Source organism: Patiria miniata, unplaced genomic scaffold (assembly GCF_015706575.1).
Source record: "Patiria miniata isolate m_02_andy unplaced genomic scaffold, ASM1570657v1 HiC_scaffold_7, whole genome shotgun sequence".
NCBI lineage: Eukaryota > Metazoa > Echinodermata > Asteroidea > Valvatida > Asterinidae > Patiria > Patiria miniata.
In genome coordinates this window covers 30,978,804-31,091,959 of record NW_024037074.1, presented here as the reverse complement: position 1 = coordinate 31,091,959, position 113,156 = coordinate 30,978,804, and the positions used below count along the sequence as shown (strand labels likewise).

The window sequence follows — 113,156 nt, the reverse complement described above, 5'->3', positions numbered from 1 at the left end:
TGTTAATTGGCTTAACTCCTTTAAAAGTGTTGTTATATACCCCCCTCCCCCCCCCCCAAAAAAAAAATACATTTGAACCCAGGGCCCAGACATTATCCTTTTCCTGTATAATAACCCCGGAATGCACTTTCAGATCTGCAAGTAAATGTACACACCGCATAATTTTAATGGGCAGTAATATAATAATGATGTTAATTTGTGCAATAAAGCTTTAGGATCTATTATGAGCTCATTGCTGGCTCAGAGACAGTTTGTCTACCATTACATGCTAATATAGTATACATTGTCTTTACCAATTATCATTATAGACCTAATGAATCATTATCATAAGCTTATCGGCGATCAGGCCAGACAAACCTGCCAAAGGGATACGAGTGGAATCAGCCTTTCCTGTGTCTATATCCCCTATGACGGAAATATTGTAGGCCTACACGCAAGACGTTTTGTTTCATCAGTGCACGCACTCGTATACGTATATTTTGAGACGGCGGGTGCCTTTTGTGCAGGGGATCAATGTTTACCCACTGGTTCTAGTATTTTTATTTTTTAAATTTTATCTCAGAAAGCTGGGGTTTTTTTCGCATCGCCGTGAAATCCCTCGTCAGTAGGTAGGCCTACCAATGTTAAGTCCTACTCATCCAAAGTTCCCTTCGCGCCTTTCAATAATTCTTGTCTTGGTGACAATTTTTCCCCAACGGTCTATTGAATAGCGCCCTCTATAGACATATTCAATTAGCCGAATAAAGCATTATATTCCTGCATCATATTTCTATTTTATTCTGAGAATAGCGTGTACTATAGTCTGCATAACTCCGTGGGTAACATATCCCGCCCGCACAGTTCAGGGTAGCATACTCGAATCTGCGTATCAGTATTTGATTGGGGCCCATATATTCCTTGAACACACGGCCAGGACATGGGCGTGGCGAAGGAAGGGGTGAAAGCCCCCCCCCCCCCCCGTAAAAGCATCCAAACCACAAAAAAGGGAGAAAAAGGGAGGGAAAAAGAAGAACAAGGTGCGAAGTCATATTGCTGTTAATTTAGTACACAGTTAACAACGTGGGCGTCCGCATGAATGGGGTGCATGGGTGGGGTGGGCAAGTCCCCTGGCCAGCCTACCCACCGTCGAAAACAAAGAAGATAAATTGAGAATATGTTAGAGAAAGTACAAGGATTTTGAGGGTTTGCTCCCTCTAGAAAAAAAATTCTGGCAACGCCCATGAGGCAGGGGGAGGGGAGGGGAGAGGGAGGGGGATTTAAAAAAAAAATTGTATTTTTTTTTACATGATAATTATGAAACAATAAAATGCGAACACGTGAGGGCGCTCTTCTACAGCATGAAAGTAATATAGAACTTATTCAGCTGCGCATAGCGCATTCGTTGTGCTTGGCAAGAGTTTACTGCGGAACAAAATGTCTTCAAAGAAGATGAAAATGATCCAGCCACGCCCCGAGCCACCAGGACTGGACAGTGTTCGGAGTGATCTAGAGAAAGCACCAAATGATGACGTGGTATTCACATTTTTCAAGTCGGTATTGAACGATGACCAAACAGAAACATCGACGAAGGCGAGTCTGCCACGCAGTCAACGTATGTATTCATATGGGAAAGAGTTCCATACCTGGACATCACTTGACACCCTGTGCACAAACTCTATTAGACTGGTCTGAAAAATTCCAAGTGTTTTCTCAGTTAATGCTTCAATATTTTCCCTGCTACGGAAAGAAGGTTGCATCCTGACGTACGCCACTTTTTTTCATCATCTAATATTATAATCAATACTGAACAAAGTCACTGCAAAAATGTTGAACTTGAAAAGATATGAATCCGGAACTGAGAAACATTTCCAATTTTGTTACAAAATACTTTAAAAATGCACTTGACTTTCAGACTTTGGCACAACAAAAGAAGTGGCGTTTGGATACTGCATTCTTTGAATGTCGGACACTTCGCCCCATTTCCACTTCGCCCCTAACCACTTCGCCCCATCCCCCCTTCGCCCCATCCCCATTTCGCCCCATCCCCACTTCGCCCCAGTCGTTACATGTAAAAAAAAAAATTTCATCTATTTAATTGGCAAAAACAATCCCAAAAGATTCACTAATTGCTGCAGCGAAAATCATTGACTAATATCTGCTTGGTGTCAGTCAAATGAGCTTTTTTTTTTAAGCTCCGATTTTCTTAAAAAAAAAAAAAAACTTTTATTAAACAGAAATGCAAACTGCATTTTAATTCCAAAAAGTGAAAAACTTTGCCTGCACAAATTTCTCAAAAGCGGCAGCATTCTTGAGCAACTAGTTTTCTGCATGCTGCGAGAAAAATAATCACATTCAAGATTTCTGGCTACGCAACCGGCAGCTCCCATCCAGGCATCACAAGGGAGTCTCCTAGCAACAGTATTTCTAGGCAACCAGGTTGGAATGTGATAATGGACACACAGCCATGCACCTGTGGCTCAGATAGTTCGGAATTCCAACATTATAACGTCATATTCATGAAAGCAGACGGTCCGTGATGAAAGCAACCAATGGCGTATTTTTTGGCTGGGAACTGGCTCATTTCATTGGCTGAGATACTATCATCACTGTTTATCATCTTTTCCTGATTTTCTAGAATTGGGAGCATTTATTATCGGGGTCTTTGGCTGTTTTAATATTTACTGATCTGCACCCCCAGCCTTCACCTTTGTACATGGGGCGAAGTGGATATGGAGCGAAGCGGGGATGGGGCGAAATGGGATGGGGCGAAGTGGGGATGGGGCGAAGGGGGGATGGGGCGAAGGGGGGATGGGGCGAAGTGGATAGGGGCGAAGTGACATGGGGCGAAGTGGAAATGGGGCGAAGCGTCCGACACCCCATTCTTTCCTTAGGGGAGGTAGCAAAATTGCTCCTGCGTCAGTTGTAAATAATTTACAAATAGCTTTGTCAACATTTTGTCCGTAAACGTGAGAAATTATGTGAATTTCCTGTTACCCTACCTTTGCGATATTGTATCTAGGCAATCTCAGGACAAGTGCTGCGTGACTGATTCTTGATAGTTAGTTGTTTTTTCTTTCAAATTCATTAAACATTTCCACTGGTTTGATTTTTCTGTGTTTACAGATGTAGAAAGCAGCAGTGATGTCTTGAAATCGTCCTTGGCGAGCGAGCTTTCGTCAGCTGTCCCCACAAAGCAGAGGTCACAGGACCTTGATCACTGTTACAAGCAGACCCTGGAATTCATCCAGATGAACGAGTATTTGAAAGATTCACAGGACACACTTGCGGACCAGGCCACTGAGCTACAGAGGCTTGGGCAGGCCATTAAAGAACAGGTGGAGTCGTTGAGGACACAACTCAGCTGATGTCATTTCTGGGCCACCCGTGGATATATGTTGTGGCAAAACTGAGTAACTTGTGAAACAGCAAGCCAGAATGGACAACATAAAAACTTGGTGGGATGGAATATAAGGAGAAAACATTTTTAAACACTTTCATACTGGGATGCCAACAATTCATGTGTGAAATCCGACCTTGGAAGTAAAATGCAGACTTCAGCCTAGATGTTGATGTGAATGTAATACTCCAGCTTGTGTTACTTCTTTACTTAAAGGGAAAATACAACATTTGCAAACATCAAAAAATAAAACTACCAAATCATTTTGAAATACCTTGCTGGACTGTTAGTGAATGACAGTGTAAAGCATCCTGTAAAATCATGGCACCTGGTATACTGTCATTTTCAAGAAAAGTGGTATTTTTGAATCAATTTCCAACGCTGATCGGCCGATCAGCGTTGGAAAAAACTGTCTTTTTTTCAAATACTGGCCCCAGTTGACCATCGCACTTGTTTGCAATCAATTACACACCTATGAACGGGTACAAGGCAGCTAGACTGGTTCCCTGGCCTTACAATTCCCCAATATATGTAAACTGCTCTGGTTCTTCTTAAATGGAGTCAGGGAACCAGACTACAGGAAAATGATTGTTTTTCTTGGTTTTTATAGCATTTTCGAAACCAAAACCTCAAAAAAAGTCAGTGTAACTATATTTGCTATATATTTCCAACCCCCCAATTCCATCCATTTCTGAAAATTACAGCAAAAGCAAATGATGTATATTCCCTTTAAGGTTTTATGGAATTTTGTGAGTGTGTGATGATGTTACAGCGCCTGATCGATCAACCTCGTTCCCATGTCAAGCAGTATGCTCCAAACCTAACATTACCTGCTCTCTCACCCTGGTATTGGATCATTTGCATGTTTAAAATTTTGCACACGTATGCAAATAAGGAATAGTCTGGTGCCTGGCTGTGCTTTAAAACCGTGTTTGTTTTTGCATGCAGTGTCTGGGGGTAGAAAACCGAATCCATGCATCGCGGCATGAGATACGAAATCAAGATTTTCATCAAAGTTAAAATATTACATTGTTATATCCAGCCAATATGCATTATCACATTACACATTATTATAAGCAAAATGGTAAAAGGTGGCATTGTTTTCGAGGTGGAGTGGACTTAATTATTCACATTGAATGTAAAAATACTTAATACACGTTGGAAAGAAAAAAAGAAGTGCACGATGTAGATCAATTACAATTTTACATGTACATGCCATTGCTGTATCGAATCAGGATACAAGAAGTCAAGAATACTCATGCAGTGGTTTGCATTAATTTCTTTTTAGTCTAAACCTGTGAAAACTTTGGAGCACTTTAACTTTCAGCAACATAATGAAGATCATAAACTTTGGAGCACTTTAACTTTCAGCAACAGAATGAAGATCAAAGCCACCCCGAAGTCTGCAATGTTTAATGTGTAAAAAAAATGTATTATGACCAGAATAAATACGGAAATTCACTCCAGGAATATGGGTGTCATTCTGGAATTTGAAAGTAAATGTGGAAGTACAAGACCAAAGTCAAATGCCTGTCATGAACTGTGTCAAATTAGGTTTTGCCCTTCACCGACGTTTAAACACTGTATACTCAGAGTGATTTATGTCAAGAGAGGGCGCTATTCGAGTGGTTTGGTTCGGCCTGGCTAGCTGGATTAAAAACTAGCTGTTCAAAGTGCATTGCCGACAGAATATTACTGATTACACAAAAAAGATGGAATCTTCCGAGAATTCAAGAAGTCAACAATTTAGGCATGGAAGAAAGAATTCCATGCCTAGACAACACTTGACACCCTGTGCACAAACCCGGTACGAGACTGGTCTGAAAAAAAAAATTCCAAGTGTTTTCTCAGTAAATGCTTCAATATTTGCCCTGCAAAATTTGACATTTTGAGGACATTCCTGATGGCTGATAAATCACTGCAGGGAAAATTACGGGTTTTCATGTGTCGAATTCTTTCAGGAATGGCCGAATCGACACTTCGAGTGCAAAAGGAGGTTTCTCGAGAAATTCCCAATAATCGTTCAAGTTTTCTTGGGGCCATTTAGTCTCAAAACATAAATGTCCATGATTGACACAGAAAATAGAACATCTAATAACACAAAGAACGATAGCCGTCGATAAAAAAAGCTTCATTATTTGTCCGTTCTTTGCCGATGCGATTTTAAATGTGCTTGGAACTCCCTAATAAGTCAAAAGATGTTGAATTGGGAAAGGTATCATTGTACGTGTTGCATGCGACGTACACGTGATATATAGTGACGGGGCGTTTGAATTATGATGAACCGACGCGAGTCACGCGATCGACAAGCGACCCAATTTACACATATTTCTCATCTCGGTGTTAGCGATAGCCAGTCATTATTTTGTACCCGATATTTTTTCCATTACAGTATTCATTTTCGATAGCATATTGTATAATAGACCATCCACTCAGTTGCGCCCTATAATGTTTTGACCAATCACAGCCGTGATTATTGTCCGACGTGCGTACACAAAATGTCCGACATGCGTGCATGCAAAGCTGAGGCACGTGTTTGTTGCCCACGTGCGCAGTGGGCGGGGCGTAATGGATCAGCCTAATGCATTCACATACTTTCATAGGTTTTTGTCTTTTTAACGAATACATTAAGAATGCAGTATTATAACGACCGGCCACGCGCATTCCGAACACCTGGCGCGTGCCATTCATTGCAAAGTTCACTTGCTACTGCTTTGCTTGTAACGTACCTTTGCGGCCTTTTCTGTTGATATCAACCACTTGGAAGATCCAACTACATGTATATTCATCATGGCGGCGATACAACCTAAAACGGGGGGGGGGGGGGGGAAACTGTTGCAGCCTGACGCCCCTTAATTAATTGTTTCCATGTATCATCTCAATGAAGGTCATTCATTGGAAAAATTATGACAGGACATGAATCTGGAACTGAGAATTCCAAGTTTGTTAGGAAATACTTAGAAAATAATGTCTTGACTTGCAATAGACTTTGTACACAATCGCAGAGGTGGCTCAGCTAGGTTGCAACATTATTCCCCTCCCCCCCCCAAAAAAAAACCCCAGAGAGGCAGCAAATAGGACAACCCAGCATTCCGAGAACTGATTTGACCATTAGTTTTATTTACATGTAAATACCAAAAGTTATGGCATATGCAACTAATTATTTAAAAGTGAACACTTTAATGTGCAATAAAGAAACCACAGATAACGGAATATGGTCGTGCAGTTTTTCATTGAAAAGATTTTAAAGAAATGCACAAAACTTTGCTTGGCATTTACTATGAAGCTTATATTTAAGAATACATCTTGCATATGGCTAACCCTGTGCGCGAGTCGAGACGGGATATGTGCTTTGGTATGTGAGAATATAATCTTAAGGACTTACCATCATCACAGGCAGGTCGCATGCGTAGGCTACATCGTAGAGTTGGACAACGCATGCAACGGGACGGTTTCTGTTTCAGTGTAGTTATGTCCAGCATACATGTACAAGGGTGTCCATTGATCGCTTCTCAAAGGTGGGGGGGGGGGGGATTATACATACCAACTAATGTTAGCCCTATAGGCTAATGGCGATTTTGGATTCTAGACAATCTGTGGTGTGATCTGACTGAGGCAATTTCTGACCACTTTAACCATTTTTGTAAGCAAAAGATCATCATTTAAACATCATTTTCGAGTTGGAAATCATTGAATCAGTTATTCTGAGCTATAGAATCATATAGGCATAATAGGCTACCAATTGTAATTCTGTAGCTCTGCTCAGAATAGCTGATTCAATGGCACCAAACTCGAAAATGAAGTTTAAATGATAATCTTTTTTAAAAAAAAAATGGTTAAAGTGATTACTTTTTGCCTCAGATCGCACCACACAGAACGGTGTTATCCAAAATTGCCGTTATATAGGGATATAGTACGCGCTCGCATCATCTACTTCTACCTCCATTGTTACTAATGTTACTAGCCACACTCTGTGGTGCGATCTGACTGAGGCAATTTCTGACCTCTTTAACATTTTTTTTTAAGCAAAAGATCATCATTTAAACATCATTTTCGAGTTTGCTGTCATTGAATCAGCTATTCTGAGCTATCATACAATCATAATAGGCTACAAATTGTAACATATGATTCTATACAAATTTTAGCCTATAATTATGTGATCCTATAGCTCAGAATAGCTGATTCAATAACACCGTGACCAAACTCGAGAATGATGTTGAAATAATAATCTTTCGCTAAAAAAAAAGTGATCAAAAAGTGCCTCAGATCGCACCACCGATCCAAAATCGCCGTTAGGGCTTCGCGCTCGCATCATAGTTCTGATCGAGATATGCCCCCCCCCCCCCCCCCCCCCACACACACACACACACTTTCGAGAAGTATTGGTCCGATGGTCAAGTTATTTGAATTTTAGATCCCTCCACTAACTTTTTGGCCCTTCATCACAATTTTGGTATTAAATATAATACATAAAAGAGCATATTTGAGGAAAATTTGAAAAGGGAGTGTTAAAGATTTTGAAATATAGGCCTATATGACTATTTTCCCATTAAAAACATTGGTAACATTTAATTTGTGTCGACCCATCTTTGTTCATTTTTTTTTTCATGGTTTTCTCTCAAAATCTTTTTTTTTTTTTATTGAACACTTTGGGGTTATATACTCGCTTGGAATTATTTGCTGAACACAAGCTGAATTTCTAAGAAGAATAGAATTGGTGGAAAAAACAACTGTAATTATATAATACCCATTTTTGCTGTTATATGGTCGTCAAGAGAAATGAGCTAATTGCTCATTCATTTCGTCATCTCATAATTATAAACTTGTTTCTTTTGGGTAATCCTGCGGGAGCTTTTTGGGTGTTGTTTTCTGTTATGTTTTCTGTTATGTTTACTACTCAGTGTTATTTGTACATGTAATTGCGTTGTCTGTAGTTCACTGTTTGTAATATCCCGGAAAATGAAATAAATAAATAAATAAATAAATAAATAAATATATAATTAAAATGTCAAAGGTCAAAATATGTCTAGATTGGCCCTCTATTAAATGAACATGTTTGCGTGTTGAATCGTATAATGAAGTCGGGGAATAACACTGGCCGGTCGTCGTGCAGTTTCTCGTACAAATATCGTAGCGCGCGAGCGAAAGCGGCGATCGATCACCGTCGCTTGTCTGTTGTGTGTTACGGAAGTAAACCGCTGTAGTCTCGGCATTTTGTTACGATGTTTCCACGGTGATTTTTGATAACACATAACCAGCACTCCAGTTAGTGAGTCTGCTTCGTTACGTCATCTTTAGGTAATTGCTATTTATAAATATTGGCTATTCACAAAAACCGGTTTGACTTTTCACGATCATGAATGATGATGAGCGAATTCTATTTTTAACCGTAACGTTATCATGCGCCAATCACAATTCACACAACCATATCTCAAATACAGGACTTTCTCTGTAGTGTTACTGTCAGTGTTACTGGTATTGTTATGGGCCACACAACAATTCTCTGGTCTGCTGGTTGGAAAGAATGTTGCAACCTGACGCTGTTTTTTTTTCTTCATATAGGCCTATCCTTGAGTCAGCATAATTAACGCAGGCATGGCAGGTAACACTTGCACAACACGCGCGCGTTGGCCTAGGCAAATTGAATGCGAGTGCATCAAAACATATCCTCGTATTCGTAATTCATTGTAATTTTAGGGGGTCTGACGATATCATCCCAATGAAGGTCAGTCATTGTCAATTGGAAAAATGTTGCTAAATTAGTCACATCATGAGTCTCGGACTGAGAAACATTTCCAATTTTGTTTGGAAATACTTCAAAAATTTTCTTGACTCTCTGAAGACTTTGTACACAACCGCCGAAGTAGCTTCAGGTTGCAACATCCATTCCCTGTGTTATTTTTATCATATTGTATACTATAAATGCCACTTTCACGGGTCTACATTTGGCATATTACTAGTGGCATGGTATGACGCATGACTGGCCTAACGTTACTTGTATTGTTAGGCCATGGAGATATAGGCGAAAGTTTGTCCGAACTGATTGCAGGATTTTTCTTGAGGTCATTGGCAGATTCATTGGTCATGAACCTTTGACCCTTCGATTTTCCCTGGTTTTTTAATGATGGTATTAAAGTAAAGCTAGCTTCCATAGATCGGGGTGGAGTGACGTCATCCGATGAAAACATCTATTCATATTTGCAGACCATATTTCATGGTTGTTATGTGTTACCATTCAGCACCCCAGACTCCAGAACCATTGAGTTTCAAGGAAATAGGTCTGGGTGCCAGATAAGCCAATGTAATCAAAATCCTGAATGTCCGCGCCAACCTGTAGCGAATGTCAAGTATAAAAAGTCTAGATTTCAAAATCAGGAAGAGTTCCTTTAATTAAACCGGCTGCTTTGATTAAACGTCTTCCTTCAAACTAAATTGAATTGTGTATTAAGACATATGTATTCAATGTCTCGTAAGAGTGATTCAGCATACACTGCACCTTTAATTTCATCATTGATGTATTCTTAGGCAGCAACCTTCACCTGACAGGAAGTTGACGTTCTGCTAAGTTTCTCCACGACTGCTAGGATGAGTGACTCAGAAGCTTGTGCCGACGGTGCAGGCGGTGATCGGGGATCGGCACTTACTTCGTCACAAGCTGCAAAGGGTGGCGGGTTCAGGCAGACTGCCAGTGAAGACGAGTCTGACGACAACATGGAGGAGATCGAACTACTGGAAAATGGATCAAAGAGGAGGAGCCCCAGGAAGTCCCCTTCCAAAAAGAAACTCGGCCGGTTTCACGTCAAGATCATCAACGAGAAGGAACCGGGCAAGCGAAGTGTGAAGCGGAATGGAAACTCGAGGAAGGGTACACTGAGTAGTCCAAGAAGGCAGGAGAGTGCTGATGACGCCATGGAACACTCCTTAGCGACGCACAGCTTCGGTCACACCGTGGAGGCCTTGCCGTCACTGGATCATTACAGGAATCGGTTTTCGTTGATGGCTACAGGGAAACAACGACCAACCCTGCATGAACTTCACGAACCCAAGGTAAATCGACAGTGTTGTCGGACAGGTTACAAGAAGTACAAATGGGATTTTAAATGGTGTAGTTGTGGTACGTGCATGTACATGTATTTCATAAGCTGTACACATTCTGCTAGGAAATCCGCGGTAAAGCCTTTGAGCTTACAAAATTTTAGAAATCAAGATTTCTTAAAGTTCAGTCCACGTACTCTTCAACAAATTCAAAGTAAATATACACTATTGGCAGTGTATATTTGACCTTGTACCGGTCCCCTATTTTTTTCGTTGTTTAATATACCGACACATGCGCAGTGAGTGTTTTTGTAGGACTTAAACATTGCCGTTCTGACTTTGTATTCAGGAGATGAGAATCAGACCTAATGCAATTTAGGGGATTTCCTTTAAAAGAAAAAAAAAAGACTTCCAGAGCCACAATAAGCCAGTTCGGTATTTCAACTGTGCATGTGCACAATGATATTGGTCACAGGTCATTCTGGATAATTGAACGTTTCCAAGGCGCATGACCACAGGTGCACGAGGCTTGCGTGTAAATTACCAGCAAAATGAGCGTGCGCTAACATCGCGTAACATCACGTCAGCGATGTTATCCCGAATGACCTCGGGTCATTGAAATACCGAACGGGCTTATTCAGAAAAATAAGATGAAACATGCTGCAATTCAGTGTTGGATTCTGTTTAAAACAGTATAAAAGGAAGACCACTCATACTTTGGGAAGAATGGAAACAATATTATTAAATGAGTGGCACGTTTGCGTTTCAAACTCGTGTTCTCGTGACTGTGAATCCAACCTCGTGTTTCCGTGACTGTGAGTTCAATGTGCTATCCATTAGCCCACACGTTCGCTCGGGTAATTAACTGTATAGTACAGCGCACCTATACAATGTACATGTACTTGTATAGGTGCGCATGCACACAGGATGTGCTGACTTAAGCATGGGAGAAAAAGGCGCGACCGGTTTACGGTAATTATACGAGGGGTCATTGATAGGTTCGTGGCTATAATTACCCTCTAGTACTTCCTCAGGACTACCCTGCTAAATCCAACAGAGTCCAACCGGAGTTTCCTGTTCAATCCACTGTGCCTCATTTTCAGTTGTCTGCTGAATCCAACAGAGTCCAACATGGCGTTATAATGCGGTTCAGTTGCCGGCTGAATCCAACGTTTTGCATGAGGAATGTACACAAGGGGTTTACTGCTCTATCCAACAGGCTCCATCGGGTGTGTGACATAGTTGGATCCTGTTGGATTCAGCAGGGTTAGGGTTAGGCTAAAGCAGATGAACTATATATACAGGTTTGACTGATGTTGTGTGCAGCAGTGTTCCCCCTGCCCATTCAAACATGAGGCGGCCCACCTCGCTACTTTCATTGACCACCTTGATCAATTTTTACCAATATCACCACCTCTCTGTGAAGATTTACAATAAAGGAAATACTAATCAAGAGATTTTCATTTTGTGCAAGTTATGAGCGTTTTCCTTGACCTCTATGTATCAAGAACTCACAATTTGGATACTGTAGATGGAATCCTCGTGCCTTTTTGTGAGCGCTGCATCCTTTTCAGTTTGCAGACTGCGTAAAGTACGTTTCAATCATCAATTTGAAGTTTTGCCACCTTGCTCAGTTCATTAGCCAGGGGAAACACTTGTGTAGTTCATCTTGTTGAATGATTACATAGCAGTTTGAAGTTATTGCTTTTCTTGTTTCTCTGTCACAGATAATTAAACCTTGACAGTCACCGGTTCCTGATAGTTAAACTTTGAAAATGGAAAAATATCAGTCGTCATGTCTAAATATCCAAGGTGTCAGCTTGCTGGGTCCCAGAGCTCCTTGTACCTGATCAGAAACGGACTTGGCACAACCTTTCAAGGGACAATGTTGCCATTTTTAAATTTGTTTGATGCTTTTGTTCGATTAAATTTTTCCATTTTGAAGGTTCGCAGGAACTGGTGACTGTCCAGCTTAAATTATCTGTGATAGAAAAACAAGAAAAGTCTTAATTTTTCAGTAATTAAAATTTACAAATCTTGAACTAACAGTGTTTGTGCCGCGTTCAAAAGAGGAATTGGTTGTATTCCCTGATGTTTCTATCCCAGAGTCATACATGTGGTAGGCCCTATCGTTTGTGTTTAGTTTGTCTGAGATTAAAAGGGTAAAGGTATTAGGGGATGAATCTGTGTTCATAGGAATGGAGTGCCCATCTGTCTTTCGAAGCGATCAGGCCACACTCAAGTCCATGTAATGCTGCTGTGGGGTGATCGCCACACCTCCTCCACAGCGAGTCTGTAACCTTCCCAGCATTGAATAATGCCGGTACCAATTTAACACCTGGGTTGAGAGGAGTAATTGAGGTAAAGCACCTTACTCAAGGGCACAACACACATGGCCCCGGCGGGGCTCGAACCCACAATCTCACGATCATGAATCCTATGCCCTACCGCTATACCACACGTGCCCCCGACGGATTCTTCCATTTTCTTGACTCTTGTCTGAGATTAAGTTTTTTTCCCCCTCACTTCATGTACCTGTGAATTGATTTCTCCAGACTTTAGTGAACCAGGCTGCTGACACGCCCGTGGACGCTGGAGGGTTAGCTGAGATTAGTGCGGCACCCACAACCCCGGCCAGCGCAGGGGTCAAGTTTGGATGGATCAAAGGAGTACTGGTAAGTCCCATTGGTCAGATCCCGGGGTGGGTGAGGGAGGGTGGAGGGGGGCTGGGTAGCCTTTGCTGGTAGGGGGGGGGGCTACTTAAGGGGCGGATGTATCCTGCAAAACATTTCATTGTAAGCACCGTCGATATCAGAATTTTCAATAATCGATATATATCGGGAATCCGATATCGAGAATATTCTGTACATTGATTATTCCGTGTAAAAGTGGAAGACCATAAAGATGAGAGTTTGATTTAAAAAAACAGAACAAACAAAATCTCAAGTCCCATTTTTCCACGGCTTTCTCTGGAGCATATTGCTCAAACTTTTTAAAACAAATCTCAGTACTGAGAGTTTGTCCAAACGGGCGGTTTCTTTGGAGGTTTTACATTTGGAAGACCTCAAATTTTGATATTTGGATATGATTGAAAAATTGCTATCGGCGATATCGATATCAAAATGATAGCGACTATTTGAGTAATATCGATATATATCGACGGTGCTTTTCGCATTGAATAGGTGACACAGCACAAAACAATGACTGTAAATGAATTATACAAAGTCATTTGATTTTCAGAATTTAGTCAGTTTTTCAATCTGCAAGCATCAAAAGTTAATCTGACCATCATCCCCTTTTTTTCCGGTTATAAAAATTTCGTGACCCCATCCCTAGACAGATTTTATCCACCCACCCACAGTATTTATTTGAATGCAGTGAGAAAGTTCAAACAAACCTTTTTTTTTCTTGGCCGTTTGGGTGTAGTGCAGCTTCATGAAAACAGATGACTACAAGTACGTGTTTGTGAACTCGCCTTCGTTCCATGTTCAGGCTAACTAAATCTACAAATGCTTGTGGTGACACGTCAGTCATTACTCACTGAATGTGATGAGTCACATACAGAACGGTGGTCTCCTGAAACTAATAAAGTCACATCCTGCGAAGGCCAGAAGAAGAAAGCATTGATACGAAAGCAAAGACGTCTATTTATAACTGCAGTCTATTTATAACTGCCTTCTCAGAGTTAAAATTTCATCGCGTCAGTGCAACAAGGTCGTACATGTATCTTCCAAAATGGCATGAATGACGCAAAACGCGAGTTATAGAATGTCAAAAGGTCGTATCTCGCTTAAAATAACCCCGATGTACACGCAAAGTCAGTGGACGTCGAGATACGACCTTGTTGCACGAAGCGTATTCGCCCGAGATACGACTTTGTTGCAGAATGGAGTTATGAACGCAAAACGCGAGTTTTAGAATGTCAAAAGGTCATATCTCGCTTAAAATAACCCGGATGTACACGCAAAGTCAGTGGACGTCGAGATACGACCTTGTTGCACGAAGCGTATTCGCGCGAGATACGACTTTGTTGCAGAATGGAGTTACGACCTTGTTGCACTGACGCGACGATTTAATGCGGAACCTTGAAAGGGACTGGCACCCACTAGTCAAGAGTACACTGCCTCAACTAAATACATCAATAGACCTTATGCGTATGATGTCATCAATCCTATAGAGAGAGATGCACAACATGACCTCACTGAGGTCAAATCTCGCATACCCTCTTTAGTATTAGCAAGACAAGGCATGTCTAACGTAGTGAATTTGTGTAGTTGTTCGATGATTTGTGCTATTTCTCATGTACATCAGGTCAGATGTCTGCTGAATATCTGGGGTGTGATGTTATTTCTGCGCATGTCGTGGATTGTTGGGCAGGCTGGCGTAGGTAAGAAAAAGAAAGGAAAAAAAGGTAAAGTGGAAGAACCTGTGTTAACAGGAACATAGTGCCCATCTCTCTTTCATTAGCGATCGGGCCAGACTCATGCATGTATGCTGCTGTGGGGGGATTGCCACACCTCCTCCACAGCAGGTCTGTTACCTTCCCAGCATTCAATAATGCCAGTACCCATTTAACACCTGGGTTGAGAGGAGTAATTGAGGTAAAGCGCCTTACTCAAGGGCACAACACGCATGGCCACGATGGGGTTTCAAACCCACAACCTCACGATCATGAATCCTGTGCTCCACCGCTAGACCACACGTAAAAAACAAAACAAAAGAAAGAAAAAACAAAGGAAAAAAACCTAAAAATATGAAGAAGAAAAACGTTTGAAGAGGTATCAATCAATTGTTACATTCTTAAGGTTAGCCTTAACTTTTAAACATTAGACAAAAGTTACAAAGGTTTATACGTTGATACTTGACTGCTGATAGCTTTGTTATTAAAAAAAACATAATAGCACCTCATAAAATTGTTTCAATATAAATTTCACTTTTATAAATCTTAACTACATACATGTATATTGAGATTTTCCCCCCTTTTTGGAGGGGGGGGGGTAACCAGAAACATGTATTTTTGTAGAATAAAAAACTTGATACATTGACATTCTGTATGTATTTGTGTCAGGTTTTTCTATTCTGATCGTCCTGATGGCTACCGTGGTAACCGTGCTGACAACGCTGTCAATGTCTGCCATCTGCACCAATGGCGAGGTCAAAGGAGGTAGGTTGCCATGGTGATCAGGTCACTGCACATCTGTCAGTTGGAATCTTGGTTTTTGATTTTCCTTTAAATTTGCCAAATCATTTTTCAAACTAGTTTGTCAATTTCCCACACGGAGGAAAACTATCAACTATCCACCAAATATAAACCATGTTATATTAAAGGGAATAAATATGTGCTTGGCCGGTTTTAAATAAGTCCCTTTTTAAGTCCCTTAAATTAAGTCCCTAGACCAGCTTTGGGAATGGACGCTGGTATTTACACAATAAATATAGCCAGTTCAGTTATTCCCGCGTATACACGGGAATCAAAGAACCCCGACACGGGAATCACTTAACCGGCTATATTTATTGTGTAACGTTGCCAGATCGAGGCTATGCATGCATATGGCGGAAGCGTGCAAAGGGCGAATGGACCAGTGAGAATGCAGCACTGGATCGTGAATATGTATGAGGTGCCATCATCTGATTTGCTATCTTGCAGGGGGAGCCTACTACATGATCTCACGCAGTCTCGGGCCTCAGTTTGGTGGATCTATCGGCTTGATTTTCTCCATCGCCAATGCTATAGCTGTGGCCATGTACGTTGTTGGCTTTGCAGAAGTCGTACGGGATCTGTTGGTGGTAGGTTAAACATTGGCATTTTTGCTGGTCCCAGGGCCAGCCAGGTATCCTCTTTGTGCCTCGCTGACTGACCCACCGACTCCCCCACTCCCCGACTCACCGACTGACTCACTCCCCGACTCACTCCTCGACTCACCGACTGACTCCCCGACTGACTCACTGACTGACTCACCGACTGACTCACTCGCCCCCCCACTCCCCGACCCACTCCCCGACTCACCGACTGACTCATCGACTGACTCACTGACTGACCCACTCCCCGACTCACTCCCCGACTCACAGACCGACTCACCGACTAACTCACTGACTGACTCACCGACTGACTCACTCCCCGACTCACCGACTGACTCACTCCCCGACTCACCGACTGACTCACTCCCCGACTCACCGACTGACTCACTGACTGTCACTTACTGACATTTACCTTATTTGTCCAAACAAGTTTTGTATTGTACGTGTAAGTGATAAAGATAGATAGATACAGTGAAATCTCAATAAGTCAAAACCTGCAAACTCAAAAACCCTTCTAACTCAAAAGTAAGAACCTATCCCCGTCCATTTTTGTTGAAAAGAAAATCCTATTTCTTAGTAAAAACTCAACATTTGAGCCCATTCCCCTGAGGTGTGACTTCTATATGGGTTTATGGCTTTGAATTTGCTGTAACAGTTTGCCAAAGGTGGCCAGGGCCGAGGAACTGGCCCCGGCCTACCGGGCTCTATGTCATCCACACATGGCGAAACCCTGATCTGATCGCAGGCACGCGAAGCCCAGAATGTATTTGAGCATCTTTTGACTAGAGACGTTAGCACATTCTGTTAATGCACTGGTGTAAGTTATGTCATGAATCAACAACCAGTCCAGCAGTGGTCCTCGGTTGAACTCGCTCAAGGTTACATATTCTTATCCATCTTGTGCTTTATCTGCCTCCTCCTCTCCCACTCCTGACCCCACTCTTGCCCTCACTGCCACCCAACCCCACCCTCACCTACACCCCCACCCCACTCCCGACCCCACTCCGACCCCACTCCGACCCCCAACCCCACTCCCCCCCCCAACCCCAACCCCACTCCTGACCCCACTCCCACCCCCAACCCCACTCCCACCCCCAACCCCGACCCCACTCCGACCCCACTCCGACCCCCATCCCACCCTCACTCCCACTCCCACCCCTACCCCTACCCAAATACCCATCCCATCCCCCATGCAGGACAATGGCTTGAAGATCGTTGATCCCCAGAATGATGTTCGGATCATTGGTGAAGCAACTCTCATCCTGCTACTGGGGATTACCATGATCGGAATGGCGTGGGAAGCGAGGGTAAGTCGCCAGCCGTTTGTCAAACGTTGAGAGTGCCTCCAGCTTTGGCTTCATCTCTAGCCCCAGAACCATTGTTGTATTGCCTTTAATATGGACATCCTGCTCAACATTGTTGGATCAAGTCCCCCACGATTCCATGCAAGTCTGGTCAAGAGCAAAATCCTTTCACAAATCCCGTCGCATGTACGTGTACAAGGGGATGAACAATAACTAAGGAATGCTTTTGTCCCAGCTCACTTTGACGAGCCTGTGACTTGACTTGAGTCTGGAGGACTTGTGATGGGACTCATGAAGACTTGTGAGTCACAAGCTGTTAAGATGAACTGTGAGAAAAAGCCTCTTATATCAGTCATCCCCAGTCATTTGTGGTGGACTCGACTACAACACTGCTTACATCTTATGGGCAATTCCACGGTTACTCACGTTACATTTTTGATGTACTTTTGAGATTCCTTGGGCTGTAATTACCTTACTGAAAAGGTTTAAGAGCTATTATCCCCATGGTAGATAGAGTAGACCTAGACCAACCTCAGCACCAAAGATGACATCCAGAAAAGTGTGTTATGTATGATAAAACGCACAAAATCGGTTGCTCACGTTACAAAAAGTAACCAATTTTGTGCGTCTTGTTTATCATACATAACACATTTTTCTGGATGTCATCTTTGGTGCTGAGGTTGGTCTAGGTCTACTCTATCTACCATAGGGATAATAGTTCTTAAACCTTTTCAGTAAGGTAATTACAGCCCAAGGAATCTCAAAAGTACATCAAAAATGTAAGGTGAGTAACCGTGGAATTGCCCTTATGTTCTTCATAAAATCAACTATGAAATGGAGATACGGGCAGTAAAATTGCGCAGCTCCAAAAAAATTCAGCCAAATTGGATCACAGTAGATGTGTAAATTGTGTATAGACTTTTACGTAAGGATGAATAAATAAATTTGCATTATTGCCAGCATAACGTCTTTCTTTGGGTTTTTTTTAGGCCCAGTTGTTTCTGTTGCTTCTTCTAGTTATCGCAATGGTCAACATGATGGTTGGAACTTTCATCCCTGCTCCGGACCATGAGAGGGCTCAAGGGTTCCAGAACTACAAAGGTAAAGGAACAATTGTAATGAAACTATAAAGGATTCCTCAAAAAACGCCCTTGGCACTGTAAGCTCACAAGCCTGAAGAAACCTGTAGAGAGAAGACAATGATGAAATTACAGTTTTAGAAGTGGAAGGAAAACACCCCGGAAGACTATGCTGGAGAAAACCCAAAATCACGTAGGGACTAAAAACTCAACCCACATACTTGTATTCGAGTCGCCAAACATCGAGTCCTAGTCACGAGTCACAGAGGTCTAGTCCGAGTCCCAGTCACGAGTAACCTTAACCCTATTAACTCCTCAGAGGCATTTTTGCTGGGATGCAACCCCAATTCTGCAAAATCCTCCATTATTTCTTGAATGTGGTCCTTGGAGGGGTAACCACTGCCTGAATCCTGCAAAATCCACCAACTGCCTCCATGTAAACATTGCATACAGCCTCAATCCTGCAAAATGCTCCGTTATTTCTTGAATGTGGTCCTTGGAGGGGTGACCACTGCCGCAATCCTGCAAACTCCTCCAGCAATCACTGTCAATATGCTGAGGCAGAGCCAGTGACATCCTGGAGCAGTGCAGAGGTTTTTAATTATAATATGGGCCTAAATTAATGTACGGCTGAGCATAAACAACACAAGGTCCGGCCTAAGACCTTGACACAGTGCATCGTCCAAAATCAGTCACACAGTTTTGCCAAAGCCTAAATCTAGGAAAATCCTCCATTTTGCAAAGAGGATTTTGGAGGATTTGGGAATGTTAGGGTTAAGTTCTTTATTTTGAAAATAAGATTTGAGGTAAATTTCTTTTTAACTCGCCCTGTAGTTAGTCACTTTGCTCAAAGTATCCATAAACGTTTCCAAAATTGTACTCTCAACCAGGCCTAAAACAAAAACCTCTTTCCAATTTTTTTTTTCCTGTATTTTTACAGTTGAGCTTCTTCGTCAGAATTTTGGTCCGGACTATCGCGACAACGAAGGATTTTTCTCCATATTTTCCATCTTCTTTCCGGCAGCGACTGGGATTTTGGCAGGTGCAAATATTTCAGGGGACCTCAAAGTGAGTTTTGGTTTCTGATTCACGGCTAGTTTTTAGAGTGTATTGTCACGTTTTAATCTTGTGTTTTTATCAAATGATGTAAATTAACCAAGCTTTTTGTTCAATTTGGCGCTAAACTTGATTGCAAAAAACGTCTTCACATTTTTGAAATGGGTCGCAAAACAAATTTTAATCTCAAAAAGATTGTTTAACTTTTAGTGTTCAAAGGAGGACACTCAAAGTAGAATGAGCCATTTGCGAGTGACCTATACCCTTTTTGGGAGCTAAATTTTAAAAACATCTGGTACACTGACTTGCTCAAAATGCTTGGCACATTTTAACTTTGAATTCTTCAGACCAAAGACACTGTTGCTAATCACATGATTCGGGCAAGCTCTTGCATAGTTACGTATTAAGAGACGCTCAGCACCAATACATTGTTCACAATGGGTGAGAATGGCTCAAAGACACCAGACCATGCCGGAGCATAAGGCTTGCCCCGAATCACGTGATATAGTAACAGTCTCTTTGGTCGGGAGAATGCAAAGTTAAAACGTTCAAAGCATTGGATTAAGTCAGCGTTCCAGATTTTATTCAAATTTAACTCGCAAATGGCTTGTTGAAGCTTATGCGAAAAAATGAAAGCACTGTTTTCTCTTGTTTTTACCTTGTTTTCTCAAAGACTTGTACTTCAGTGGTTTTTAACCATAATTTTACATGTATAAACAATTAATCTGTCTGTTATTATATTCCTTTTTGCAATTCACATGCAGTAAGTGGTTTCCACTAAAGCTACAGTGCATTATTAACGCTACATTTTTAACACAAAAAGTGTGTAACGTCTATATTAATTTTTTGCTTTGGAACCAAAAATTGCCAGGATGCACAGATGGCCATTCCTAAGGGCACCCTGATCGCCATAGCGATGACCTCAGTCAGTTACGCCGGATTGGCGGTCGTCTTGGGGGCGTGCATGTCCAGGGAGGCCACCGGTGACATCGCAGACGTTATCGCGGGAAACTTCACCTCTGCTTGCGAAGAAGTTGGCGCGGATTGTGAATACGGACTACTGAACAATTTCTCTGTAAGCTGATATAATCTCTGTTTATTTTGAGATTAAGGTTGTGACTTTGCGTTTAATTTTGTGAACATTTAGCCAATATTTTCAGAATCGTTTAAACGTTTAAACATTTAGCAGAGATGCAACTTTTCAGGTTTTAACCTGAATTCAGGGTGTTTTTTTTTCTTCAAAAAATGTGACAAATTAAAAGTGCTGGATTTGGTCTGAAACATCCAGAAAACACATTTTTGAAAGGGGGTAAGGGTAGTTTCAGTTTTTTTTAGTAGTGTTTCAGGCTTTTTATTGATATGTTGGTGGCATCTCTGATTTAGCCATTCACAGAAGGCTGACACATGCTCATTATGTCTGCAGACCAGTGTGATTGACATGATAAATCATTGGCAGTCATTGAAAACGTAAAACTTATTGAAATATGTGACCCGCTCTGCAAAAATGAGTCTGATGTCGCATAATTTGAATTCAAGCTTTTGCCATTTTGAAATGGAAACAGTAAAAATTTGCTCAAAATTTGGATTTTTTTTGTTTTTGTTTTATTTTGGTTGTTTGATAGTTTTAGTTCAAATATCTTACACAGAAATGTAAATATTGTAAGAAAAAGAAAAAAATTATGAATCTTTGGTGCTTTTCTTGGTTAGTTACAGTTTATTTGTCATTTTTCAGAGCCTTTTTTCTCCATTGAGACACTTCTAGCTTTGCAAAAACTTTACAGAATGAAACAAGCACAACAATGCAACCAAATATCCCAGAGAGGTCCATGATATACCAAATGAAAGCTTATTTCATTCCCATTTCATTAATGTAGTTAACTCAAAATGTCAGTTTTGCCACAACAGACTCATTTTTGCAGAGCGGGTCACATATGTGTGGCCCGAACGTAATTAAGTGTTGAAGTGCTTCAAAGGTTTTGTAAATTAAATAGGTTTAAAAACATCGTTACTTATTTCTGCTATGTAGGTTTAACCTCAGGAAGACTGCATGAATGGTGAACGGTTCCATTTTTATGATTTGGGTTTTCATTGTTTGTGTTTTCTTTGTTTGTGTTGTAGGTGGCAAGCCTGATTTCTGGTTTTGCCCCGTTGGTTCTGGCCGGTGTTTTTGCAGCAACCTTGTCGTCGGCTCTGGCTAGTCTTGTCAGTGCACCCAAAGTGTTTCAGGTAAAAATAGGTGTAGAAAGGTACATACTGTAAACAACATAGGGAAAATATGAGCAAGCATTTGCCTCTTACTGGCTTTTTCCCCAAGTTTATGGTTTATCAGGCTCGGAATCCAGGTGGGGGAATTTGCCAGGTGTATACCCCCCCCCCCCCCCCCGCCCCAAAAAAATATGAAATTAATAATAAATGAATAAATAATATATAACAAAATTAAAACATTTAAGAAATATCAACAAAATAAATAAATACAAATAAAAAATAGTGACAAATAATAATAATTGCATATTCTTGTACAATAAAAAATTAGCATTCTTTAAAGTAAATATGAATATCCACTTTCTTTTTTTCCCACCGTACGTTCAAGTGTATACATTACTAGTTCATGATGGTTACGATAACTGGATCATTCATAAATTTGGGGTCCAATTTTTTGGGGTGTGTGTCCTTGTTACATGTACATTCTCATATAAGATTTTTTTTTAATTCACGGCACTTTCTTTATTGTCAATCTTTTCTTTTAATTCCAAGAGTGATTAAGTGAAGCAAAGTACCTGCCAAAAAAAAAAAATAGTTCGAAGTCACTTTTAATGATACTTGCATGGCAAATTACACAGGTCAGGTGTAACTGGAACACAAACAATGTCACACTTTTGGACCCCAGATTTATGGAATGACCCAGTTCATTGTATGCTTTCGCAGATACATTCCCCTTTGCAGGCATGCAACTTTTCCTCGGATTCGCTGATTTCCTTGGGTTTTTTTACTTCTCATGAATGCCATTACAATTTGAAAAACACTGTACAAAGTCTTGTGTGGTTTTGAGTTTCCTCATTTTTTTCTAAATTCCCAGTTGCATGCCTGCCCGTGCAAAACCTCTCATGTTTTTCGTTTTTTCCCGAAAGGCTTTGTGCAAGGACAAGATTTTCCCCAAGATTGAGTTCTTTGCTGTTGGTACTGGGGCGGGGGACGAGCCTCGTAGAGCCTACATCCTGGCGTTCTTCATCGCAGCTGCCTGTATAGCCATTGGTAAATCAACACAATCTTCCTTCTTGTGATATTTGCAGAGTCACATAACCTTTCATTTGGGATTACCAGATAACCCATGATATTAGCGAATGTCGCTTGACAATAGAAGCATATTTACATGTATGGGCCCATTTAGGCATGCAATTTTCCTCGGATCCGCTGATTTCCTCGTTTTTTACTTCTCATGAATGCCATTACATATTGGAAAACACTTAGGCCAAAAAAAAAAAGTCTCCGGTTTCTGGTATGCGGGCGCGTCGCCGTAGCCATGCGCGTCGGCAAAATGAAAAAGTTTTTTTTTCAATGCAAGATGATGTCTCAAAACCGCCAAACTCACTGGTTTGACTGGAATCCTGCTGTTGCACAATTTTAACGTGTTTTTAGATTGGGTTATGGTCCAGAATAAGCTTTATGTGGCCTCTCTGGACTCCCATATATATTTGCACTAAGTTTAGTCGGGCACCATTCATACCATTTGCAGTCATCAGCCGACATTTGAAGCAAAAAAATCAGGTAAAAAAAAAACAAAGGCCGCGTCGCCGCACCACTTTTTGGGCAAGCTCCATACCAGAAACCGGAGACTTTTTTTTGTTGGCCTTATCAAAGTCTTGTGTGCTTTGGAATTTCCTCATTTTTTTCTAAATTCCAAGTTGCTGCCTGTATTATGTAAACTACAGCGCTTTAGTGTGTTCCACAGAATATATTTATTGCCTTTATTAGGAAAAGCCCACTCAGAACACAAAATTGGCAAATTTGGCGACAGCCATTTTCTGAGGTGGCACCAGGCTTGTGTGAGTTGCACTTAGGTACTAAGCACGCATTCCGGGCTCCTTCTTCCAGTAGGGTCACCTTAATAGACCGCTTGCAGACGCGTTCGATAATCGACGCGCGAAGGCGCGCGACGCCATGTTGTGGGTCAAGCGCATATCTATCCATGCACATTTTGTCCCACAACATGGCGTCGCGCACCTTCGTGCGTCAATTATCGAACGCGTCTGCAAGCGGTCTATTGGTGCGTGCCTTGTCTTGCAGCATGTGAGCAGAGTGCGGCATGCCAGCAGATGTGGCACCACCACGCTTTACTCATAACCCTGTTTCGTTTCTATCTGACTTTTTTGGATTCTTGATTTGTTCCCCGCAGGAGAGCTGAATGCTATTGCTCCCATCATTTCCAATTTCTTCCTGATGTCTTACGCACTCATCAATTTCTCCTGTTTCTCCGCCTCGTTGGCCAAGTCGCCAGGTAAGATGCGTATCCAGGCAACTCTCCAATTTGGTGGGAGTAATTTTCTGAGGCCATCGAATGAAAGACAAAGAAACTAAATTAATTATATTGTCAGGTAATTTTTAATTTTTTTAGAGGCCAAATCTCAACTAGAACCACCTCAAGATCATTTGAAGACCTTTGAGAGATTCACTTCCCAAATGAAATTATAATTTTTAACACCTATTTGTACATTTCCACAATCCACTGTGTGTGCTTATTCTAGTTTGACTTAAATCTGATGTTCCATTATATGTGAGCTTTTGTTTGAAGTCTCAGAAATCGTCTTGTCTATATCACTGGAACCCAGAATGGCATTTGGCCTCAAAGGGGCAACTTCCCAGCCTCGTTACCATGGGTACAATCTGTCTGCGCCATATTGGTTCCCATCATGCCTTGCGTGATCTTAACCCCTGGAATTGTGTAATATAAATGTGTCAAATAGTGGCTCATTTAAATTAGGACAGCAGTCGATGTATCTAACACGGGACGTAGTGCTTACAATTTTTAAAGTTTGTTTTTGTAGAATCAATCCTTTCAAACATGAGACTTTGACGTCACGTTATTTAGCAAGGATTTACATCAAATGAACGTACCTCTGTCGTCCCTTTGCAACGCAAGATAGAGGTTTTTGGGGGCGAAAAAACGAGGCCTTCATAATCCATATAAAGGCATCGGGAGTTTGAAACAAAATATTCGTACCTGACTTCACATACAGGAGAGGGCGCGTGGGCGTGCAGTCTTCGAAATACATGCGCAACACACTCTGAATAGCCGGTCAGCGTCGTTTACGTGTTCATCATGGCTAGGGGTTAGTGAAGGAACGCGCACACGCGCCCATGGAGTCCAAACTTCCATAAAGATCAATATTGTAATAGGCTTTAACGTGTTACTTTCTCTCTGTAGGTTGGCGTCCGGCATTCCGTTACTACAACATGTGGGTGGCCCTGCTGGCCGCTGTACTATGCATGGGGGTCATGTTCTTGATTAACTGGTACGCAGCACTCATCACCATCTTTATAGTGACGGCGCTGTACATGTATGTGCACAACACGAAACCAGGTAGGTCATTGGGAACCAGCTAAAACTAAAACTATGATAGAGGGTGCCTCAGTCTTTTCTCTTTATACCTTGTAAGGTAGAATTGTGTGTTGAGAGATTAACAATTGAACATTTCCTTTTGGCCCTCTACCACGTAGTTTTAACCATTTCTTGCTGGGAATCGATTTTCAAAAAAGGCAAGATATAGCAGCCAACTTTTGATATACAGCCAAACACCACAAAGACTGATTCGCAAGAGTCATTTCAACAGTATTTGTATGATATTTCTTGCTGAAACCTCATATGTTTCAATACTCCGGGGTGTGCCCACGGTGCATAACTTGTACAACAGGCCGTGCACAGCAGCCAAGTTCAAGTACAACACACGGTCTGCCTCCACAGACTTCTCGGACTTTGTGTGTGTGTAAAAAAAGTTTGGGGATTAGTGTGTTTAGACGTCATTCGGAGACGAGTCGAAGCACGCTTGTCGTTTCAACCCGTCAGCCATGCCTGTGTATAAAAACAGCCAGATCGTGTTAACACATCATCCGATGTGAAGTGGTTAATAGTAGTGTGTAATATTATTATTTTTTTTTACTAGTTTTCTTATATGTTTTCACTTGTACCAAAGATGGGCAGACAAAATGTCATGCGAGTGACCATGACATTGCCTAAATAAATTTTGTTCATCTAATATCTCTAGTTCAACACATCTTCTGGGTTCCTCTTTTGAAGCCCGAAGGAACTAAGAGATAAAAAAAACATGAAGCAATCCTAATTTGTAGGGATGAGAGTTACAGTCCCCCATTATTTCAGGCCATAGCTAGATAGAATATGGCAGAGACTGGAAACCCATGTCGGATGGATTGGAACCCGAGTCACCGAGATGGAAGTTGAGGAATGAACTGTGCCAACCTGACTCTCCTTCGGTATACACTCAAATTAACTGTGTAAATTTGTTCTTATTTCAATCTCTGTCTGTTAGAGATCAATTGGGGTTCTTCCAACCAGGCTTTCATCTACAAACAAGCGCTGACCAACACACTGAAGCTGAACCAAATACCCGCACACGTCAAAACGTTCAGGTGAGGAAACACGCAGCTGTCATTTCAACATTATGGTGTCGTTTTACATACCTATCCATTCCATGTATTTTCACTGGTTCACGTCCCCATTTGATTTGTCAGTTACTTGCAAGAAATCAATGTGTACCAGGGAGGTTTCCCATGTCATAACACATACCTATCCTGTCTTTGCGTGCACTGCAGAGGACGACATTTTCTCCCCATAGCATGGCTCATATCTTTCGATCAGTGTCCCATGAACATAGACAATGACAAATTGGGAAACTAACACAATAGAGCTTGGTAGCTCAGTTGGTAGAGCACCGGAACGGCAATCCGGAGGTCCCAGGTTTGATTCCCTCTTCGTTTCAATTATGTGGATTGTTGTATTTCCCCATGCAGGCCACAGATTATTGCATTGACTGGTCCCCCCGAGTGCAGGCCTGCCCTGGTTCACTTCGTCTCCCATATCACCAAGAGCACAAGCCTTCTCATATGCGGAGCAGTGCTGACAGTAAGTAATCTGCTATGGTCACAAGTTGTCTGTGATTTGACAAGAGCTTGTCCTCAAGAATCGTTGCGGTATTCCAGTTCTGAGTGTAAATAATCTACCATAGTCACAAACTGTTTTTCAATTTGAAAAAAAAAGACAACGTGTCTTTGTGGAGCATAGCGGTTTGCTGTTCTGATCATAAGAAATCTGCTACAGTTCCAAGTTGTCTGCAATTAGACAAAATCTTGTCGTTTTGCAGTGTTATGATCAGAATCTAGTGGTGGGGATCATAAGTAATCTGCTACAGTCGCAAGCTGTCTGCAAGTAGACAAAAGCTTGTCATTGTGAAATGTGGAGCATTATGATCAGAACCTAGAGGTGAAGAAAGTTATCTACTACACTTGATTTGACAAAATCTTGTCCTTGCAAAGCATTTTGATCAGAACCTAGCGGTGCAGATCATAAGTAATATGCTACAGTTGCAAATTGTCTGGAGCATAACCATAAACGACATAAAGCGTGGTTGATTCATCAAAAATTCCAAGTTTTGGCCCAAAAATCTAACATCACGAAATTCAGTCAAATGTTCAAACGAGGTGGGTAGAGGCCAGAAATGAATCCCCTGAAGATTTCAGCTCACTACAGCTAGGATCCAGGGAGGAAAAAAACATTTCAGGTTTTTACCCAAATGTCCAAAAACCAAAAACAAATCCGTATCCGCGGTCATCAAAAATTCCAAGTTTTGGCTCAAAAATCCAACTTCACGAAATTCAGTCCAAAGACACAGTTTTCTTTAAAAGTTGGGAGAAAGGATTTTTAAAAATTAATTTCTTTAGCCTGTTAATTAGCGTATAGAAGCTAAGCTTTTTATGGAAACATTTTGTCTAAATTTTTTATACAGGGTGAACAGAATACAAATTTGATGGAGCTTCTAACGGACTCACACGAGAAATGGCTGGACTTTCAGAAAATCAAAGCATTCCCAGCTATGGTAGCAAGCCCTACGCTAAGGACCGGGGCACAGGCACTCATGCAGGTAGGCGTGTGAGGGGGAGTGTGGCTTAGTGGCTAGTGGTTTATGACTCATTATCAGAGGGTCATGGGTTCTAATCCAGCTGCTGGCCATATGTTGTGTCCTTGGGTAAGCTACTTTACCCCCACTTTTCTCTCTCCACCCGGGAGTTAAAAAAAGTACATGTACTGGCATTAGCTGGGGAGTAACCTGCGATGGGCTAGCATCCCATCCAGGGTGAATAGAATATCCTTGGTCGTTTCATGCCTAGGAAATCGGAGATAAACACCATGGTGAGCAGGTCCTTGAGAAAATTAATTCAGTGTTGCAAAAACGTAAAACGAGAAAGTTAAACCAGTTTTGATCTGGATTTTTCGCTTTTTGCAGCGTTAATGTAAATTTTGTTTGTTTCTGTCTAGATTGGTGGTCTGGGTAAGATCAAGCCCAACACAATCATCATGGGGTTTCTGGGTAAATGGAAGACAGAAAAGCCGCAGTATGTCCACGACTACGTTGGTATCATACAGTAAGTAGCTATTTGCACGATTCGGGTCATGTCGGTAATGGGCTTCCAGACCTACGGCTGTGTCTGTACAGCTCGCAAGTTGACAGAAACAAATGGCGAGATTTTACAGGAATAGTCGGTCTAATGACATATCATTTTGGGTTTATTTTGTGCCAGACTGGGCATATTCATTCAAGGGTAATAAATAAGTTATGTGAAGAAAAAAAAAAAAAGGATTTAATTTTACAACATTTTGAAAAAAAAATGCAAATTAATGATCAAAATACAATAAAAAAATGTGTACCTCAAGCTTAGGTCAATCCATCATGCACATTACTATGTTTGGTACCAAGACCTAGACAATTGCAGGAGACAAGAGGTTTATTTGGACGCAGCTACGGTAACCCTCCTATGCAAACATACATTCTGTGCATGACAAGTAGTCCTCTCAGTCAAAATCAGACAAATGACTGTTTTCAACAGTAAAGAATTCCCAGCCTACATAAAGCAGGATTGACTGGCTGGGAGTGTTAAAGTAATTTGATGCAGCTATGCTTTGACTCAGGTTGAGTGATAAAACAGCTGTGATCACAACTTGCCTGCTTTGTCTGTTAACCCAGTTTGACTAGTAACAGTGCTTGGTTGATAATGATCTGACTGCTGGTGACTAGCTTTTGTTAAAAAACATAGCAGGGGAAGTGGATGGAATTCTGATTGTCTATGACTGTTTAAATAGCAGGAGGGTTAATCATCAAAACGTGAGATTTGATCGGTGTGCCATGCTTACAGACTCCAAATCTTGTCGGTAGTTATAGAGATTGTGGGTTTGAGTCCTATGGGGGAGTGTGGCCTAGTGGTTAGGGTTTGTGACTCATGATCAGAGGGTCAGGGGTTCGAATCTGGCTTCTCGTCATATGCTGGGCAAGCCACTTTACCCCACTTGCCCTTCTCCACCCAGGAGTATAAATGGGTATTGGCATTAGCTGGGGAGTAACATGCGAAGGACTAGTATCCCGTCCATGGGGAGTAAAAATATTCTCAATCATTTCATGCCAAGGAAACCAGAGGTAAACGTCGGCCTGATGGACCATATTGGCTTGTGACCTATGGGGTTCAACTTGTGTTCATAGGCAAGACACTTCATCATTCTTTTCTGCTCCCGACCCTGAATATGAGAGGCAGAGTTGGCTACTGTTTTTAATAGAGTAAGCTGATGGCATCAAATACAACAAATCTGCTTCTGCAAGTTATTTCAAATTATTGTGGGCTTTGATTTTTTTTTTGCAGCGATGCATTTGACCTCAACTTGGGCGTTGGAGTACTGCGTATCAAGGAGTCGTTTGACGTGTCTAGTGCCCTGAATACCCCTGGCTTCACTGACTATGTTGAAGAAGGTGAGCTGTGATTAGAATGGTGACCTGACCATATAACTAAGATGTTTATCAAAGCGTGATTTTGTTTGGGGATTCGACTTCTCGGCCTCAGCTCCGTGATTTCAATATCCTTGATTGACACTGTGTGGCTCGTCATTGGTCCATTTTCTGTTATTGAAACTTAAAATCCTGTCACACAAATCATGAAGAGCGCCACCTATAGTCGGATACTGTCCAGTGCCCCTGACCCCACCCCACCTGTTTTGAAATGCCCATGTTAACCCCAACCCCATGCACATACAAGCACAATTGTTCCAAAATTGTGGGGACCACACACTTGATGAGTGATAGTTATTGTTGAGGCCAACAACGCTGTGAGGACAGCAGGAAGTCCCCATAACTCGCTTCTTATATCCTTCACGAAACAATTCCCCACAACGCGGTCACCGCTCACTCACGCAATCTTGACAAGAAATCGCCGCATGTGGCCACAACCGCTTCAAGAAATTGACAGTCACACCCTGCTGAGAATAATTGAATAAAATTTGTTGTTTAGTCTCTGTATTTTGATGACAAAGACAAGAAAGTATCCCAGCATTATAGCGTGTTCATCGTATGTAATGGTACCTTTTTCTTGCTAACAAAGTTCTCCATCAGCCAGATCATGGGCAGTCCAGATTTCGGATTGGTAAGCTACGCAGGTGTCAATGGTAGAGAGTTTACAAGTGACATAATCATTTCTCTATTCGATCGTGACCCCGATTCAGTAGACATTGCATTTACCATGCTCAGTGAAACTGAAACAAACCAACAAAATGAAACAAACCAACAAAAACAAACCAACAAAATGAAATGAAGACAGTACAATCACGTCATATGTGCTGACTTCATTGCCTTGTGAATTCGAGTGATTCACAATGCAGTGCGCCACCAAGAGTTTGCCACAGAGAGTTCATTTTACCCAGTGCATTGTGGGAGATGGTCGACAAATTCGCAGCGCGGGACATTTGAAATGTTCGTTATTCCGGTCAGTAGTTTCATAAGCATACCGTATGATTCGAGTATATGTTTGCCCTTTTCTTTTCTTTGTATCAATATGGTAATTTTTTATAAGGAGGCAGAACGCTATGCCCAAATCTATAACAAATTAGCTCAAATTGTCTACTGACACTCATTCAAATTGGCCATGTTTTGTTGACCATAAACTTGAAAAGTTGACTCTCCATGGCAAACTCGTGGTGGCGCACTGCGTTGTGAATCGCCCGAATTAATTAGGGAGTGTTAACTCATAATACTGTGCACTAGTCAACTTGAACGGGGTTGCGGAGGGGTCATGAAAAGGTCACATTAACTCTCTATAAGTGTCTGGTCTACTGTGTGTTATCTCTGACGGCATGTTGTAGCACCAACAATTGTATGAAATTTCATTTACAAGTCACTGTATACGTACTCAAAGTCCCCTCTGTTATCGTGAAACTTGTGTAATTTCTGTCCAAGCTAAGGGTTTTCATGCAAATACATCACTGTGTGTATGATATGGACCATAATTGTATGATAGATAGTGTACTTTATCTTCAAGCAAATTTGAATCCTAAATACTGATTGGTTGATCCATGGCAACAAGAGTGTGATATAATTCCGTATCCAGTCTGTACATACCGGTAGGTATGGAATAAAAAGACTAGATCGGCAGCACGTGCATGGAGGATCACGTGCTGGAGAAAAGATACAAAACTTGCACGCCAAATGTGACGTGACGAACGCAACGCCAATGAGCTGGAGGAAAGATACATCAGCTGTATTACTTTACGTTAATTTTTTTGCGCGTCCATGAGAGACCACAAAAATGGCACACAGTCAGAGTAGTTTGAATGGGCGCATATGCACGATTTAGTTTTTTATTCCATATCTATGGGTCCACATTGCACTCTGGGTATCGTACTATTCTAAAGATGCCTGTGCTCTTTGTGCCATACACACATGTAATGGAAAACTCCTCAAAAGTGACCACAAGATGTGTGTTCCATCTTTACTTTGCGTCAACTTTGCTTGAAGATAAATCTATTATCCCACTTGCGCTCGTGGAACACGGAAAATGAAGTGTGCGTGTGCCCCATTTGCCTTCGGCCTTGTGGCATATGGGACACAGACGCATTATATTGTAAGTTATCCCACGAGCACGAGTGGAACACGAAATAATGTATTGCGTCCCACATACCACGAGGCCGAAGTATGTGGGACACAGACGCATTACATTTTCCGTGTTCCACGAACGCGAGCGTGATATCGAATTTATCTTCAAGCAAACTTGATACACAGTAAAGATGGAACACGCACGCTGTACGCAAACTTTTCAGCGGTTATCCTATCACACGTGCGTGATGTACGGAATGACGCTCGCATCTTGTTTATATGTAGCACGGCTTGTTGCCATGGATCGACCAAATCAGGATTGAGGATTCAAGTTTACTTGAAGATAATATTCCGTGTTACATCCGCTCTCGTAGGATATTTAATAGTATATGTTTTGTATACATACATGTAGTGCATTGTACATTTGTTGTAGACTATGAATCGTTCAATGTGTTGATATTATAGTACTCTTCCATCGAATGTTCACAATTGTTTAGATGGAAGGGACGTATGTGAATATGTGTTGTATTTTTTTTAATTTCTGTTTTTGTTTTAGTTGAAATAAAGTTGTGTTTTTTTAGATGTCCATTGCCCATTCCCTGCATGCTTTTATATCAATGTAAATTTATATCAATATGTCCCACCTCATGCAGAATCTAGCCCAAGTTGGTCAATTTTCTTTCCATAAATATTTGTATTTGGCTTAAAAATTCACTAGCAGGGGAAATCCGGGTTTTTTCAGCTGAGCGCGTACAAACTTCCGGTCATGAAATACCAGTCTAAACTTTAATGTACTAGTTTGATTCATATCAGAACTTTACTGTAAAAACTGTTAACCTAGTGCTGCAGCCGAACCGCCAACCGCCGAACTGAACTAAAAATAGCCGAACATGGCCTTCCGAGGCGAACCGAACTGCACCGAACGGAACTGCAGTCATCCCACCTCGAAATGTCTCACCCATGCCCTGTACATGTGCAGTATAAAATGAATGGTTGTTTCGATGGCGAGCCTGCATGAATATATGCACTGTCATGTATACGTGGAGCTGTGCATATGGGAACCGCGCGAGTGGTGCGTGACTACAACCACAATGTTTTGTAGGCCTTGTGAGTGTAGTAATAAACAAAGCGGAGATCCAGTCAAGCATTGGACGTTGGTGCACAGGAATGTGGCCGTTGTGTCAGTCTGTGTGCAAATTGAATTTTATAACACCTCACCTACAGATACTGTGTCTTGATTGGCCGAGAGCGAGTCACATGTTACTTTCTAATTCTCTGTTATCTTTCTGTGCATGGCCAAAAGTACTATGCGCATAGCAACCAAAGTACTATACCATTAGCAACCGAAGTAACATTTCCACGGCGCGGTATTTGTGTGCAAATGCATGCTGGTGTGCGCACCTCACCTACAGATACTGTGTCTTGATTGGCCGAGAGCGAGTCACATGTTACTTTCTAATTCTCTGCTATCTTTCTGTGCATGGCCAAAAGTACTATGCGCATAGCAACCAAAGTACTATACCATTAGCAACCGAAGTAACATTTCCACGGTGCGGTATTTGTGTGCAAATGCATGCTGGTGTGCGCGTTGCGCGTAGCGCGTATTGTTCCAAAGAGAGCGCGCCGCAGACTTGGGTTCATACATTTCGAGAAGGGGTAGTTTGGAAGAGAGAAATACATTTTCCACCAATTTTGTATTGAAATTGAAGTTTATTTCAACTGTGTTCAGATTTAAATAATGTAAAATATTAAAATCAAGCAGAATCTGTGGGTGACGTGTTATAAAACAAATATTGAATGCTTTATCTCGTGGTAAAGTAAAACTAGCCTCCCTCGGTGATCCATGGACCATTCTATTTTCCCTCGGCTTCGCCTCGGGAAAATAGAATGTTCATGGATCACCTCGGAAGGCTAGTTTTACTACACCACTCGAAGCATTCAATATTTGTATACTTGCACTCCGCCATAGCGCCAGGCGTGGCACGTGCATTTTGGCACGTGATAAGTTTCTTCAAGGCTGACCAATCAACCTCAATGGGGAGGGAAGGACATTCATTCCCTGTCATAATTCATTGTACACTCACTTCATATGGGGATATGTACACACGTTCTAATCGTATGGCGCAATCCGGCAAACATATATACGTTTAGGCTTTTCGATGTACATTGAACACCGACCAAATCTAGGGGATCAGTTTCAGCACCATGTTCACCCCTCTCTCTTTCCCTTGACAGAAAAAGTGCCTGATATCAAAGTAGAAATAACGCCGTCTTCAATCACTGAGGAAGGACAGGAAGGGGAGGAGCCAGTAGAACCGTTGGCCGCTGAACCGCCAAACACTCCAGCAGAATCCAAGATTCCTTCTGTTGACAGCACGGCGCTCATCAAGGGACAACCCATCGATGTTGTCATCAAATCTATGCAGAAGTTTCAGGGCAAGATGCCGAAAGGAAACATCGACGTGTGGTGGCTTTTGGATGATGGAGGTAGGCTGAAATGCTGCTGTAAAAATAATCATGATCATGATATTTTGTGTTAAAAAACCTGAGCCTATAGAAATTTGTAACCCGCCTCCTCCCCCCCCCCCCCAAAAAAAAGTTACCTACCTACCACTCTGGGTTGTTTCCCAATGCAAAAGGAACCACAATCCTTTTTTCATGGCTATTATATTTTTAGACAGTTCAGAGAAATGGAAATTGCCTTCAATATCACTGTTATACTATAAAAAAAGAAAAGGTGTGCGCATGCGTGTGCACAAGTTCCTTGACCTCGAATGTATGTGGGTGTTAACAAGTTGCTCATCTGCAAAGCAGGTGACAGGCGGCAAAAATGGCCTCTCGATTGCTCAGCTGGAGACAGGTGGTGAAGCCGCCTTTCGACTGCGCAGCTAAAGACATGTGGCGATGCCACCTCTCTACTGCTCAGCTGGAGACAGGTGGCCAAGCCACCTCTCGACTGCGCAGCTTGGGCGAAGCTGCCTCTCGAGTGTGCAGCTGGAGACAGGTGGCAAAGCCGCCTCTCGACTGCGCAGCTCGAGACAGGTGGCAAAGCCGCCTCTCAACTGTGCAGCTGGAGACAGGCGGCAAAGCCGCCTCTGGACTGCGCAGCTGGAGACAGGTGGCAAAGACATCTCTCGACTGCACAGCTGGAGACAGGTGGCGAAGCCGCCTCTCCACTGCGCAGCTGGAGACAGGAGGCAAAGCCGCCTCTTGACTGCGCAGCTGGAGACAGGTGGCGAAGCCGCCTCTCATCTGTGTAGCTGGAGACAGGTGGCGAAGCCGCCTCTGGACTGCGCAGCTGGAGACAGGTGGCAAAGCTGCCTCTCGACTGCACAGCTGGAGACAGGTGGCGAAGCCGCCTCTCCACTGCGCAGCTGGAGACAGGAGGTGAAGCCACCTCTGGACTGCGCCGCTGGAGACAGGTGGCAAAGCCGCCTCTCGACTGCACAGCTGGAGACAGGTGGTGAAGTCGCCTCTCCACTGCGCAGCTGGAGACAGCTGGCGAAGCCGCCTCTTGACTGCGCAGCTGGAGACAGGTGGTGAAGCCACCTCTCCACTGCGCAGCTGGAGACAGGTGGCGAAGCCGCCTCTGGACTGCGCAGCTGGAGACAGGAGGCGAAGCCGCCTCTCCACTGCGCAGCTGGAGACAGGTGGCAAAGCCGCCTCTGGACTGCGAAGCTGGAGACAGGAGGCGAAGCTGCCTCTCGACTGCACAGCTGGAGACAGGTGGCGAAGCCGCCTCTCCACTGCGCAGCTGGAGACAGGTGGCGAAGCCGCCTCTTGACTGCACAGCTGGAGACAGGTGGCGAAGCCGCCTCTCGACTGCACAGCTGGAGACAGGTGGTGAAGCCGCCTCTCGACTGCACAGCTGGAGACAGGTGGTGAAGCCGCCTCGACTGCGCAGCTGGAGACGGGGCGAAGCCGCCTCTTGACTGCGCAGCTTGAGACAGGTGGTGAAGCCGCCTCGACTGCGCAGTGGGCGACAGCCGGCAAAGCGAAGCCTCATGTTTAATAAAATGTGTAAAAAACAGAAACCACATGCTTTCTGTCAAAGGGAAATAATGCTCTATATAATATTTTGCCCTCCCCCATGCAGGCCTGACCCTACTCATCCCTCACCTCATCTCCATGAAATCCAACTGGGAGAAATGCAAGCTGCGGGTCTTTGCCACCACGGGCAAGAAGGAGCAGATTGACCGGGAGAAGATGAACATGGCCAACATGCTCAGCAAGTTCCGCATCGACTGCTCGGATGTGGAGATCATCCCGGACCTGAACAAGAAGCCCAAGGAGGAGAGCTTGAGGCGGTTCAAGGAGCTGTCCAAGCCTTGGATGCTGGATGAGGAAGCAGGGGAGACCACGGAGAAGTTTCCTTGGAAGATCAGCAAGGAAGAAATCATCACGCTCAAAGAGAAGGTAAAGTTCTTGCGCTAAAGCACCGACCCCTCCACAGTGACAATTATAAACTTGGGCCGTTTTGGGGCCATCGTGGCTTGTAAATGCTGGTACCTATACATTATATACACAGTAATATTCACATTGAACAGCTCTTAGTTCATTTTTTTCCGTCTGAAATCTTTTTGTTTTTCCTTTCAGACCAACAGACAGATACGGATCCGTGAATTGCTTGTCCAACATTCCCAGGAGGCAGAGCTCATTGTCATGTAAGTACGCAAAGCCACTACTGACTCAATAGACTCAAATTCATTACAACTCTCATTCTGTGCTTACTGCACTAGCACAGAAATTCTGCGCTATACCTGCACGCACAGTTAACACATTTTTTAAAAAGGTAATTATTTCTTACTGTTTCTCAAAAAAAGATGTTGTAGTGCTGGCAATTTCCATCAAAACAATGAGTTGCTAATCTAACGGCACTACTTTACAGTTACCAGAAACCTAACAGAAAATTGCATTAAATCCAAATCATTCAGTAAAATAGGGGAAGATCCACCTTTAGCTGAAGCAGGGAGGCGGTTAGCTGTCAAGTGGTGGTGGGGGGGGGGGGGGCGGGGGTGAGCAAGCTACTCTTTTCTGCACAATATTTTTGTTATTGCGAGGGGGGTGGTTAGGCCACCTAGAACCACCACTGTAAAACCAAGTTGTTTGTTGGACAGATCATCAATGGAATGCCCCGGGTTTGCCCATAGGCCCGCCTACCTTTGGTTTGTGTAAATTTCTCACAGCGCTTGTGAATCAGCCTGACTGAGCTACTGTGATCACCTGATCAAAAGTGGTGATCTGATTGATCAGTGCGCACCGTTTGATTCTTTCTATCGTGTTCTTCTCAAATTGTTCTTGACCAATGTTGAGCGCAGAGCTGTGCGATGATGGTGTTGTTGGCTATCTCTTTGGTGGTACAAGGCTCTGTCAACAGCGGACATCTCAGTAGATGTTCCATTGTCTGAGACTCTGTTCCACAGTCTTATGTCGTTGGACCTGTAGTGTATCCCCACTTGATGAGTGATTCCTTACATCGGCCAACTCTGGTGCGAAGGCGGTTGAGTGCCTTCCAAACAGGCCAGTTATTCTTGGCACCTGGAGGGAGACTTTCAACAGCTGGGATTTTCATGTCCAATTGTTATGTGAGGTTGGCGAGATTTCCATTCCACGTTTTGAGGCGTGCCTCCGCTGTAGAGGTATGAAGGGGTCTTACAGTTGACAGAAAACTCTTACGTGACTTGAGTCAGCTCGGTGGGGTTAAGTGCCCGTTTGACTGACATGCCGTAACTGGGGTTTTATTATAATTTTTTATTAATTTCTTGCAGGAGTCTACCTATTCCCAGGAAGCGCACCTGTTCAGCCTACATGTACATGTGCTGGCTGGAGACGCTATCCAAGGATATGCCTCCCATACTCTTGCTCAGGGGCAATCAGACAAGTGTTCTTACGCATTATTCATAAAGCAGCGACTGCTGATTTGCATACACAGTGCATTATTCATGAGAAGTATTTGCAGTACATTAGGATATCTTATGCAAAAAATCAAAGCACAATTTGCATAATTTATGCAATATTAAAATAGTCAAAGGGGGTCGATGTTTTTATACATTATAGCCCGATAGGTGGAGTTGAAGATTAATCATTGAAGAGCTCAACAAAGATTTTAACTTGTGCATACTGTATAGCTAGACATTCCAGATTTTCATGCAATGCATTATTGATGAGAGCATCGGGTTTATGTCGATTGCAAATCCCTGCAAAGATGTTCTGTTGTGTTAATTAGTCAAATTGCACTGACAGGTTCAGCTTATGTCTTTAAAGAGTGTATTTTACGCACAGGTATATTTTGGGTGTATTTTGATGTATTTATTTTAGGCATTTTAAAAAATTATAACTTACAAATAGCTATTTTAAATTGTTCTATGTTATTAAATAAACTGTAGATATTTTCAGAAGACACAAGAATGCACGTGTTATAAGTTACATTAGATGGTTGTGTACAGGCAGGGTTCGCCTTAAACTTGTGGACTGGTGAAATTCGGTTTGGGTTTGGAGATTTCTTTCTTTCATTTTTAAGTTCATATTTATATTGAACCGGTATAGGGCCCTATTAATGTCAACAGTTCCCTTTTTTTCTCAAAAAGTTAAACACAGTGTTCTTTATTTCAATAAGTTCGGCTGTCCCGAAAATACTGAATATTCGAATATTCGATCGTCAACTGAATATTCGCATAGCTTTTTGCCGGTTTGAATATTTGAAAACAAAGAAACTACACACATACACACACAGCTGTGTTTGTTACTTTGTGATACAGTTGCGGCGTTTTACCAGGTGCAACTTTTTTGTTTGGTAGACGGTCCTTTTTTGTCGATTAGGGGTGTGCAGTTACGGGCAGTACATGAACCGGATACCCGATTGATCAATATACGGGTACCCGTTAAAGAAACCCAAGCCAAAAATTCGAATCTGGAAAGTTTCTAAAAGGTTCATAAAGGTCTGCATGATAGTACTACCACATCGGTGCGGCAATACAGCTAGATAAGGTGTATACAGTGAACTCTTTAGCTATGTGGTAAAAACTGCAACTTTCGCAAGCATCATAAAACATGAGGTGGTTTCTGTTTTCCAGTCCATGTATCCTGTTTTTCATTTTTGAAATGTTCCCACTGACATTCGAAACATGTGTTTTTTATTGACTGAGACGTTACTAAGTCATTTGCAAAGTTGGTTACAGGTACTCGATTCCGTAATCTGGAAACTGTTCCTGACATTAACGGCAGGGTACACCGGTACCCGGTTCCGATGCACAGCCCTATTGTCGATGGCTGTTTGTTGTTTCTAGCCCTTTAGCAGGTCAAAGCCCTTGGCAGTTACAAAATATTAATTGCAAAACACTCCATATCAATCACAGCACATGCATTTTAAGTGGCACACTCTCCATGCTACTTTAAAGTAACCAGTGCGGCACACAGCTGCAGCTGGCATCTTCGAATATCCGAATATTCGGTCAAACACAGTTTTGAGTAATCGAATACTAAATTATTCGAGCATGGACAGCCCTATCAATAAGAAATCTTAGACGAACTTATTTTTGCTTTTATCTTAAAAAAAACACAAAGAGAAAGTCCATCTAAAGTGTTACATAGTTTGTCCGGAAATTCTCAGGCATACATGTAGTACCATGCTTTAAATTAATGTTCATTTTTGGGGGAAAAAATCTTTGTCGAAAAATCAGAGCCATAATGGACCAATTTCCCATATAAATAGTATATTTTATTAGTAATGTATAATCATGACGTAATGTGAGTGATTTAATTCAGACAACTTTTTCAAAGTTTGGTATTTTAAAAGTGTTAAAGTATTTAGCAACAATATCTAAGTCGCAATATTCATACGCTATTGACAATTTATAAAGTTCATGGATTTTTTTTGGGGGGGGGGAGGGAGGGGGTGAGAAATATAATTGTCTTTTAATTTTCGTAATAATTTTAAGTCTTCACTGTAAATTTGTAACCACTTTGAACCAAAGGATCACGAACCACATGAAACCAAATTCACTCCAGCATTTTGAGATGCTGTTTTTTTTTTTTTTTTTTTTTGTAATTTCATGCGTTGGTTCTGATATAACTTGACTTTTTTTAAAGTTTCAATCGTTGTAATTTCTCACAAGACCGCGAAAGCAATAACATTTTCAACATAACTGAGTAATTCAACACCATTTTACAAACTAAAGTACATAGGACAAAGCCATTTTCTAATGAAACAGTTTTGAACAATATCTCGGCAAATATTGGCCGGTAATTCCCTTTTTTTTATTAACTCTGGTCCTGGGTCACATATTATGCTAATAATTACACCTTTTCCTGCGCATTTAGGAGGAGCCATTCCATCCATTTCATAAATCGTTAATACTAACTGAGGCGATCTGAAATATGTCAAGGTTTCATAATTCTAACAAAATATCTACATTTTGTGGCAAACTGTTTAATGTGTTTACATTGATGTGCTTATTCATTAAAATTTGGAAAGGTAAACTCGTTAATTTAAAATTACGTATCAAAATAATAGTCAATAAAAAAAGTCAACTTGAAATACCATAAAGTGACCCCATTTTGTGGTAGCTTAGGAACGAAGGACATTTCCAACCGGTTTGTTTGTATTTATTCATTTCGTTAAGATTGTTTCTTTACCATCTAACGGGCTCACACTGTCACTGGTGTTTTCGGAGTGAGTCTTTCTTTTCTTGAATGCAATAAAGTAATGCTGGTTAAGAACAACAACAGTCTTGAAATAAGTTTGAGTCTTTTAATCAAGAAACACTTGCCACACTTTTTGGGCTTCAACTCTTTCCATTAATGTGGGCACCTTTCTTTCTTATTTTTTTTCAACTTCCGGTACGTTTTTCACACATGAGGTCAAGCAAAAGTATTCATCAAAATTGTTGTGTTTTCGTAATCATCAGAATGAGGCTTTGTACATATCTTTTTTTCATAGCCAATATGGTTACATAATTTTTACAGTTTACAAAATTAAAAATAATGCAATCATTTAATAAAAATCAGTGAATTCTACTTTTCCCCCAAAGCACCCGTAAACTGCAACAATTGGATGCAAGTTCCAACGTCTCGACAAATTGCTATGAGCAGCATTGCAGTAGTTCGGACAATAATTTCAACAAAATGGTCCTAACATGTCGTGTGGTTGCGAAGGCCGATTCCCAAATGTTAAGTAATACTTTATTTGAATGAAACAACATGCACACAGACATGTTGATGTTCGCGGGCGAAATCTTTGGAAATCAATTTCTCCCGTTGGGCCGTTTGGAAGACTGTTCTTCATGCAGCTTTCAGGGTTTGTTTTCCTTTGAATGATCCAACTATGTGCTGAAAATCGTTTTGATATATTCAGTACTTTTCGTTGCAAATGGAGAAAAAAATAGGACTGGGTACGTGCATTTTCAAAAGTTGTAACACTGGTGTTTGTAATATCTATATCAAGCCTCACGAATAATAATAAGGTTCCTATTCATTATGGTGTGCTATAAGAAAAATAGCAGTATCGCCCAGCTCCTTCATAGTCTATGTATTAGACCATAATGGCGAAAACCGTCGTCTATTACATTTGAGCAGATTCGCTGATTAATTATGCAAGACAACCGCATCTTGACCTCTAGATTTTGACCAATCAGCGGGCGCTTTCTTTATCGGGTAGACATGGATACAAAATAAGCCACGTGTCACGCGCTCTGTTTAATTTTACGCGATATGCGCCCGGCTGTTGTATTACAAAACACTGCATTCGAATTGACCAAACAAACTATAACCATTAGTCCTGATTTTGAAATGAAATGACGTCACGATTTAGTAAAGTCGACTCCGATTGGCTGGCGCGCGGCTTGCATATATCTGCATGTTTAGACATCAGACGTTATACAGGAGACTTGGCTCCATTGATAACGGGTGATCACGAGGTATATTCATTAATAAATATCACCCTTTTTTGCCGGCTTCCGTTGGTCGACACCGAGAAGTTACACCGAGTGATGCTAATGAATATGCAAATATGCGCTTCGTCACTGTTGGAACAAAATCAGCCAACCTGAAAACCATGCACGTGAGTTTGGTCGGCAAAAAAAAATCCTCGTCGAAAATTTTCCTGGAGAAAGTTCAAGGTGTAACACAAGCGTTCGCAACAACAGATTAAGCTGAAATTCGAAAGATACTTAAATGATATCAGTGTTAAACTATATAACAACTTGTGGGCCCAGGGATTTCCAGAAATTTAGATAAATACATACTCGAACGATGTTTTCACAACTTTAACGTCAGTTTTACCAGTAACCAGTATTGACGTTTCGGCATCAATGACGGTGATTTTGTCACTGACGTGAAGTTTAGAATTTCTTCTTCCGCTCTAATTTAATATTTCTGACTATGATTATTTCTTTTAATTCGTTGATTTTTTTTGGCGGGGGGGGGGGCGTTGGGGGAGCAAAATGGAAGCCGATTAATTTGTCTTTTCGGGGTAAAGCAGGAACCCACTGAATGACGTGCAGTGATTGGTGGCATCACCACTCGCCTTACCGCGCAAGGTTAGATACACCGCGTCTGCACGCTGCAGAACCAGCACCGCGCTTCCAGACAACTGAGCATTGTCGCCTGCATGATCGCCGACAGTGGCAGAGACAACTTTGATGCCATTCTTCTTGAGATGGACCCAAAGGGTGCTGCTGGAACCTAACTGGCACACAGAAAACGTGAACACTTAGCTGCCCGGCACACTGCACGTGAATGTGCCAGTCCCGAGATCGAAGCTGGTACCCGGCAGAAGCGTCTCGGTCTCCTGGAAGGGCAGACGGAGGTCGTGACTTGTGGATGTTAAGTGGCTGGTCCTCACCACGGTGAATGCTACCTGTTGATTGGAGTGGTCATCACGCATCTCCCCTGGCTCACCCTTCTGACCTTTGACTCCAGGATTCCCGGTTGGTTCAACTGGACCTCTCGGACCTGTATCACCTTTTGGCCCTCGGAAAATTGTTCCTAAAACAGGTCCCAAGCTACCTGTTTCGCCCGCCTGATTCGCAGGACCATCTTTGTCTGAGGGAACCGAGGGAACCGGCGTATGGCCATCGTCGGTTGAGGCAGCCGGCCAAAGGTGCAAGCCCATAATCCCATTACTCCAAGCTTGGAGCTCGACAGAGTTACCTAGAAGGAGGGCGATTGAAAGAAAAGCTGCCACGCAGATCTTCATTCTGTATACAGAAAAAAAACGATTACACTAAAACAAGTGAAGTGAGAACAGGTACAAAAAGAGTAAGAAAAAAAGGTAGAGTGGAGAAAAATATTGAGGTCAAATAAACTGGAGAATTAGTCTAAAACTCATGACATTCCGCGGTCATTTGAAAACATGCATAATGACTAGGGATGTGAGCAATCATTATTCGAAGAATGCGTTCGGCGTGATATAACAGTGGCGTATCAGCGGACAAGCAGAGACTAAAATTTAGGAAAAGCCCAGTTTTAAAATTTGGTTAGTAAGGCAACTATGGACAACCCCTCAAATTGCTTTCGTTATTATTTTGCTCGCCGATTAAAGATAGGAAAGGACCACCAAATTGCGGGGGGGGGGGGGGGGGGGGCACTAGTATGAACATCTGATCCCTCAAATTTTCATTAAAAGTCCACTTCTCCGTGAAAAGAATCTTAGATGTTTCACGGACATTTACATTGGGCTTATATAGGGCTAATCCTGTAAGGGTATTTTCACGGTGTTTTAATGGCCCTGGCCACTGAGGATTATCATTGGTTATACATAACGGTACACTGGGTCTATCTCCACGGTAAACAAAGGGCTTTCTTAAGGGTGTTTTCTCGGACTCCTAATTTGGCTTAATATGTTGAAAAGTCCGTGAAAATGTAGTTAACTGTAATTTCAAGGGAAAATGGCTCTTTAACGAATGTTTAAGGGATGAAGATGTTGCCGGCCGGACTAGGGCTCGCCCCTGGTCTTGAAGATTAAACATCACACCCACCTCGATGGTACGTTCTTGAAGATCAAGTCCAAGAAGAGATCCCAACGAGTTCAGTGTAGGCTGAAAAAAACAACAACGAAAACCGGTAATTGTAAAGACGCTACTAACTCAATTTCACAAGAAAGTGATAGGGACCACATTAAGTCCAGCTACCAGACTCTATATGTCACTTCGTGGAAAACTGACAGCGTTGTTTACGCGTTTCACGAAGTGACCTATCTCGATGCGTCAGTTCGTGAAATGGTAATGTTGCATTTTGTAGAGATAGGTCAACATTTTTAATTAGCAGAATCAACTGAATTAGCTAATTAGGCCACTTATGAATTTGAAATTTTCAGAAAATAAAGATTTCATCATGCATAACCAGAATATTCTAAAAACCCAAATTCGTCTCAAAAAATCAAATAGGTCAGTTCGTGGTACGATCGACGTAAATTTAAGAAGCACACAGACGGCCGTACCCACTAAGCTCCCCTTGGCACACGCACACACTATCCACTCCCACCCCTTGCACTGGGTGTTGGCCTCGTGTTTTGCTCATAATAGTTTTGGCCAGCCATAAGTGCTTTGAAGGCTTGCCCCACCCCTTGCACTGGGTGTTGGCCTCGTGTTTTGCTCATAATAGTTTTGGCCAGCCATAAGTGCTTTGAAGGCTTGCCCCACCCCTTGCACTGGGTGTTGGCTTCGTGTTTTGCTCATAATAGTTTTTGCCAGCCATAAGTGCTTTGAAGGCTTGCCTCACCCCTTTGCACTGGGTGTTGGCCTCGTGTTTTGCTCATAATAGTTTTTGCCAGCCATAAGTGCTTTGAAGGCTTGCCTCACCCCTTGCACTGGGTGTTGGCTTCGTGTTTTGCTCATAATGGTTTTTGCCAGCCATAAGTGCTTTGAAGGCTTGCCTCACCCCTTGCACTGGGTGTTGGCCTCGTGTTTTGCTCATAATGGTTTTTGCCAGCCATAAGTGCTTTGAAGGCTTGCCTCACCCCTTGCACTGGGTGTTGGCCTCGTGTTTTGCTCATAATGGTTTTTGCCAGCCATAAGTGCTTTGAAGGCTTGCCTCACCCCTTGCACTGGGTGTTGGCCTCGTGTTTTAATCATAATAGTTTTTGCCAGCCATAAGTGCTTTGAAGGCTAATTGCCCCGCCCCTTGAACTGGGTGTTAATTGGCTTCGTGTTTGGCTCATAATAGTTTTTGCCAGCCATAAGTGCTTTGAAGGCTTGCCTCACCCCTTGCACTGGGTGTTGGCCTCGTGTTTTGCTCATAATAGTTTTTGCCAGCCATAAGTGCTTTGAAGGCTTGCCCTAACTCTTGCCCTGTGTGTTAATTGGCTTCGTGTTTTGCTCATAAAAGGTTTTGCCAGCCATGAGTGCTTTGAAGGCTAATTGCCCCGCCCCTTGAACTGGGTGTTAATTGGCTTCGTGTTTGGCTCATAATAGTTTTTGCCAGTCATGAGTGCTTTGAAGGCTTGCCTGCTATATTGCCCCCCTCCCGATATCAAAAGCTTGATATGTCTCACTGAGCCAAATGAAGTGGCACTTGAGCAAAGATCGCATAGCGCACCCCGTCACTGTTCAAAGTTAAAAAGATTCTTTAAAAGTGGAATGAAATAAAGTTATTGAGAGTCGGCTTGGCATTGCTTGATTTTGTAAAATATCGCAAATTTATTAGTCATCGAGAATTTGGAAGACTTAAACTTTGACTTTCAAATATCGAGCCGTTCTGGTCTCGACGTATCTCGAGTTCTCTTCATAAGATAGGCTTAACCATATGTACATTATTATGTCTACTTTATAAGCATTGTATTTTTTTCAGGAAATACTATATTTATTTTTAATTAAACTGACAATAGGGACACTTTTTCGTTAGTAATTAAATTAAATATCAACGTCAAGAAATATTGAGGTATAGCCTATATTAAACAAAGCAATAAATTCAATACATGATGAATTAAAGGTATATGGGATCATCCGCCTCTGGTGCATTTTATTAGTTTCCAATGAAAACACACCTCAAAATCCAAAGGAGAACTATTAAAACCTAACCTGTTGAAGTTTCATCTCAGTGGATATTACTCTCTTTGATTCTTTGATAAAACAGTAAACACCATGCACAACCTTCTGATTAGTCTACACAATTTCGTCCATTTCCAAACCAAATCAGTCAATTATTGAGTGACCGTTGGAAATCACCTACATTTCTTGATTTCCTTTAAATACGAAAGCCTGGGAGTGATGTCACGGTGCCGGTTTAGTATACCAATCTGATCTTTAATCCATGCAAGCTTTTTGATAATAATTTGGTAGGTTACTTTTGGGATATACAACTGCAATGATCTAAGGATGCCATTAGTCACTGCATAAACAATGTCTTAAAGATCAAAACTACATCATCGGATCCGCTCCTGTGTAACGGACGCAGTCCTATTGGAGATTGATGGCGAAGCACCCGGTGTCTTTATTCAAGATGTCCATGCCGAAAAGCCGGAGCCGGAACAGTGCGCATGCGCGGACGCGGGTTGGCGAGAGCTCGATGCCGCCCAGTCCGCAGCAGACCTTGTAACCAAGGAAACCCTTGCAGGAGCTCCACGACGGCTGGTCCACTGCGGAGAAATCGGTTGACAGTGTACAAGCAAACTGTTGCAGTTTACCAGTGTCGGTGAAAAAGCGCCCACGAAACACTCTAAAAACTGTGTTTAGCAATAACACTATCTTGCTATCACTTTGTGAACATGTTTAGAAGCTATGATTTTGCGTCCAAATCCTAAACATCCATGTTCAATAGCTAAACATTATCAATCCTTACTCTAAACATGTTCAGTATTTAAACATGTTTAAAAACTGATAGCAAGAAATTTAAAGTATTTAGAAAAGTGTTTAAATGCTTAACCTAGTTTTTACAATGTACGGATTCACAGAAAACACCCTCTGTGTTGACGACCGGGCAGCCAAACATGGCGGCCAACATATTTATTTGTTAGTTGATTTTTATGTTTACTAATACATCAATGCGAATCCAAGAATGTCGTAGTCATCTTGGTCCAAATCCCTCAGCTGTTGTCCCATATTATTGTAATAGAGCATTTGCATTTTCACTATTAAATAAATCGGGTAAAGGGTCAAATTATAATTTGGTGGTTTAAGGGTCAAACAATTACATGCTTTTTGCTTGTGTGTATGGTAAAGCCACCCAAAAGGAATGTTCCATAAGGCAGTATAGGTGAAGGAAAATGGAATGCATAGCAACGAAACTAGAACAAGGAAGTGGACAAGTCCAAGCCTCCACTAAAAAAAGAACAATTATGGGCACTTACACCTTATGCTCTCCTCGATTATTGTTGCCCTTCCCACCTTGGCTTGTACCGTCAGTTTAGTGTCGGGTCTGCTGTATTTCACGTTCACGCAGGCTTCGGGGGCAAAAATCAAAACAAATAAAGCTATCACTACACTGAGCCATGTGTACTGACTATTATTACGAAGAGAAAATTAGTTATTGCCTAAAATCCAGAATGGAGATGGGCACATGAATGTCTACTGTTTGAGTATCAAAATCGTGAAAGATCAGAACTGATTTGGATCTGTTTTTTTCAGCGACGGAGGGAATTATGGGTTGAATTCATTGACGAAGGCCTATATGATTTAGTCTAGTAAAAGTCCCGTCTCTTAACAAATACAAAAATCCTTACTCTAACTGGTAAAATAAATTAAGCTGATTTGACGGATTTTTCTCCTCATGTGTCTATACGTCATGCACTTAAAACTTTACAAGCACTGAGCGGCTATATGTATATTGGCAGGATTTCTGAGCAACATGGGGGGGGGGCGGGAAGGGGGTCAGAGGGATGGACACCACCTGACCCTATAGGGCGCTGTATATAGATACGGGCACATAATGCATATAATATGGTGTGCATATACATAATATGTGCAATTACGCCTATTTGTTTTTCCTAATGTGCTATTTTCGTGGTAAAGATGATGAACAAGCAATATTGTACAGCTATAAAACCATTTGGAAAACAATAATGTGAAAATGTTGGTATGTTGGGTAAATTTCTATATGTACTGGGATAAATTATTGGGGGACATCACCATTGGCGTCCCCTGCCCAAAATTATTGGGGGACAAGGTGTTAGGTTTGCAGCGAACTTTTATGCGCTCGTCCCCCGCAGGGGCGGTTCTATAGCTGTCAGGAAACAGGGGGGGGGTGTAGGAGGTTGAGCGAAGGCGTGCTAAAGGCATGCCTTGCTATAGCCTTGGTCAAGGCGCTAGTTGTTATTCATCCAGCCGTAGCGCGGTAAATGATATCTTCGCTAGCGCTATGCATGCAGTCATATGTCTATGCATGCAGTGCATTAAAAATACAGCGCGAACAGCGACCTCACGCGCCACTATTTTTATGCAAATCAGTTGGACCCGATCTAGCGCCTTGGTTCAATCGTCCATGTGAGGTTTTTGGGGGTGGTGCTCATTATGTTAATAGCCTTAGCTGACCTTAAATGTCGTTTGCTTATTGGTCGATCGTTGCGTGGAAACTTGCATAGTGAAACGTGCACCGTACATAATACATACACGTACACATTGTGTGTCTCTGCACACGGCACCAATGCACAAAAACTGTGGTTCCTGTCACGTCTGCAAAAGGCGGAATAGCTGCAAATAATTTGATGACGTCCGGATTTACCAAGGTGTGATTGGACACTCCACATATTAGCCCCGCTTACATTATCTGTATTCGCATACGAGGTCGTGCGCTGGAAATCTAGCGCAAAGTAAAGAAAAACATAAGCTTTTGCCGACGATTGAACCAAGGCTCTCGATCGTCCCCAACTGATTTGCATAAAAAAATAGTGGCCGCATGAGGTCGCTGTTCGCGCTGTATTTTTACATGCATGTGCATAGCGCGTGAGGATATATGCCGACGATTGACCGCATACGGGACGAATAACGACGAGAGCATTGACCAAGGCTAGCCTTGCTATGGAGATCATACATTCCTTTAATTATCATCAGTATATTTCGTGTGTGTTCGTTTGCATTTACAATGACGGCCACCAAAGTTTATTGTGACGTAGCTAAAGAGCAGTCCATAGTTAAAGACACTCCTATCAATTATTACCTCTTGGGTGGAGACGTCCTATGGTGATGCCGACGCAGCAATGGCACATAATCCCATGGCAGTCGCAGCCGATGAGCTGATGGTGATCCTCACCTGAATCTTTGCCATCTAATCACGAAAGGAGATTATACCTTGTTCATTTCCCAAACATCGACTCCGACACCGGGTTCGGCTTCATGGTTCTGATTTTCAGTAAAGCAGAAAATGGAGCAGATTTTGAAGCTGTATCTTTCATTGCAAGAGCCCAAGTTTGTAGTCGAGGTACGGGTGATGAATCACTAGTCATCACAAATCCGTCACAAGTCATTCGTTGCAATGCAACCTTTGTTAGTCCTTTGTAAAACTGTTATTGTTCACTCTCTGGCATACTTGTGCCCGGACATGTGAATGGACCCATGACTTTATAGCCCAACCTGTCCTGCATACTTATGATCCATCATAATAAAATACATTGACTACATCATTGTCAGGGCCCCAGTATCATAAAAATCCGAGTCCGAAGCCGATACTAGAAACCAGTCCAATGTTTAATAAACATCTCCTGGCCCGAATTTGAGCTAGAAAATTCCATCTTTCCATCAAATTAAACACATTCTTTTCAAAGGGATGCAAACAATAAAGAAAATTGTTTAACTTGAAATAGTTAATGCAGAGGGCCAGCCTAGTGCTCTCTTTGTACCTTATTCACTGACTGGCTATGTCTCACTGACTACCACTTTTGACTGGACAGTGCTATTGTATAGGATCACCTATATGCGCCATATAGATGGGCTATGATCCAACGTATTGTGTAGACCAGATGCATGAGGACTTAGAGAATAGCCCATCTGAATCAATTGAAAAGTCGAGCTCTGTGCAATCTGCCGGACCCGCTCTTCTAGGCTTGACTTAAAAGTTAATTTGCAGTGCATATAGACATAGTGAGATGACATGAATATTTGTAGAGGAAACTTTCAATCCCGGTCATGTCTTTAAATGACCCATGATGACCAACTATACGCGCATTACAAAAAAGATATATCCGATGCTCAAATGGCATGGTATCTCTAGAAAATAATACTTGTTGTCAAGGAAGTGAGAATAACTAACGACCATGTGGTGGCACACTTTTTTAATCATATATAGTTACGGTACCTTTAAGATACTCACCTACAAAATCTGGTGGCTTTTTGAAATTGCCCCAAGCCGTTGCCTGACGAACTACACAGCACAAGACAAGGGAACCAGCGAAAACAAACAGGAACTTCATGCTGAGAGCGCCTGAGTGTACGATAACTTTGCACAACTTCGAGTGGCGATACAAAAAAGGTTTTGCGCGTAGCCACTGAAGCACTGAGGTTTTTATACAAGTCGGGACAGGGGTGCGGAATGACAAACAATAACATATTTGACACTGTTTATTTGCAAAGGTTAATTTTTGATGATGGATTTTAACTTGGTTAATGTTTTATTCGATCGCGTGTCTAACTTCTTTAGAATGGTAAAGTAAGTTATGGTATCATATAAAATTCAACCGCTTTGCGCGCGTCCATGGTTAACCGGTTTAACAGAATAACAAAAACAATGTTAATGAAACAGGTGTTAAAATGTTTGTAACAAACAACTCCAACACCCCCCCCCCCCAAAAAAAAGGCTCAGCATTACACACACAAAAATGCTCGGCGACGACATCGGAAACTACGAGGAAACGGATTCCGCCTCTCTGGCTCTTTTATATCTACGTCAATGGTGATGTACCAGTGTTCAGGCAATTATAGGCGTCGCAAACTTTTACAAAGACCCCCCCTCCCATCCCCCCCCCCCCAAGGTCATCATTCTTTTAAAGATGTCACATTATTGGCATTGTGTTCAAGGGTTGGAGGCCCTAGTTATAAAACAAAATATCAAGCAATACATCCTTAATCAAAGGAACTGTGCACTATCAGTCAACTGTGCACTATATCAGTGATAACTATAACTCACCAAACGAATTCCCGTAAAACTGGTTTCAAATTCAAAATCGTGAACTTTCGTCTCGATTTGTGTCTTGTGTGCAGAAATTTGATACTTTTTTGTATCAACTGTTCAATTCCTTTAAACAAGTTAGTGTAGTTTAGGTTAAGGCGTGTTTAAGTTAAGGTTAATTGTCTTCTCCTTCATCTTTCCTTAACTCTTGTTAAAAAAAGATACATTTATATCGAATCTTGAAAACAAAGGGTGGAATATAAACAATGATTATTATGGAGAGAAATGGCGAACAACAATTTGGCGACAATGAGTGGGTGACAAAAACGAAACAAATTGTGACAGTTCTCTATGAACATTGCACATCGACAGCTATAGGGTTTTGCAGAGGTCAACAGATTCGCAATCTTCACTCTGTAAATATCAGAGGCGACTGGATCGATAACCTTTTCCACAATTTATTCAGCAGTTTCCTAGCAATATTATTTAGGTCTGCCCATCCCCGGCACGTCCTTATAAAGGTAGTTGTTGATGTATTGTGCAAATAGGCAATCCCCGAAACTGTTATTCTGTATGATGGTGCTATAAAAGCAGGGGGAGGGGGGACTCTTAAAGGGAACTTCTGTGCAAAGAAACCAATATAAGATTTGAGGCTTTGCATGGTGGAGTATCGGTATCGTTTCGGTTTGCGGTAACACCATGTGGTCTGTTCTTATCAGAACAAAAACTACTTAGCGAAAGTTGATAATAAGCAGGACAAGTTCTTTTCGGAACTCAATATCTTTTAAGCAGTAGTTATTACCACATGGTGTTACCGCAAACCGAAACGATATAAAGAAACCAATAGTTTCGCAACTGCAATTTACAAATATCAGAGGTAAATTTTTGATATTTTTTTTTCACAATATGCCCGTTGGTTGCTCGGTACACCCCCACTAAGGACAATCGTTTATTTAAAATTTGTGACATTGAATGCTCAAACCCTTGCGCTTTAAAGGGGGGACATCTTAAAGGAAACTTCTCTGTTAAGAGACCACTAGCTTTGCAATTGCAATCTGAAAATATCAGAGATGAATTTTGGACAAGGCTTTTTTCCCAATGCGCCCGTTGCACGGTACACGTTTGTTATTTAAATTTGGTGACAATGAAAATTCAAACCCTTGCTTCTAACGCCATATCTGCGGACAGGGTTCAACAAGTTCAAGGAAAATCCCAAAATTATTGCAAAGAAAACGTTATGACGTTGACATAATTATTGTAAACAAAAATAATATTTTATTTTGGGGATTTCCTTGAAGTTGTTCAAGTCCCCCACGTTAGGCAACCCTTCGCCTAATTCTAGCCCAATTTACAGACACCTCATTTTTTTGGCCTAAATATCAAGATGTTATAATTTCCCACATAATTTCTCATTTATTTTTTGTTAGGATAACTGTGCCAGTAAGTAATTGTGTGTCTTTGAAGCTCAGCAATACTGACGTTTGGTGAGATTACTTGATTTGGTATACGAGAAGTAAATACGCGCAACTTCAGGGTATAAATAGCCATTCTGGATTGTTACTATGTCCTCATAATTATTCAGTCATTTACATGCTTTATAAAATGTTGTTATTGAAGTAAGGAATTCGAAGTGTAGGTTAAACAAACCTTTCAAAAATATAATAATAAAAATATACCAAAATATGAGAACAAATATATCACACGACAGGTATTAAAGATTTATGCAAATTAGGCATATTTCCACTAAAAATCCAGCTCGGTATCGCTCATTTTCGAATTCTACACCCCCGAATAAGGTAAAATAGCTATGTTTATACCAACTTCTACTTCTTCTTGTTCTAAATGAGCCCATTTTTAAAAAATATATATTGCCTAGACTAATACAATTAAAGGAATCTGCCAGAAAGAAACTTTCAAGGAAAAGAATTTAGGAATGCGGGTTCCTTTACCTGCTGGCACTGTAACAATAAGCAAGATCGATTGGTATTTTTTCGTCCGGCGGGCGTGGCAAGCTCAGTATGTTGCTATGACATTCCGTACAAGCAGACAATCATAGTGGGCTGATTCTCCGCTTAAAAGGCAAGTGCAGTCTTACTAAGGCCAACACCTAACACTTAAACCCGCTGCTGCTTACAGTTTCCCTTTGACAGTTAAGGTAAGTAGACATAATAATTATGCTGTTCCAACTCTGACTTTTCATTGATTTTGAAGTAGAAATGTACCCTAAGTCAATCAACTTCAACATCACTCTTGGTTTTTTTTCGTACAGGGTATAGTCTAATCATTACAATACATGTTGTTCAATCCCAGAATACGTCGGAAAACACCTCATAGTAATACGACATTTTGGGAATGGAGAAGATTTTGTAGGGTATGTTTAGTGAAATTTCGGAAAATGAAAACATACAAGATACCAAAGCGCAGGCTCTGACGCATAAAACAACCATATCAAAGACATTTACGATGTCAAAAGTGATTAAAAGGCACTTTTCATTTTTGTCCACATTCGTGCTACAGGCTATTGAACATCCAAAAACAAGTCAATTTCCAGTATCAATTGATTTCCAATTTGCACAAATTTGATTCACTTGATGATGTCAAAGTATCCTCTGAAGTTTTGTTGTTGAAAAATCAAACACTGAGTTGGCGAATAAACTTGTTGGTTTGCCAAAAAGCGATTTCGGGGAAATTCCGTTGCCTGAAGTTTGCTGTCTAGTGTCTACTATAGATCAATCAGATCCGGCTTGTTTTGTACATTTCTGCATCCGGTAATATCACACAAGTGTTGACCTGTAGCTGAGCAAGCTTGCTTTAGCTGTTATTCTGTGCGGATGGAAAGTAAATCAGCAGCGATAAATTAGACAACGCAACTTCTAGCGTGAACTTATTTTCCCATTTTCAAATTCTATCCCGTTATAGGATTACGGGAGGTCGAGCTATACGGTTGCAATCATGCCGCCCAACATTTACTGGTAAGTTTTTGTAACAACGAATTAACTGTTCATTCTAGAAGGGAGCAAATCAAAACAAGGTCTGCTAATTTCTTGAAGCTTCATTAATTTCTTTTGACCCCAGTCTTGTAAACCTGGCAAATGAAGGTATTGTGCAGCATCATTTGCATTTATCCCAACAGTAACCTACAGAATTTTCAACAAGTGCGCGTGCACAATAAGCCCTGGCCGTGTTGCAAGCAGTCTTGCATGAAAGTATTGCATGAAATCGATCAAAATGATCCCTGCCAGAGCTGAAAAACAGTTTGTGATTGCCATGTTTAACATGTCTAACGCATTATTGATGTATGTTTCATACCTTAGCTTGATGTGGGTCCTGTACGTGACGTCATGCGCAATGGGCCAATCAGATGCAGTGGATATCTGCGCCGTGGAGGCCACTCCATGGAAACGCTTTGAGGGAACCTTGGTGCACGTGTCGGTGGGACAAGCGGGGGTGTGGGGCGTGGACGCAAACAAACTCATTTTCTACAAAGACCCTGCGTACGGGGAAGATCCGAACTCTTGCGAACCCTGGGAGCTGATCACGGGTAGTCTGAAGCAGCTAGATGCGGGCAAAGACGTCGTCTGGGGTGTCACCAGTAGGGACCACATTTACTATCGACAAGGCATCACCCCAAGCGCCCCAAAAGGTACGCAATGGGTTCGAGTTCCAGGCCTTTTGAAACACGTCAGCGTCAGCCAGAGGGGCCATGTCTGGGGCGTCAACTCCAACGACAACATTTTCCACCGCATCGGAGCCAGTAACTGCAACAGGGCCGGGGACAGTTGGCGGCAAATCTCCGGGGGACTGAAGCAGATCTCGGTGGGTAGCTCGGGCGTGTGGGGCGTGAACTCGGGTGACAATATCTACTACAGGGACGGTACGCACGGCGATCCCAAGTCAGATCCAGACGGTAGCGGCTGGACCCAGGTTCCTGGCGCACTCAAGTACATCAGCTCTGCCGATAAGGTGTTCGGGGTCAACGCCAACGATGCCATCTTCTACCGTGCAGGCGTGTCGGCTGCCGCGCCGATAGGCAACGCGTGGAGGAACATACCAGGAGGCCTAGAGCAGATCGAGACACTCTCCTGCGCTGTTTGGGGTGTCAACGGCAACAACGAAATTTACGTGAAGGACATTGAGTAAAGGGCCAGATCGACATTCGTGACATTTAGTTTTGTTGACAGAGGTTATGTAAGAGAAAAAAAATAATTCTGTTACAATTTTTGTAACTTTTTGAGAAAAAAAATTAAAGGAGACTTATATAACTGGAGTTATGTCACCAGAAACTCTTTAATTTGCAAATGACAATATAGATTTATTTAGTAATCACCAACGGATATCAATTGAACTTATCTAAGTAATTATATAGTTGAAGCATTGTGCCACTTTATTAGTAATGCATGTAACAAACGTCTAAATATTGGAATTCACATTGTGCAAAAAACGCGCCCTAAAAAAAATCGTAAAGGCTCGACTTTAAGTTTGTTTGTAACCATTTTCATAAATTTGACACTCTTGTATATTCGTGATCCGTTTTTGAGTTGACCCCTAAACCATGGGTGTCGCCAGGATTTTTCAAGAGGGGGCAAAGCCCTTCCCCCAAAATCCCTATATTTTTTTAGCATTTTCCCGATTGATAATTTGTTTTCGAGGGTGGGATGGGACATTTGCCCCGCCCCCACAACCCATTAAATTAACAACAATATGATTTCACGCCTCTTTTCTTTTTTCTTTTTTCCCTCCTTTCTTTTCCCTTTTTTTCGAGGGGGGGGGGGGGGGGGCTTGTCCGGGGGGCAAGAGCCCCCCCTTTTTCTCCTCCCCTCCCGACGCCCATGCCTAAACGTTTGTGTTTACAGTCCAATCTAAGGCATTTCTTGCTACACAATCATAATTGTAATGTATAAAGTTGTCCATCACCAACATACACCGTGTCCCTAAAATGTTGGTGTTTTCGTACCATAAGGTATGGAAGTGTAGATAGGACATGGTTAATAATAAAACTAATTCGTACGTACGAATTACTAAACCGTACGTACGAAATACTAATTCGTACGTACGAATTACTAAACCGTACGTACGAATTACTAAACCGTACGTACAAATTACTAAACCGTACGTACAAATTACTAAACCGTACGTACGAAATACTAATTCGTACGTACGAATTACTAAACCTTACGTACGAATTAATAAATCGCACGTACGAATCAATCAGTGGCGTAGCCACGGGAGGGGTGGGGGCAGTGGCGTAGCCAGGAATTATCATTGATCTACATGACACCCCTCAGTTCAGACCCGTCCCCTGATCCCAGACTGGAGGAGGGGGGCGGGGGTTGTCATTAAATCGTAATGTGGAACTTTTTATATGCGAGCGCGGAGCGGGAAGCCCTGAAGGCTGGGGTCTGGAGCCCGCTGGGCCCCAGGAAACTTTTGGATTCTAGATGCTTCATGACGGTGGTGCAAGGCGGAGGCATTTCCTGGCCACTTTCCCCTGATTTTATGATTAATGTGCTCGTGTTTTATGGGGGTGGGTCTTCATCAAAGATAATATATATTACATCACAAACATCACATCGAAACTTTAGCTTGCTCTCTTTCGATATTTGCCCTCTTTTAGCTTGATCCATGATTTTGAGACGTCACTAAGAATCAGCTCAATGAGTTCTGCCTGCGAGGGGGGGGGGGGGGGTGTTACCGGGTTCTAGCGAACTGAGCTGGGAGGGGAGTTGACATTAGAGGGCGCTATACAGCGCTATCGGATCAAGTATACGGATCCACCACCACAGTAGTTTATTTATTTGAGTCTACTTCCTGTCTGGAGAATACGGAGAGTACGCACAACGAAAAAAAAAACACGTTTGGGCGTTATAAAGTCGGTATTTTCCTTGAAACGTCAAGTGAACTTGAAAATTTGATTGTTTTTTTTACTCTTTTTGGTTACTTTATCAGAGTGGTGTGAAATTGCGAGGTGAGTACACATTGGTCATCTAAATTCTAACCAAACAACAGAAAGTTACAGAGCAGCGTTGAATTCTACCTCCATGGCTCTTGCCTGAGTGGAGCGCTGGGAAAGAATTCTGCATGTGTTCTTATTCCTCCATGCATAAACCACTAGTTTTTCCCTGTAATGACTCATCAACTATCAGACATGACATTGACAGAGAGGGATAACATGTCCTAAGTAAAATGTGAATTAAGCAGGGAAAATATTGAAGCATCTGAGCATTATTATGCCATTTAGTTGGAAAACAGAATTTTTTCAGACCAGTCTCATTTACATAGGCCTACTCATACTCATAGGGTTTAAGCATACGCAGTGGCTATTGTTACGGCAGCCGTAACGCATTTCCCATTTTCTATCGTTACGGTAGTATAAAAACATGAGAAGAAAATATAAAATTAGAAGGAAAAAAAGTGAATTTGAATGTTATGAAATTCGGACTTTATTTCCCTTTTAAAAAAAATCCTCCAAAGCCTCAGGTTAGAAAAGGAAAAAAAATTGAGTGCAAAACTGAGATGCGAACCCGCAACCTCGCGGTGCAAAATCCTACTCTCTATCGACTGAGCTGTCGCACTGCTCGCTAAAACGTGGGGAAACAAATAATTATATACCTGCGTGCGTATCAAAAAAGTATCGTAGAGGGCGCTAAACAACGGCTGCCGTAACGATAGCCACTTCGTTAAGCATACGTGTACTGACTACTGTATGGAATTCCTTCCGACACACAGAATGCATTTTTTTGCATACCCTCGAGGACTACCCCCCATAGTTCTAGAGTAGTCCCACTAACGGCGTTCGTGAAGTGTAGGTCCCCTGTTTTGTTTTGATCAAATTAGAGTCGAAAATATTTTTATTGCTCAAAAATCACCTTTAGCCTTAGCCCGACGTACTGCATCTGGCTGTACAGTACTATCGCAAGCTATGTAGTACAGAGCTTGCGATAGTACTGTACGGCCAGATGCAGTCGGGCTACTTTAGCCTACAATCCAAAGCACCCTTTTTCTCAATTCTAATGACACCCATTTTGCAATTTTCAACAGATACTTGGGTAGAAATCATGATTTTTCTGCGCGGTTTGTGCCTTGCAATTCAGCGCGCTGTGCGTGCTCACGGTATATTGCGCGGTGATCGCCATGTTTATTTTCGGGTCGCGTGTTGTCGCCGCGCTGTCATCGTCATTTAACCCCCAAATTTCCCTCAAAAAATCAAAACCCTGCCCTTCTATCTATGATATACCTGTTAATTGAGAATGTTGCCAACTAGTTTGGTAGGTCCAATAATTTTAAAGTGTCGTGTCCCCTGCCTCACGTACGTGTTTGTACGTGGCAGTTACAACTTACATCTAGGTAATCATTGACCGTAGAGCAAATTAAACCATTGCTATGACGTCACACTATTGTTAAAAGTGTGGATTCGGAACTACGAATCTGTTACGCTGGTCACAAAGTGTGGATTCGGAACGAAGAATCTTTAGTAAAGTGTGGATTCGGAATTACGAATCCACACTTTGAACACGTCAGACAAAATGTTCTCTATAATGAGCATTAATAGGACCGTATGGGTGAAAATTTCCTTCCGAAATTACCAATGCATCTTCACTGTCAGATTCTCCGCCGTCACTGCAAAACCTACTTCGAGTCGGAAAGAAATCATCATCTGACCTATCAATTTGTCGACGGAAGGAGCCGGGACAAATGTTGCAACCTGACGCCACTTGTTTTTCTCCATTTATCATCTCAATGAAGGGCATTCATTGCAAGAATGATGATAAGACATGAATCTGGGACTGAAAAAATATTTCCAATTTTGTTAGGAAATACTTTAAAAAAAATCTTGACTCTCCATAGACTTTGTACACAATCGCGGAAGTGGCGTCAGATTGCAACATTTATCCCGTCTTTTCATCTCCACTCACTGTTAATGCCAATGCTTCTTTTGATGCAACGGTTTAAGTCGAAGAATACACTCGCGAGTGTGGATTCTTAATTTACGAATTCACTCAGTGCTTCGCGCCTCGTGAATTCTTAAATTACAAATCCACACTTTCTCGTGTATTCTCCTTAACTTAGGGGATGTTCCAGTTTTTTTTTTTTTCTGTTAGCTTTTTTTCTTTCACACGCTCGGTAGTGTTGTGGAATTTGTACAGTTGCGTCAGCCCCTTCACCAGCATTAAGGGGGGGGGGGGGGGCATATATTACCAACACAGCAGAACATTTAAAATACATAAATACACATGTTTATCCCAACCGCCTGGTGATGGGTCTGAGTTGCCTTTTATACCAGTTGTGTAGATTGATCTTGCCAAAAAAAAATGCATTATACATATGTGGGCAATTCCACACTAATGGGCCCAAAAGTATGACATTTGAGAAGACCTTTAAGTTTGGTTAATAAAAGTACGATCTTGGTCTCTCAAATTTTTGCTGTAAACATTGCTAAGCTTCGAACAGATATCCTCACCTGCAAAGGATATAACTGGTTTTGTATTTGAGAAAAATATAGTGGATATTGTTTTAAAAAGTGTTATGTGCGTAACGAAGGACAGACATTTTAGATAAAGTCACAAAGTGAGCATAACATTTCATGATCCCCTAATGTACCTGTAGACTTATTCAAGAAGATGTACCCTGGAGGAATGCTATCCGTCAAAACCTAGAAAACTCGGAGTCAATGTGAAGAATTATTTGATATTATATAATCAGGATTTATACGTATGAACAGACTGGACATTTGTCACAAAATGTCTGTCCCTGTTTGTACGCAACCCTAATCATTCTAATTTTGAAGCCAGTGTGGAAACTGTTATATTTTTGTTTGATAACAATGTAAAATGGGTTGATAATGTCACTGGAAGTGCCTATTAGAAATTGAATTTGTCCTAAGCACCCTTTTCTTTGCAGTGTGTCTGTCCATGTTACATATGTATCACACAGAAAAGATGCCTGTTATTTTCTCCCCAAAAAAGATCTTTTGTCTTGCCCTAGTGACTTTCAACTTTAATAGCAAGGTATAGGGAAAAAACATAAGAAAATACTAGCTCATCTTTTACCCTCTATGCAACATCCATAAACTTATCTAATTGGCCCGGTAGTGTGGAATTGCCCATACATACATTGTACAAAATGTATGTACAACGAATACTCATGTTGTATCATTGTATGTACATAATGATATGCAGCTTCTGTGTAGTGCACACATTTGTTGTAAACACACTGTTTTCATGTACATGTACGTTGTACCATGCACATTGTGCACACAGGCATAGTTGATTTTATATGCAGCAAAAGGGCTATTGAATTTATGGTACAATACAGTCAGAAAAGGAGAATAAATTATGCTAATGGGTCATGTGACTGGGTGGGGCAATTCTGGTGCTGGGGGAATGTGTGGGGATTCCCCTTCACCAGGGCAACGCTGTGTTTACAATTATAAGAGTGATTTGTGTGCATGGGTGTACGGTAGCTAAGTACAATGTACATGTATACATGTACATGGACATTTGATTGATTGTGTGTGTTGCCTGCCTAAATTCCATGCGCTGGTTGACATTTTTGTGCTCTAATCAGAAAGATAATATTCAGTGGAATGGGATTTGCCTTCGCCTGTTGAAAATTAAAATCATTTATAGCGTCATGTATGTATTCATATATTTTTCAATTTAGCTGACTTAAAGGGAATTACATCATTTGCTTTTGCTGCAATTTTCAGAAATGAACTATTTGGGGGCTTAGTATAATAGATCAAATATTGTTACATGTACACTGAGAAGTTTGAAGTTTTGTGTTCGAAAATGCTAGAAAAACCAAGAAAAACTAAAATGTTCAAGTACCGTAGTGTGGTTCCCTGACTCCACTAAAGATAAAATGGATCAAAAATGCCGGAAAAATGAAAAGTAAGGGAACCAGTCTAGCTGGATTGCACCTGTTCATGAACATGGAACCAAAAGCAAACAAAATTTGGACTGAAAAAAAAAGAGGTAACTTTGGAGCAGTAGTTGAAAAATACATGTAGTTAGAATTTTTCCAACGGTACCGTTTTTCTTGAAAATGACTTCATACCAGGTGCCAGGATGCTTTTGACTGTCATTTACCAACATCCTAGTAAGGTATTTCGTATCAACTTGGTAGTTTTATTTTTTCGATGTTTGCAAATGTTGTATCTTCCCTTTAAAGATGTTAAAAGATGCAATGTGCATGATGTACCGGTAGATAGAGTTTATTTTCCTCACAGAAACTCTCATTAGAATCATGTGTAAAATGACTGTTGACAAAAAAATATGGTACATTTATTTCACAAACATGAAACTACAAAGGCGTGACGGGATCATTTGCATAATTTATCCCCAAAGTAATCTACTGATTTATTGTCAGAAATTTTACTTGGATTAAAGATGGTATTGGTACTAAGGCCAAATAAAAAAAAAATGTTTGGCATCCTGCCTTTTGACGAAAAGGAGGCCCTTTTTTTTTCCTTCCAAAATGACCGGGATATTTTTCAAGATGGCAGTCAGCTTTTTCTTTTTTTAAATGGCCGCCACTTGGACTCAGGAATGACATATATGCTTATATTGGCTGTGCAACAGACAAAGAGGCCAGAATGACGTCACTGTTTAAAAGTTATTATTTTTTCGTGATTTAAAAAAAAAGAAAAAAAAGAAAGAAGAGGGCCTCCAAAGTGGAAGCGGGCGGGGACGCTAAACATTTTTTTTTTATTTGGCCTAAACAATGTATCCCGTGAAATTATTGTGTCTGGATTGCTGTCATTTAGAAGAAATCATGAAATTTAAGTGACTTGTACCACCAATTGATTGATTACCAGTCAATTGATTGTTTTTTTGAATGAAGAGTGCTATTGATGACGTCGTGTTTCGTGATCAAAAAGGTCATGGATTTTCACAGTTTTCTCCAATAGTGTAATATCCACTGAGCTGAGACTTCAGCATGTTAGGTTTTGAACATTCTTCACTGGATTTTGAGTGGTGTTATTATTGGAAACCAAACAAAATGCATGAAAAGCAAATGATCCTACATGTACACGTGCCTTTACCAATACACTTTATGCATTGCAGGTGTCTCAGAGTCTGTTCTTTGTTGTTGTAATCACAGATCAGCTACGCAAGGATAAATGACTTGCCCAAATTTCTGGTTGGAGGTGTGATATGGCACTCATGCATCTGCGCATGCCCTTGCATGAGACTCGGCGTGTCTACAGTCTTTCAGTGGTCAAATTTCTGTCAGGGCGCCCGCTATCAGCAATCATACCTCGCGAATTGTTCTACATGTTCTATGCGTTGTTCTATGCGCAGCATATACGTGACATATCACGCCTGTAGACAAATGGTTCCGTACATTTTATACATAAGCTCAGATGAGTCGTTTATATACTTGCATAGAGGATCCGTGTTTTAATCTAGTGAACAATGAAAACGCAAAAGGAAGGATGATGTATAGATCCATGCAATACAAAACCATTGCCCTTTAACTCTGCCTTAGTGCATAAGGTCTATATCAAATAGGTGTTTTTTTCTTCCCCCCCCCCCCCCCCCCCACCGTCCTTTTTTTAATTTAAACTTCCAATGTTTCTCAAATATTTGAATCAGAAAAAGCCATAAGTCAGTGTTACCGGTAGATGATCCAATATGTATGACACAACCCTATTGTACGGGAACTGGTATAGGTACGTGTTAAAAAGAAAGGTCGTTATCATTTTTATCCCATGGTGCTTGACATTGTGATAATGACATGGTTTCCTTGTTAGTTGTCAGGATGACCACCCACTTGCTGGTGTTTGCGGCAGCCTTGTGCCTGCCTCTCTTCCTTCCTGCTGATGTACAAGTGGTTGCGGTGGAACTCAAAAGGGATCGGACTACCGTGAAGTGGGAAGGTAAACTACACACAAAAGCACTTAAAGATGCATTCCCCGCGCTGTTTCCGGGTTTCACCTAAAAAAAAAAAAAAAACATTGTTTTTTTGTATTGCTTTTTTCCTTGGCAATGTAAAACGTATTCATTTTTGTATGAGACATGGAACGAAAAAAAAAACCCAACAACGGGAAAAAAAGGGAATTGATTGGGAGTGCCCCTTTAAAAGCCAAGTCATTACTTTGTGAATCAGGAGGAAGTGACATACTAGTGATGGGGGGGGGGGGGGTGAGCTGTACGTGTAACCATTCCCACGAAACCCACACAATTACCGGCTCGGTCATTTGGTCAGTGCCAACAGGAAACTGGGAATCTACCTGTACAAAGATATGATGTACAATGTAGGAATGTCACTGAACTGTTTTTCATAATACATATACATGTACACGTAGGCCTGATCATTTGCACATCGTAGATGTACATGTACCAAAAAGTAACCTATTAGGTTAATATGAATTATCAAAAATGTGACTGTTTTTCATAATACATGTACATGTACATTGTACACGTAGGCCTGATCATTTGCACATTGTAGATGTACATGTACCAAAAAGTAACCTAAGGCCAAAAAAAAAAAGTCTCCGGTTTCTGGTATGGAGCTTGTCGAAAAAGTGGTGCGGCGACGCGTTTTTTTTTTTTTTTTTACCCGACTTTTTTGCTTCAAATGTTGGCTGATGACTGCAAATGGTGCCCGACTAAACTTAGTGCAATATATCGGAGTCAAGAGAGGCCACATAAAGCTTATTCTCGATCATAACCCCATCTAAAAACACGTTGAAATTGCGCAGCAGCAGAATTCCAGTCAAACCAGTGAGTTTGGCGTTTTTGAGACATCATCTTTTATTGAAAAAAAACCTTTTTCATTTTGCCGACGCGCATGGCTACGGCGACGCGCGCGCATACCAGAAACCGGAAACTTTTTTTTTTGGCCTAAATATGAATTATCAAAAATTTGACTGTTTTTCATATAAATACATGTACATGTACACGTAGGCCTGATCATCTGCACATGTACCAAAAAGTAACCTAAATATGAATTATTATCAAAAATTTGACTTCTATTAAAGATCGTACTGGTACTAAGCACCCCTTGAAATTATTCCGTCTGGGTTGCTGTCAGTTGGAAGAAATCTAGAAATGTGATTTCCAATGATCAGTCAAGTACATTGTAACTGATTTTTGGAAATGAAGAATACATTGTTTAGCAAGAAATTATTGTGTTGTTAAAAGGGCCCATGCAATGTATTTTTTTTTTAATGCAATATTTGAAAATGCACTTTTGCATCCCATTTAACCTTGTTTTCAATTTTTATTTTGACTTTTCCAAGGGTACATGTAAATACATGTATTTTGGTGCCTTTTTGGTTTTTATGCTAATGCAAATTTACATATTCATAAGCAAAAGTGTGATGTCATTTCAGGCTGAAACCTCAATGATATTGCTATTTCAGTACCAAAAGTTTTGATATTTTGCAGATTTTCTTTTCTTTGGTGATTCAATGTTGTTTCAGTGCAAGGCGGTAAGCCAATCAGCAAATTTTTGGGTTCACAAATTGAACAGAAAACCCTTAAACTGAAGAGTGTCTTCCTGAAATGACATCAGTTGTCAGGAAAATCAGGGACAATTTCAAACATAAAGAAGGGCACTTACAATAAAATCAACCAAAAAAGGATGTCAAATAGTTTTCATACATTCAAAAGAAGTAGAAAGTTAAACAAAATATGTTCCCAAGTAAAGTTAATCTTATGGTCCAGCTTCAAGCAAGACCCAACAAAATTGTGTTGTACATATATTGTACACACATACACTGTACATGTGCATTATTAAAAATGTCACAATCATGTCCCCTGTCGCGTGTTAACTGTTATAGTCACTGCTCCAACAAGTCCTCTTTAGTCCAAGTACGGATATTTCCAATATTATTATTATTATTATTAATCATTTATGGTAATGAAACCAAGGATTCCTCAAAAGCGCCCTAGGCACTGTAGCTCGCAAGCCTGAAGAAACCTGTGGAGAGAAGACAATGAGAAGAAATTACAGTTTTAGAGGTGGGAGGAAAAGCCCAGGAGAATATTCTGGGGAAAACCCACGGAATCAGGTAGGGACTGAAAACCCAATCCACATATTGGCCCAGGCGGGATTCGAACCCGGGTCACAGCGGTGGAAGGCGAGGAAAGTACCGCTACGCCAACCTGACTCCCCTAATGTATATTGGAATTCATCAATTTGACAGTTTCTTTCTTTTTGTTTCCAAACATTGCAGACTTTCCCGACATGTTCCAGTTCCATCCACAACAGTCCCAGCCCGGTCAGTCATACATGTACCGTATACTCAATAAAATTAACGAGACAGTGTACATCGGAGGCAAAGAGACCCTCTGGCAATTGATGATTGATACAAACGGTGTCTTAACTGTGAAAGAATCGGTAAGTGTTAACACAAGGCCCACCTTGCAAACAATGAAGTAATGTACCGGTACAGGGTGAGTTTTAAAAAAAAGGAAACCCAAATGCTGCCCCCTATATTTAAAAAAACTTCTGTGTACATGTATGGCGCTTTCCAGATCTAGGATATGAAAGCCCAATTCGGGCATTTCACAATGCAGTGCGCCACCAAGAGTTTGCCGTGGAGAGTCCATTATTCAAGTTTACGGTCGACAAAACATGGCCCATTTGAACGAGTGTCAGTAGACAACGAGCTAATTTTTGTTATAGATTGGGGTATAGCGTTCAGCCGCTTTACAAAAAAAACTGTGTATTGATAAAAGGCAAAGAAAAGGGCAAACAGATACTCGAATCATGCTTACGAAACTAGTGACTAGAAAAAACTAACAATTTCAAATGTCGAGCGCTGCGACTTTGTCGACCATTTCCCACAATGCACCGGGAAAAATGAACTCTCCGTGGCAAACTCTTGGTGCGCACTGCATTGTGAAACGCCCGAATTAATCAGCTTTGTTTTAGTGAAAGAATCATTCCAATCGCTCATGTACTTTTATAGTTATGGAATTTTGAACACGGACACCGTTTTTCAACCTTGTCCACGGATCACATTAAGGTTTGTGATATTTCAGGAGTTGAAACCATGTCATATCCTGAAAATGATATCAGAATAATCCCATAAGTCTCCAGGGTAGCCAAGTAGAAGGCAGGGCAAAACTATAAACTTTTGACATTATTAAGTGCTATTTTAACATTGGAAACAGTGTTTTTAATAAGGGAATAAATGTGTGCTGCGGAGGTTTTTATCACTCTGTTTAAGACCACTTAGAGTCTGGGTGCTGATAATTACCCAAGCCGGAGGCAAGGGTAATTATCAGCACCCAGACTCTAAGTGGTCTTAAACAGAGTGATAAATACCGACGGAGCACATATTTATTCCCATTCATAAATACCTTTTCGGTAAAAAAAAATCATATAATTCGTTCAAAACATCCCGATTTTGTTCAACAAATTCACTTTATGCTTTTTGAAACATCCCTCTTGCAAAATAATGGAGTGTTCAGCTGGCGAGTAAGATGTAAACAACCCTTTTATGGAGATTGACGACGCGTATCATGTTCTGCGCGATGTCGGGCAGAACGCACCTGGCGCGTTGCGTTTTGAATTTAGAACTATAAAATTCTGACTCCCTGGTAGTGTTGCGCATGCCTACGTGAGGATTGTGAACGTTCAACCAATGAAACGATAAGAGGCACTGGATTTTTAGGAGTCCACATTTTATTGTGACACTGGAAAAGTGTTTAAGACCAGCTAGCCATGTCTTTATCATCCGTTTAAGACCGGCCACGTGACGGGCTCTCGACCAATAGGAATGCGTAAACTGTCTTAGGTATTTATGAATAAATGTTAATAAGAGTGATCTGATGTGTTTTTGGATGTGAATAGCTTTCATTTTGCTGAAATATCACTTACGGACAAGGTTAACAAACTGCGTTCATGTTCAAAAATTCCATAAATGTAAAAGTACCTGTATTTGAGTGATTTGAATGATTCTTTATTAAACTAAAAGAAAGCTTATTAATCAAGGGCTTTCATACCTGTATGGATCTTGAATGCGCTACATGCAGAACTTTAAAAAAAAAAAATTAAAAAAATGGGGTTGCCATTTGGGTTTCTTTTTTTTTAACCCACCTTATACATGAGTATGTACATACAGTCGTGTTTTACTACACTCTCGAGGACAATGCCTTTTGTTTCCGTTTGTCCATGTTGTCCCTGTAATATAAGACTCTTCCATAGACTAAGCACACAACCGTACGACAGAGGACCGTCTTCAACAAAGGACCCAACTTCCGAGGACTGAAAGGATCTGTTGTTCTCCCTTTGAGTGTCGGTCCTCGGGGGTTATGTACATGTAGGAACGTTGGTAGTTTACCCAGAAACATGTACTGGTAGTACCTGCTGATTTAATGGAAAAAAAGTACAAAAAAAATTTGTCCAAGTGTCCGTCTAACGGTAAGTTAGCGATAATGCCGGCAATGATATAGCCGGCCAATCACAGTCTTGTCTAGCTTTTCTATGCGCGCTCGGCTGTTGTACATGTATTTATAAAAGCTGCATCCAAATCGACCAATCACAGTTTTGGTCCTGATTTTGGAATGAAATCTTGTCACAAACTAGTAAAGTCAACTCCAGTCGGCTGGCACACAGTGTCGCATAAATTTTAATCCTAGGTAAATCAGACATTTGACGGGACATAGAGCTGCGTGGAGAACGGTTGATACTTAGACTAGTTACCCATGTTAACCCTGTGACCCTCGAAGTTCCTGATTGATACCATTTTTTTCCTGCAGGATCGATTTGAAACAAGAGAGCCACCTGGGCTGATCGTTACATGTGACCAGAACGATGAAGACCCCACGGTAAAAACTTGTGCATTCTTTCATGTTTTCTGCCAAAAGTTTCTAGGGCTGTGCATTTTCTTTTTTAAATACTGTAGCCCCTACCCCTAGGTAGTTGGTATGATATCGAGAATAATGCAGGGCTCGTTTATGCATGGCTGAACATAAACAATGCTGGGTACAGACTATGAACTCGACACAATGCATCCTCCAAAATCGACTGACGCTTTTTTTGCCATTCAGCTGTTCAGCCTCAATCCTCCAAAATCTTGTTTAACCGCCAGGAGGAATTTGGAGGATTGAGTAGGTTAGGGTTCACGTATTCAATTATTCCAGCTTGGACTCAATCCAGTGTTTGATTTTGAAATTCACTGATCAAGTGAAAACATGCTGCTGTTGTGTGTGCCAGCGTTTGTCGAGAAATGACAAAGATCTCATTAACCCTAACTCCCTAGCATGATTTACTAGGAACCATACCCATCCTGGCAAATTCCAACACCATATGGGAAAATGTACACATATACTTCTGACTTAGTTTCTGGAGGTGTGCCAACCCAATGTAAAAAACTGTCAGTTTAGGGGTACTGTACCCGTCCTGACGTTCTGTTAGGGTTAATATCATGTGAAATACAGGTAGGGGAATGGCTGATATACATGACCGTTTAGGAAAACACTTCAGCTAATATATTCCTCATGGAAGCTCAGAAATCATGCGCAAAAGTGGCTTTCAACAAAAGTGATGAATTAGACTAAGACCAAAGAACAAAAAAACACTTCTGCTTCCGATTACATGGTGTTTGAAAATAGGGTACATGTAGGTACAAAGGTAGGGCTTTTTTTTTTTTTTTTTTTTGCAAATTTTTTGTGTGTACGATCATATGGAGGCGTCTCCGTGTAGTTAAGGGTAAAATGTAAAAATTAATGTTTTTTGGTGGTTTTCCCTTATTTTTCCAATAAAAGAATTAGGGTAGTGGTTGTCAGAATAGGGTAGGTACAGAAACCGGAAGCAGAGCTATTTTTTTTTTTGCCTAAGAATGACACCCAAATAACCTGTGTGATGAAAAGAACATCGTGGATGAAAAGTTTCAATCTAACATTTCAACATTTGGTAAAACACATTTTAATGACTCTTCATTAAAACCTGAAAAACGAGACATTCTCAGTATTCTATTCAATTTGGTAATTTTACTTTAATTCAAGAAGAAAGTGTTCTTCTGACACTAACAAACTTACGTTTCTTTCTAAACTTTTCGATCAACATCGTTGCCCTTCATCAGAAGTTCATCATCAGAAGTGTCTGGCGGATAGATGGCGCTAGCCAGACACTGGTCCCACACGTGATTCAGCATGTATCCCCTCCTTCCGGTTTATGTTCTCATGATTGATTGTGTAAAAATAATATTTTTTTCTTGAATTATACATGTACATCATCCACAATCAGATGAATCTAATCAAGGTTATTGTACTCTCTCTTTAAAATGTTTGATCCGTAGAGGGTATGCTTTAACTTCATCCGTGTAGTCCTTGAGATGGCCGGTGGGAATAAACTGTATGTTTGCGGCACCAATGCTCGGAGCCCAGTGTGTTATCTGGTACGTACCACTCCAGTCCAGGACTTTATAGATTTGATTCTGTCTCGAGTTTGAATTTGGATGACTCGGACTAGACTCAGGAGTCGCCTTGACACAAGACTCAGACTCGTCAGTCATGACTTGGGACTTGACACAAAGGGCTTGTGACTCTGCTGGTCCCTACGGGCCAGCCTAGTATCCTCTTGGCCACTTTCTGACTGACTGACCTGACTGACTGACCTGACCTGGCTGACTCCCCTCATTGATTGACTGACTGACTGACCTGACCTGACCTGACCTGACTGACTGACTAACTGACTGCCCTGACTGACTGACCTGACTGACTGACCTGACCTGGCTGACTCCCCTGATTGATTGACTGACTGACCTGACTGACTGACCTGACCTGACTGACTGACCTCATTGATTGACTGACTGACCTGACCTGACCTGAGTGACTGACTGACTGACCTGACTGACTGACTCCCCGACTCCCCTGACTGACTCCCCCGACTCCCCTGATCGACTTATCTGACTGACTGACCTGACTGACTGAAAAAAATGTGCGTACTAGAACCAGCTTTAGTACGTTTGCCTTGCGTGGTTTCTGTAGGTTTGAGCGATTTTTCTGTTGGTTAACTTGAAGATAGTTGAAGTGCATGGATTGCAACCGCTAACAGTCTGTTGCAAACTACACAAGTAGGTAATTTTGTGTTACTGTTCTTGCCTTCTAGTGTGACTTAAATGTGAGCAACTGTATGAACATAAGCTACACAGACACCAGTGTGGTACCGCAACTCCCAGAGCATAACCCACTGACGGCTATTTTTCGTAAGTAGACAGTTGGGCAAAAAAAAAGTCTGGTCTGCGCGCACGTCGCCGTAGCCATGCGCGTCGGCAAAATTCAAAAGTAGTTGTGAAAATGAAAGATGCCGATTGCTTTTCCTTAAAAATACTTAGATTCCACTATATACATGTATTTCCTTAAAATATGTGTAATATACATATCAAAGATTGCAAATATCAATTAATCTGAAAATTAAGTAAAAACAATCACCCCCATTCTGTGTTTTTGGCTTTTTCTCCACTATGGCCTGTGCCCCGTTCCGTCACATTTTGCCCTTAAGCCTTGATAATTACATGTAATATATTCCATGTTTGAATGATTCACAAAAGAGTAAATGTTCCTAAAAAAAAAACGTAAGACTTTTTGTACCCTGTGTCGAAAGTTTCACATTTGTCAAAATCATCTGTACAACATCCGCAATAAGCGGTATCGCATCGCAATTTGCGACACATTCGAGGCCGACTGCGACGCAATTTTTAAAGTGCATCGCAAAACTGCTATACAACATTTTGATCATGAAAAGTTGACACAAAGTGTACTTGCCATCAAATTTCGGTCCACTGAATTCCACAACTAACATCCATCATGTTTTGATTTAATTAAGCTTAAATACTGAAAAAGAACGTCAATTTTGTTCAGCTGTATAAAATCTGTACGTGTTTAAATCACGTGCATGATCGGAGGAGGTTGCAGGACGTACGTCGAGATTTTTCCTCGTACTTTGAATCTGCTGCGACTGTGCGAGGAATAATTTATGGATTTATAAAAGAAATAACACGTTTGTACACTATCTGGTCAACTATTCAACAAACTTTATTCTTATTCTCACTCACTGGTAAATATATGCATGAAATGAGTATTTTGGTGGCTAAAAAAGTTACATGCACGTCGTGCATTCTCAGTAAAAAAGCTACGTGCACAAGCAAAAATCTACATGCACTGGTGCATGCGTGCACCCGGGTAAATCGAGCCCTTTTCTCATCACTATTCTTTAGATATTTGTCGGTTTATCTTAAACATTTTGCCGACACGGAAAACGGGTTTACCCCTTCAAGTAAATCACTTGATACGCACGTGGGATTCGTGGGAACTAAAACGTCAAAATCCCAGCTGTGTTGTCGTTTGTGCGCTGTGTAGCATATTGATGAATACGGTGTACATGGCTACTACTAGTACTACAAAAACTACCGGTATCAAGGCAAATACTGCCAATAATTGGCAGGCGGATCTAGACCCAGGCCAGGAATGGCCCGGGTTAATAACTTGCTTTTTCACTCGAAAGTTATTCCAGCAAGCATGCAGCTCCTGTAATAAACAGACAACTGATGATTCATTAAGTTCACAGCTTAACGTAAGTTACTTCTTTATTGCTTTGTAATTTGTACAGTCTGACACTGACAGGTAAATAGTAATTGCAAAGCCGAGGCTAAATTTGAGAATAACAAAACTGCTATGCAAAATTGGTAAACTGCTATGCAAATCAAAATTTGCATAGCAGTTTTGCTATACAAAAAAAAATCCTTAAGGCTTACCCTGCATCTGTAATTCAAACAGCAAATCACTCTATAAGCTCATAAAGGCTTGGCTCCAAAAAAAGAATTGCGTACCCGTGATATCTGAAGAAAAAAAAAGTTTGACAGGGAAGGAAGTAGCCCCATTTGCAGCATTCTTCTTTGGCTTTATGGTACTGAGAATATACAATCTAAATGTTGTCGTTTTTTTCAGCTCGAGACAGTGGACAAGTCTTGTACGGAGGCAATGTGATGGGCAATACATTCCAACGCAGTAAACTGAATACCAACGGAACTGCCACGTTGGAACTTGACACGGTGACCGTGGGCGAACAGTTTGTCAATGGTAAGGGCCGGCTCATTTCATACATTGTATCGGGCATAAGATGCAAGATTCTCAACTATTTCTCCACGGCACATGGGTCTCCTATACCCTCTGCTACCCATCCCACTATTGACACAGTTCAGTGGGCACACCCCCACTCCCCCACCAACAGCATCGTCACCACGCGTCAGCTATCAGCCGTCAGCATCCACAACTCCACGTCTCAGTACTCATCCAGCCCAATAAATGCAGTCTCATCCACCTTGTCCGGCTCGCTCCTGAAGACGATCAGAGCATACTGATCGGAACGTTGAGTTCACAACCAACCGGTTCTTTTCAGAACCGCAAGATTCTCCAAAGAGATTCGTCCACATTATTGCAAACCCTCACTAGTTTACAACAGCTCCATGCAAAGTTACACATTTTATCAAGTTGAATTTGTTAAAATATCAAAATTGTAAGCAGCACAAGTTCCAGTTTGTTAAAAACAAACCAGTTTTTTTCAGAACTACACATCTTCTCAAAAGAGATTCGTCCACATGGTGTTATTGGAAACCCTCAGTAGACACTACCGCCATAAAGTTACACATTTTCTCCTCAATTTGTGGACATTCAAACTTGTAAGCGGCACAAGTTTCAGTTTCAAACTCGTTCCTTTTTCTCCACCTCATTTCAGACCCAACATTTGTGGGGAAACCCTTCAGTTACAAGGGCTACGTGTTTCTCTTCTACCGTGAGCCGGCCATGGAGTATTCCAGCTCGGGAAACAAAATATACTCCCGCATCGCGAGGGTGTGCCAGGTTAGTCTACGCACTAGGGAGACCATCCCAAAAGGGGAGGTTTCCCTATGGTTCACAGCGATCTGCACGTGTGTCAGAAATTGGGATGGCCCATTGGTGTAAATATTTTTAAAACCTAGGGAGCGCACTCGCTATGCTATGCGTGTTTCGCAGACAGGCTGACACAGACACGCAGCGGCCTTTTTTTTCGGCAAAGCGCTGAGAATTTACCGCTTATCTCTATATAAAGACTGGATGGCGGATGAAGAGCCGCACAGTGAATGAACTTGACGCCATATTGGTGAGACCGGTGAGACTCTGCTTTTTTTTTTGCATTTTACATAATGTAGTGCAATGGATTAACAGATATTTCCTTCTTACTCATTAGAATGATGCTGGAGGCACAGTCAACGACAAGAAGTTTGTTACATTTATCAAGGCGCGCCTGAACTGCTCTCTCCCAGATACTCTGTTTCCGTACTACTTCAGCGAAATACGTAAGCTCTTCTTTTCTCTGTTTTCTTTGGTGTTTAACAATGTTTCTTTTGTGTTGGTCACTGCGTTCCTGGAATCTCAAGAGTTCTTTTAAGATATGGAGGGGGGGGGGGGGACGGGGCAATGTGTGTTTAGGTACATAGTCTACAGTGTGTATAGTGTAAAGGGACACTGGGTGAGGGGGGGTGGTTACCCCTCTATTACAAATCGCGGACAGTATACACGTGCATGCATTTATGACGTGCGTTGCCTGAACGTGCAGTGATGCATTGGGGAGGCGCACGTGGCGTTGAGTGAAGTTGGCATGGCTTGAAAGATGGAGCTATTGGCCGGCATCATTCAAATTGAATTTTAATGATCTTGGTTCCCATTCATAATGGCTCTTATAATGGCGGCCACATAGTCTGTATGCACATAGCTATGTTCTTGCTTTTATCTTTGTCGTCTTTCTTTTTCAGAGGATGTGATTGAAGTAAAAAATGACACGACAAATGAGATAAATGAGTTTTACGCTATTTTCACATCACCGACGTAAGTGAGAATTAGGAAAATTGAAATTTTATTATTTGGTTTTTGCCCTTTTGTAACGAAATTGCAGAAACATTGTCTACTCAGTTTTAGAAACAAAAAAATATGTCATATCAAACAGCGATAGGTTGTGGTACCTGCTTCTACCTCAGATTTGAACCATAACAATAACTCGGAGTACCTGCAGCCAAGTCCTCAGAAGGGTTTTGTGTACAAACCTTAAAGAGACATGCAAGAAAAATGTCCAAACAATAGGAACAAAAGAACGGTCCTCGGTAGTAAAATGTGAATGTCTCTTTCAGGTTGGGACCCAAGGCCTCGGCTCTTTGCCGGTACAAGATGGATGACATCATGAATTTGTTTGATAACGGCGATTTCAAACAACAAGCAGGTGGTAACGTCAATGCACAATGGCAGCCTGTTGCTATGCCTATTGGCACTCCTAAGCCAGGAACGGTGAGTCAAGCAAGTTTCAATGTGCGAATTACTTGAAAAATGTGAAACATAATTATTTAAATGTCGATAATTTCTGTTGATGGCAAACCCATTTTTAAAATATATCCCCTGCCACAAGTTTCTACTTTTTCAAATTTGAATCAGCCAGCTGGTGATCAGGTGGTTAAGACACATTGGTACATAAAGCTTTATCGATATATTGGGTTTTTTTGCGATTATATGATATCGATATTGCCGATAGCAATTTTTTTAAATCATATTGAAATATCAAAATTTTCAATATTGCAATCTTATCAGAAATTTCGAAAATGTGTCAGATTTCATACTTTCAGCGCGATCAAAATATTCCTGCCCATTTCACTCCCCGTGATACATGATGCGGACACGAGTCGGGGTATAATGTGCATTCCTAAAATGTTTGCCCCAACTTGGAATTGAATTGAGTTCGGCACGGCAATGGCACAGCGTTTAAAACAGTGCCACGCCACGGCCCTTCGGAACAATAATAGCACAGCAGCCCTGTCAAACCAAAGGATGGTGGTGGAATGCAGAACTCAATTTGCCGAGCCATATGGTAAAAGCCACGCTATCGCCACACTGAATTAACCCCAAAAAAAGTCAAACTAATTGAGTTCCGCACGGCAGAAGCACGGCGTCTGGAACAGACCTTTGATGGCAAGTTTGTTGAATTTTTGATTTTTTTGCTTGATTTTAGTGCAACGAGGTGCACACCACGGACTACCCTCCCCTGCTAGATAAGCTGGTGCCCAACGTCAACACGGCGGAACCGGACCTGGGATGGCAGCAGGACCCGCCGTCAAACCTCCCCATCTCGGTTGCACCCACACTCTACTTAGTTGGGGTCCACTTCACTAGCCTGGCAATCGATTTTGAAAGCTGTGTGTACTACTTCGGTACTAGTAAGTCAAAAAGCTCATACATGTACTTGAAGCCTTGCATGACAAAAACGGCCCTCTTAAGAAAGTTGCTTGTTTCATGCACCATTTTGGACCTCTGTGGGGGGTCCTTAAGTAAACAAGGGGGGGGGGGGTGCTGAACATTTTGTTTTTCAAATGACCCCACAAAAGATGTCACAGTACGTGAGGTCTGGTAGCCTGGGGACTATTGGGATGGTTCAAAGCAAACTCCCATTTGTAAAAGAATTCCCACAGGCGATTTCGAATAACAATGAAACAGTGGGCTGGTGCGCCCTCTTGAGTCCACCCTGTGGCGCACCCAGGATTAGGTTTTTGGGGGGGGCTCACATTTTTTTGTTTCAAATGTTGTTAAAGTGTGGTGTTTTTTTTTGGGGGGGGGCGAACTGTTATGACGTTGGTAGCACCGATAGATAGGCCCCATACATATAATGGAATATCGTATCAAATCGGGGGACTTAAAAAAAAATGACAACCTCTTGGGGGAAGCCAGCCCCCCCCCCCCCCCCCCCCCCCCCCAGAGTCCATCCACCGATGAATGGAAGATCCCATTGCCCGGCGTTGAAAGTGGAACATGTTTTACTCAGGATTAAAATTCAGCGATTGAACAAGAACATGAGTCTTCCTCAATTTCTTTATGCTCTTGTGCTCGTTCATCTCGATTGTCCTCCGGCACACTGTGCCGATTTTGTTCAACATGAAAATGTACCAACCCCAATTTTGCATCACATTTCCAAGGCAGTGGTGCTCAATGATGCGTTACCCTGGAAGGTCAACCAAGGCATCATTGAAAAGCACGTACCGGTAGCTTCTGCTTTAAGACGATACCTGTACCATGCTTTTGGCTGGTTAATGTGTAGTTTGGCCATATTAACCATTTAGAGTAGGGTTACCTTCTTTATTCAAACACCCTGTATATAAAATTTCAGTATTGAATGAGGTTTTTGTTTTGGTTGACAGCTGAGGGAACTTTGATCAAGGCTTACAAGTTCGACTGCAGCAGCACTACGGAAAATTTCACTACCGTTGAAATTACTGGCCTGGTAAGCTTTTGTCGTTGTTTCTTGTCCATTGTCTTGATTTTACGCCCCGTGACTTAAATAGTGGGCCCTGTGCACAGTGGACTCTGTGCGAGAACAGTAGAGCAAGTTCTCTATTCTCAGTTGAAGACATCACAAAGAAAGAACTTCTGTATTGAAACATTTACCTTCAATGTAAAAGAGAATATATCTGTATACCCTTTCCTTACCATGGGTGACTTTTGTGGACAAGGCCCCTTGCTACTTGGGAGGGACATGTCAGCTCCATGGGGGGGACCTGTCAGTTCCATGGGGGGCGAGTGTTAGCTGCATGGGAGGGATATGTCAGCTCCATGGGCGGACATGTCAGCTGCATGGGATGGACATGTCAGCTGCATGGGAGGGACCTGTCAGTTCCATGGGCGGCGTGTGAGCTGCATGGGAGGGACATGTCAGCTGCATGGGAGGGACATGTCAGCTGCATGAGAGGGACATGTCAGCTCCATGGGAGGGACATGTCAGCTGCATGGGAGGGACCTGTCAGTTCCATGGGCGGCGTGTGAGCTGCATGGGAGGGACATGTCAGCTGCATGGGAGGGACATGTCAGCTGCATGAGAGGGACATGTCAGCTCCATGGGGGGACATGTCAGCTGCATGGGAGGGACATGTCAGCTGCATGGGAGGGACATGTCAGCTACATGAGAGGGACATGTCAGCTCCATGGGGGGACATGTCAGCTGCATGGGATGGACCTGTCAGTTCCATGGGCGGCGTGTGAGCTGCATGGGAGGGACATGTCAGCTGCATGGGAGGGACATGTCAGCTGCATGAGAGGGACATGTCAGCTCCATGGGGGGACATGTCAGCTGCATGGGAGGGACATGTCAGCTGCATGGGAGGGACATGTCAGCTGCATGAGAGGGACATGTCAGCTCCATGGGGGGACATGTCAGCTGCATGGGAGGGACATGTCAGCTCCATGGGCGGGACATGTCGGCTCCATGGAAGGAAATGGCAGCTCCATGGGAGCTCCATTGGAGGGACAATCAGCTGCATGGGAGGTACATGTCAGCTCCATAGGGGGGGGGGGGGTACATGTCAGCTGCATGGGAGGAACATGTGAGCTCCACGGAAGGGACATGTCAACTCCACGGGAGGAACATGTCAGCTCCTTGGAAGGGAATGGCAGCTGCATGGAGGTACATGTCAGCTGCATGGGATGGACATGTCAGCTGCATGGGAGGTATATGTCAGCTGCATGGGAGGGACATGTCAGCTCCATGGGGGGACATGTCAGCTGCATGGGAGGGACATGTCAGCTGCATGGGAGGGACATGTCAGCTCCATGGGGGTACATGTCAGCTGCATGGGAGGGACATGTCAGCTCCATGAGAGGGACATGTCAGCTCCATGGGGGGACATGTCAGCTCCATGGGAGGGACATGTCAGCTCCACGGGAGGGACATGTCAGCTCCACGGGAGGGACATGTCAGCTCCACGGGAGGAACATGTCAGCTCCGTGGAAGGGAATGGCAGCTGCATGGAGGTATATGTCGGCTGCATGGGATGAATATGTCAGCTCCATGGGAGGGACATGTCAGCTTCATGGGAGGGACATGACAGCTCCATGGGAGGGACATGACAGCTCCATGGGAGGGACATGACAGCTCCATGGGAGGGACATGACAGCTCCATGGGAGGGACATGTCAGCTCTACGGGAGGGACATGTCAGCCCCATGGGAGGGATATGTGAACTCCATTGGAGGGACTTGTGGGAGAGATATACGAGCTGCATGTGAGGGACATGACAGCTCCATGGGAGGGACATGTCAGCTCTACGGGAGGGACTTGTCAGCCCCATGGGAGGGATATGTGAACTCCATGGGAGGGACTTGTGGGAGAGATATACGAGCTGCATGGGAGGGACATGTCAGCTCCATGGGAGGGACATGTCAGCCCCATGGGAGGGATATGCAAGCTCCATGGGAGGGACATGTCAGCTCCATGGGAGGGACATGTCAGTTCCTTGGGAGGGACATGCGAGCTCCATGGGAGGGACATGTCAGTTCCATGGGGGGGACATGTGAGCTCCATGGTAGGGACTAGGGGTGTATTCAAGTACCCAACCGCTGATGTCAGGAACTGGTTCCAGATTATGGAATTGGGTACCCGTAACTAACTTCAAATTAGGTTTTGCCCTTGACAAATTACAAAGTAGCTATTCAGACAATAGAAAAGACAAGTTTTTAATGCCATTTGTGGAAATTTTCATAATGAAAACCAGGCTCCATGGAAGCACATCCGGGATTTGAATAGGGTACCTGATTCCTGTACTACCCGTAAATGCACACCAATAGGAGTGGCAGACTGCCTGTTAGTACTTGTTTGGGCAAAGTACACATAAGTTAATTTATTTGGATGTGCACAACCCGTCACGATGCGCTCAAGTTGTCTCCCCCTCCAACTCTCCATTTGTAAACGGTCACTGTGCTTTTATACGTTCCCTAAGGGGTCCAAGGGCAACCCCGTGACTGGCCTAGAGCTGATGGGGAGCAGTCCATCCAAGTATCTTGTCATTACGACGGAGGAGCGAGTCATCACAATGCCAACCATAAACAGGTATCTTGACATTGCGACGGAAGAGCGAGTCATCAGAAGGTCACCCATAAACAGGTAAGACTCTGCCACATATGTCACTAGTCAGACAACTTTTTACTGTCCAAATGATTTTTTTTTTTAATCTTCGTGACAAATATCCATTCCTCTGAAAGGTATTGAAAAGTACCAGAAATCCATTTTGTTTAAACATTTTTTATGCAGTCGAAACAGATGCTCGGCTCGTTGTCTTGAGGAGTGTCAAGTCACTGGCCCAGTATGTCAATGGCAGGGCACGGCATGCAACTGGTAAGCTCTTTGTCCACTGAAACAGCAATTGTGATGTGATCAAGCTAAACGAGTCGTTTGTCGACTGGTCATTTTTTTTTTACAGATTTAAAAAGAGCAAAATCTCAGCATCACTGCTGTGAAAACCGCATGCTGAGACCCATCTTTGGTTCAAAAATTATGGAAGTCGGAATGCCAAGAGATGTGATGTGATGAAGTGGCCCTATTTTAGCCTGAATCTCCAAATGAAAGTTCCTGACAAACAGCGCATTCAGCTTGATCGCATCACAATTTACATTGAAATGTGGATTATGGAAAGACACAAATTATGTCTTTGTTCCTTTGTCTGTACCTCTTTGTGGCTTCATTCACTATGATTCCGAGATGGATTACATTTGTATAGTTAGTGACCTAGGGTCAGCACATGGCTCTTGTGCACAAACTTTGAATACGCATTGTTAAAGGTATTGTCCATCATTTGTAATTCGTGCATTTGTTTGTTTGAAGCAACAAAAGTGCTCAAGATCTTTAAGAAGGGTGCTGAACAACTATATAAACCTGATGAAGTTTCAGCTCAGCTTCAGCTGTATATTTCGAGAAAAACAACATTCTAGGATCTGCATTTCAAATCAAAAGTTGCTGAATCATGTTTTAAATTGGGCCTGAATTCAGCGTTCGAGACACGTTCTCACTGAGCCGATTGCAGCTACAGGATGTCGCGCACTGATCCGACGAATTATAGCAACCATGCGCGCGTGTGCGTTGAGCCAATGCTTGTGCGCACTTCGCCAAATAACAAAACGAACTAATAATTTGAATTTTCTACGGTGCTTCTTAAGACGCACTGTTGGAAAGGGCTCCTTTCGTTGATTTCTTCAAAATGACAGCTTGCCAGAAAGAATAATTCACAGGGAGTCTAGTCCCTCTACTATCTTTCAACCAAGTATGTTTTTCAACAATAATTATGCCAGTTACTTTTTGGATAGCTGCAAATGATGGACTGTAGCTAAAAGGTAAAGTCCATCATTTGTAATTTGTGCATTTTGTTAGTTTTAAGCAACAAAAGTGCTCAAAATCTAAAGAAGGGTGCTAAACAACTAACCTGATGAAGTTTCAGCTCAGCTTCAGCTGTTTATTTCAAGAAAAACAGCATTCTATGATCTCGATTTCAAATCAAAAGTTGCTGAATCATGTTTTGAATTGGGCCTCAATTCAGCGTCCGAGACACGTTATCATTGAGCCGATTGCAGCTATGCTATGGCCCGCACTGATCCTACGAATTCATGGACGAATTATAGCAACCGCGCGCGTGTGCGTCGTGTCAACGCTTGCACGCGCTTCGCCGAATAAAAAATCAAACTACTAACTTGAGACGCACCGTTGGAAATGCCTTCTTTTGTTGATTTCTTCAAAATGACAGCTTGCCAGAAAGAATAATTTCATAGGGAGTTTAGTCCCCTTACTATCTTTCAACCAAGTATGTACCAACCTTTTATGTACCCACTGTGCTTTAATAATACTTTTGTGAAAGGGATCAGTGGTCATCAGCTTCCTAGGTTGAAGCGGTGTGGATGAGCGAAGAAAAGTTTGAAAATTGCAAAAATGCTCATCGCAGGGTAATGCAGCAAAGAATCGTGGGCAATGCAGGCCTTGAGTTTGGTAATTTTTAGGGCAGGGCCACTTTGGCCTTGAATGAAGCAAAATTATAGAGGGCACCAAGGTCAGTTGGTAGGGCACCAAGGCCTAAAATATCTGCAGAAGGGGCACGCAGGCCAAATGCGAATACTCGGAGCACCACGTGCGTGTGCACGCGTGTTATGACTATCATTGTTTGCCTCGTACACGAACATCAATGCGCATTGTGTACCGCGCCTGCAAGTACTGAGAAAAAGAGAGTCGTTGATTTTGCACATAAGATCTGCCGTATGTACTCCTGCTGGTATATGTATGTCTGTACGAATACAGACATTTATTTTAGCGGCGGGGTTGTCATCACTGCTTGAAGTATCAAACACTCTGGCACTGGACTAGATTCAGTTTGTGGTACGTGTACATATACATCATAGGGATACGCAAAGCATCGAGTTTGTGTTTACATACATCATTTACCAGAATTGTATTTGAATTTAACATTCCACTTTTCTTGTCTTTTCTGTCTAGTGTGAATACAGCTGAATGTGTCAATGAACAGCCTCAGTGTAAGTTCTTTGATCTTGGAATCAGAAGGGCAGGTTGAATTAAGAAACATATTTACCCATCATTAAGATGATAACTTCATCAATATGTATGTCATCATTCAAACGCCATCTTAAGACTCATCTTTTCAATCTATCATTTAAACCACAGTGATTTGCTAGTGACCGGCGCCTTTGAATGGTTCTCCAGATACTGTGCACCTTATAAATTATCTGTTATTATTCTTATTATTATTATGTCTAGGGTCGAACCCCATATGGTTTGGATATCTATTCAGAATCTACCAACAATTAGGTACTCAAGGCGCTGAAAATTATGTCTATTATTAGAGACAGGTAAATGAAGTACATGAGAAATATAAGACCCATTATGTAGCACCTTTATATACAAGGTGCTGCGGCGCATTAAGCAGCCACTGCCAGAAACACCGGGGCAAACCCCTTCTCTTAGCGATAAGTGTTACTGGGTTCTTTAACGTGCATTACACAACACATGGGATCTACAGCTTTACGTCCCATCCGAAGGACGAAGCAATAATGGTAAAGCGCCTTGCTCAGGAGCGCAAGCACCATGTTCCCACGGTCAGGATTCGAACTCATGTACCACGGCACACGAGTCGAACACCGTCACCATTGGACCACAGCGCCCCATGTGGCAATGTGGTTTCAGTAGCAAGTGCATATTGCATTGTACAGCAGGGAACCGTATAAACGCGGAAATGCGTACTTTCCCTCTATAATCTCTCCATATCAAGTGACAAGGTGAATCAAATTAGGTTTTGCCCTTCACCGACGTATAAACACTGTATACTCAGTGTGTTACCTCCCGAGCGAAAGTTGGAAAAAAACAAGGTGGTTATCCACGGAGTCCTTGCCAACATAGAAGCTTTTAACCCCGACTTCAAGAAGTCAAGAGACTGCAATTCATGTGTTAATCACGCTTCGCATTCGTTAATCACGCTTCAATTCGGCGGGGTTTGAACCTGCAGCCTCCGGGTTGCCATTGCTAGCATTGTGACTTGGGGGTGATCCATGGTTACATGGCATGGCTTTTGACTAACGCGCCTCGAACAAAGACATTGACAAAATGGGGAACTGCCAACATAGGGCTGGATAGCTCGGTTGGTAGAGCACTGCAATGGCAGTCCCGAGGTCACAGGTTCAAACCCTAGTCATTGTCTTCATTCCTCTTAAAAAAAATCATTATAATGCACGTAGTCAGTTTCTCTATGTGAGTTATTTGAAAATTTGTAGTAAAAGCCGTATCCTCCTTGAGTGATCCCCGTTTGCTATTTCCCAGGTTTGCAGCAAATGTTGCTAATGTTGGTAGCATAAAAACTAAGGACATTATCCCTGACTACTTGACGCATGTGTGGGTGTATGGCTTCTGACTAGCGCCCCTTGAACAAAGATATTGATCAATTGGGGAACCGCCAACATATGGCTGGATAGCTCAGTTGGTAGAGCCTGAAACGGCAATCCAGAGGTCACGGGTTCAAACTCCGCTCCAGTCAATTTCTTTGTTCAATGCACTATAATTATAATGCACATAGTCAGTTTCCCAATGTGGTCTTTTTGCAAATATTTTTATCCTTGATTTTTTTTTTCCTTCTTTTGTGCCGGATGTTAGTCTTAGTCCAACCTGAAGTGAACAAAGTGACTTCGTGTGATAACAAGGACGTGTTCTTGTACTGCCAAGCTGGTTTTGGGCCGTGTTCTGACCGCCCTGTCACGCTGTCCTGGGTCAAGGGTAAGTCTCCCTCACCTTGGTGATTCTTTTATGTTCAGCATAATTTATGCAGTGTCGTAGTCTAGGGGCTAGACGTTGTTAATGGTTTGATACGCGATAACTCACTGCCACAAGAGGGCGCTATCAAGACCAAAATGTACCTCACCGATGACACTGCTAGTCTAGGGGCTGGCCCTTGTTAATGGTTTGATATGCGATAACGTGTACCCGCCGCTGCAATAACCTGCCGCAGCGAGAGGGGGCTATCACGACCAACCAATATCGCCCACGGACTTGTCGGAACAACGTCTAGGGAAACTGCTGAAATCTCCCCCAGAAAAATGGGGGCAACACTTCTGCACCCAATTACGGTCCATTTTCAGTCCTACACATACAACACATAACTAAAGAGCTGACCAGTGAAGTTGCACGAAAGTCTTGCTGCATCTTTTGTTGCATTGGAAGAAATTTGAGAGTTTGCTTCGGAACTTTGAAATGCGCGCTGCATAAATTAGGCCAAACAGGTGGGCGCGCATTACACAACCAATATGAGTTTCCATGGCCGTTGTTCTGACAAGTCCGTGGGCGATATTGGTTGGTCGTGATAGCCCCCTCTCGCTGCGGCAGGTTATTGCAGCGGCGGGTACACGTTATCGCATATCAAACCATTAACAAGGGCCAGCCCCTAGACTAGCAGTGTCATCGGTGAGGTACATTTTGAGTATCACCTGTTTTCTACGGAGCCAAGTCTCCTGTATAGCGTCGGAAATGTCAAAGTATGCAGATTTATGCGATCTCGCACCTCAGCCAATAGTAGTAGTACTAAATCGTGATGTCATTTCATTCCCAAATCAGGACTAAACGTTTGATTGGTCAATTTGAATTTGGTCATTGGTCAGTGTTTTGTAATACAACAACAGCTGGGCGCATATCGCAGTAACCTAATACAGAGTGTTTGACCACACCCTTTAATTTTCTACACAACTTGAAATACATGTAGATCTCTTCCTTGTCTATACATGTACTTGTTCCCTATAAATCGCTAGAGGTCAAATGGCAAATAAAGATAGCTTCAGACATCTGGGAATTTTTTACATTGGCTTGTCTGGCTCCCAGACGTATTTACTTAAAACTTGGCGGTTCTTGAGTCCGGAGTGCTGAATGATGTACAGGTTGAGTCAAAATAAACGAAACCCAAATGTCGAAACCATTGTTTTAGTGAAGTTCTGCATGTAGCACTTTCAAAGTTTAGGATATGAAAGCCCAATTCATAAGCTCTCTTTTAGTACAAGAATCATTGAAATCACTCATGTACTTTTTCAAGTTACGGAGTTTTAAACACAACCACCGTTTTAAAGTTCTGTTCACGGATCACAAAAAAACAATTCACACAAATCATTATGTGATTTGTTTTCGTTTTGCTGAAAGAACACTGAACTTTTTGTTTGTGATCCGTGGACAGAACCTTAAAACGGCGGTGGTGTTTAAAACTCCGTAACCTGAAAAGTACATGAGTGATCATTTGAATGATTCTTGTACTAAAAGAAAGCTTACTATGAATTGGGCTTTTATATTCTAGATTTTCAAAGTGCTGCATGCAGAATTTCACTAATGCAATGGTCACGACATTTGGGTTACGTTCTGTTTTTACTCACCCTGTATAGCAACCGATGGAAACCCACCAGCTAATGAAAAGATAATAATAATATCGGAGTCTTATATAGCGCACGTATTTACCAACAATTAGGTACTCAAGGCACTGGAAATTATGTCTATTATTAAAGAAAGGTAAATAAAGTTTATGAGAAATTTGATACCCATTGTGTAGCACCTTATAATGGTTTACAAGGTGCTGCGGTGCATATTGCAGCCACTGCCAGAAACACCGGGGCAAACAGCGATAAGTGTGACTGGGTTCTTTAACGTGCATTACATAACACACGGGACCTACGGCTTTACATCCCATCCGAAGGACGAAGCAATAATGGTAAAGTGCCTTGCTCAAGAGCACAAGCACCGTGTTCCCACGGTTGACGGTCAGGATTCGAACCCCTGTACCACGGCACACGAGTCGAACACCGTAACCATTGGACCACAGCACCCCACAAGATATTTTCATCCATGATGTAACGCCACCCATGCCTGTTCTAATACTCTAACCCTTACCCTACATTATTTGGTATGTGTAGTTGGCGATACAGCATTTATCAAAGAAAACAGCCACTTCTTCAAGGAGACGAAGATGTCGGACAAACTGCTTGAGCTGAAGGTGACCACTCACAGTGACAGCGCCGGGAACTACACTTGCACTGCCGAAGTAGAGGGTGGTCCATCAGAATCTAAACAAGTGCAAATCGTCGTGGAATGTGAGTATAAACCATAGAGCTATATTAATTTACTAGAGCGCTAACTCATGTACAAAGTAATGCCTGCTGGGCGCATCCATGTTTGTGCACAAACCTACGGAAAACTCGAAATTTTGTACGGCTTTTGTACGGCTATTTGCATATATCAGAGATGAAACTTTTCCGATTTTAATCGGAAATCGGACTTTTTGAATTTTCCAACAAAATTTCTAATTTTCTTACAATGTGTCCCACATTTTTGTAACGATTTTTTCACAAAATGTCATTTTATTTCTATCATAATTTTGAAGAAAAGTCGATGAAAAGTCGATGGAAATAGCACGTTAAAATCATCGCGAATGTATCTATCACCAGTCGTTATTGGCAGTGGCGTAGCCAGGAATTTTTCAGTGGGGGGGCGCTGGGGGGGCTGGAACATTTCATGGGGGGGCGTCAAGCAGGGGCGTCAATCGCCTCTCAAAAGTGGGGGGGGGGGGACATACCTTGATCATAACTGATGCAAGCGCGAAGCGCGAAGCCCTTACGGCGTGGGGTTCGGGGCCCGCTTAAGGGCCCGAAAAAAATTGGATTCTAGATGTTCTGTGGTGTGATTTGAAGCAATTTCTTACGACTTTCCTCCATGCTTTAACTAATATTTTCTTGGCAAAAGATAAATATTTGAACATCGTTTTCGAGGTTGGAGACATTGAATCAGCTATCGGTATTCTGAGCTATTGGCGTGGGGTTCGGGGCCCGCTAAAGAACCCCGAAAAAAATTAGATTTTCGATGCTCTGTGGTGTGATCTGAGGCAATTTTTTACCACTTTAACCAATAATTATCTTAGCACAAAAGATAATAATTTAAACATAATTTTCAAGGTTTTCTCAGCTAAATGCATAAGAAAATTTTGTGAACATTGTTTTCGAGGTTGGAGTCATTGAATCAGCTACCAGAATTCTGAGCTATAGGCGTGGGGTTCGGGGCCCGCTTAAGGGCCCCGAAAAATTTTGTATTCTAAATGCTCTGTGGTGCTATCTGAGGCAATTTCTGACCACTTTAACAAATATTTTCTAAGCAAAAGATACATTGTAGTACATAATAGGGCCCATGGCGTCATGTAGAGCAATGATATTTTTTTTTAGAAACTCAAAATCTCAGTGGGGGGGCGACTGGGGGGGCGACAAGGTTTCATGGGGGGGGCGGTCGCCCCCAATGGCCCCCCCCCCCCCCCCCCCCCCGGTGGCTACGCCACTGGTTATTGGAGTGTTTCAACGGTAGAAACACAGGCCATAACACTGATCGGAGCCTTCTCCGGCTGGACAAAAGGTTAAACATTGACAGGTGACATGGAAAAATCACTGTGTCGCACGTGCGTGCATATGTACTGTACGCAATGGTACCAGTGCACGTACCTCACCGTACCGTCCGCTATAATATAGCACATGGCTGGTCGGTAACGGGTAGCCTTGTGAACGATCCAGTGGATAAAATAAAATCATTATGTTGTGCGATTTTCGGAGGTTTCAGATTTAGTCGTACAAAATGCAATGCTTTAAAAATCATGATTATCTCGAGGATAGCGCAGAGAGCATTAGCGAAACATTTCACTGGCATTTGTTGGAAGAGAAAGACGATAATGCCTGATTTTTCCCCACTTACGAATGCAAGTGGAGTAGTGGAGTTGTGTGGTTGAATCATGGACATGATTGAAGCACCATGAATGGTGCCTTGTCTTTCGGACATTTTCCTCTACTTTCTCAAGTAAGAAGTGAACTTCTTTGTTGATGACTCCATTACTCTAACCGTAATTCAGGCGTTTTATGCAATGAAAACACTGACCATTTTTTTTCCATCGTAAAATTTTGTTTGAATCGAAAAAAAAAGGAGGAGTTGGTGTCTGGATATTGGGCATGAAGTGTTTTGTACATGCATGTACATGTGTGTAACTGCAGCGAGGCCCAGATTTCGGACACGTATTTTTGTTCGGCCTATTTTCCGATTTTTTTTGCCATATGCCAGTTTCATCTCTGATATCTGCGCTTGTATTCCATACCGATGGGACATCGTAGCCGACATGCCCAAAACCACAACGCTCGATCAGCAAATGAGCGTTTTTTATTTTGCTCTACGCAAACAGCGCAACGTGTGCGCGTCCCTCCGCTGCAGATGTTTTTCGCAGTGACTTTTTTTTTAACTGTTGTTTGCATATCTTCTACTCGCGCGTTGCATTTAGAGTACACTTTTAAAATTAAATCCATCTATTTTGATTGTGTTCTACAAACACGCACATAAATTAAAAATTCCTGTGCCCAGAGCGGCTTTGAAGCGTCTCCGCGCACAAGAATGAGGAGTTAGCACTCTAGTAATTTAATATTGCTCTATGGCACAAACTGATCTGCAACCAAAATGGAGTGTGAACGGCCCCAAACTCTGACTAGTCTAGTCCTGGACCCGGTGTTTGAATTTTCCCCATAAGCCAATTGTGAGTAACCTATGCCCTTTGGGATTAACATTTGAAAAACATCTGGTACACTGACTTGCTCAGAATGCTTGGCACATTTGAACTTTGAATTCTCCTGACCAAAGACACTGTTGCTATATCACATGATTCGGGGCAAGCAAGTTACGTAAGAGACGCTCGGCACCAATACATCGTTCACAATGGGTAAGAATGGCACAAAGACACCAGACCATGCCGGAGCTGGGATTGTTAGCGTAAGGCTTGCCCCGAATCACGGGATGTAGTAAGAGTCTCTTTGGTCGGGACGGGACAATGCAAAGTTAAAATGTGCAAAGCATTGGATTAAGTCAGCTTTCCAGATTTCATTCAAATTTAACTCGCAAATGGCTGGTTATCTCGGTGGTTGATTGAATGGAAGCACAGATCCTACACACAAGGATTAACGACTCGGCCCAACTCCTGGTTAGACGCGTGATAACGGCCCGTACTGGTGGCAAATACCATGAATACTTTTCAACAAAGACCACTGCGCGCGGTGGCTTTCAGATTTGCAAGGTTTTGCGCCCGATCTGGCCTCGAAGTCTGTCAAGCCAGCGAATTATATTTTTGGTCTTTATTATTGAATTCTGATAAGTGATCAACTACATAACCATGGTAATGCTGAGCACAATATCTTTAGCTTTAAGATGAACAATGAAATGTCGCTTTTGTTTCATCGGTTCAGCATCTTATCTCGCTAAAACTTTTTAATAAAAGCCTCATTTAAAACAAAAATTGGGTGTTCTCCTCGAAATTTGACGTTTATTTCCCGGGTAAATACTTCATCTATGACGACAATACTGCACAATACCATCTGTTTTATCCTAGAGTATTTATTTTTAAGCAATATTGGAACAATTAAATCTTAAATAAGGAGTAGTTTGGCTTTTCAGTTTTTACGGCGCGTAGTGTCGTGGCAACCCGTTGTCCGATTTTTATGTTTTTGGTATCAACATATGCGCAAAGCTCGAGGCTAAAAAGTCAGAACAACTCAGGTCGCGGAAAATTTTTTTAAGCTATCGCGGAAAAAGTTGAGGGGGGGGGGGCAGATTCCCCCACCCCCAGCCCCTTTTGGGTTAAATACTGTGTTGGATTGGCTTCTACCCAAATGAGTAGAAGCAAATCACAGCGAAAATTAACAATTTCAATAGACTGTGTTCAAACATAGAACAAACCAGCGCGCATGCTTGGCAGATTGACCAAGTCTGGGTTGCTGCATCACAACAACATTTACATGTACCGGTATGTATGCTTTTAAAGGGAAAATACAACATTTGCAAACATCAAAAAATAAAACTACCCAATCATTTTGAAATACCTTGCTGGACTGTTAGTGAATGACAGTGTAAAGCATCCTGTAAAATCATGGCACCTGGTATACTGTCATTTCAAGAAAAGTGGTATTTTTGTATCAATTTCCAACGCTGGTCGGCCGACTTTTTTTCAAATACTGGCCCCAATTGACCATCGCACTTGTTTGCAATCGATTACACACCTATGAACGGGTACAAGCCAGCTCGACTGGTTCCCTGACCTTACGATTGTTTTTCTTGGTTTTTATAGCATTTTCGAACCCAAAACCTCAAAAAAGTCAGTGTAACTATATTTGCTATATATTTCCAACCCCCCAATTCCATTCATTTCCGAAAATTACAGCAAAAGCAAATGATGTATATTCCCTTTTAACCCTTACCCAACTTGACCCTCCAACGCATGCCATTATGTGCCTTAAGAAAATGGCACATGTTTTTTGCACGGCCCTCCAATATCTGCCATGTCATTTCAAGGGTAACTGGACAGGCACTCCAATACATGCCACAGAGAACAATGAGAGTCCTCTGATAACAAAGTGAGTGCCCCCAGCTGGTCAGTATCAGGCACCCTCCAGGGCCTCCAACTCCTGCCAATTGGAGCCTTCACTGTTAAGACAAACTATCTGCCAATAAACTGCAGCTGGAGGGCATTGGCATAACCAACTGACATGCAGTAAACTACCCTCAGAGAGTAAGGGTTAATGTTGGTCCGGATTCGACGCATGAGGGCGCGGGTTATACTGTACGGACGTATGCACTATGCGTGGATTTACTACAGGCACAGACCAAGCGCAACCCAGACTTGAGCCAAGTCTAGATCAGCCTTGGCGGTGATGATAACAATTTTGAAATTTGTTTCTTCCCAGCTTGCTTGACCGTGGATAGCCTTGGGCGGAGATGCAAGAAGTATGAAATTTTGCAGGCGAACCACCCACAGGTATGTTAGCCGCTTTGTCAATGTGTGTATAAATGACACCAATCAGTACATATACCATCGTGGTAGTCTTGGTACAAGACCTGAATTCGAATATGTCTCGTTTAATGCGCAGAAGATCCCTGGTAAAGAGAAGCTGCATCAACAGCAGAGGGCGCTATCAAGATGACCAATCGATTATTTGCATGGGAGGAGGGTGTGGTCCCCATTGTTCCTAGTCTGGTACCCAGACCAAAACATTCTGTCTATTCTGACAAATATTAGGTCAGGTAGCTGCCGCAGCTGAAAGTACGGGGTCCGCCTGATAGTCCGAAGATTCGATAGTCCGAAAATTCGATAGTCCAAAGGTTTATTGATAAAAAGGTTTGATAGTCTGAATGCACAAATTTCATACAACTGGGGGGTTAATTAGTCCAAAAATGAAATAAGGTTTGTTAATCCAAACATATTATGTGATAGCCTGAAGGTTAGTTAGTCTGAAGGTTCCATAATCAGAAGTTTCATTCATCCCAAGGTTCGGTAGTCCGAATTTAGAATAAGGTTACTTAGTCGGAAGGTTCAGTAGTTTCGAAACGAAACAAGTTTCATTATTCCGAAAGCACACAAGGTTCGATAGTCTGAATTTTGATAATAATATACAAATAATGTCCGCATCAATAACAATGTGATTCGTCAGAGAAGTCAGAATCTCTGAGACTGAGAACCAGACTATGTTGTGTTTCCCCCCCCCCCCCCCCCGATCTGCCAGGACACCTAATTATGCGCATATGTTACCCGCTGACCAATCAGCAGGCTTCGGTTTATCACTACCGTCAGCAGGGCCATCGTGATATTGAAAAAAAAAACCAAAATGGTGCAACTGTGTTCTGCAGTTTTCCTGTGGTTGTATTTCATTTTTTGAGAATTGTTTATTAATTTTGTTTTGTTAATTAGGTTGAAGGAGGAACATGCACAGTGGATGTTGAGGACTGCAGCACCTGTCCCCTGGGTCATACCCCGGCCATTTAGAGGAGAAAGTACCCAAGTCTTTTGTGAGTATCAGAATGATGAGAGAGAAACACACCATTCTGATTTCAAAGGGGAAAATTGCCAAGCTTAAAATTTAAAGTTGAGAATTTCGTACGAGGCTGATATTATCGACGACACTAAAGACGTACATTTTAGATATGACTTGTTATTTAGCTGTAGTGGCTGGCATCTTACAGTCCTTAAAAAGCAAAAATAGGGTGGTGGTGTTTTTCGTGATCGTGCATAGTCGTAAACCGCAATGCACCTATGTTCTTTGTAGGGTTAACATGTATTTTGATGGGAGGTTTCAATATTCACGTGCCTTGTGATTTTCATGTAACTACCATTCATAAATACCTGAGACAGTTTATTAATTCTTATAAGTCAAGAGCTTGTGGGTGGTTTTAAACCGCCGGTAAAATACCGCTGTGTTCTGCGCCACATCACGCAGCAGGTGCCGCAGACGCACCTATTTCCATAAAAGTTGATTTCTAGCACTATGCCCGCAAGGCACATACCATAGACATGGCCAGAAGGGTGTTTCACAAAACATGAAGAAAAATTGTTGAACAAAATTGTTGGACATTTGTGAATATTTGACTTGTTTTGACTTCTTGATCAAAAGGTATTTATGAATGGGAGTAAACGTGTGCTGGGCCGGTATTAAACAAGTGCATTTAAAGCCGGCTAGGGGCCTGGTTGTGGATAATGTCCTTCGGCTTCGGTTATAAACGTACATGTACTTGTTTAAAATTGGCCTATCACTTTATTATTCCTTATTAAAACTACCACTCCTATGCTGTGTATTGACTTGTACTGTACTTTGCACAACTGGTACAAGGCCTTAGAAGTCTTGGCTTTGAAGGCATTTAGGAACATTTGCAATTAACCGAAAAATGAACCTAATGATTTAATGAAAAAAAAATGCTTGCTCAAAGTGAAGATATTACCAAATACCCTGTGATATCATTCCAATCAAATTGTTGAAGGTAGTTCAAGCAAATGTGCACATTTTGGTTTAAGTGCATTAGCAACAGAATCTAGTTACTAATAGTTCTAAATAGAAGACGAGATGCGAAATCATATTGCTGTTAATTTAATACGCATTTAAGAACGTGGGCGTCCACAGGGGTGTCAAAGGGCGTGGGGTGGGCAAATACCCCCCTGCCAACCCTCAAAAACAATGATAAATTGAGAATATGCTTAAAAAAGTACAAGGATTTTTGGAAATAATTTGCTTTGCCCCCCCCCCCCCCCGAAAAAAATCCTGGCGAGGCCCATGTGCCCGACTGTATATATTCTTTCTTGCCAAATATGTCCTTTTTTTTCGCTAAAATTAATATTTAAAGATATACTAACAGTCCGTGCTATTTTCAAATTTCAACTTTCTAAAGAATATTAATTTTTAATTGCTATTTTTCCATCAATATGAAAGTTTGATTCACTTTGATTGAGTCATCGAAAAAAGAAAAAAAATTGGCCAACATTAAAGCTTTGGTATAGGTACTCTACAAATTTTTTAAATTGTTGGCCTGACAATAATTTTAAATCCCAGGGTAGACTGGTTCCTGCCTCCTTATCGTATCAATGATAAAGGGTCAGGCAATCAGTTTGCTTGCAGGGCGGATGTGTCTGAAATGTTGAAAGTTGAAAATCGGACAAGAGAAAAAATTATTAATTTGTTGAAAAGAGCACAGACATTTCCTATTTCAATTGAACAGCCTGTATAATAGCTTGCATGATTTGTGTGTTACAATGAAACAATAATAACTAAATTGTATTTTATTATATTCTAGTCATAGCAAAATTGAAGTGTTGCAAACACTTGTGGTACCATGTTAAATTTTAGGGAAAAAAATTGTTTTATTATCGTTTTGTGGTTTACTTTGAAATCACCTGTCGTCCGACATTAAACAGATCTAGTTTTATATTATGTATTTACCAGTAGTATGTGGTGAAAATGGTTTCCAGTTGAGATCATCTTCATAAGATTTTAGATCATCCATCGTAAGATTTGTTGAGCTCGCTGTACTGGGTGTTGCTAGAGGGGTGTTGGGGTCTTCCCTCCCCCCTCTTCCCTCCCCCATTCCCCCTCTAAAACATTTTTGTTGGCAAAATCGGCAGTCTGTCAGCAAAAAGGCTTTCAAGTTGTAGGACATCCTACTGTCCAATAGAGTCCAAGATGGTCCACTCTGAAAGCACCCCCCCCCAAAAAAAAATAGTGTCTAACCAAGCCCCCCCCCCCCCCCACCCCCACACACACAAGTGTGTATTTGCCTGCAATCGGGGACCCATAGTGTCCCTCTTTTGTTTGTACCCTAATTTTTTAGGAAGACCTCCCATTTGTTTTGTACACGATCGCCAAATTGGGGACCTCCGGGAATCGGGGACCCTATTGTCCTCTATTCAACATTCCCTATTGAGTTCAGAAACAAACTCACGCACCCCCATAAACCCATCTCCGTAAACACCGGCAATCGTGGACCCCCTCATTCCTTTGTTTGTACTCTTAACTTTTTAACCACAGCTTTCATTGGTTTTGTCAATCGTGTCCTAGGTCCACGGTTGCCGGTGTTTACATACTCATCCCCACCCCCACCCCCACCTCCCCCCCCCCCCCTTCATAATCTTTTAGCTCCATCTTGGATTTGCAATAGGCACAGAAATGCACTGAGCCACATTAGCTTGGTTACCAGCTAAAATTCCATGCAGTGTACATCGCTTGCGACTGGTTCTCAGTTGAGGCTTGCTTAGCACACATTTGTCAAGAAATCTTTTCCACCAAGCTCCGTGAATTGTTGAGAAATTGTTAAAAAAAATTTAAAATGTGTGATTCATGGTATTGCAACATTGCCTGATTTTTAAAACTTGATCTAGGTGTCTTTCCTTTCTGTTTATGTATTTAATATTTAAATCTATTACCACCAACAAATGGTTACAATCACTTGTGTATATAAATTTGCATTCATTATTTTAAAGGACACGTTTATGTACATTTAGAAAATGCATTTATATGAGCATATTTACTAATTTACAACTCATCACATTAATTCGTGTCAATAAATACGTTTATTTCATTTTTATTTTCAAATTATTGATGCCAGAATGGCTCGGGAAAATTGATAGGAACATGATTAGAGAAATTGCTTTTGGGATATTTGCCCAATTTTTTTTGCAACTTGCAACTGATAACTTAGTGATAAGTTGATGACAAATTATTGTATTACTGTTTAAAAAGAAATATGTATACTACCCAGAAAGTAATTTGTTATTGCTGTTTACTTGTTTGAGTAAGTGTAAATACGCAGAACAATATTTTGTCTTGAAAACCTTTTTGAGCACATTAAATTTTGTAATAATTGGTTTAGTTCAATATAATGAATATTACTCAAGAGTTGTAATGGACCGATCCAGTAAGCACCGCCCCATGGTGTTCTAACCAATCACAGCCGTGATTTATGTCCGACGTGCGTGCACAAAAGTCCGACGTGCGTGCACGCGCGTATGATGCGCGCGTCAGGAAAATGCAGTGTGGCATTGGAGAGGAGCACGTCAGTGGGCGGGGCCTGCTGGATCGGTCCATTGTGACAAAGGAATGTCTTTTATAAGTTTTTAAGTTAGTAAGTTTGGACAACATATACAGGGTGACTAAAAAAAAAAACGAAACCGAAATGTTGGAACCATTGTTTTATTGAAGTTCTGCATGTAGCACTTTCAAATTATGAAAGCCCAATTCATAAGCTTTCTTTTAGTACAAGAATCATTCAAACCCCTCATGTACTTTTCAAGTTACGGAATTTTAAACACAACCACCGTTTTAAGGTTCTGTCCACGGATCACAAAAAAGTTCAGTCTTCTTTCAGTAAAAAAAGAAAACGAATCACATAGGGATGCGTGTTAATTGTTTGCGTTTTGCTGAAAGAACGCACACCTTTTTTGTGATCCGTTTACAGAACTTTAAAACGGTGGTTGTGTTTAAAATTTGAATTTGAAAAATTTTTGTACTAAAAGAAAGCGTTTGAATTGGGCCTTCATGTCCTAGATTTTGAAGGTGCTACATGCAGAACTTCAATATAACAATAGTCCCGACATTTGGGTTTCGTTTTTAGTTTTTACTCACCCTGTATATCTGTTATTACTTGCAAACATATTTGCACCTGCAATCGTCAATTTTAGGTAGGTAATTTGTAATAGATTTTTAGTACTGCCTTATGTGCCATTCAATAATGTAAGAACACTTTCCCTGTTCTGTCCAAGAGCTCGTGAGGAAAAACAAAACGCACATGCTTGGCCAAGTTCGGGCAAGGACCATTAGTCGACTAGTGGTTGATTTGTGACGTACCTTACGCCTGCGCACTGATAGCAACGTGCGAACGTCTCTCGTCAAACGCTGGTCAAAAATGTCATCGCAAAACTTCTGGATCCTGGCTCTCTGCTAGCGTTATGAATGCGCGCGGCTATTGGTTACCAGCGAACCAACCAACCCCAGTAGGCTGGTTCCAAATAGTCGACTAGCGTAGTCAGCCACCGTCGACTAGACAGAGTTCGGGCAAACGTTAGTTAACCATTGGTCAACTATAGTCCTTGCGCGAACTTGGCCCTTGGTGTACTCAAACCGATCCATACAAGCCCCGCCCCATGATGGTTTGACCACTCACATCCGTGAATAATGTCTGACATGCGTGCACAAAGTCAGATGTATGCACGTGAGGACTACGCGCGCATCTTGAGGAGCACGTGTTCTTTGCCACGTGCATAGTGGGCGGGGCTTACATGGATGGCTCTTCCCGCTGCATATTCACGCTACATACACCGCAAGTTAACGCAACTCGGGCGTTTATCCAATGGGCGCTAGTTATCAGTGGTGCGCGCGTGTGAATGACGTTTTTACTAACGAACCGGATAACGTGATATCCGCAATACAATTTCAATTTGAAACAGTCATAAAGTTTTCAATTTGTTCAGTAAAATGAAATAATGCAGTAGGGTTTACAGATATTTGAGGACATTTCAGTCAGTTGTTTATTTCATTGGACGATGTTGTTTACTCAGAAAACAAACATGCATTTTTGCGCACTTAAACTGAGTCGGCCATTATTGAGTTTGTGAAACTTTTGGGTGTGGTTGTTGATAAAGGATTGTGCAAGTGCAGTTAGGTGATTGTAATTTGGTGTGCCAAAAGACCACACAAAAAATGTTTTGTGAAAGGTAGTTGCGATATTGGATTGGGCACCCGCAGTAGCGTTACTTTCACCTTTCCTTCCGTCAAAAAAAGCCACCGCATTTTATTTTAAATAATTAAGGCAGCTACCCAGAGAAGGCAGTCATTACATAACACAATCAAGTTAATTATTGTTATGAAGCGTAAGTTGTGATTTTTCCTTGTTTTGTTTTGTTTGGCTTGAACAAATAAAGGTATTGCTGTATGTTCTCTGCAAACGCGAGTTGAGAGTCTCATTCAGTTTTTTCCAACCTGTGTGTGAGTTCAGTTAGACAAGCATTACATTCACTGTGTGGACTTCCGAACAAAAGATGTCCACATAAACCAGTTTTCAGATACGGATGTAGACTTGCCCACGTCCACACAAGGTTTCCCCCTCTCTGGAAAACAGGTGTAGAGGCTTTTTGGGGTTCAGTTTATCCTTCGCAAAATGAAGAGAAACATTCAAGGGAATCACAGAAAAAACATTTGGGTTGAAAGAGCTTTCACAGTGTGAGTAAAATGGGTTTTTGTCACAGGCTTTTCTTAACTACACGAAAACAAAGGAATGTCCGCACTAGGTATGTTACGCAAACGAAGATGTTTCTGCATTCAATAGGGGACTTTGAACAACAGAGGACAATAGGGTCCCCAATTCCCGGAGGTCCCCAATCTGGTGATCGTGTACAATACATATATGGGAGGTCTTCCTGAAAAGTTGAAGTACAAACAAAAGAGGGACAATAGGGGGTTGCCGATTGCAGGCAAGCACACACTTGTATCGGTGTGTATATGGGTTCGTAACTCGAGGACACACGTGAAATATCTTTGTGTAATTGAGACCAGGAGTCAAATCGAGGACGTCCTCGATTAGAAAACGTGTACAAAATCAATTGGAGCGTTTGCAAAACGAGTTAAAAAGTATGAACAGAAGACTCAACTGTATTATAAACAAAAGATCGTGATAAGGAACAACATAGGAAAAATTATCCTCCATGCAAACGAATGGGCGGCTCGTCACCGCGTTATGGGGATTATTATTATTTTTTTTGGTTTCTGCTGTCCCCACAGCGTCTTCGGTTCCCATATCCAACGGGGCTCGTGTGTGGTCCATTAATCCCCACAACTACAGAACATCTAAGTGTTCCGGCGCGAACACATTTTGTCAACTTAAACTTTTTGGCAACCTCGCGATCCAGCATCCCCTGCCTCATTTCAAGCTTCGTTCTCAAAAAAGTAGTTTGCAATGTTTTCGCCGGAAAGGTAATTTGTTTTTGGCGGTAACGTCATTACCAGCACGTTGTCGTAAAAGTTGGTCCGGTCCTCAACTTTTTCTCTCAAATGGGGCTTGCGGTCGCTGACAAATCAATAGACGAAAATTCAATTCGAAACATCTTGTATTTTTTGGAGTTGTTGCCCCCCAAACGAGTTTGGTGGTGGTTAATTATCGAGACCACTATTGGCGCGCCCTTTGTTGAAAGAATATTGGTGCGGATGCTGCACTATTGAACAAAAATAACAACTCAGTTTCCGAGCAACAACTCAAAAAATACAAGATGTATTAAACTGAAATTTCGTGCAATTATTTTCCACGATGTGTAACAGAGGAGTATTGAATATCATGAGAAACAGTCCAACGATAAAAAAATAACATGATCGTAACAATGTAGTGTTTTACACTCGAAAAATTCACATTGATTTTCATTCGGAATGCACTTGTTGCGTATAAAACACTGTATTGTTACGGTCAATATTGCTTCATTGTTTGACGGTTTCTTATGATATTATATCTCGTAATGTTAAACACAATGACAAATCACTAGACGAAAATTCAATTTAAAACATTTTGTATTTCTGGAGTTGTTGCCCCCCAAACGAGTTTGGTGGTGGATAATTATCGAGACTACTATTTATGTGGCGCGCCCTCTATTAAATAAAAGAATATTGGTGCGGATGCTGCACTATTGAACAAAAGTAACAACTCAGTTTCCGATCAATAACTCAAGAAATACAAAATGTATTAAACTGAAATTTCGTGCAATTTATTTCCACGATGTGTAACAGAGGGGTATTGTATGGCGTGTCAAACGTTGCAATATTCAATATTTTGCAATATATATGTTGGATGTTCAATATGTGTTTGTTATCTTTTACATTTATGTGCGATGTTCAATATAATTTTTCGATGTTTTTCATTATTTGCGCGATGTTTAATATATTTGTGCGATGTTTTACAATATATGTGCGATGTTCAATAAATGTGTGCGATGTTTTACATTTATATGCGATTTTCAATTTATATGTGCGATGTTTTTGACGATATATATGTGCGATGTTTTCGATATTATGTTCGATTTTTTGCATTAAATGTGCGATGTTTTTCGATACAATTGTGTGCGATATTCTCAAATATGTGAGCAATGTTTCACACATTTTTTTGACATTTCGAGCTATTTGTATTCGATGTTTCATCGGTATGTTTGCATTCGATCTTTTGCAATATGCATTTGATATTTCCCTTTTCATTCGATGTTTCTGTAAGAGTTAAAGTCTGGTTACTAGACCGCGAAAGTCTGACTATTTTGCCTAAAGTCAGTGTATGAGACGTCATGGGATCGCGTAAACTGATTAGAGCCAAACCTAAACGGTAAAAACCGGAATTGTGGGTAATTCTTTAAGCATACGCAATGCGTTCATCATTGTTTGGGCAGTACCCCCAGCTGTGCCTGTACTACCCATAGTGTTATGTGCATCATCTATGCATTGAGGAGTGCATGACACATGGTCTGAGCTCCAAGGCCGATGTGCACCTGTCCCGTTTAATGATCCAGTTACCTGATAATTTGTTAGCATAAGCTGATGTAAAATTGGGCAAAATTAGATGTTTATGAAAAAAAATCAAATTGTAAGGGGTTAACCTTGCATTTTGTTTAGCAAAATCGGGGAAAATCAGATGTTTCTGGAAAATTGCAGATTGTATGGGGTTAGATGTTTATGAAGCATTTCAAATTGTAAGGGGTGAACATTGCATATTTTAGCGAAATTGGGCAAAATCAGATGTTTCCGAAAAATTTCAGATGTAAGGGATTAAGGCCAAAAAAAAAAGTCTCCGGTTTCTGGTATGCGCGCGCGTCGCCGTAGCCATGCGCGTCGGCAAAATGAAAAAGTTTTTATTTTCAATGAACGATGATGTCTCAAAACCGCCAAACTCAATGGTTGACTGGAATCCTGCTGCTGCAAAATTTTAACGTGTTTTTAGATGGGGTTATGATCGAGAATAAGCTTTATGTGGCCTCTCTGGTCTCCCATAATATTTGCACTTAGTCGGGCACCATTTGCAGTCATCAGCCGACATTTGAAGCAAAAAAAAACAGGTAAAAAAAAAAAGAACAAGCCGCGTCGCCGCACCACTTTTTGGGCAAGCTCCATACCAGAGAGGGAGACTTTTTTTTTTGGCCTAACCTTGCTTTTTTAGTGAAATTTTGCAAAGTTAGATGTTACGAAAAATTTCAAATTGAAAGGGGTTAACCTCGCATTTTTTTTAAGCGAAAATCGGAAAATATCAAATGTTTCTGGAAAATTGCAGATTGTAAGGGGTTAACCTTGCTTTTTGAATAAGATTGGGGAAAATTAAATGTTCATGAAAAAAAATCAAATTGTAAGGGGTTAACCTTGCATTTTTTTAAAGCAAAATAGGACACAATCGGATGATTCTGGAAAATTGCAGATTGTTAGGGCGTAACCTTGTATTTCTAGCAAAATTGGGCAAAAAGAAATGTTTATGAAAATTTTTAAATTGTGTACCTTGTATATTTAGTAAAATTTGGCAAAATCAGATTTGTATGAAAAATCTAAAATGGTAAGGGGTTAACCTTGCTTTTTTAGCAAAATTTGGAGCATATTTTACTAAAATTGGGCAAAATCAGATGTTTCTAAAAAATCCAGATGAAAAGTTTCCGCAAAAAAACAGCTGTTGAAAAAAAGCCCAATGTTGAACTTTACTGAGTCTGAGGTCTATCGAGGGGACGATTCTTATTTCAACTCCCGGAGATTCGCTGACAGTCTCTATTTTTCTTTTTAAGAAAGTCGAAATAGCTGAAGAGGGAGGTGAGAATCTATATGTGCCCAGATACAAAGAGTAGAAATCTACGCGTCTGCCTTTTGAAAATACACAATTGCGGTGTTCATTGTTGCGTAATGATCCGCCTAGCACACCACTGTTTTGCACATTAGGCTGTGTTATGCAGCTTCCTAACAAACCAAACACACTAGGCTCATTATATCGACTTGTTTTTACCCATTAAGGTAAAGCAAATGGACCCAGTAATCTTCCTGGCGCGTTTGCTCACCTATAAAGACAACTTTTCTCAGTTTAAGGAAAATTCTAAGGTTACGAAATGGCCGAGTGGTTACGATTCGTCGTCCGCGGTTAGAGGGGTCCCGGGTTCGAATCCCGCTGGTGTCTTTTTGGTTTTTAACGTATGAGTTCAATTATTCACTATAAGAGATTTAATTTCCCGTCGTAAAGTACCAACAGTACCTTAGCTTAATCGGTAAGCACTGCTGCTGGTACTGTCCGCGAGTTCCAGGTTGGCGCCTTCGTACAGGTTCAGGGCATGTGGTCCACTCGGAGGATCAGGGCTTAGGGGCCGCCCTGTTCCTCCCTTAGCTCTTTGCTTTTACATGGTGCCTGGCCCTCCGGGGTTATATGGATGGATAGGGAAGGAAGTGTGTATTGGTCGGGGACGCCGAGACCCCGGAAGAGAACTAAGGGATCGGCTGGGGCATTGTTATGGCTCAGACCGATCCCTGAAAGCTTGACTAGCACATAACTTTTTGATTTTTTTTACCCTCTATCTTTTATACTTTGGTTTAGTTTGATATCTACAGCTGCTCGGCAGGTCTACGGGTAGTATCAAAAATGAAACAAAGTTGTATGTCATAAATCAATGAATATTCATAATTGACTATAATCAAAACGGAGTTTCGTTCGATCAATTTGACTATCATTATATAATGACGCAATTGCCAATTGACGTAAGAAACGCCATAAATTATACCGGGAAAGAAAATAAAGATGTACATTGTAATATAAATATTATTTATACATCTTTCAAATAACGTGTCTTTAATTGTGAGCATTCCAAACAATACAGTAATTCGCAATGGTATAATATGATAGCACGATCAATGCGTCTCTAATAAATTTAAAAATATATAATTTAGGCCCCTATGTGTGAAATATTCTGTTTATGAAACATTTCAAATAGTAAGGGGTGAACCTTGCATTTTTTTAGTGAAATTGGGCAAAATCAGATCTTTCTGGAAAATTTCAGATTGTAAGGGGTTAACCTTGCTTTTGTAGTAAAATGTGGCAAAATAAGATGTGTATGAAAAATTTCAAATTGTAAGGGGTTAACCTTTCTTTTTTAGTAAAATTTGGAAAATTTAAATATTTATGAAAAGTTTCAAATTGTCAGTGGTTAACCTTGCATTTTTTAGCAAAATAGGGCAAAATCAGGTGTTTATGGAAAATTTCAGATTGTAAGGGGTTAACTTTGCATTTTTAGCAAAATTGGGCAAAATCAGATTTGTATGAAAAGTCAAAAATTATAAGAGGTTAACCTTGCCAAATTAGGGCAAAATCAGATGTTTCTGGAAAATTGCAGATTGAAAGGGGTTAACCTTGCTTTTTTAAGCGAAATTGGGAAAAAATCAGATGTTTCTTGAAAATTGAAGATGTTAAGGGGTTAACTTGGCATTTTTAGCATAACTTGGCAAAATCAGATTTATATGAAAAATCTCAAATTGTAAGGGGTGAACCTTGTATTTTTAGCGAAATTGGGCAAAATCAGATCTTTCTGGAAAATTTCAGATTGTAAGGGGTTAACCTTGCTTTTGTAGTAAAATGTGGCAAAATAAGATGTGTATGGAAAATTTCAAATTGTATAGGGTTAACCTTTCTTTTTTAGTAAAATTTGGAAAATTTAAATATTTATGAAAAATTTCAAATTGTCAGTGGTTAACCTTGCATTTTTTAGCAAAATAGGGCAAAATCAGGTGTTTATGGAAAATTTCAGATTGTAAGGGGTTAACTTTGCATTTTTAGCAAAATTGGGCAAAATCAGATTTGTATGAAAAATCAAAAATTGTAAGAGGTTAACCTTGCCAAATTAGGGCAAAATCAGATGTTTCTGGAAAATTTTTTAGTGATATTTGGCAAAATAAGATGTGAATGAAAAATTTCAAATTGTAAGGGGTGAACCTTGCTTTTTGTAGTTAAATTGGGCAAATTTAAATGTTTATGAAAAATTTCAAATTGTCAGTGGTTAACCTTGCATTTTTTAGCAAAATAGGGCAAAATCAGGTGTTTATGGAAAATTTCAGATTGTAAGGGGTTAACTTTGCATTTTTAGCAAAATTGGGCAAAATCAGATTTGTATGAAAAATCAAAAATTGTAAGAGGTTAACCTTGCCAAATTAGGGCAAAATCAGATGTTTCTGGAAAATTGCAGATTGAAAGGGGTTAACCTTGCTTTTTAAGCGAAATTGGGAAAAATCAGATGTTTCTTGAAAATTGAAGATGGTAAGGGGTTAACTTGGCATTCTTAGCATAATTGGGCAAAATCAGATTGATATGAAAAATCTCAAATTGTAAGGGGTGAACCTTGTATTTTTAGCGAAATTGGGCAAAATCAGATCTTTCTGGACAATTTCAGATTGTAAGGGGTTAACCTTGCTTTTTTAGTGATATTTGGCAAAATAAGATGTGAATGAAAAATTTCAAATTGTAAGGGGTGAACCTTGCTTTTTGTAGTTAAATTGGGCAAATTTAAATGTTTATGAAAAATCTCAAATTGTAAGGGGCGAACCTTGTATTTTTTAGCAAAATAGGGCAAAATCAGGTGTTTATGAAAAATGTTAGATTGTAAGGGGTTAACCTTGCATTTTTAGCAAAATTGGGAAAAATCAGATTTGTATGAAAAATCAAAAATTGTAAGAGGTAAACCTTTGCCCAATTAGGGCAAAATCAGATGTTTCTGGAAAATTGCAGATTGAAAGGGGTTAACCTTGCATTTAAAGCAAAACTGGGCAATATCAGATTTTTATGAAAAATCTCAAATTTTAAGGGGTGAACCTTGCATTTTTAGCAAAATTGGGCAAAATCAGATGTTTCTGAAAAATTTCAGATTGTAAGGGGGTTAACCTTGTTTTTTTAAGCGAAATTGGGAAAAAATCAGATGTTTCGTGAAAATTGAAGATGTTAAGGGGTTAACTTGGCATTTTTAGCATAACTTGGCAAAATCAGATTTATATGAAAAATCTCAAATTGTAAGGGGTGAACCTTGTATTTTTAGCGAAATTGGGCAAAATCAGATCTTTCTGGAAAATTTCAGATTGTAAGGGGTTAACCTTGCTTTTGTAGTAAAATGTGGCAAAATAAGATGTGTATGAAAAATTTCAAATTGTATAGGGTTAACCTTTCTTTTTTAGTAAAATTTGGAAAATTTAAATATTTATGAAAAATTTCAAATTGTCAGTGGTTAACCTTGCATTTTTTTGCAAAATAGGGCAAAATCAGGTGTTTATGGAAAATTTCAGATTGTAAGGGGTTAACTTTGCATTTTTAGCAAAATTGGGCAAAATCAGATTTGTATGAAAAATCAAAAATTGTAAGAGGTTAACCTTGCCAAATTAGGGCAAAATCAGATGTTTCTGGAAAATTGCAGATTGAAAGGGGTTAACCTTGCTTTTTAAGCGAAATTGGGAAAAATCAGATGTTTCTTGAAAATTGAAGATGGTAAGGGGTTAACTTGGCATTCTTAGCATAATTGGGCAAAATCAGATTGATATGAAAAATCTCAAATTGTAAGGGGTGAACCTTGTATTTTTAGCGAAATTGGGCAAAATCAGATCTTTCTGGACAATTTCAGATTGTAAGGGGTTAACCTTGCTTTTTTAGTGATATTTGGCAAAATAAGATGTGAATGAAAAATTTCAAATTGTAAGGGGTGAACCTTGCTTTTTGTAGTTAAATTGGGCAAATTTAAATGTTTATGAAAAATCTCAAATTGTAAGGGGCGAACCTTGTATTTTTTAGCAAAATAGGGCAAAATCAGGTGTTTATGAAAAATGTTAGATTGTAAGGGGTTAACCTTGCATTTTTAGCAAAATTGGGAAAAATCAGATTTGTATGAAAAATCCAAAATTGTAAGAGGTAAACCTTTGCCCAATTAGGGCAAAATCAGATGTTTCTGGAAAATTGCAGATTGAAAGGGGTTAACCTTGAATTTAAAGCAAAACTGGGCAATATCAGATTTTTATGAAAAATCTCAAATTTTAAGGGGTGAACCTTGCATTTTTAGCAAAATTGGGCAAAATCAGATGTTTCTGAAAAATTTCAGATGAAAGGGGGTTAACCTTGCTTTTGTAGTAAAAATGAGCCGATTTTAATGTGCATGAAAAATTTCAAATTGTTAGGGGTTCACCTTGCATTTTTAGCAAAATTGGGAATAATCAGATTTGTATGAAAAATCAAAATTGTAAGAGGTTAACCTTTGCCAAATTAGGGCAAAATCAGATGTTTCTGTAAAATTGGCCCATGAGATTTTTATGAAAAATTTCAAATTGTAAGGGGTGAACCTTGCATATATTAGCGAAATTGGGCAAAATCAGATCTTTCTGGAAAATTTCAGATTGTAAAGGGTTAACCTTGCTTTTTTAGTAAAATTGGGCAAATTTAAATGTTTATGAAAAATCTCAAATTGTAAGGGGCGAACCTTGTATGTTTTAGCAAAATAGGGCAAAATCAGGTGTTTATGGAAAATTTCAGATTGTAAGGGGTTAACTTTGCATTTTTAGCAAAATTGGGCAAAATCAGATTTGTATGAAAAATCCAAAATTGTAAGAGGTTAACCTTGCCAAATTAGGGCAAAATCAGATGTTTCTGGAAAATTGCAGATTGAAAGGGGTTAACCTTGCTTTTTAAGCGAAATTGGGAAAAATCAGATGTTTCTTGAAAATTGAAGATGGTAAGGGGTTAACTTGGCATTCTTAGCATAATTGGGCAAAATCAGATTTATATGAAAAATCTCAAATTGTAAGGGGTGAACCTTGTATTTTTAGCGAAATTGGGCAAAATCAGATCTTTCTGGACAATTTCAGATTGTAAGGGGTTAACCTTGCTTTTTTAGTGATATTTGGCAAAATAAGATGTGAATGAAAAATTTCAAATTGTAAGGGGTGAACCTTGCTTTTTGTAGTTAAATTGGGCAAATTTAAATGTTTATGAAAAATCTCAAATTGTAAGGGGCGAACCTTGTATTTTTTAGCAAAATAGGGCAAAATCAGGTGTTTATGAAAAATGTTAGATTGTAAGGGGTTAACCTTGCATTTTTTAGCAAAATAGGGCAAAATAAGGTGTTTATGGAAAATGTTAGATTGTAAGGGGTTAACTTTGCATTTTTAGCAAAATTGGGCAAAATCAGATTTGTATGAAAAATCCAAAATTGTAAGAGGTTAACCTTACCAAATTAGGGCAAAATCAGATGTTTCTGGAAAATTGCAGATTGAAAGGGGTTAACCTTGCTTTTTTTAAGCGAAATTGGAAAAAATCAGATGTTTCTTGAAAATTGAAGATGGTAAGGGGTTAACTTGGCATTCTTAGCATAATTGGTCAAAATCAGGTTGATATGAAAAATCTCAAATTGTAAGGGGTGAACCTTGTATTTTTAGCGAAATTGGGCAAAATCAGATCTTTCTGGACAATTTCAGATTGTAAGGGGTTAACCTTGCTTTTTTAGTGATATTTGGCAAAATAAGATGTGAATGAAAAATTTCAAATTGTAAGGGGTTAACCTTGCTTTTTGTAGTAAAATTGGGCAAATTTAAATGTTTATGAAAAATCTCAAATTGTAAGGGTGAACCTTGTATTTTTTTAGCAAAATAGGGCAAAATCAGGTGTTTATGAAAAATGTTAGATTGTAAGGGGTTAACCTTGCATTTTTAAGCGAAATTGGGAAAAATCAGATTTGTATGAAAAATCCAAAATTGTAAGAGGTAAACCTTTGCCCAATTAGGGCAAAATCAGATGTTTCTGGAAAATTGCAGATTGAAAGGCGTTAACCTTGCATTTAAAGCAAAACTGGGCAATATCAGATTTTTATGAAAAATCTCAAATTTTAAGGGGTGAACCTTGCATTTTTAGCAAAATTGGGCAAAATCAGATGTTTCTGAAAAATTTCAGATGAAAGGGGGTTAACCTTGCTTTTGTAGTAAAAATGGGCCAATTTTAATGTGCATGAAAAATTTCAAATTGTTAGGGGTTCACCTTGCATTTTTAGCAAAATTGGGAATAATCAGATTTGTATGAAAAATCAAAATTGTAAGAGGTTAACCTTTGCCAAATTAGGTCAAAATCAGATGTTTCTGGAAAATTGCAGATTGAAAGGGGTTAACCTTGCATTTTAAGCAAAATTGGGCAAAATGAGATTTTTATGAAAAATTTCAAATTGTAAGGGGTGAACCTTGCATATATTAGCAAAATTGGGCAAAATCAGATGTTTATGAAAAAAAATCCGATGTTAGGAATAAACCTTACTTTTTTCTTCAGTGAAATTTGGTAAAAATTAGGTGTTTATGAAAAATTTTAAATTGTAAGGGTTTAAGATTGCATTTTTTTTAGCAAAATAGGGCAAAATCAGATGTTTATGAAAAATTTCAAATTGTAAGGGGTTAACCTTGCATTTTAGCAAAATTGGGCAAAATCAGATGTTTCTGGAAAATTTCAGATGTAAGGGATTATCCTTGCTCTTTTAGTGAAATTTGGCAAAGTTAGACGTTTATGAAACATCTCAAATTATAAGGGGTGAACATTGTATTTTTAGCGAAATTGGGCAAAATCAGATTTTTCTGGAAAATTTCAGATATAAGGGGTTAACCTTGCTTTTTTAGTAAATTTGGGCAAATTTTAATGTGCATGAAAATTTTTAAATTGTTAGGGGTTAACCTTGCATTTTTTTCACAAAATACGGCAAAACCAGGTGTTCATGAAAAATTTTCAGATTGTAAGGGGTTAAGATTGCATTTTATTTAGAAAAATAGGGCAAAATCAGATGTTTATGGAAAAAAATCCGATGTAAGGAATTAACCTTACTTTTTTCTTTAGTGAAATTTGGAAAAAATTAGGTGTTTGTGAAAAATTTCAAATTGTAAGGGGTTAACCTTGCATTTTTAGCAAAACTGGGCAATATCAGATTTTCATGAAAAATCTCAAATTGTAAGGGGTGAACCTTGCATTCTTATCAAAATTGGGCAAAAGCAGATCTTTCTGAAAAAAATTCAGATGTAAGGGGGTTAACCTTGCTTTTTTAGCAAAAATCGGGAAAAGTCAGATTTGTATGAAAAATCAAAAATTGTAAGGGGGTTAACCTTTGCCAAATTAGGGCACTAAAAAAGCAAATTGTTAGGGGTTAACCTTGCATTTTTTAGCAAAATACGTCAAAACCAGGTGTTCATGAAAAATTTCAGATTGTAAAGGGTTCACTCTGCATTTTTAGCAAAATTGGGAAAAATCAGATTTGTATGAAAATCAAAAACACCTTTGCCAAATTAGGGCAAAATCAGATGTTTCTGGAAAATTGCAGATTGAAAGGGGTTAACCTTGAATTTTAAGCAAAATTGGGCACAATGAGATTTTGATGAAAAATCTCAAATTGTAAGGGGTGAACCTTGCAGATATTAGCAACTTTGGGCAAAATCATATGTCTCTGAAAAAAATTTGGAGCATATTTTACTTAAAATGGGCAGAATCAGATGCTTCTATAAATCCAGATGTAAAGTTTCCGCTAAAAATACAAGGTTCACCCCTTACAATTTGAAATTTTCAGATGTAAGGGGGTTAACCTTGCTTTTTTAGATTTTTCATATAAATCTGATATTGCCAAGTTATGCTAAAAATGCCAAGTTAACCCCTTACAATCTTCAATTTTTAAGAAACATCTGATTTTTCCCAATTTCGCTTAAAAAAGCAAGGTTAACCCCTTTCAATCTGCAATTTTCCAGAAACATCTGATTTTGCCCTAATTTGGCAAGGTTAACCCCTTACAATTTTTGATTTTTCATACAAATCTGATTTTGCCCAATTTTGCTTAAACTGCAAAGTTAACCCTTACAATCTGAAATTTTCCATAAAAACCTGATTTTGCCCTATTTTGCTAAAAATGCAAGGTTAACCTCTGACAATTAGAATTTTTTCATAAACATTTAAATTTTCCCAATTTTACTAAAAAAGCAAGGTTAACACCTTACAATTTGAAATTTTCCATAAATATCTGCTTTTGCCCTATTTTGCTAAAAAAAAATGCAATCTGAACCCCTTACAATTTGAAATTTTCCATAAACATCTAATTTTTACCAAATTCCCGCCCCCCCCCCCCCCAAAAGAAAGTAAGGTTAATTCCTTACATTGGAATTTTTTTCAGAAACATCTGATTTTGCCCAAAGTTGCTTAAAATGCAAGGTTAACCCCTTTCAATCTGCAATTTTCAAGAAACATCTGATTTTGCCCTAATTTGGCAAAGGTTAAACACTTACAATTTTTGATTTTTCATACAAATCTGATTTTTCCCAATTTTGCTAAAAATGCAAGGTGAACCCTTTGCAATCTGAAAATTTTCATGAACACCTGGTTTTGCCGTATTTTGCTTAAAAATGCAAGGTTAACCCCTAACAATTTGAAATTTTCAGATGTAAGGGGGTTAACCTTGCTTTTTTAGTGCCCTAATTTGGCAAAGGTTAACCCCTTACAATTTTTGATTTTTCGTACGAATCTGATTTTTCCCAATTTCGCTAAAAATGCAAGGTTCACCCCTTACAATTTGAGATTTTTCATAAAAATCTGATATTGCCAAGTTTTGCTAAAAATGCAAGGTTAACCCCTTTCAATCTGCAATTTTCCAGAAACATTTGATTTTGCCCTAATTGGGCAAAGGTTAACCTCTTACAATTTTGGATTTTTCATACAAATCAGATTTTTCCCAATTTTGCTAAAAATGCAAGGTTCACCCCTTACAATCTGACATTTTTCATAAACACCTGATTTTGCCCTATTTTGCTAAAAAGTGCAAGGTTCACCCCTTACAATTTGAGATTTTTCATTAACATTTAAATTTGCCCAATTTTTAGTGCCCTAATTTGGCAAAGGTGAACCCCTTACAATTTTTGATTTTTCGTACGAATCTGATTTTTCCCAATTTCGCTAAAACACAAGGTTAACCCCCTTACAACTGAAATTTTTCAGAAACAACTGATTTTGCCCTATTTTGCTAAAAATGCAAGGTTCACCCCTTACAATTTGAGATTTTTCATTAACATTTAAATTTGCCCAATTTTTAGTGCCCTAATTTGGCAAAGGTGAACCCCTTACAATTTTTGATTTTTCGTACGAATCTGATTTTTCCCAATTTCGCTAAAACACAAGGTTAACCCCCTTACAACTGAAATTTTTCAGAAACAACTGATTTTGCCCTATTTTGCTAAAAATGCAAGGTTCACCCCTTACAATTTGAGATTTTTCATAAAAATCTGATATTGCCCAGTTTTGCTAAAAATGCAAGGTTAACCCCTTTCAATCTGCCATTTTCCAGAAACATTTGATTTTGCCCTAATTGGGCAAAGGTTAACCTCTTACAATTTTGGATTTTTCATACAAATCAGATTTTTCCTAATTTTGCTAAAAGTGCAAGGTTCACCCCTTACAATTTGAGATTTTTCATAAAAATCTGATATTGCCCAGTTTTGCTAAAAATGCAAGGTTAACCCCTTTCAATCTGCAATTTTCCAGAAACATTTGATTTTGCCCTAATTGGGCAAAGGTTAACCTCTTACAATTTTGGATTTTTCATACGAATCAGATTTTTCCCAATTTTGCTAAAAATGCAAGGTTCACCCCTTACAATCTGACATTTTTCATAAACACCTGATTTTGCCCTATTTTGCTAAAAAGTGCAAGGTTCACCCCTTACAATTTGAGATTTTTCATAAACATTTAAATTTGCCCAATTTTACTAAAAAAGCAAGGTTAACCCCTTACAACCTCTTACAATTTTGGATTTTTCATACAAATCAGATTTTTCCCAATTTTGCTAAAAATGCAAGGTTAACCCCTTACAATCTGACATTTTTCATAAACACCTGATTTTGCCCTATTTTGCTAAAAAGTGCAAGGTTCACCCCTTACAATTTGAGATTTTTCATAAAGCTTTAAATTTGCCCAATTTTACTAAAAAAGCAATATTTCAAATTGTAAGGGGTTACCCTTACAATTTGAAATTTTTCATTCACATCTTATTTTGCCAAATATCACTAAAAAAGCAAGGTTAACCCCTTACAATCTGAAATTGTCCAGAAAGATCTGATTTTGCCCAATTTCGCTAAAAATACAAGGTTCACCCCTTACAATTTGAGATTTTTCATATAAACCTGATATTGCCCAGTTATGCTAAAAATGCAAAGTTAAACCGTTACAATCTGCAATTTTCAAGAAACATCCGATTTTTCCCAATTTCGCTTAAAAAAGCAAGGTTAACCCCCTTTCAATCTGCAATTTTCCAGAAACATCTGATTTTGCCCTAATTTGGCAAGGTTAACCCCTTACAATTTTTGATTTTTTATACAAATCTGATTTTGCCCAATTTTGATACAAATGCAACGTAAACCCCTTACCATCTGAAATTTTCCATAAACACCTGATTTTGCCCTATTTTGCTAAAAAATGCAAGGTCAACCACTGACAATTTGAAATTTTTCGTAAACATTTAAATTTTCCCAATTTTACTAAAAAAGAAAGGTTATCCCCTTACACTGTGAAATTTTTCATACACATCTTATTTTGCCAAATTTTACTACAAAAGCAAGGTTAACCCCTTACAATCTGAAATGTTCCCGAAAGATCTGATTTTTCCCAATTTCGCTAAAAAATGCAAGGTTCACCCCTTACAATTTGAAATGTTTCATAAACATCTAAATTTTTCTAAAAATGCAAGGTTAACCCCTTACAAGCTGCAATTTTCCAGAAACATCTGATTTTTCCCAATTTTGCTCAAATGTAAGGTTAACTGCAAACTGTTAAATCAATACATGAAGTGTCCCATTTGACTTTTTTTTAAACAAATTATTTTCCAGTTTTTAGGGTAAAGGAATTTTCTCTTTTTCCTTTCTCTTTTGTTGTTGCTATATTTTGCGAATTAACTCATTCGTATGGAGTGCTCATATTAAATCAAAGAATATTTCACACTTAGGCGCCTAAATTATATATTTTTTTAAATTTAATAGAGACGCATTGATCGTGCTATCATATACCATTCTATTACTATTGCGAATTACTGTATTGTTTGGAATGCTCACAATTAAAGACACGTTATTTGAAAGATGTATAAATATATTTATATTACAATGTACATCTTTATTCTATCCCGGTATAATTTATGGCTTTTCTTACGTCATTTGGCAATCGCGTCATTATATGATAGTCAAATTGATCAAACGAAACTCCATTTTGATTATAGTCAATTATGAAATATTCATTGATTTATGACATACACCTTTGTTTCAATTTTGATACTACCCGTAGACCTGCCGAGCAGCTGTAGATATCAAACTAAACCAAAGTATAAAAGATAGAGGGTAAAAAAAAATCAAAAAGTTATGTGCTAGTCAAGCTTTCAGGGATCGGTCTGAGCCATAACAATGCCCCAGCCGATCCCTTAGTTCTCTTCCGGGGTCTCGGCGTCCCCGACCAATACACACTTCCTTCCCTATCCATCCATATAACCCCGGAGGGCCAGGCACCATGTAAAAGCAAAGAGCTAAGGGAGGAACAGGGCGGCCCCTAAGCCCTGATCCTCCGAGTGGACCACATGCCCTGAACCTGTACGAAGGCGCCAACCTGGAACTCGCGGACAGTACCAGCAGCAGTGCTTACCGATTAAGCTAAGGTACTGTTGGTACTTTACGACGGGAAATTAAATCTCTTATAGTGAATAATTGAACTCATACGTTAAAAACCAAAAAGACACCAGCGGGATTCGAACCCGGGACCCCTCTAACCGCGGACGACGAACCGTAACCACTCGGCCATTTCGTAACCTTAGAATTTTCCTTAAACTGAGAAAAGTTGTCTTTATAGGTGAGCAAACGCGCCAGGAAGATTACTGGGTCCATTTGCTTTACCTTAATGGGTAAAAACAAGTCGATATAATGAGCCTAGTGTGTTTGGTTTGTTAGGAAGCTGCATAACACAGCCTAATGTGCAAAACAGTGGTGTGCTAGGCGGATCATTACGCAACAATGAACACCGCAATTGTGTATTTTCAAAAGGCAGACGCGTAGATTTCTACTCTTTGTATCTGGGCACATATAGATTCTCACCTCCCTCTTCAGCTATTTCGACTTTCTTAAAAAGAAAAAATAGAGACTGTCAGCGAATCTCCGGGAGTTGAAATAAGGATCGTCCCCTCGATAGACCTCAGACTCAGTAAAGTTCAACATTGGGCTCTTTTTCAACAGCTGTTTTTGCGGAAACTTTTCATCTGGATTTTTTAGAAGCATCTGATTTTGCCCCATTTTTTGTAAAATATGCTCCAAATTTTGCTAAAAAAGCAACCATCTTAGATTTTTCATACAAATCTGATTTTGCCAAATTTTACTAAATATACAAGGTATACAATTAAATTTTTTCATAAACATTTCTTTTTGCCCAAATTTGCTAGAAATACAAGGTTAAGCTCTAACAATCTGCAATTTTCCAGCTGAATCATCTGATTGTGTCCTATTTTGCTTTAAAAAAAATGCAAGGTTAACCCCTTACAATTTGAATTTTTTTCATGAACATCTAATTTTCCCCAATCTTATTCAAAAAGGAAGGTTAACCCCTTACAATCTGCAATTTTCCAGAAACATTTGATTTTTTCCGATTTTCGCTTTAAAAAAAATGCG

At 40.8% G+C, this 113,156-nt stretch overlaps 5 protein-coding genes across 8 annotated transcripts; 4 read left to right on the top strand and 1 right to left on the bottom strand.

The window, feature by feature from the left end:
* The first annotated feature begins 1,324 nt into the window (after window positions 1-1,324).
* Window positions 1,325-3,555, top strand: LOC119718904. The gene is made up of 2 exons (XM_038188332.1): window positions 1,325-1,591; window positions 3,103-3,555. Exons 1-2 carry the CDS (start codon window positions 1,414-1,416, stop codon window positions 3,342-3,344), a joined length of 420 nt encoding a protein of 139 aa, XP_038044260.1. The 5' UTR covers window positions 1,325-1,413; the 3' UTR covers window positions 3,345-3,555.
* Window positions 3,556-6,710: 3,155 nt separating this feature from the next.
* On the top strand, window positions 6,711-40,375 carry LOC119744861 (solute carrier family 12 member 2-like). Of its 3 annotated transcripts, XM_038221040.1 has the most exons (23): window positions 8,477-8,674; window positions 9,902-10,423; window positions 12,967-13,086; window positions 14,723-14,798; window positions 15,480-15,575; window positions 16,059-16,198; window positions 17,407-17,517; window positions 18,504-18,615; window positions 19,534-19,661; window positions 20,521-20,724; window positions 21,768-21,875; window positions 22,778-22,901; window positions 24,043-24,144; window positions 25,072-25,227; window positions 26,192-26,291; window positions 26,673-26,784; window positions 27,665-27,799; window positions 28,195-28,301; window positions 29,568-29,674; window positions 34,022-34,273; window positions 35,883-36,202; window positions 36,383-36,450; window positions 37,555-40,375. In XM_038221040.1, the coding sequence occupies exons 2-23, from the start codon at window positions 9,962-9,964 to the stop codon at window positions 37,688-37,690; spliced, it is 3,276 nt and encodes a 1,091-aa protein (XP_038076968.1). In that variant the 5' UTR covers window positions 8,477-8,674; window positions 9,902-9,961; the 3' UTR covers window positions 37,691-40,375. The 3 variants fall into 3 exon arrangements, with proteins under 3 accessions (XP_038076967.1, XP_038076968.1, XP_038076964.1); XM_038221039.1 differs by lacking the exons at window positions 8,477-8,674; window positions 36,383-36,450; window positions 37,555-40,375 and adding an exon at window positions 6,711-6,731 and having other exon boundaries at window positions 35,883-36,247; XM_038221036.1 differs by lacking the exons at window positions 8,477-8,674; window positions 36,383-36,450; window positions 37,555-40,375 and adding an exon at window positions 8,825-8,978 and having other exon boundaries at window positions 35,883-36,247.
* Window positions 40,376-42,494: 2,119 nt separating this feature from the next.
* Window positions 42,495-42,896, bottom strand: LOC119745126 (complement C1q subcomponent subunit B-like). Its single transcript, XM_038221350.1, has one exon. It carries the CDS (start codon window positions 42,894-42,896, stop codon window positions 42,495-42,497), a length of 402 nt encoding a protein of 133 aa, XP_038077278.1.
* A 9,952-nt stretch (window positions 42,897-52,848) lies between these two features.
* On the top strand, window positions 52,849-55,671 carry LOC119746349 (lectin L6-like). The gene is made up of 3 exons (XM_038223241.1): window positions 52,849-52,973; window positions 53,738-53,790; window positions 54,133-55,671. Exons 2-3 carry the CDS (start codon window positions 53,771-53,773, stop codon window positions 54,956-54,958), a joined length of 846 nt encoding a protein of 281 aa, XP_038079169.1. The 5' UTR covers window positions 52,849-52,973; window positions 53,738-53,770; the 3' UTR covers window positions 54,959-55,671.
* An 831-nt stretch (window positions 55,672-56,502) lies between these two features.
* LOC119745573 (semaphorin-2A-like) lies at window positions 56,503-92,809 on the top strand. 2 transcript variants are annotated; one of them, XM_038222028.1, is made up of 20 exons: window positions 56,503-56,783; window positions 62,581-62,699; window positions 65,004-65,167; window positions 67,537-67,605; window positions 69,078-69,176; window positions 69,890-69,986; window positions 71,728-71,859; window positions 72,515-72,639; window positions 73,007-73,115; window positions 73,572-73,644; window positions 73,944-74,097; window positions 74,813-75,017; window positions 75,993-76,075; window positions 78,563-78,726; window positions 78,874-78,957; window positions 81,097-81,134; window positions 82,762-82,881; window positions 85,050-85,226; window positions 89,886-89,956; window positions 90,887-92,809. In XM_038222028.1, the coding sequence occupies exons 2-20, from the start codon at window positions 62,582-62,584 to the stop codon at window positions 90,959-90,961; spliced, it is 2,157 nt and encodes a 718-aa protein (XP_038077956.1). In that variant the 5' UTR covers window positions 56,503-56,783; window position 62,581; the 3' UTR covers window positions 90,962-92,809. The 2 variants fall into 2 exon arrangements, with proteins under 2 accessions (XP_038077956.1, XP_038077955.1); XM_038222027.1 differs by having other exon boundaries at window positions 62,574-62,699.
* The last annotated feature ends 20,347 nt before the right edge of the window (window positions 92,810-113,156 follow it).

Coding starts and splice junctions, on each gene's coding strand:
- LOC119718904 (XM_038188332.1), top strand. CDS start 1,414: ATGTCTTCAAAGAAGATGAAAATGATCCAGCCACGCCCCGAGCCACCA. Junction 1,592..3,102: donor GAGTCTGCCACGCAGTCAAC/GTATGTATTCAT, acceptor CTGTGTTTACAG/ATGTAGAAAGCAGCAGTGAT.
- LOC119746349 (XM_038223241.1), top strand. CDS start 53,771: ATGCCGCCCAACATTTACTG. Junction 53,791..54,132: donor ATGCCGCCCAACATTTACTG/GTAAGTTTTTGT, acceptor TTCATACCTTAG/CTTGATGTGGGTCCTGTACG.
- LOC119744861 (XM_038221040.1), top strand. CDS start 9,962: ATGAGTGACTCAGAAGCTTGTGCCGACGGTGCAGGCGGTGATCGGGGA. Junction 10,424..12,966: donor ATGAACTTCACGAACCCAAG/GTAAATCGACAG, acceptor TGATTTCTCCAG/ACTTTAGTGAACCAGGCTGC. Junction 26,292..26,672: donor GCACACGTCAAAACGTTCAG/GTGAGGAAACAC, acceptor TTCCCCATGCAG/GCCACAGATTATTGCATTGA.
- LOC119745573 (XM_038222028.1), top strand. CDS start 62,582: ATGACCACCCACTTGCTGGTGTTTGCGGCAGCCTTGTGCCTGCCTCTC. Junction 65,168..67,536: donor TCTTAACTGTGAAAGAATCG/GTAAGTGTTAAC, acceptor TTTTTCCTGCAG/GATCGATTTGAAACAAGAGA. Junction 69,987..71,727: donor CCCACTGACGGCTATTTTTC/GTAAGTAGACAG, acceptor CGTTTTTTTCAG/CTCGAGACAGTGGACAAGTC.
- LOC119745126 (XM_038221350.1), bottom strand. CDS start 42,896: ATGGGCTTGCACCTTTGGCCGGCTGCCTCAACCGACGATGGCCATACG.